Source organism: Nycticebus coucang, chromosome 17, assembly GCF_027406575.1.
Source record: "Nycticebus coucang isolate mNycCou1 chromosome 17, mNycCou1.pri, whole genome shotgun sequence".
Taxonomy (NCBI): Eukaryota; Metazoa; Chordata; class Mammalia; order Primates; family Lorisidae; genus Nycticebus; species Nycticebus coucang.
The window spans coordinates 75180964-75324306 of NC_069796.1; the positions used below are offsets into that span (position 1 = coordinate 75180964).

The 143343-nt window shown below is 45.8% G+C and overlaps 2 protein-coding genes across 8 annotated transcripts; both read left to right on the plus strand.

The window, feature by feature from the left end:
* The first annotated feature begins 29050 nt into the window (after positions 1 to 29050).
* Positions 29051 to 46251, plus strand: NPM1 (nucleophosmin 1). 5 transcript variants are annotated; one of them, XM_053566026.1, is made up of 12 exons: positions 29120 to 29255; positions 30919 to 31071; positions 31179 to 31258; positions 32164 to 32283; positions 32556 to 32649; positions 32981 to 33087; positions 33431 to 33498; positions 38312 to 38372; positions 38681 to 38764; positions 39240 to 39338; positions 41461 to 41535; positions 45897 to 46251. In XM_053566026.1, exons 2-12 carry the CDS (start codon positions 31023 to 31025, stop codon positions 45933 to 45935), a joined length of 876 nt encoding a protein of 291 aa, XP_053422001.1. In that variant the 5' UTR covers positions 29120 to 29255; positions 30919 to 31022; the 3' UTR covers positions 45936 to 46251. The 5 variants fall into 5 exon arrangements, with proteins under 5 accessions (XP_053421998.1, XP_053421997.1, XP_053422002.1 ...); XM_053566023.1 differs by lacking the exon at positions 30919 to 31071 and having other exon boundaries at positions 29051 to 29255; XM_053566022.1 differs by lacking the exon at positions 30919 to 31071 and having other exon boundaries at positions 29091 to 29255; positions 31155 to 31258.
* Positions 46252 to 54982: 8731 nt separating this feature from the next.
* On the plus strand, positions 54983 to 89448 carry FGF18 (fibroblast growth factor 18). 3 transcript variants are annotated; one of them, XM_053566030.1, is made up of 6 exons: positions 55002 to 55562; positions 55728 to 55764; positions 69245 to 69425; positions 81450 to 81556; positions 88371 to 88459; positions 89117 to 89448. In XM_053566030.1, the coding sequence occupies exons 1-6, from the start codon at positions 55531 to 55533 to the stop codon at positions 89232 to 89234; spliced, it is 564 nt and encodes a 187-aa protein (XP_053422005.1). In that variant the 5' UTR covers positions 55002 to 55530; the 3' UTR covers positions 89235 to 89448. The 3 variants fall into 3 exon arrangements, with proteins under 3 accessions (XP_053422003.1, XP_053422005.1, XP_053422004.1); XM_053566028.1 differs by having other exon boundaries at positions 54983 to 55562; positions 88371 to 89448; XM_053566029.1 differs by having other exon boundaries at positions 55007 to 55562; positions 55728 to 55758; positions 88371 to 89448.
* Positions 89449 to 143343: the final 53895 nt, after the last annotated feature.

The following is a 143343-nucleotide window of genomic DNA, read 5'->3' on the forward strand; positions in this document are numbered from 1 at the left end:
AATGTATTTTTAAATATAAATTTGCACGTCTATTTATTATTTTGTCCTTTAGTTTCCTTCTGTTCATGCCATTTAAGTCCTATAAGTAGCTTGTATCATCAGAGCCATTTCACATCTCATTGGGAGGGAGGAGTTGCTATCACTCCTTAACAAACATGTTTACTGCAATTAATGTTTATTTTTTATCTATTCTTAACTCTTAAAAAGAGAAGACTTGATCAGACTTTTACTCTCTGTATAGTTGGACATCAAATATGTCATCCCTAAAATACTAGTTCTTATTTTGCTAATCCTTGAGAATTTAAAGAACTCTAAGATTGTTAAAATCATGTAGTCACACAAATCATCAATTTGTTCTTTAACATTTGTTATTTGTTTTACCTACATTTTAGGATAAACTTAGTGATATTTCAAGGTAACAGATTCTGACTTATTTCAAGTTGGAAGCCAACATATGGCATAGATTCTTTCTCAATTATTTTAATACGTTGTGAGTCGAAATCGATCCAGCATAGCAAAACCTTTGCTGTGCTTTAGGCACAGTTTAGATTCGCAACGCCCTCTGCTGTTTCTCCGTGAATTTATCACCATTCTGAAAGTCACCGAGACTTAAGTCCGCAAGGAGACAAATCCATCCCTCCTGAAAGGATCGTGCCAGCTCAGGTCGGGGTCAGTTCCTCAGCTTTTAGGGTTCAGAATTTGAATACGGACGGCGAATGTAAGTCAGAGCAGGCTCGGAGGCCCGATGCTCACTGGCCCAACGCCCTGAATTTCTCCTTCCATCCCACCCTCTTCCCAAGTTCATGGGCACCTACAACCACACACATCTAGTAGGCATTTACATTTAGCACCTCCAAACCCGACCTCCTAGCTCAAACATGAGTTTCTTGCTGGCCTTCTTGTCTCCATTAATGGATCACTACGCAGTTGCTGGGTCCCCAAACTTAGGAGCTGTCTGTGATTTCTGTCTTTCACCCGGCAGATAGTAGGCTCCTCATTAATAGCTACGGAATGAATAAGGAAGCAGATATGGGAAGCAGAATGTCAGTATATTAACTGGAAAGAAAGCATCAATGAAAAATAGCATAATGTCAACGTGTTATTTCCAGGAAAGGAGGCCAGCTCTAGTTTATACTTTCCTGGGTTCTCATTATCTAGGCAAGATAGACCCCCCCCCCCCAACTCCTTGGTTCCCCCTGATTCCCATTGCCTCCATCTGGTGGGCCAGGGAACCCCAGGATCCAGTTTTAGGTTTAAATTATACTGACAGTGCCTGGGTTACGAATGAGACAGGTTCTGTAGGTTTGTTCTTAAGCTGAATTTGTATGTAGGTTGGAGTAGGTATTTACCTATTACCTGTAATAGCCTCTGTTTGTAAGCGCAACTTGTATATCAGTCTGGTGTTTCTAACCTGGAGACTTACTATAATCACAGCTCTCTCTCACTGTTGGATACTGGAGACTGGTTATAATTCCTTGGACTGGAATGAAAGTGCCCCTCCCCCATCTGCATTTGCAGCCATCTCATGATGGCTCCTGTCTCCAGAAGGCAATCTTACTAGTATCACTCCCCCAAGGTGTCTTGAGTGACTCTTTGGCCACCAATATTTACCAGTTAAGCATACCAATTAAAAGTTGGCATAAGAAACATTCTAAATTAATTCTAAATTTCTAAATTATCTTGGCTAGTTTAAACAGGCACTTTTTGATTTAAAGTATACACATTTTGACAACACATATCTCAACTCAAAAAAATTAACAACAGGCTCTTCCTACCACTCAGGGATAACTTATTAAAATTTTGATATATTTTAAAAAATAGATTATTTATTTATGCGTGCACGCGTGTCTCTGTGTGTGTGTCTGTGTGCGTGTGCGTGTGTGTGTGTGTGTGTGTATCCCTCCTGCGAGATACCTGGGCTGGTATCTCAGACTATGGCCTTTTCTTTGAATGTTTTCCTCTTGTCATTGTTGATGACTATTTCTTATTCTTCCTTCTTTTTCCTCCTCCTTCTCCTTCTTCCTTCTTCTTATCAAGACATAATAGACAAATTAAAAATTGGTTATTTTTAAAGTGTACAACTTGATGTTTGATATACATATACATTGTGAAATGATCATCACAATCAAGCTAATTACAATCAAGAACTTAAGATCTACCCTCTTAGCAAATTTTAAGCAAACAATACAGTGTTGTTAACCACGGTCACACTGTGCATTAGTTCTCCAAATTTTGTCTTTTTTTTTTTGTAGAGACAGAGTCTCACTTTATTGCCCTCAGTAGAGTGCCTTGGCATCACATGGCTCACAGCAATCTCCAACTCCTGGGCTTAGGCGATTCTCTTGCCTCAGCCTCCAGAGCTGGGACTACAGGCACCCACCACAACCCCCGGCTATTTTTTTGTTGCAGTTTGGCCGGGGCTGGGTTTGAACCCGCCACCCTTGGTATATGGAGCTGGCGCCCTACCCACTGAGCCACCCGATTTTATTTGTCTTAAATAACTAAAACCTTGTACACATGGGCCAACATCTCCCTGTTTCTCTTCCACTCCCCAAATCCCTATCAACCACTATTCTACTTTGTGCTCCTAGGACTTCCACTATTTCATTTGTATTTATTTATTTATTTTGAGACAAGATCTCACTCTGTCCTCCACGGTACAGAGCAGTGGCATCATCATAGCTCATGGCAACCTCAAACTCCTGGGCTTAAGTGATCCATCCACCTCAGCCTCCCAAAGTGCTAGGATTATAGATGTGGACCACTGTGCCCAGCCCCCCTATTTTAAATTCCACATATAAGTGAGATCATGAAGTATTTGTCTTTCTGTGCCCTGTTTATTTCATTTAACATAATGTTCTCTAGGTTCATCCATGTTATTGGAAATGGCAGAATTTCCTTCTTTTCAGCCGGGTGTGGTGGCTCACACCTGTAATCTCAGCACTTGGGAGGCAGAGGTAGGTGGATTGCCTGAGCTCATAGGTTTGAGACCAGCCTGAGCCAGAGCGAGACCTTGTGTCTAAAAATAGTTGGGCACTATGGCGGGCACCTGTAGTCCCAGCTATTTGGGAGGCTGAGGCAAGAGAATTGCTTGAGCCTAAGAGTTTGAAGTTGCTATGAGCTGTGACGCCACAGCACTCTACTGAGGGCAACAAAATGAGACTCTGTCTCAAAAAAAATTTTTTTTCCTTCTTTTTTAATATTTCATTTTATGTATGCACACATATATGTCAATATGTATATGGATATACATATGCACATGTATACAAGTCTGGCAATTGAGTTTACAAATTCATTCTAGAAAAAGTGCTACATACCACATTGCTGAATATCACTACTTCCAAATACTCCCTTTGGGAAGCTGTGCACTGACACTCTTAGTACAGCTCCTACTCCACCATTCAAAGCAGTTTGGGAACTCCTTTTCTGGAATGACCATCAGAGCTGTCATCATACAAGGTCTGACAATTAAGTTAGTGAACTTGCCATTGTGCACTTACATTGGCAGCATTGTGCAAATGAATCAGTAAAGTTTCATATCTTGGTATTATCAGTGTTTTACAGCTATGTTTGCGTCCACAGTGGCAGGGTCCTACTGAGTGGCATTCATTGTTGCTGCATGTTTTTGTATGATGGCGGCTCGATGATCATTCCAAAAAAGAGTTCCAAAATTGCATTGAAGGGCAAACTAGGTACAGGCATTGGTGCATGCCCAAGGGGAGAGCTTCTAAGGTGACTGTAGTGATATTCAGCAATAAGGTACATAGCAGTTTTTCTAGGATGAGTTTGCAAACTTGTCAGACCTTGCATACGTATATACACATATATGTCTACACGCATACATACATCACATTTTCTCTATCCATTCACCTGTCCATGGACATTTAGTCTGTTTCTGTATCTCAGTTATTGTGAATAATGTTGCAATAAACATGGGAGTGCAGGATATCTCTTCAAGATGCTAATTTTATTTCCTTTGGATATTTACCCAGAAGTGAGATTGCTGGGTCATATATATGGCAGATTTATTTTTAATTTTTGAGGAATCTCAATACTATTCCCCAATGGCTATACCAATTTACATTCCCACCAACGGTATATAAGGGTTCCCTTCATTCACACCCTTGCCAATAATTTTTTCTTTTGTCTTTTAGATGATAGTCATCCTAAGAGGTGTGAGGTGATATCTCATATTGGTTTTGATCTGTATCTCCCTGGTGATTAGTGGTGCTGAGAATTTTTTCATTTCTTGGCTGTTGGAATGCCTTTTTGAGGAATGTCTGTTCAGAGATTTTTGCCCATTTTTAAGTCAAGTTGCTTTTTTTGCTATTGAATTATTTGAGATCCTGATATTTTAGATACTAACAATTTATCAGAATGTATGGTTTGCAAATATTTCTCCCAGGTTATTTTTCACATTGTTTGCTGTGCAGAAGCTTTTTAGTTGAGTGCAACCCCATGTCTTTGCTTTTCTTGCCTGTACTTTTGGCATCATATCCAAAAATTCCTTTCCTAGACCAATGTCAAGAAGCTGTCCTATGTTCTCTTCTAGTAGTTTTACTGTTTCATCTCTTATGTTTACATCTTCAATCTATTTTGAGTAAATTTCTGTGACTAGTGTAAAAGTCCAATTTTATTTTTCTGTTTGTGAATACCCAGTTTTTCTAACACAATGTATTGAAGAGACTATTCTTTCCCTATTGTGTGTTCTTGGCACCTTTACCAAAACTCAGTTGACTGTAAGTATATGGATTTATTTCTGGGGTCATTAGAATTTTGATACGAATTACACTGACATTTATAAATCACTTTGGACATTTTAACAATATTAATTTTTACAATCGTGAACACAGGATGTCTTTCTATTTCTCTGTGTCTTCTTTAATTTCTTTTATCAATGTTTTATAATTTTTAGCATACAAGTATTTCACCTCTTCCGTTAAGTTTATTCCAATGTATCTTATTCTTTTTGTTACTATTATAACTGGGATTATTTTTCTTATTTTCCTTATTAGTTTGTTGTTTGTATATAGAAATGCCGTTGATTTTTTTAAAACACCAACCTGCTTTCACTTTATTTTTCTGTTTATACATTCTCCTCCTCCTGGATTTGGACACAGAACATGATGTGAGCTCAGCAGACCTACTTAGAGCCCTGGACCATATTTTGTCAGTTTCCCTTTTCCCGACCCCCACCCTGTGGAGAATGGGCTCCCACAGCCTGGGAGACGCTCAGGGAGCTGTCCACAACCACTTCTCCTCCTTTAGAAAACATTCTTTTCACCTGTCTGAAGTCACATAGCCCATGCATACTTTTCTTATCGGCAAGCGCACAGTTTTTCCTCTTTAAAGTTGATCTTTACCCCATGTGCTAAGATTTACATCATTCAGCACCTTGTTAAGATACTATGTAAATAAAGCTGTTTCCATGATTCAGTACTGGCTGCAGCCATCAGCTGTGTCGGCCCTCCCGACCCCATCCTATTCTTTGTCTCTTGTGTGTTTTATGTCTTTCATGTCCTTTCTCATTTCCCACCATTCCCACTCAGGTCATGAATGGATGTTGAATTTTGTCAAAATTTTTTTTTTCTGTGTCTATTGAGATAGTTGTGTGATCTTTAACTTTCATTCTGTTAAAATTGTGGCATATAACATTGAGAGCCAGCGCTCTACTCACTGAGCCACAGGTGCTGCCCATCCTGTAGTTTTCTTTTCCTGTGGTGTTTTCATCTGGCTTTGGCACCAAGGTGATGCTGGTTTCATAAAATGAGTTTGGAAGTGTTCCTGTCCTTCTATTATTTGGAAGAATTTAGAATTAGTAATATTCATTCTTCTTTGAGTGTTTGATAGAATTCACCTCCAAAGCCATCTTGTCTCAGGCCTTTTTTTAGAGGTTTCTGACTACTGATTCAATCTACTTATTCGTTATTGGTCTGTTTGGGTTCCTATTTCTTCTTGATTCAGTTTTGGTAGGTTGTGTGTTTCTAGGAATTTATCCATTTCTTCCAGGTTATTGAATATGTTGGCATATAATTATTCATAGTAGTTCCTTAGGATCCTTTTGTATCTGAGGCATCCTTTGTAATGTCTCCTTTTTCATTTCTCATATTATTTACTTGACTTTTCTCTTTTTTTCTTGGTCTAGGTAAGAGTTCATCAATTTTGTTTGTTTTTTCAAAAAGCCAACTCAGGCAAGGTGCAGAGGCTCACCTGTAATCCCAACACTCTGGGAGGCTAAGGTGGGTGAAATATCTGAGCTCAGGAGTTTGAGACCAGCCTGAGCAAGAGTGAGACCCCCTTCTCTACTAAAAATAGAAAAACTAGCCAGGCTTTATGGTGGGCACCTATAGTTCCAGGTATTTAGGAAGCTGAGGCAAGGGGATCACTGAGCCCAAGAGTGTGAGATTGCTGTGAGCTATGTTGCTATGGCATTCTACCCAGGGCGACACAGTGAGACTCTGCCTCAAAAAAAAAAAAATTAATTAATTAATTAAAAATAAAAATAAATAAATAAAATTTCAATAGATTTATGGATACAAGTGTTTTTTGCTGCATGGATTAATTGTATAATGTTGAAGTCAGGCTTTTAGTGTACATATCACCAGAATAGCATACATTATACCCAATAGGTAATTTTTTTATCCCTTACCTCCTTACCTTCCCTCCTCCAATTTCCATCACATTACTTTATGGCCATATATTTGTATATATATGGCCATATGGTCTTATTTTTTAATATGGGTATTTATTGCTATAACCTTCCTACTTAATATTGCTTTTGTGGCATCCACATAGACTTTATTTTTTAGGATAGTTTTAGGTTCACAGTAAAATTAAGCAGAATTCCCACATCTCCCTGCCCCCACACATGCACGCACTCCCCCACTATCTACATCCTGCACCATAGTACATTTATTGCAATCAGTGAACCTAGGCCAGGCACGGTGGCTCACACCTATAATCCAAGCACTTTGGGAGGCCAAGGCGGGTGGATTGCCTGAGCTCACAGGCTTAAGACCAGCCTGAGTAAGAGCAAGACCCATCTCTAAAACTATCCAGGCGTTTTGGTGGGCACCTATAGTCTCAGCTACTTGAAAGGCTGAGGCAAGAGAATCGCTTGAGCCCAAGAGTTTGAGGTTGCTGTGAGCTATAACGCCATGGCATTCTACCAAGGGTGACAAAGTGAGACTCTATCTCAAAAAAAAAATCAGTGCACCTACACAGATACATCATTATCATTCCAAGTACACAGGTTACATTAAGGTTCATTTTTGGTGGTGTACAGTCTTTGGATTTGGACAAATGTACAATGACATATATCCACCATTCTAGTATTATACAGAATTATTTCAAAGTCCTGAAAATTCTCTGTTGTCTGTTTATTCAACCCTTACCCCTAATCCTGGCAAAAACTGATCATTCAATTTTGATGTATTTCTAAGTTTGTTCTATGTATGTGCATTTATTAATGTTGTTACGAAACAGACACATACTGTGCATGCAATTTTGTTTTCTTTAAAACTTTTTAAAACTTTCATTATGGAAAATTTCAAGCACATACAAAAAGTAGAAAGAGAACTATAACAAATCTCCATGTGCTCAATAGGTGGCTTCAATAGTTACCAACATTTTGCCAGCTGGGTTTCATCTATCTTTGCCCTTTCAATTTTTTCTGAAGTATTTTAAAACAAATCCAAAGCATCATGTTATTCATCCATAATATTGAAATATGTATATGTGTAGACTGCTTTCTTCATTTAACATGACATCATGAATATTTTCCCATTTTATTTACTATGGTTGGAAACATTACTATTAACCATCGCCAAATATGGTCATTGTCTGCATGGATGGCAAACCTTTGGATGAGTCTTTGATTATTTCCTTAGGATACATCTCTAGAAATAAATTATAAATAAAAGGGTAAGAACTTTTGAGGCAGCAATATCATCATAAAGTTGTATCAGTTTATATTCCAATCAGTGGGATATGAAATGACCTGTTTTTTGAACCTGCCCCAAATCTGGGTATTACCAATTGTATTGGTCAGGGTTCTTTTGCAGATAACAAAAGTCATTCTAGCTAGAAGCAGATTTATAACCAGTTCTTAGGAAGTCATTAGAAGATTTGAAGGAGCTATTTGAGCTCCCAAGGAATGAAAACAAGAACCATATTGCAAAACTAGTTTGCAAAGGGAGCCACCTCTGCCACAGTTTGGAAGCCTACAAATAAGAAAGTTGCCAACACATGCATAGAACTACAGTTCCACAGTGGCCAGGCACAGTTTCCATTTCCAGTTAAATGGAACTATAGCCATGTTCCCTGATGGAAACATTCCTTCCTTAGGAAAAAAGAACTCTAGAGCAGATAAGTCCAAACTTAAGACAATGAAAAGCAAAACTTTGCAGGAATTACTAGGGGTGGGCATGGGAGTGGCTCTACTCACAATTATCATTCCTGTTTTTGCTCCTCAGTTCCCAGGAATCCTGGCTATATAGCGGTCATTGACTTACAGTATCTATTGCATCATGGAGGGCATTACCCCACCTCAAAAGATGTTGCTATTTAGCTGGGAATAGAACTGAATCTTCACAAGGCCATTCTGCCACTCTACAAGACCAGATGCTTCAGGGTGATAGTGAACACAGGACCAGTTAATTCCATGTGTGAACACTGCTGTATTTCATTTGCTGTAAAGTAAGTTCCTTGGTCAGATGGAATGGTCAATCCATTGTGGAATACTGTAACATTGAAAAAGCCCATTAAGTCCATAGAGGGTGGGTTTTGCAGGGAAGACAAATCTGTATACAAAGTAAGTGTTGATTCCAATGACAACAAAGTGGTATCCTTTCCGATATGGAAGTGACCCAATGAAAACAATCTAACACCATATTCTAGGCTGTTCTCCTGGGGAATGTGGCCACATTGGAAGCTCATTGTCGACTTTGCTATTGTCAGTTTGAGTTGTGGAAGTTCATGTTGCTAAGCCTTTATGTATTTTCCATTTCAGCCACTTTGGCCATTTTTTTCAAGATTTTTGGTGGGCAAGGATAGGGGTCACTGGAGAAGGTACAACCACTGATGTTGGTGGAACAGATTACATTGTTGGTATGATGATTAAGATTTTTCTCTGTTGAGGCTGCTCTTTGGTAAGCAGTCATACAAAATACAAATATCTTTATATCCAGGGCTGATTTCAGAGCAGTCTCTCCACATACCTCTTCTTAGACTTCCTTGGCACTGATTTTCTAATCACATTCCTTCCAAGTTCCTAACTATTTGGTCATAAACCATAAATCAGTGTAGGTCAGTACCCCTCACTACTTCTTTTTCTAGGCAGAATGAGTGACCCAGACATACTGCTTAGCTCTGCCTACCGAGAGGATGTCCTTTCTCATAGTCCTTCAGGATCAAAGATGAATACATCTATGTTAGTTACCTATTGCTAACTAACCACTCCAAAACAGCAATATCTTTCTCATGAATCTGTTATTTGGGCAATATTAAGCAGGGGTGGTTTATATCTATTTTATATGGGATCAGTTATGAAACATGACTGGAGTCTGGAGGAGGAACTTTCAATTTGGCTCATTTGCATAACTGGAAAGTTGGTGCTGGATATTGGCTGCTAATTAGCTGGGATTGTGGGTCTGATCTCTGTTTCCCTTCATATGTAGTCCTCTCCACATGCTACTTCTGGATTCTCAGAGCATGGTGAAGTTCCTAAACTGAGTTCCCAGGAATGCTAGAAGTCACATAATATCACACCTCCCTTACTCTATTGGTCAAGGCGGAGGTTCAGCATGAGGGTACATACACTCTAAATCCTGAAGAGGGAGTGTCAATGGTCTAGAAACAAACATGGGACAAGAGATATCACTGTGGCCTTCTTTGGGAATAGACTCTTCCACAGGTAGGTTGCGAGAAAGGAACGATAAAGCAGGCATAGGGGCTGTAGGCACCTGGGCCTTTTACTTGTGAAGTTTACCTGTGTCTTCTGGATTTACCTGGTCTCACATAGACCAGTCCCACCTGAGAGGAAGTGCTTCTGTGCATGCTGAAATGTATGACCAGACAACACTCAGTTCATGATGCATCACTTGGTGACCCGTAGTCAAGTGTTTCATCCCTTCTACTGTCTACTGGCAAACCATAAGCCATTTTCAAAAGAGGAATGGTTAGCAGCAGAGGATGGCATAACTTAGCTCCAAAATCCTAAATGTTTAGACAGTGAATCTTCTATAGAAGTTTGTCAAAGTCTCCATATAACCCCCTTATCTGTCACAGACAATTTAAGCATTGTATTGGTCAAGATTCTCCAGAGATACAGGATTAATAGAGATACATATGGGGAGATGAAAGGGGATTTATTGTGTGAATTGGCTCACAAGACTATAGAGGCTGAGAAATCCCATGATGGGCTGTTGGAAAGCTGGAGACCCAGGAAAGCCAGTGGTATGGCTCAGTTCAAGTTCCAAGGCCTTAGAATCAGGGAAATCAATGATGCAACTCTTTATTCAAGGCCAAAGGCCTGAGGACCTGGGGGTGGGGGGCTGCTGGTGCAAAGCCCATATTCCAAAGGTCAGGGAACCCGGAGTTCTGCGGTCCAATGGCAGGAAAAGAGGGATGTCCCATTTCTAGAAGAGAAACAAGGAATTTGCCTTTCTTCTGCCATTTTGTTCTATCTGGGCCTTCAGTCAGTCAGATGGTGCTTGTCACACTGGGTGAGGGCAGACTCTCCTTACTTGGTCCACTAAGTAAAATGCCAATCTCTTCTGGAAACACCCTCACAGATATACCTGGAAATAATGGCAAGGGCAACTCAGGACCAGTGTACTTTTCCCTGGCATGGTTAGGGATTGATCTTCAGGGGCCCAGGGATAGGCCCACAGGCCAGATCTCATACCCCCAGGTCTCCATCTCTTTGCTCAGGAACAGAGAACAGAGATTTGTGAATTAGTCTCAGGACATAAGAGTGCCTGCCTGGCCAGATCAGCAGAGAGAGTGCAGTGTAATTCCCAGCTGCAGCTCACAGGGTACCCCTCTCCCTATAGAAGGGCCATATTCTCAGCTCAGGCCAGAATATTGGGTAAGGAATCTCTCAGCCTGCATCACAGTTACGGGGGTGGTTGGCCTGAGAGCATCTCACCCAACAAAGTCTTACTCAGCCACATTCTCTCATCTGTCTCTGCTATGGCACAGAATTCAGACTCACTGGAAGTTCCACAGCCCCACCTACCACCTGGGGCAATCAAGTGCTTCTCCTGAGGGACTAGACCAAATCACAGGACCCCAAAACATTACAGCTTTTTCATTCCAGCAAGTTCTACCTACTGACAGGGAGATCAATTTGCATGTCCTTTGTAGCATTTACTGACTCAATTACACAGGATGTGAGATAGTCTTACCCATAAGCGTCATGCACTGGCTCAGAGACTAAACTAGGCATGCCATAATCTAAAAAAAAGAAAATCCAAAAACAAGAAGCAAAAGCTGCTCTAGATGAGAAGGAATTAGCAAAAGATCTATGGATTCATGAAAAATTCAGGTGAAAGGACACCACCCCAAAGAAAACAATAGCTCCATAACAATGGAAGCCAGCCAAAATGAGAATATTGAAATGACTGATAAAGAAGTCGAATATGAAATATAAGAAAGTTCAATGAAATACAAAAAAAATAGAAATCTAACACAAGGAAACCATAGAAACAATGTAGGAAGTGAATGAAAAATTCACTAAAGAAATAAAATTACTAAAAAAAAAATTAAGCAGAGCTTCTGGAAAAGAAAACTTTATTAAAGGAAATACAAAACACAGTGGAAAGCCTTAAGAATAGGCTTGATCAGGCAGAAGAAAGAATGTCAGAGCTAGACAACAATACCTTTGAATTAAACAAGTCAGTCAAAGACAAAGAACAGAGAAATAAGAAGAACAAAAAGCCTATAGGAAAATATGGGATTATGTAAAGAGGCCTAACATAAGAACTATATAGGCCAGGTATAGGGGCTTGCACCTGTAATCGCAGCACTCTGGGAGGCCAAGGTAGAAGGATCACTTGAGCTCAGGAGTTTGAGACCAGCCTGAACAAAGTAAGATACCATCTTTACTAAAAATAGAAAAATGAACTGGGTGTGGTGATGGGCACCTTTCATCCCAGCTACTCAGGAGGCCAAAGCAGGAGGAATATTTGAGCTCAGGAGTGCGAGGTTGGTGTGAGCTAGGTTAAGGCCATGGCACATTAGCCCAGGTGACAAAGTGAGACTCTGTCTCAAAAATAAAGAAACAAAAAAACAGAAGAGCTTTACATATCTCTGAGGGTGAAGAAGAAAATAGATAGGGGCTGGAAAACCTATTTGAGGGAATACTTGAGGAAAATTTTTTTAGGTCTTGCTACAAATCTGGACATCTATATACTAGAAGCACAATGGTCTCCTGGGAGGTTTATCACTAAGAGGCAAATACCATACAGATAGTCATCTGACTGGCTGAAGTTAAAAACAAAAGAGGAACTCCTATGAACCATAAGTGAGAGCATCAGGTAATGTATAAAGGAAAACCCATCAGACTAACTTCAGAATTCTCATCTGAGATTTTACAAACAAGAATGGACTAGAGCCCCATTCTTAGTCTTCTCAAATAGAATAATGGCCAGTTCAAATTTTGTATCTTGAAAATCTGAGTTTCTGATATAAGGGAGAAATAAAGACTTTCACACGCAAGCAAATGCTAAGGGAATTTGTCAAGACGGAATTTTCCCTGCTGGAAGTATTCAGATCTGTATTAAACACTGATCAGCACAATAGGCACCTACCAGTGTAAAACCTTCCAGATACTAAAGTTCTCAGTCTAGATACCACAATGGTTCAAGAGGTAAAACGAAGCAGTGAACTGCTTGAGTTCATTCTACTCAACAGGATGAACAGAAATCCATCTCACTTACCAATTCTTTCAATAAGTGTGAATGGCTTGAAATCCCACGTGTTGAAAGAGTGAGTATGGAGAGTGTACAGATGCTACACATCTGATAAAAGGCTGATGACCAGAATTTACAAAGAGCCCAGGAAAATCAGCAAGAAAAAAATCAAACAACTCCATAACAAAGTGGGAGAAATCTGTCACTCCGGGAGGCCGAGGCAGGTGGATTGCTTGAACACAGGAGTTTGAGACCAGCCTAAGCCAACATCCTCTAAAAATAGCCAGATATGGTGGTAGGCACCTAAGTCAGCTACTCAGGAGGCTGAGTTATGATGCCACGGCACTCTACTCAGAGTGACAGAGTGAGACTCTTTTCTACAAACAAACAAAACCCACAAGAATGGCATTTATCAAAAAATCCCAAACAGCTCAGTGCCATGGCTCACACCTATAATCCTAGCAGTTTGGGAGGCTGAGGTGGGTGAATTGCCTAAGGTCAGGCATTCGAGACCCTCCTGAGTAAGAGCAAGAACCCCGTCTCTACTAAAAAATAGAAAAACTGAGCATTGTGGTGTGGGCCTGTAGTCCTAGCTACTGGGGAGGCTGAGGCAAGAGGATCACTTGAGCCCAGGAGTTTGAGGTTGCAACAAACTATGATGCTGTGGCACTCTACCTAGGACAACTGAGTGAGACTCTTTAAAAAAAAAAAAAAGTGCCCAAACAGATGCTGGTGTGGATGTGGAGAAAAAGAAACTTTTGGCCAGGTGTGGTGTCTCATGCCTGTAAGGGAGGCCAAGGCAGAAGGTGGGAGGACCACTTGAGCTCCAGAGTTTGAGATCAGCCTGAGCAAAAGTGAGACCCCGTTGCTACTAAAATAGAAAAATTTAGCGAGGTGTTGTGGTGGGTGTCTGTGGATCCAGCTACTGGTGAAGCTGAGGCATGAGGATCACTTAAGCTCAAGAGTTTGAGATTGCTTTGAGCTGTGATGATGCCATGGCAATCTACCCCAGGGCAAGAGAGTGAGATTCTGTCTCAAAAAAAAAATCACAAAATCTCAAGACCAGAGATGTTGCCGTGGATGCGGAGAAAAGGGAACACTTCTGCACTGCTGGTGGGAATGCAAATTAATACATTCCTTTTGGAAAGATATATGGAGAACACTCAGAGATCTAAAAATAGATCTGCCATTCAATCCTGTAATTCCTCTGCTGGGCATATACCCAAAAGACCAAAAATCACAACATAACAAAGGTATTTGTACCAGAATGTTTATTGCAGCCCAATTCACAATAGCTAAGTCATGGAAAAAGTCCAAGTGCCCATCGATCCACGAATGGATTAATAAATTGTGGTATATGTATACCATGGAATACTATGCAGCCTTAAAGAAAGATGGAGACTTTACCTCTTTTATGTTTACATGGATGGAGCTGGAACATATTCTTCTTAGTAAAGTATCTCAAGAATGGAAGAAAAAGTACCCAATGTACTCAGCCCTACTATGAAACTAATTTGGGGCTCTCACATGAAAGCTATAACCCAGTTACAACTTAACAATAGGGGGAAGTGGGAAAGGGGGGGTGGGTAGAGGGAGGGGGATCGGTGGGATCACACCTGTGGCGCATCTTACAGGGGTATTTGCGAAACTTGGTAGATGTAGAATGTAAAGGTTTTGGCACAGTAACTGAGATAACACCGGAAAGGCTATGTTAACCACTGTGATAAAAATGTGTCGAATGGTCTATGAAGCAAGTGTATGATGCCCCATGATCATATCAATGTATACAGTTATGATTTAATAAAAAAAAAAAGGAACTGTTACACACTGTTGTTGGAATTGCAAACTAACAAACTAATACAAACTCAGTAGAGAGCTATATGAAGATATCTCAAAGATCTAAAAGTAGACCTACTATTTGATTTAGCAATCCCACTATTGGGTATTTACCCAAAGGAAAATAGGCAATTTTATCAAAAAGACACCTGCACTCAAATGTTTATTACAGCACCATTTGCAATCACAAAGATGTGGAACCAACCTAAGTGCCCATGAATACATGAGTGGCTTAATAAAATATGGTATATATATGTATATATATAGACATATCATAGAGTACTACTCAGCCATAAAAAATGAACTAATACCTTTTGTAAAATCTGGGTGAAACTGGAGACCATTCTTCTAAGTGAAGTTTCACATAAATGGAAAAACAAACACTACATGTACTCACTATTAAATTGGAACTAATTGGCCAATTCCCATGTGCATATGTAGTAGTAAAATTTAACTGAAAGCAGGCAGATGGGAGGGGTAAGGAGAGGGGTAAATTCATCCCTAACAGGTACAATGCACACTATCCTGGTGAGGGGCACAGTTATAACTCTGACGCAAACTGTGTACAAAAGCAATTCATGTAACAAAATATTTGTACCCCTGTAATACTCTGAAATACAAAACAAAAGAAATGTACAGATTTATAATGAGTCTGAGAATCCTTAAGGAATACAGAAAAATGTGCCACTCATCGTTTTGTGGGGGGTGGGTGGACAGTTTTCTTTTGAGTCTAAAGCTCCACTCTCTTTGGCTTTGGGGATAGTAGGTATTGGTACTGTGATAGAAAACTTGACTTTTGTGTGAAATGGCTAAGTCACTAGCAAAAGCTCCACTTTTAGAAGCAGCTGACAGCAGTTAGAAATACATTTAACCAGGGAGTTACAGTACAGTGTTTGTTGTTACTGACAAGAAGAGGAAGAAGAGGGAGAGGGAGGAGGAGGAGGAGGAGGAGGAGATTCCGCACCATCCATGTAAAACTGACAACCTGGTATCCATTCAAAAATTCAGTAAGGTTGCAAAAAAGGAGAATACTGTTAGGTTGGCCAAACTAACTCCATCTTGAAAAGCCATTCTGCGAGACTTTGTTACAGGAGGACATAACGCACACAAGAGAGACAGGCTGCAGGCACGCCCTTGCCCTGGCCCAGTTATAGACCCACCAGAGAGAAGATAAGAGGAACCTGCAAAGAGTCACTATGATGAGATAACATCTTTAATGTCCTGATAAGAAGAGCAGTTTGGTGGTCCTTGGTAGAAATGAGCTCATCAGCTCCCCCTCGGCCAGCTATGTAAGACTGATCCGCTCTCCCACTGACATCAGTTAGATCTTAGCCACTTGCACCCAAGTGTCGAAATAAACATCGCTGCTTTGGCTACACTTTGGTCACTCTTTCTTCAGTTTTTACCTATCATCTGTGAGGAACACTCACAATGAGGGTAAAAGTCAGTCAATCAAAACAGACTCAGAAAGCGAGTCAGCTCATGCTTTCAAGAACTTTGTGCTTCTGGAGCTTGGTGTTTGCTTTCTCTTGCTTTCTTCCCAAACTCCAGTCATGTATTCAAGAACAGAGGACAAGCAGATTGTCCTCACCTTAATCAAAATCTTCCTGGGATTTGTGCTTTCCCATGGTGGTAACTCCAAACTGAGATCAGAGTTGATGCTGTTGTCCTGGGTTCCTGCATGTTCCCCTGAGGCAGTGGTACCTCGGTCTCCATGACATCTGTGCCTACCCCATCTCAGCCCCGGATGCCCAGGTGTCGTTTAGGCTCAGCACTGCACAGGTGTGCCTGTTACTGCAGCGTTGGCCACATCCATGTGGCTTGTATTTTTTAGCAGTTGCATCTCTTTGTTTTCATGCGTATCTGTTTCTTGGGGAGGCTGAATACTCCGTATTTCTGAATTCTTGCATTCTCTGTGGCACAAATGAACTGCCCTCATTTGTTTTTATACTTTTAAAATTTGTTTTAGTTTTAGTTTTGTTTTGCTTTGTTTTACTTTGGAGACAGAGTCTCACTCTGCTGCCACGGCTGGAGTGCCATGGCATCAGCCTAGCTCACAGCAAACTCAAACTCTTGGACTCAAGTGATTCTCCTGCCTCACCCTCCTGAATAGCTGGCACTATAGGCGCCCACCACCACGCCTGACTATTGTTAGCAGAAATGGAGTCTTGCTTTGTTCAGGTTGGTTTCAAACTCCTGAGCTCAAGGGATCCTCCCACTTCAACCTCCCAGAGTAGCAGGATTACAGGTATGAACCCCTGTGCCCAGCTTGTCCTCAGGTATCAAAATCACTGTAGCAGATGTATGGTGGATGCTCCTGTAATAGCCTCTGGTCGTGACCTCTTGTGTTGGTGGCAGATAAGGTCCCTGTCGTCTAGTATTCCCTACTGTTCTTTGGTATTGTCCAAAAGGTTAACTTTCCAATTAAGACAAAGTTGTTGAATTTTTATGTACTATCTTCAGTTCTAAGTATCCTCTACATTTGGGATAAATAATTTTTCCTAGTTAATTTCCAAACTAAAATTAAAATTATGTAATGAATATTTTGAAAATAAAGGTACATTTAGCTACAATTTCCCATTTTTCCTATGGATGGTGATGTTTGGGACACCCTGTATTTTGTTTTCAAGTACTTTTTCTGTGGCTTAACTGTGTGTGTGTGTGTGTGTCTTAATCCATATGATTGTTGGGTTGGTTTTCCATATTACTTTCCAGTTGCCGCCACGGTATTCATTATGGAATGCTTCCTTTTCCTGATGCTTGTTGATATCTATTTTCTCATTTAGTGAACATCTATTTCTGGAAAAAAAAACAGACTCAGAATTAACAGAAATGATAAAATTAGCAGAAAAAAGGTATCAAAACAGATATCACATATGGTCAAGAAGATAGGGAAAAACATAAGCATTATAAAGGAAAATGAATGATATAAAAAGAGTCAAATAGACTCTATAGACATAAAAAGAAAGTCTGAGAGGCCTGAGACTGGTAGTGACACAAGACGAGAGTTTCTGGAACCAGACTGGTAAAGTGGAACAAACATGGATAAGTCTGAATTGTACTCAGAAGGCTTTGATGCAACGGATGGCTTTTCTCTTCCAGAACAACCAACTTTATCAGAAGCCTTCACTTCTCTATACCGGGACATAGTGAATGGAACAGTTATGCACACTGGATGAATCTATCTCCTTGGCAACCATGACTAAGCGAATCAAAAGACACCTAAAATGATCTCATAATTTGCTTAGTTCTTGGGGCAGGGAGGATCTCCTAGTGCCAAGTCAAAGTCATGGCCCTGCGTGCTGGTTCTGGGAACAGCATTCTCTAGGGTGTAGAGGCTGACCTCAACCTCACAGGTGAGATGTTCCATCAATATATTCTGGATGCTGCTCCCCAAGAAATAAAAGTCATCCTTTGTGAACATAGCGACACAGAACGAGGCTTTCTTTCTGACCTTTGAGGTACGCTGGGTGATCACTTGGATGATGAGATTAATGTTACCCTGTCAGAGACAGACAGGGATCCTCTTCATGTGGTATCGATTACATACAGGAACAACACAATCTACAAATAAGTTGCATCCCACTTGAATTAAAAAAATTCCAAGAAAAAAGAAATATACTAAATGGAATTAACAGCGGACTAGATAACGAAGATGAGTAAAACACGGAGATCCAGCAATAGAAGCTATAAAAAATGAAACATAGGAAAAAAGTCCTGAAAAGAAAGTACAGTATTAGTGAACTGTGGGACAACTCAGATAGCCTACTGTATATGTAAAGAGTTAACTTCCTTAGGAGTGGAGATAAAAGAGAGAACAGGAAAATATTTAAATAATAATGGCATGGCCAGGCATGGTGGCTCAGGCCTGTAATCCCAGCCCTTTGGGAGGCCGAGGTAGGAGGATTATTCAAGGACAGAAATTCCAGACCATCCTGGAAAACATGGTAGGATCCTGAGACCTCACCTTAACAAAAATTAAAAAATTAGTCAAGCGTGGTGGTGCACAACTGGAGTCCCAGCTACTTGGGAGGTTGAGGTGGAAGGGTTCCGAGTCGCAGTGAGTTGTGACTGCACTACTGTACTCCAGCCTGGCCAACGGAGCAAGACTCCGTCAATACATAAAGACACACATACTTTCAATATCCCAAATTGGATTGAAACTACATATCTACAGATTTAAGAAATTCAATGAACCGGGCGGCGCCTGTGGCTCAGTGAGTAGGGCGCCGGCCCCATATGCCGAGGGTGGCGGGTTCAAACCCAGCCCCGGCCAAACTGCAACCAAAAAATAGCCGGGCGTTGTGGCGGGCGCCTGTAGTCCCAGCTGCTCGGGAGGCTGAGGCAAGAGAATCGCGTAAGCCCAGGAGTTGGAGGTTGCTGTGAGCCGTGTGACGCCACGGCACTCTACCCGAGGGCGGTACAGTGAGACTCTGTCTCTACAAAAAAAAAAAAAAAAAAAAAAAAAGAAATTCAATGAACCTCAGACAAAAGAAACCTGAAGAAAACTATACCAAGGCACATTATAATCAGATGGCTTAAAGTCAGGGATAAAGACAAAATGTTAACACAATGGCAGGAAACTTCTTGTTAAAAAAAAACTGGAAAAAAAATGCCAACTAATGAAACAACATCTTTAAACTACTGAAGGAAAAAAAAAAACTAAAAAAAAAATGAGAGGAATTTCTTTTTTTGTCCTTTGGTTAGGTAAAGATACTTTAGATAGTATATCAAACTATAATTCATATAAGAAAAAATTGATAAAGGAATTCACAAGAAAAACCTTTTGCTTTTCAAAAGGCACTGTTAAGGGAACAAAGGGAACACAAAGTTATAGACTAGGAGAAAATATTTGCAAATTATGAGGATGATAAAGGACTTTTACCCAGAAGTTTATAAAGACCCCCCCCCCAAAAGACTCAGAAATAAGAAACAAACAATCCAATTTAAAAAAAAAGGGCAAAAGGCTGGGCATAGCGGCTCATGCCTATAATCCTAGCACTCCGGGTGGTCTAGGCAGGTGCATTGCCAGAACTCAGGAGTTTGAGAACAGCCTAGGCAAGAGTGAGCCCCTCTCTCTACTAAAAATAGAAAAATTAGGCTTGGCGCCTATGGCTCAAGCGGCTAAGGCACCAGCCACATACACCTAAGCTGGCGGGTTTGAATCCAGCCTGGGCCTGCCAAATGACAATGATGGCTGCAACCAAAAAATAGCTGGGCCTTGTGGCTGGTGCCTGTAGTCCCAGCTACTTAGGAGGCAGAGGCAGGAGAATCGCTTGAACCCAGGAGTTGGAGATTGCTGTGAGTTGTGATGCCACAGCACTCTACTGAGGGCCACATAGTGAGACTCTGTCTCAAAAAAGAAAGAAAGAAAAGAAGGAAGGAAAGAAGGAGGGAGGGAGGGAGGGAAGGAGGGAAGGAAGGAAGGAAGGAAGGAAGGAAGGAAGGAAGGAAGGAAGGAAGGAAGGAAGGAAGAGAAAGAAAGAAGAAAGAAAGAAAGAAAGAAAAGAAAGAAAGAAGAAAGAAAGAAAGAAAGAAAGAAAGAAAGAAAGAAAGAAAGAAAGAAAGAAAGAAAGAAAGAAAGAAAGAAAGAAAGAAAGAAAGAAAGAAAGAAAGAAAGAAAGAAAAGAAAGAAAGAGAAAGAAAGAAAGATTAACTGGGAGTTATGGCTGGCCTCTGTAGGCCCAGTCTCAAAAAAAAAGAAAAGAAAAAAAGCACAATAAGATTACTACAATAGGAATAGAATATCCAAAATTAAAAAGTGGTGGTGAAGGATAGGCCCAGTGGTTCATGCCTATAATCCCAGCACTCTGGGAGACCGAGGCTAGAGGATCACTTGAGCTCACAGTTGGAGACCAGCCTGAGCAAGTGAGACTCCATCTCTACTAAAAATAGAAAAATTAGCTGAGTGTTGTGGAGGGTGCCTGTAGTCCCAGCTACTCAGGAGGCTGAGGCAGGAATTTGAGGTTTCTGTAAGCTAGTCTGACACCAAGGCACTCTAGACTGGGGCAATGGAGAGAGACTCCGTTCAAAAAAAAAGTGTTTGTGAGAATGTGTAGGAATTAAAACTCTTGGCTCATGCCTATAATCCTAGCACTCTAGGAGGCCGAGGTGGGTGGATTGCCTGAGCTCTAGGTTCAAGACCAGGCTGAGCCAGAGTGAGACCTTGCTTCTAAAAAAAATAGCCGGGCATTGTGGTGGGCGCCTATAATCCCAGCTCCTTGGGAGGCTGAGGCAAGAGAATTGCTTGAGCCTAAGAGTTTGAGGTTGCTGTGAGTTATGATGCCACAGCACTCTACCAAGGGTGACAAAGTGAGACTCTGTATCCAAAAGAAATTTAAAAAAACCCAAAAAACAACTCTCGCACACTGCTGGTGGCCATGTAAATTGGCATAACAAATTTGCAAAGTAGTGTGACAGTTTCTAAAAAAAGTTGAACATGGATCTCCCAGATGAACCAGTTTTTCACCCCTACATGTTGATTCAAGAGAAATTAAAGCATATGTCTACTTATAAAAACATTGTCCATGGGGCGGCGCCTGTGGCTCAAGGAGTAGGGCGCCGGTCCCATATGCCGGAGGTGGCAGGTTCAAACCTAGCCCTGGCCAAAAACCACACACACACAAAAAAAGAAAGAAAAAAAAAAAAAAAACATTGTCCATGAACATGCATAGAATCTTTTGGGGGAGGGGTGGACTATTTATTTATATATTTATTTATTTATCTTCTTATTTATTTGTTTTTAAATTGAAAATAAAAAAGTGCATATATTTGTGATGTACAACAGGATGGTTTGAAATACGTACATACTGAGGAATGGCTATTAACCTTTAACAAATGCATTATCTCAAAGAAAAAAAGCCCTCATACATTATGTGTTTGTGGTGATGTGGCATAATATGAAATATATTTGGTCTTTGTCCCAGTTCCTGTCAGAGGGGTGCCTTTTGATATTCATGTGCTCCTTTTGATCATACCTGAGTTTATGTTAATGAGGGCTTCAGGACACAGGTGGAGAATTGTGAGGAGGCCATAGATAGCCTCAAGATAGCCTCAAGGGAAAGACCAAGTGATTAGAGATTTGGAACTTTCAGCCCCATTCACTGGCCTTTGGAAAGAGGAGCATGCAGGGAAATTAAGCCTTATAATAATAATTGAAGGACAAGATTTGATGAAATTCCAGAGTAGTAAAAGCTTCCACGGCTGGGAGGGTGGTACACCCAGCTCCATGGGGGACAGAAGCTCCTGTGCTGTGCTGGCGCACTTCCAGAGCTTGTCCTGTGTACTTATTTGGCTGTTCATCTGTGTCTCATTTATTTATTTATTTTTTATTTTATTATCATTTTTTTTTGTAGAGACAGAGTCTCACTTTATCACCCTTGGTAGAGCGCTGTGGCATCACAGCTCACAGCAACCTCCAGCTCCTGGGCTTAGGTGATTGTCTTGCCTCAGCCTCCCCAGTAGCTGGGACTACAGGTGCCTGCCACAACGCCCGGCTATTTTTTGTTGCAGTTTGGCCAGGGCTGGGTTTGAACCCACCACCCTCAGTATATGGGGTGGGTGCCCTACTCACTGAGCCACAGGTGCCGCCCATATTTTCTTATTGAGACATATTAGATGTACATATTTTTGAGGTATATGTGATAATTTAATATATTCATGCCACATATAGTTAAATTAGGGCAATTGATTACCCATCACTTAAATATTTATCTTATTTTCTTTTTCCATTTTTTTTTTTTTTTTTTTGAGACAGAGTCTCCCTTTTTCATCCTGGTTAAAGTGCAGCAGTATCATCATAGCTCACTGCAACCTCAAACTCCTGGGTTCAAGTGATCCTCCTGCCTCAGCCTCCCAGAGTGGTAAGATCACAGGCTCAAGCCACCATCCCACCCTATTTACCTTTTCTTTATGCTAGAAATATTTGAATTATTTTCCTCTAGTTATTTTGAAATGTGCAATTGATTGTTAACTGTAGTCTCTTGCTGATCTTTTGAACATCAGGTCTAAGTGTGTAATTTGTACCCATTAATCAACCTCTCTTAATCCACCCACCTACGTATCTGTGTCTTTTATAACATCCTTTATAAAAAACTGGTAAAAGTAAAATGTGAACTAAAATAAAAGCTTAAGTCCCTCCCTCCCAGCTGACTGAATGGACAACCTATTAGTCAAGGGAGCCCTAGAAACACCCTAACGCTGAGTTGCTGGCCATAAGAAGGGAGGTCAGGCAGGCTTCCTCATGCCCCCTCCCTTCTCGGAGATATGCTTTATAACTCATTTCCAGGCCTAAGACTATGGAAGACAAAGCTTGAACCACACCTGCAGATCATCAGTTTACCCAATTGCTTGGCAGACTTCCTTAACTCAAACCATTCCAAGCCTTTAGACAAAGTTTCATTTCTTTTTTTTTTTTTTTGTAGAGACAGAGTTTTACTTTATGGCCCTCGGTAGAGTGCCGTGGCCTCACACAGTTCACAGCAACCTCCAACTCCTGGGCTTCAGTGATTCTCTTGCCTCAGCCTCCCAAGTAGCTGGGACTACAGGCGCCCGCCACAACGCCCGGCTAAAAGTTTCATTTCTTTAACCAATTACAAATCAAATAATCTTTAAACCCACCTATAACCTGTAAACTCCCCTCCCTCACCTCAAGATGTCCTGTCTTTTTGGAGCAAACCAGAGTGTACTGTCCATGTATTGATTTATGACTTTATGTGTAATTCCTACTGTCCTGAAATGTAAAACTAAATTGTAACTTAACCACAGTGAGACCATTTGCTGAAGGCTTCTTTGGTGTGGCTCCAGGACATGGTCCTCATACTTGGCTCAGAAGAGATCTCTTTAAATTACTTACTTTAGGGCAGTGCCTGTGGCTCGAAGGAGTAGGGCACTGGCCCCATATGCCGGAGGTGGTAGGTTCAAACCCAGCCCAGGCCAAAAAAAGAAGTGTTTCTGGCTGGGTGTGGTGGCTCATGCCTGTAATCCTAGCACACTGGGAGGCTGAGGTTGGTGGATTGCCTGTGCACAGGAGTGCAAGACCAGCCCAAGCAAGCTCGAGACCCCATCTCTACTAAAAATAGAAAAATTAGCTGGGCGTTATGATGGGCACCTGTAGTCCCAGCTACTTGGGAGGCTAAAGCAAGCGGATTTCTGGAATCCAGGAGTTTGAGGTTGCTGTGACGCCATGGCACTTTACTGAGGGTGACGGAGTGAGACTCTGTCTCAAAAAACGTAAAACCAAAAAGCGTTTCCCTGAGTTCTGTGAGCTGTTCTAGCAAGTTATATTCAAGGAGGGGACTCAGCTGTGGGAACCTTAATTTACAACCTGGGGCTTCTCTTCTGATTGATGTCTGAAGTGGGGGCAACCTTGCAGGATTGAGCCCTTAAGCTGTGGGATGTGACACTCACTTTAGGAAGGCAGTGTCAGACTTGAATTAAATTGTAAATTAAATTAAATTGTAAATTGTAAATTAAATTAAATTGTATATTAAATTGTAAATTGTGTGGGGGAACCCTCCACCCCACATCTGTTGTAGGAAGTGTTGTGTGAAAGAAAACGGAGTTTGCATTTTTCCCTGTATTTGACAAGTAAAAATTATATATGTGTGTGTGATATAAAATATGGTGTTTTGATGCATGTATATATTGTAGAATGGCTAAATCAAGCTATTTCACATATGCATTGCCTCACATACTATTTTTTGTGATGAGACACTTAAAATCTACTCTTTTGGCAACTTTTAAGTATACTACATATTATTAACCACAGTCGTCATAATGTACAATAGATTTCTCGAACTTATTCCTTCTAACTGAAATTTTGTGTACTTCGACCAACATAGCCTCAATCCTTTCCCACCCCCCAGCCCCTCGTGATCACCATTCTACTCTATGTTTCTATGCGTTTAACTTTTTTAGATTCCTCATGTAAGGAAGATGATGTGGTATTTGTCTTTCTGTGCCTTGTTTAATTAACATGCCCTCTGGTTTCATCATGTCTGCAATGAAAGGACTTTTTTTTTTTGAGACATAGTCTCACTTTGTCCCCCTTGGTAGAGTGCTGTGGTATCATAGCTCACAATAACCTCAAACTCTCAGGCTCAAGCCATCCTCTTGCCTCAGCCATCCAAGTAGCTGGGACTATAGGCACCCATCATAGCGCTTGGCTATTTTTTTTAGAGACAGGGACTCGCTCTTGCTCAGGCTGGTCTGAAACTCCTAAGTTCAAGCAATCCACTACCTATTTATTATCATTTTTAATATTTTTGAGACAGTCTCACTTTGCCCCCCTTGTAGAGTGCTGTAGTGTCATAGCTCACAGCAACCTCAAACTCCTGGGCTCAAGTGATCCTCTTGCCCTAGCCTCCTAAGTAGCTAGGACTACAGGCACCTGCCATGATGTCTGGCTAGTTTTTAGAGACAGGGTCTCCATTTTGCTCAAGCTGGTCTTGAACTGGTGAGCTCAAACAATCCACCCATCTCAGTTTCCCAGAGTGCCAGGATTACGGCGTGAACCACGGTGCCTAGCTGGACTTTCTTTCTTTCTTCTTTCTTTTTTTGAGACAGAGTCTCTTTTTATCGCCCTTGGTAGAGTGCCATGGCATCACATGGCTCACAGCAACCTCCAACTCCTGGGCTTAGGTGATTCTCTTGCCTCAGCTTCCCCAGTAGCTGGGACTACAGGTGCCTGCCACAATACCTGGCTATTTTTTTGATGCCGTTTGGCCGGGTCTGAGTTTGAACCAGCCACCCTTGGTATATGGGGCCCGTGCCCTACCAGCTGAGCCATAGACGCTGCCCTGGACTTTCTTTTTTAAAAGGCTGAATAGTATTCCACATTTTCTTCATCCACTCACCTCTTGATAAAACACTTAGGTTGATTCCATGTCTTGGCTACTGTGATAATTCTGTAATGAACACGGGAATTAGATATCTCTTTGACATACTGGTTACGTTTGCTGGTAAAAATACAAAATGACGCGTGTATAAGGCTTTTCATTGCTTTATTGTTTGATAGCACAAAACTGGAAACAACCTGAATGTCCACTTATCAGGAACTAGTTAAACTAGAACATATCCACTATATCCACTTATGCAGCTTTCAAAGGGGATTTAAAAAATCTTTATCTGGAGCAGTATCTAGGATATATTGCTAAGTGAGGGCAAATGAAAAAGAAAATGCAAAACGAAGAGTGTAATATTGTACACTACTTTTTAATTTAAGAAAGTATTTCCCAGCTCTGTCCATTATAAAGTCCTAGAAAAACAACCAACAGTATATGCACCCTCCATAACCAGAATGTGGTCTCTAATACCACTTCCCACTAAAGGAACAAGGGTCCCTAAAGGAATGGCTGAATCTACATCAGGGAAGATGTATATACAAGGTGAACCTGGAGTATTTTATTATACTAGGAAAAAGAAAGCTATCAGAGATTGCTAGCGTCATTTCACCAAGACATCAGTGTGAATTTGAATGGGCTCTTATTGCCAAAATGGGTCATTTGAGCGCCAAAAAAAAAAAACATTTATTAAAATAAATTGGAACACTAGCTATGCTAAAATTCATATGCACTTAAAAATACTAAAAAAGTTTACTAACCTTTGTAAACTGTTAGGATTCCACATTATTATTGTGAAAAAAAGTAAGTAAAAGGAAAGACTGAATCATTTTCCTGTCTTGTATAGTTTTCAAGGCAACCAAATAGATAAGGGAAAGTTCTCTTTTTATAGAATTCCAGTTAATAAATGCAGCAGGAGTGACAGAAACAATGAACTGAGACAATAATCTGCTAAAACTCTGAGGCAAAAAGTAAATGGTGAACTCTACAAAGGAAGTATCAGGCTGACAATTCTTAATTTAACAAGAGAAACAGCCAGACATTATGTGCCCCCTGACACAACAGGAAGTATTCTTGCCACCAATAAGTTTCTTGCCATGAAAGTGAACTTGAATCTAGTTAAGCCTCTAGATCAGCACTATCCAATAAAACTTTCTAGGATTATGGAAATGTTTTTGTGTGATATCCAGTACTACAGTGATTAGCCACACATGACTATCGAGTACATGGCTAATGATACTGAGCAACTTACTTAATTTTAATTAATTTAAGTTGCCACATGTAGGTAGTGGCTACTGCATTTGACAGTGCAGCTCTTAATCTACTAATTTACAGAAAATACACAGGATAAAGGAGTATGTTAAATAAGGACTCTTATATTCAAGCAAATCAACTCTTACGAGACAACTGGGGATATATGAACTTGATAATTCATACTGTTAAGAGTTTTTTAAATTTTGGTTTGGACTCTAATGGCATAGTGGTTAGGTTCTCAGATAAGCTTTTTTTTGAGACAGAGTCTCACTTTATCAGCCTCGATTGTTGTGGCATCACAGCTCACAGGAACCTCCAACACTTGGGCTTAAGCAATTCTCTTGCCTCAGCCTCCGGAGTAGCTGAGACTACAGGTGCCTGCCACAATGCCAGGCTTTTTTCGGTGGTGGTGTTGCAGTTGTCATTGCTGTTTTAGCTGGCTGGGGCCACTCACATTAAAATACAAAAAAAACCTTCAACCATATAATTTCTCTCCCTCTAACATAATTTAAAGCAGTGGTTCTCAACCTTCCTGATGCTGTGGCCCTTTAATACAGTTCCTGTGGGTCGCCACCCACAGGTTGAGAACTGCTGATTTAAAGGATAATTAAGGGATACTCACATAACCATTAATAGTGGTTTACCCCTATGTAACGGAAATGAAGAGACAGAAAGATGGGTACTTTTACCTGTTCGCTTTGCATGGGCCTATTGATTTTAATTAAAAAGACAGGGAGCATTCATTACATTTGTAAATGTGAAAAATTCACTACGTTTTTTCCTTAACCACTTGCTTCTATTATCTCATATACACTCTTCATGTTTGAAATGTTAAAACAACAAATATATTTACGTAACACTGGAAATGGTTCCCATATGGTTCAGCCTCTGGACTGAGATGCATTTAAACAATCATGGTCCAGAATCCAGAAAGAAATTACTAAGTAGTTCCAATTTTTATATGTGTGGGTTCAAAGATCATTAACACCTTCTCCACTCTTGGGTACCTCCTTTGAGACTTTCTCATTCTAAACGCCCAGATCCCTCTCAGTCCCATCCCTGTCCTCTCAATCCTGTTCCTTTACATAAATGTTTTTCCAAGCCTCAGGATTTTCTGTAGCAACTTGTTAGATTCTGCATCTCAAAAGATCTAAGAACCAGGATGGTTAAAGAGTTGAACGTGGTGAAAAGGTAAACTGCTGGCCCCATTCACATATGGATAGTATTTATTTCTCCACATTTAGGGTTTTTGATTTAGTTAATAATAGGTTCGTGGATTAGAGTGGCTCTTCCCAACTAGATTGTATTTGGAGAAAAGGAAGTAAGAAGGGGTATCGCTATCATTATTTTTATTTCTCACAGTACTTCTTGAATTTGCTTCATATGCTGAGGCAAAAAAGATCTTCAAAATGCCCCCTTCATAGAGGGGAGGGGCAGGGGTCTTCACCGTTTGTGAAGCTGTAGTTATATAAATTAAGGTCTGTGCATTTCGTACGGGTCATCCGCTGCACTACCGCAGAGTCTGCACACCCCTCGACCTTTACAGGAGGATGTTCGCCCTGCTCGTTGCAGGCTGACTCCATCCCCTTTAATTTTGCAAGTGTTTTTTCAGAAAGGACGGAGATCCAAAAACATAGTTGAATAAGTATGGGCAGTAGCTACATTTCCATCCCAACAAAGAATAACCCTAGTCCACGCTGCCTCTGACACTTGAAGCTTTAATTTTGAGGAAACGATTGACTCCGACCCTATGCCTTCAGAGGCAAGTAAAAAAAACTATGGCTGTTCGGAGGCTTGCGGAGCCTCAGGGGACGGAGAGGTGAATCGAGCTGTTCTCTGGCTCATCTCCTACCAGCTAACCTTGCATATCTGATGCAGCGAAGGGCTGCCGACGCCATCTTGCAGGGTGGGCTGCGCCGGCTTTTCGCGCGAGGCCGGCGCGCCCGCGCGGGAGTGAAGTGGAAGGGCCGGAGGTGGGAGCGCGCGCTCCCAGGAGAAAGCACGCCGGAGCCCCGGCAACGCCAGCCGAGGGGTGGGGCCACAACACGGCTGCGCGTGCTCGGTAGGAGCCCGCGAAATACCTGGAGGAGGGGGGGAGGGGTGTGAAGTAAGAAGGAGCGGAGTTGAAGAGCGCTTGCGCAGAAGGGCGAGCGTACAGGGAGGGAAGCTTCTGAGCACGCGCGCCGAGGCGGGACTTGAGAGGCTCTCGCGAGATGTTTGGGGGCTATATATTCGCTCGGAGAGCCCGCGTCCTTTCCCTGGAGTGATTCCGTCCTGCGCGGCTGTTCCTTGGAGCAGTACTCGTTTATCTCCGTCCGCCTTCTCCCCCACCTAAGTGCGTGCCACCACCTCATGGAAGATTCGATGGACATGGACATGAGCCCCTTGAGGCCTCAGAACTATCTTTTCGGTAACTGCTGTGGGACCTGGAGCAAGGCCGAGGAGGGCCTGGTGGCTTTGAGGTGGTGGTGGGGGGAGGCGGGAATCTGAGGCCTGAGTTGGTCGAGAAAGCCAAGCAGGTTGGAGCCCTGAGGGGGTGGGAAGCGAGCTGCCGGGGCTCTAGCGCCTGAGGGATGGAAGCCTGGAGGGGACTTGGCGGCATGAGGGAAGTAGGAGCGGCGCCAACAGCCGGGAGCGTGAGCATCTGAGGCCCAGGGCGTGGGGTAAGATAGAACCGGCCGGCGGACGGATCGATGTTGCCTGGTGCGCGCGGTAGAGACCCGGGCGTGTTTTTTTTACTCCAGCGAGTGAGTTCGTTCGTAGGGTTCTGATTCCCGGCGGTCCAGGAGGTGATTTGGGCCTACGTGCGAGGGGCAGGGGGTGGATACAGCCTGGCGTTCTCCAGACCCTGGCCTTCAGCGTTTGGAGCTCTGGGACCGGGACTTACCCATTTGCCTCGGCTAGGTACGGGGGGGAGGGGAGGGGAGGCGCCGCGGGGCGTGAGGAGGCCGCAACCGCTGGAAGCACGTGGTTGCCACGTGGTTGGGGAAAGGAGGGGGTGGGGGCGCTACATCCGGGACACACGGGCGTCCTGTCACTCCTAGACCTGGCATCTTGTGGCTCAGTTGAAGCTGTTGGGCGGGAAATATTAGGTGAAGTGGCTGGTCGTGCCAGGATGCTGAGGTCTTTGTTTAGGCTTAACAACATACACGGTGATGGTCGTTATATTTGAAGTCCTTTTCTGTCCCACTGCAGTTGGTGGGATTAGTCCTCCATTGCACCTTACGGTACTGAGGCTCAGGAAAGTGAATTTGTTCCCTCTAGAGATGGTGCTTTATGAATATGAATGAAGCATAGTTTTCTGGTTGGGGGGGTTAATGATACAGGCAAGCCCTCTGTCTAGCATTAAGCAAGCAGGTTTTTTTCCCCAAAGACAAGCAAAACTTGCAGAGGGTCGATTAAATTCTTGAGAATATTGTAATTCATTACGTTGTAACCAGGATTTTGAGGGGCTCCTCCCTAGCCCAAACACCCACTAAGCTGCACATGCAGGGAGAATCCTGTCTTGGTTTTGTCTCAGTAACCTTAATTGCAGAAATCGAATCTTTTTGTTCCAAACAGCCTACTCCAAGTTTTATCTATGTTTATCACTCTGAGATTTTTAAATTGAGTATCTGTATTTAAGCATCCGTGTACCAGTAACTGCTAAATGACAAAAAGAATCATTTAAAATATAATTTTGATTCTCACAGTATTCAAAACAGTTTGCCCGTTCATGGAGTGAAAGAACACACGCGTGTGTGTTAAGGCTTTATTCCTATTCATTTTGGATAGCTAAAATTTCTGACAAATTTATATCTGAAATGTTTATTAATTCGATTGGAAACATCCTTTAAATACAGTGTTTTAATATAACATAAGGAATGTTGATCCCGTAATAAGCTGTGGTTCTTGTATGTTTGTCTCTTTCTGTTGTGATTATAAGCTATTCGTGTTTGTGTAATCCATTCTCATTTCTGATTTGCCAGTTGGGAGTTTAGGTAGATAATTCAGCTTTTTAAAGCAATGTGAAGTTAACATTGTATGTTTCATTTCCAGATTTACTAAATCATTCAGCCTCTTTCTATCTGCAGAATGGTAATGTTTCCTGTCTCAGTGTAGTTAGGAATGAAATAGAATGATGAGAAAATGGAATATGCAGTCTTTCATGGGCGTTACTTAATCTTGATGGAAGTTCATGTTCAAGAAATCCAGTAGAGGGATCTTTCTGCTTTGCCCTCTAGTAGGTAAAATAGTGAAAAACTAGTTCAAAGGTAACCATGACCTTTGGTTACCCACACTTAAGGTTCAGTGTTGTTCTCCTTGTTAGAGTTGCTTTTTTCTTCATTTACAGGTTGTGAACTAAAGGCCGACAAAGATTATCACTTTAAGGTGGATAATGATGAAAATGAGCACCAGTTATCTTTAAGAACGGTATTTAAACTTTCAAAATAAACTACTTAACCTTTCTTGATTTCAGCCTTTTAGTTCTTAATCATGTGGCTTGAGACTTTTCCTTTGCTTTGCTGACTGCTTATAAGATGTTTTTATAACTTGATATTGTGTGTTCCTCATTGTTCATCTATATAATAAATTTACTTGGTACCTTTACTACTCATTTGGTAGTCATGTAAAATCCATTCACTTCGTTTCAGTCTTATGTATTCAGTTGTGTTTTAAAGCCCCTAGGGTAGTGATAATCTCTCATGTCTCACAAGAGACTAGCCTAGGGCTCAATTACTCAATAAACATTTGTTCGGTGATAAGTATATATTTTATGCATTTCTTTAAATTTGTATATATTTTATGTATTTCTTTAAATTTGTTGAACATGAAAAATGGTTTTGCCAAGGTCACATAAAACTTGAAGATACTGCACAATTTGTTTTCCATAATGGCTAATAATGAAAGTTTTATACTTGATTATTTAAAAAATATTCATGTGCCACATTACAGATGCTTGGTTAGTGAAGGACCACATACATAATGGTGGTTATCTCATAAGATTAACCTATTTCTATTGTACCTTTTCTATATTTAGAAAGACAAATACATACTGCTGTGCTACAATTGTTTGCAGTATTCCTTGCAGTAACATGCTTTACATATTTGTGGTTTAGGAGCAATAGGCTATACCATATAGCCTAGATATATAGTAGGCTATAATATTTAGGTTTGTATGAGTAAATTTTTAAGATCCCACAAACCTGAAAACACCTAACAGCAAATTTTTCAGAATATATTCTCATCGTTAAGCGAATCATGGCTGTACTTAACAAATTTTAGGAGGGGTTGTAAAACAGCTAAAACTTGAAGTAGTGTTTTGTTTTTCCCCACAGGTCAGTTTAGGGGCTGGTGCAAAGGATGAGTTGCACATTGTTGAAGCAGAGGCAATGAATTATGAAGGCAGTCCAATTAAAGTAACACTGGCAACTTTGAAAATGTCTGTACAGCCAACGGTAAGGGCACTTACGGTTTGTGTTCAAAGTTTAATTTTGTTGTTTTAAGGTAGGTATGTCATTTAACTTGTACCAAGGAGATAAAAAACCAAGCAGTTTAACTTGTAGGGTTGAGTGGTAAACTCTTGAAGAAGGTGGTTTTTGCTGATTATGGGAAAATCAGCAGAGGGGAAAAAAACAGGTTAACTGGTTGTGATCTGGTTTGTAGTTTTACCTACATGATGCTTATTTTTTTCTTCACATTTGGTGATTGAAAATTTCTCCCTTTTTAGGTTTCTCTTGGGGGCTTTGAAATAACACCACCGGTGGTCTTACGGTTGAAGTGTGGTTCAGGGCCTGTGCATATTAGTGGGCAGCACTTAGTAGGTATGTTTTTATATATTGTGTATTTAGTTCTCTTTAATATAGTTGCTTACTTGTGTCAATTTGGACTTACAAAAGCATAGTTAGTTGTACTATTGTATTCATGATAGGTTCAAATGGGAATGCTGTCATTTATAACTGGAGAGGACTAGTTTTGAATTTAAAGCCTAGCAATAAAAATTGGCCTCAAATTCCTTTTAAAAAGTTTCTGTTCCTCATTTGCTATTGCTAATATAATCTCAAGTTTCTAGAATAGCGTATTTGTTATTGTTATCAATATTCTTTCTGATTTCTTGGTTCTTGAGTTTTATAATGTCTAAGAATTTTATTTTAGCTGTGGAAGAAGATGCAGAGTCAGAAGATGAAGAGGAGGAGGATGTGAAACTCTTAAGTATGTCTGGAAAGCGATCTGCTCCTGGAAGTGGAAGCAAAGTTCCACAGGTACAGATGCTTTTTTTTTAGAGACAGAATTTCACTTTATTGCCCTCGGTAGAGTGCCGTGGCGTCACACAGCTCACAGCATCCTCCCAACTCCTGGGCTTAGGTGATTCTCCTGCCTCAGCCTCCCAAGTAGCTGGGACTACAGGCGCCCGCTTACAACGCCCGGCTATTTTTTTGTTGCAGTTTGGCCGGGGCTGGGTTTAAACCTGCCACCCTCGGTATATGGGGCTGGCGCCCTGCTCACTGAGCCGCCCACAGATGCATTTTTACTACAGGTCTTACATTCTACCTTGTGGTTTGGTGATCGTTTTGCTCATGAGTTTTTTTTTTTTTTTTTTTTAAGAAAAAAGTAAAACTTGCTGCTGATGAAGATGAAGATGATGATGATGAAGATGATGATGATGAAGAAGAGTAAGTATGTGTTTGGAAACTGATTTGCTAGTATGCTTGGAGGGATTTCATGAAAATCATTTAGCAAAATTATCCTGTGTAATTAGTACCTTAAGGACAAGTGCTTATCAGTTTAGGTTACATGAGCTGAGTTGAAGGGCTATTTGGACTATGAGCCTTTATTTTTATTTTTGAGACAGAGTCTCACTCTGTCCTGAGTAGAATGCTGTGGTGTCATTGTAGCTCACAGCAACCTCAAACTCCTCAAAAGATCCTCTTGACCCAGCCTTCCAAGTATATGGTACTATAGCCATTCCTGGCAAGTTTTTGTATTTTTAGTAGAGTTGTGGGCTATGCTCTTGGCTTAGGCTGGCTCTGAACCCCTGAGCTCAAGCAGTCCACTCCACTTGGGGTCTTTAGAGTGTTAGGATTACAGCTGTGAGCCACTGACTGTGCCTGGCCACTGGATCATGAGCGTTTAAAATGGTGCTATGCATCGTGAATCTTCAGCATTTCTCAAAATACTATTTCTACTGTACATTATAAAGTCTGATATACTATACAATAAATGGACTTTGTGGAAAGAGAATCTGCTAGAACACATTCTTTCCACAAAGCGTTTTGGCCTATGTGGCCTCTGGTTCCTTATTAACAAAATTAAGATACTAAAAGGAATATTGAGATTTCTTTGGAATTTAAAGTATGGTTGGAAAAGATTTAATGTGTGTATTAAGCTAGGTCAAGCTTAGGTAGTAATTTACACTGGAATGAAGAACTACTTACAATTGATCTTATATGACAATATCAGTAATCTCTAATACATTGAATTCTTGTTTGTCTGTTTCGTCCCTCAGTTCTAGTATTGGTGTACATATATGTATTGAAAACATGTTTAAAATGGAATCAAAGAAAACTTGAGGGCTGAGCCCAGTTGTTAACACCTGTAATCCTAGCACTCTGGGAAGCCAAGGTGGGTGGATTGCTTGAGCTCACAGGTTCAAGACCAGCCTGAGCAACAGTGAGACCCCATCTCTAAAAATAGCTGGGCGTTGTGGCAGGTGCCTGTAGTCCCAGCTACTTGGGAGGCTGAGGCAAGGGAATTGCTTGAACCCAAGAGTTTGGAGGTTGCTGTGAGCTATGACGCCATGGTAGGGGCGACAAAGTGAGACTATGTCTCAAAAAAAAAAACATACTTGAGAATAGACACTGATGATAAATCTGGAAGTTAGGTTTTCAAAAACAGAAGGTAGCTAAGCTAATAGTTAAAAACAGTATGACAAGGTAGAAAATAGAAGACGTGCTAAAAGCTTAAAAAATCAAAATAAATGCATGTCAAACTTAACACATGAATTCAAGATTGTTATCACTTACCATTAGTAAGAATTAAAGATCTCAAGGGAAGGACCATGGATGGTCTACAGTACTTAATTAAATTTGGATTCATTTACTTTTTTCATAAGTTTGAGTGGTTAGCATGTACACTTAGACATTGGAGACAAGCAATTCCTTCCAGGAATGCTTTGGTATAAAACCTCATTGATATCCTGGTCTTGCAGGGGCTTTGGAGGATTCTTTGGAATGGGTATAATTGCTGATGTAATTATAATATGAGAATTTACATTTGTGTTCTTCTGGGTCTCTTCAAAGTTGTCATCAACTTTTCATTTTTAGAGGAATGAAAAGTATAGGATGGTGATGTTGGGGTCCAGATCAGCAAGTTTTCATGTAAGCAAAGAAAAGGTAATCAGATGTGCATCCTGCGGGCAATGAATACTTTCAAGGAAAACAAGGCTTTACTTAGTAAAAACTTACACTGCACCTGGTGATGTTTATGGCACTACACAGATGGCAGTGAAACGTAAAGAGGTGCTTTGATTGTTAGATACTTGTTAATCTTTAAGCCATCATCTCAGAAGACTTGGAACCCATAAGATAAAAGGGAGAATAGTAGTCCTGTTTAGAGGATGGAAAGGAGGGTAGGGTATGTATGGTATTGGCTTGATTGACTGCTTTTTAAACCAGAAATTCTTGTATAGTTGTATATAATGTTAAGAACATCATGAGACCCTCTCCTTAAACATGTTTTAAGATTTATCAGGGTATCAGGGAATTTCCTGTTTTTTTTTTTTTTTGTTGTTGTTTGTTTGTTTTTTAGATGGACTCTTACTTTGTCACCCCTGCGTACTGCAATGGCATCATAGCTCACAGCAATGCTTGGGCTCAAGTAATCCTCCTTTTGCCTCAGCCTCCTGAGAAACTGGGACTACAGGTGCCCACCACAGCACTTGGCTGTCTTTTTTTTTTATAGGCAGAGTCTCACTTTATCACCCTGGGTAGAGTGCCGTGGCCTCATACAGCTCACAGCAACCTCCAACTCCTGGGCTTAGGCAATTCTCTTGCTTCAGCCTCTCCAGTAGCTGGGACTACAGGTGCCCGCCACAACGCCAGTTATTTTTTTGTTGCAATTTGGCTGGGGCCAGGTTTGAACCCACCACCCTTGATATATGGGGCTGGTGTCCTACCCATTGAGCCCCAGGCGCCGCCCTGAATTAAATTTATTTTGAGGTAGAGTCTCATTCTGTGTTGCCCATGCAAGGGTGCCAAAGCTCATAGTAACCTCAAACTCCTGGGCTCAAGTGATCCTCTTGCCTCAGCCTCCCAAGTAGCTGGGAGTAGCCTAGGACTATAGGTACCTGCCACAATGCCTGGCTAGTTTCTCTTTTTTTTTGGTTTTGTTTGAATAGAGACAAAGTCTGCTCTTGCTCAGGCTGGTCTCTTGTTCCTGAGCTCAAGCAGCCAACCTCTTCTGTCTCCTAGAGTGCTAGGACAGGTGCGAGCCTCCCCATTGGCCTGTGAATTAAAAGTGTGAACCACTTCTGCTGTGATTTCTAATACTAACTTCTGACTTTCTAAGAATTTGATCTCCCCCCTAACTGTTGAACCATTTAAAGTGCAATTCAATGGTTTTAGTATATGTACAGTTGAGTAGCTGTTAGGACAACAATCTACTTTAGAACATGTCATCACTTAAATCATACTTACTAGCAATTAACCATCATAATCCCTCAGCACTAATTAACCACTAATAAACATTGTCCTTATAGATTTGACTGTTTGTCCTTTTATGACTGGATTCTGTAGGCTAGTAAAATGTTTTCAGCATTTACCTACGTTGTAGGAAGTTACTAGTTCTTCATTCTTTTTTAAGGGTGAGTAATGCAGTGTATTGATATGTTATTTGGTTATGCATAAGTTGGTAAGCATTGGAGTAGTTTACTTTTTGGCTGCCATGAGCATGTGTGGACATGCTGTTGATTTTTTTTTTTCTCAGACTAGAGGCACATGCTGCCATACCAGCTGATTTATTTAGTAGAGATATGGGGTCTTTCTCAGGTGGTTCTCAAACTCCTGAGCTCAAGCAACTCACCCACCTCAGCCTCCCAGAATGCTAGGATCACAGGGATGTGCTACCTCACTCAGCCAAGTTTTGGGTTTTTTGTTTTCTTGTGTTTTCGGTGACAAACCTAAGAAAGCATTGCCAAGTTCAAAGTCAATGAAAATTTACCCCTTTGTTGAATTTTCAGTTTTTATGTATTTAACTCTTTTTTTTTTTTTTTTTTGTTGAGACAGGGTCCCACCCTATGCCCCTGAGCAGAGTGCAGTGGGCGTGGTAGCTCACCACAACCTCAGACTCGGGGGCTTGCAGGCACCCCGCTGCCTCAGCCTCCGGAAGCCGCTGGGATTACAGCGCTCGCCGCGGCGCCCGGCTGGGTTTTTCCATTTTTTTCACGAGTCGGGGTCTCACTGTCGCTCAGGCGAGTCTCGAACTCCTGAGCTCAAGCGATTCCCTCATCAGCCTCCCACAGTGCTGGGATTACAGGCGTGAGCCACCGTGCCCGGCTATGTATTTAACTCTTAATATTTAGTCATTGACCATATTAAGTGAATTATGAGATCATGGGTCCAAATACATTTTATGTATGCAGATAAGCAGTTACTCTAGTATGATTTGTTCAAAAACTAGTCTTTCCTCTTTTGAAATGGTCTTGGCACCCTTTTAAAATAGTTTAGCATAAATGCTGTGCATATGGGCTTATTTCTAGACTCTTTTGTATTCATAACAGTACAACACTGTCTTGGTTCTGTTACTTTGTAATTTTTGCTGGTTATTTGAAATCAAGTGTGAGTCTTCCAACTTTGTTCCCTTTCAAGATTCTCTTTGGCCTGTTTGGATTCCTTATTTTGTATGAATTCTCGGATCTGTTTCTACAAATAAGCCAACCTGGGATTATTTTAAGGATTGTATTAAGTCTGCATATTAAGTTTGGGGGAGTTATGCCATCCTAAAATTTGTGAACATGGGATTTCTATTTAGGTTTTTAATTTTATTTAGCCCACTTCTTTTTAACAACTTGAAACTTAACCATTTTAATTGTCATTAAGTGTGCAGTTTAGTAGTGTTAACTATTTTAATGTTGTGCAACAGATCTTAAGCCCTTAGAAAACAAACTATACCCATTGGACAACTCCACAGCTCCTGGGAACCACAGTTAAGCTTTCTGCTTTGAATTTGAGTACTTGGCAACTCTCATAAGTGGGATCATATAGCATTTGTTCTCTTGTGACTGGTCATCCATGTTGGCAGTTTTAAAGACTGATTCCATTGAATGTATGTTATATATACACTTTTTATTAACATTGGTGTTGCTTTCACCTCTTGACTATTGTGAACAATTCTGTAATAAACATAAGTACCAGTAATTTCTTCAAGACCTTTAACTTTTGTCCAAATCTCAGATTTTGAAAGTTACTAATGTCTTGATTTTATTTATAGTGATGATGATGATGATGATTTTGATGATGAGGAAACTGAAGAAAAAGCTCCAGTGAAGAAAGTAAGTTGTTAGAGTGCTGTAAGAGTCAAATACAGCCAATAATAGAAAGTTTTTGAAATAATATAAAGTTAGTGAAAACAGGGTTGGGAGATAATCTCATACTGAGAATTGGTCCGGAGTATGAATGTACTGTAAATAAACTTCACTATTATTTGTGGAGAATGATCTATTTTCTATATCCATTTGGCCTTCACTCATGAGGCAGCCCTTTGCAACTTTTAAAGGACTGCTTTTCTTACATTGAGGCAGTTTTATTTGTATTGATAGGCCTGTTATATTGGGCACTGATGATCAGTTTCTAATTGTAGTCTGTGCGAGACACTCCAGCCAAAAATGCACAAAAATCAAACCAGAATGGAAAGGATTCAAAACCATCAACACCGAGATCAAAAGTAAGTGGCAATATTTGTGCAAAGGCATGCCTCATTTATGTAGTCGGTGGGGGGAAGGGGTGTAGAAAGTTCTACTGTGGAAGAATCTGAAATTGATTGTCCTTTGGGGAATCCATGTAGTTGGTATCTTAAAGTGGTGAAATCTGCATGCAAATATATATACTATAAGGCTTCAAGTGTGTAGTGGGGGAAGGCAGTAGCTTTTTTTTTTTTTTTTTTTGCAGTTTATGGCTGAGGCCGGCATCTCTGGTATATGGGGCCATACCTACTCCTTTGAGCCACAGGCACCACCTGGCAGTAGCTTTTTATTGTAATATCTTAACAGTTTCCTATGAGGAATCTTGATTGTTGTAAGGTATATACATTAGCATAGAGCAGAGGTTCTAAACCCTGGTTTACATAATTAGATCCAAGTAGAAATTTTAGAACAAGGCTACAAATTGTTTTTACATGTTCTGAAATTCAAATTTTTCAGGGTCAAGAATCCTTCAAAAAACAGGAAAAAACTAAAACACCAAAAGGACCTAGTTCTGTAGAAGACATTAAGGCAAAAATGCAAGCAAGTATAGAAAAAGTGAGTAAAATTATCGAACTAGTTTGGATCTGTCCCTAAAAATTGCTCAGTTCTGGGGTTCTGGATAAACTAGTTAATCAGTTTTTATCTCTTTAACATACCTAGTCCTGTGCTACAAATTTTTTATACAAAAATGTATTATAAAAATACAAGCTACTCATTTTGATTTCTTTTGCATATGTGAAGTTAATATGCTTTACTCTCATAATTAAATACAAGCACATTGGTTGCAAATAAATTCTGACCTCAGATGTAAAATGAGATAAGAAAAGAACGCTTTTGCCTATTATAGTTATAATATGCTATAGAACCAGCAGAGGGCGTATGAAACTTCAATGAAAATGCAAACAGTTGGAAAATCGGTGATGGCATTGACATTAAATGATTGCTCATGATTGACGATAGTCAAAAACATTCTCCAGCAAACAGTCATTTTTATTAGCCCTTTACACCTAAGTGTCACCAGTCAATACCATGTACATGTGGTAATATCTAGCATTTGTGAGTAACTAATATGCGTTTATCTAGTGTCCTTTTGTCTTAAACAGTGGAAACATGGGAAGAAGATTAGCACTCTTTGTTTTGCGTGCATTCTAGAGGACTAAAACTATAGTTAACTTTAGACTTGAGTTTTAGAGTATGGAATAATTGGTTTAAATGTCTTTGGAACACATTTGAAAGAAGTTTTAATTCTATGGAAAATAGTTTTAGATTCCAGTTACTGAGAATGGATGTGAGATGGTGAGGAAAAATTGCCAACTCATTTCTCCGTGGTTTTGTGTTCTAGGATCTTCATGGCTTCAGTAGATTTCTTGCCCTGGTAAAATGACATTTTAGGAGGCAGAATGTATTTGTTTTGCTTTAGTCACACTATGCCCTTTGGCCTTCCCGGTATCACTGATTTATTTTTATCCCTTGCATACAGCGCTAAAATGACATCTTTTAGATACCCCTCCCCCCTGTTTTAATATGGTCCTATCTCCTTGGTTTAATTGCAGGCGCATTGAACATTCCTGGGCACTACTGGTAAATTAAGCCCAAAGATGGGGAGAGAGGAAAAGGAGAGACAAATGTAGTCCATACTGAGTATCATCAACAATCCAGACTGAAGTCTTCTATTTTAATCTCAATCCCCCTTTCCTGATTTGCTACCCACGCCCCCTTCCAGGCTGGAAACAATCTCACTTTGATTTCCTAAAGCACTCTCTTTTTGACTGTGAATGATACTTGCGTATGCTTTCCATTACCTGTGCACTTGCCTCACCTCTTTGACGATGTTTTAAATTACCTTTGTATCTCCCTAGCTGCTCAATAAATATTTGAATGACTCAAATAAGAAAGTATGTGACAATAATTTTGAAGTGGAAATGTTTATAGTGAGGTTTTTCTTTTAAGTGATGGAGGCAGTATCTTGATATTCTATACCTAATTCTGTGGTCCCTTTTGTATTTGGGACCCTTTTTGATCTTTTAAAAGGGTGTAAAACATAACATTCAGGTTATAAGAAAAACAATGTAGTTAATCAAAATAGGAAACAATTGTAATGCTTTGAAATTTAGTTGACAAAGTGATGGATGTTTGTTAAAACTGTTGTGGTTTCTTGCCTACATTTAAATTTGAAGGAAAGTCTAAATTTTTGTGAGAGGTTAGTAAAGTGTAATTACTATAATTTTTTTCCCTGTTCAGCTTTATATATCTGAGTCAATGTTTTGTTGGACATAGGTTTTTGGTCAATAATTGTTTTTTTTCAAGCAGTTTTGGTTTTGTGATAATGTTCTCGCTGGGTTTGGATTTCGTTCTGGGTAGACTTCTTAGATAATATGGATAGGCAGCCAGGGAGTTTGCCATATTTGTGTGCCTTTAGAATCCCAATTGTGGCTTGTGTTTTGTATTACTAGAGAGATTGTCTGGGAAGATTTGAACTTTTGACAAACCTTGCCCACTACGGTTGTTTTGGATATTTTAAAGACACCGGTAATGAAATGAATGAGTTTAAGGGACCAGAAATGAACTAATTCAGTAATAATAATAATAATGCAGATCTTAGAGAAATTTCCTAACCTTATCTTTCTCAAGCAGTGTGTTTCTATACTTACCTAAATAATGCTTTTTTTCTCAATAGGGTGGGTCTCTTCCCAAAGTGGAAGCCAAGTTCATCAATTATGTGAAGAATTGCTTCCGGATGACTGACCAGGAGGTAACTGAATTTTCTGAGGACGTGACCAAATCCAGATATTTTTTGATTTATTAACATTGTTCTTTTACTCTAAAAGTCACTTTTAAAAAATTGTTGGCTCTGGGCGGCGTCTGTGGCTCAGTCAGTAAGGTGCCGGCCCCATATACCGAGGGTGACAGTTCAAACCCGGCCCCGGCCAAACTGCAACCAAAAAATAGCTGGGCATTGTGGCGGGCGCCTGTAGTCCTAGCTACTCGGGAGGCTGAGGCAAGAGAATCGCTTAAGTCCAGGAGTTGGAGGTTGCTGTGAGCTGTGTGAGGCCATTGCACTCTACTGAGGGCCAAAAAGTGAGACTCTGTCTCTACAAAAAAAAAAAATTATTGGCTCCTTTCAAAAGGTTCCTAACCATAGACAATAACTTCAGATTAAATACATGGAAGAGGCTGAGAAGATAGCTTTTTAGTACATTTTTTGTCATATTTTATATAGCTGGTAAATGATCTCTTGGTTGTTGAACTTTATATATTTTTGGTACTATGTTGGCTAAAGAAATACACTGTGGTTTTCCTTTTTGCTCCATCTGCCTGCTTTTGGGGCAATCTGGTTTTTGCTTTCTTGGGAGCTGACAAAAGATAATTTTATTTTCTCCAAAGATCTTAGGGAAAGCATTTTGCTAAAATCAACATAAAAAATCTGGGAAAGAAGCCAAATTGTGGTAACTAGAGTTTTCTAATTCTTGCAAATGAAAGTATTCTGTCAGTAGAGGAAAATTTATACGTTTACTCATAGCATACTCAGGTTATATGTAAAGGAAAATATAAAAACAGTTAAATAGGACAGTTATGTAACCTATCATGTATACATAGGATAGAACCTGTTTTGAGTAAGTCCTGTGTTCAGCTTTTTTCAATAAATTAGTGAAATTTGGCAATTAGCTGTTTTTTCTTGTGCCATAGTATTTACACTTACATTACGTAAATTGCATCACTGCTTGAAATTTTTAGTTTCTGGGTTTGCAGCTCTTAAAGTATGAGTGTAGCCTTGAGTGAAATGGGCTACGACATGATCAAATTAAGTCTTTTTTATTCTATTGGATCTTTTTTTGCGTGTGTACATTTGAGTCAAATGTAAGTGCTGATTTTCTGAGTAGATAAAAAAGTTTATTTTGGAACCTCATTATGCAAATTGTTTGATGTTAGAAATGGTAGAGAGTAAGACATAAACCAGCATGCACCTACCCTGTTTTCCCTGAAAATAAGGAAAGATAAGACGTCCCCTGAAAATAAGACCTAGCGCATCTTTGGGAGCACACCTTAAAATAAGACACTGCCTTATTTTTGGGGAAACAGGGTAACAGCTATGCTTAAGAGATAGTTTCTTAAACTAATGCCAAGAGAGTTTTTTTAAAGAAAATTTCAGGTGAAAATCAAGAGTAATGACAACTGAAGTTGCATTGGTCTTTCACTTCAGTCTTGCTACTCAAATGACTGATGCCACTGGTATTAGAAGTATTTTCTGACTCATACTGAAAGTATACTTTAACTGTCAAGATGACATTTCTATAATATAGTAAATGTTAATACCTAGATTTATCATAAATTATCAAAACTAAATATATCATTTTTATGGCATAGAGGTATAGGTGATAACAGTGTATAAAACTTCTGTTTGCTTATGCAGTGTTAATCTCACAGAAAAACTTGTTTATGAGGCTTTGGTAAGTAAAGTCTTCCAGATGAGACATGATAGCAAATTTTTACAGAAAATCTTGAATTAAGAGTCCATGCAGGGTGGCGCCTGTGGCTCAGTGAGCAGGGCGCCGGCCCCATATGCCGAGGGTGGTGGGTTCAAACCCAGCCCCGGCCAAACTGCAACAAAAAAATAGCCGGGCGTTGTGGCTGGCGCCTGTAGTCCCAGCTACTCGGGAGGCTGAGGCAGGAGAATCGCCTAAGCTCAGGAGTTGGAGGTTGCTGTGAGCTGTGTGATGCCACGGCACTCTACCAAGGGCCATAAAGTGAGACTCTGTCTCTACAATAAAAAAAAAAAAAGTCAATGCAAGAAATTAGACTGCTTTTGTGGAGAGAGAGATTTTGGTTGATTCTTGTTTAAAGGCTTCAAACAAGGGCGGCGCCTGTGGCTCAGTCCGTAGGGCCCCGGCCCCATATACCGAGGGTGGCCGGTTCAAGCCCAGCCCCGGCCAAACTGCAACCAAAAAATAGCCGGGTGTTGTGGCGGGCGCCTGTAGTCCCAGCTACTTGGGAGGCTGAGGCAAGAGAATCGCTTAAGCCCAGGAGTTGGAAGTGCTGTGAGCTGTGTGATGCCACAGCACTCTACCGAGGGCCATAAAGTGAGACTGTCTCTACAAAAAAAAAAAAAAAAAAAAGGCTTCAAACAATTTGTTTATTGAAAGTTGAAGCAAAGTGAATTTATAGAATGTGTCGGTCATCTTGCCCATTTTCTACAAAATGCTGGTCAAGCAGCGTCTGTTTTGATGTTGTAGTAAATGCCAACATTTGTTTGAATTTAATGATTTAAAAGATTTTTAAAAATACTAATTGGCATTCAGTGTTTCTTTTATCTGAGATTTGTTGTCTGTTTTGAAATAATAGCAGTTGAGAAAATCCTGAATCATTTCTGAAAAGGCCACAAAAGTTGTTAGTGGCAAGCAGCTAAGGTGCCAGCCACATAACACCAGAGCTGGCAGGTTCGAATCCAGCCCGGGCCTGCCAAACAACAATGACAACTACAACCAAAAAAATAGCTGGGCATTGTGGCAGGCGCCTGTAGTCCCAGGTACTTTGGAGGCTGAGGCAACAGAATTGCTGAAGCCCAGGAGTTGGTAGGTTGCTGTGATCTGTGATGCTCTGACTACCAGAGTCCACGCCGACTCCCTGATGCACTCTGCCTCCCAGCCACTGAATCAGTCCTGACATTTCACGTGGCCTGTTTTCCTGGGATTTGAGGGTGTTGCTGGACTACTGAAAAAGGGGCTTCAGTGACAGGGCAGATAGGCAGCTGGGAGGCTACCAGGCTACAAGCTACCACACCGTGGCAGCTTGAGGCTCTATCTCAAAAAAAAAAAAACAAAAAAAACAAAAAAACAGTGAAACCTCTGAAGTTGTCCTACCCAAGGGTCTATAACAAACTGGTCAACATACAGAGGTGGTCAGCATAAGGAACTAGGCCTACGGTACTGGTGGGTACATGTGGAGCATGTCTTGTGTAAAAGTAAGGTCAGCTTGATCAGCATTTTATAGAAAATGGGCAAGATAACCGACACATTCTATAAATTCACTTTTTTTTTTGTAGAGTCAGAGTCTCACTGTACTGCCCTCGGGTAGAGTGCCGTGGCGTCACACGGCTCACAGCAACCTCTAACTCTTGGGCTTATGCGATTCTCTTGCCTCAGCCTCCCGAGCAGCTGGGACTACAGGCGCCCGCCACAACGCCCGACTATTTTTTGTTGCAGTTTGGCCGGGGCTGGGTTTGAACCCACCACCCTTGGCATATGGGGCCGGCGCCCTACTCACTGAGCCACAGGCGCCACCTATAAATTCACTTTGCTTCAACTTTTTGAATAAACAAATTGTTTGAAACCTTTAAACAAGAATCAACCAAAATCTACCTCTGTAGTCTCACAAAAGCAGTCTAATAGTCCATGGAGGTTAATCTGCATAAAGGCTGTTTATTGTTTTTCATGGCTTTAGCAATATGATTATGCAAATTTAAACAGTAAACAGTACTCCATTTAAGACCTGACAAAAGCATCATGGCTGTTCTTAAATGGGATAACATTTTTTGTGAATAGGAAAAGCAACTCTTAATTTGAGGCTTAGATAATGAATAATTAATGTCATACTTACCATGATTATCGCATAATGGATTTCATCCCCTTTCTGATGTAAGGACATGGTCTACTACCATTGGAACAAGTAGAATAATGTGTTTTGTTGAACAAAACAGAAATTGACAGTGGTGCTCTTCTGAAGATATTTTAAAGTCATTAAGATGAAAGATGTACTGAATAATGGGGAAGTGTGTGAAAAGTGGTATGAAAAACAAAGATTGCATCATGCTTAAAATTAGATACGAAAAGCATTTGCTAAATCTGACCAGCCCTAAAGCTCATCTCCGGGCAGATTAACACTGGTCAAATGGATAAGTCTTCCTTGATTTCCTTTATTAAAGATCTCTGAACTGTTACAGTGTAATATTGTGATTTTTAGGTCTAAAATAATTGAAATTATGTTTGAGAGCAAATTTCCTTGCAGTTCATTCTTAATTATATGGAGTATGAACCTTTTGGTTAATTGTATTATGCAAAGAGACTTGATGTCTATGAAGTATTGTGGTTCTTTAACCCCATTTTTTTTTTTTTCCAGGCTATTCAAGATCTCTGGCAGTGGAGGAAGTCTCTTTAAGAAAATAGTTTCAACAGTTTGTTAAAATTTTCCGTCTTACTTCATTTCTGTAACAGTTGATATCTGGCTGTCCTTTTTATAATGCAGAGTGAGAACTTTCCCTACCGTGTTTGATAAATGTTGTCCAGGTTCCATTGCCAAGAATGTGTTGTCCAAAATGCCTGTTTAGTTTTTAAAGATGGAACTCCACCCTTCACTTGGTTTTAAGTATGTATGGAATGTTATGATAGGGCATAGTAGTAGTAGTGGTCAGACATGGAAATGGTGGGGAGACAAAAATATACATGTGAAATAAACTCAGTATTTTAATAAAGTAGCACTGTTTTTCTTTTATGCACTTACTTTGTACTTTGTCAAAGGAGTAAATGTATAGTTAAAAGTGTGGAATAGTATCCTAAAACCCTTTGAGAAGGTACCTGCCCTACCCATCCAAATAGCTCTCTCCACAGTTAACCCTTTTTCATAGTAAGGATTTAGTGCTCATGTTCCCACCTTCTTTTAACAATTACAAGTATGCAATCATATTTCCAAGTGCTCCATCAGACCACCTATTCTGACCTTGCTCCTCAAAATTTGATGTGTTAAAACAGCCTTCAATAAGCTTTCCTCAAGTGGATTGTATATTAAATGGTGGTTTTCTTAATTCATATAGTAACAGCACCTCTTAGATACATGGGAGAAAAGTGGATTTATGTGGTAGTTACATGAGGCAGTTCAGTGGCTAGTTCTTGAAACATACCTCTTCTGCCTCAAGCTGAGTGTATGATCCAAGTTTATACACTATGATTTCTATTTTGCTATGATAAATCCTTAAGTAGTTTAATAGTAGATGGGAGCATTTTCTGAGTTTTTAAATATCTCTAGATGTCATGACAAAGTGTTCTTTTTCTTGTCTAAATCTGCTATTTCCATAATTTTTTTTCAACATGACCTGGTTTTCTGAAATTTTATCATGTGTTTTGGTGTGTACTCAAGGCCATTTTCTTGGGAGGTTTCAGTCCTCTCATATCCTGAGATTCTTAGGTTTATTATTTGATTCTCTTGGATAATTTTCCTCATTCCTTTTTGTTTGAACTTCAGGAAAGAGACTTTTGTCTTAAAAAAGTTCTGTCTACTGTTAACATCCCAACTACTTTGAGGATGTATCTAAGATCTGAAAAATGTTTTTGAAGTGGTCTGGTCTTTATCATCCTGTTTCTCTTTTTCCTCCCTGTCCCACCTTTATTAGCCTTCTTATTGATTTAGGAGGATGGCATTTGTTGACAGGGTTTGTAGTTATGGGTATTTTGAATTGGAGTCTGCAGATGTTTAACCCATTTCATCTTTGGGATAGTTATCCAGAGGAGTAACCTCATTTTGGTGGGTAGGGGGAAAGGCTAGGGTACTGTACTATCTTATCTAATCCCAGTTTCCAGGTAGCATTTACTTAAGGTTGTGGTTTCCTTCACTGATTCAGTTTTCTTTACCCAGGAGATCTATGTTCATACTCTTTTATACCTTTATTTTTGTGGAGACTTTGAGATGATGTAATACCGTTCAATGTACTTTGCTTCACGGAAAGTGCCTCCATTTTAAAGAATGTTTATGGGTGTCCAGTCTTTTTCCTTTGCCACACATCGGAAGGAATTGTCTTAGGCCACATGTTAAATACACTCACAAAGTTGATAAATGATTGAGTATAATATTTGTGATATCCGACACCACAGGTGAACAGGTCCTCACATAATCTGCATTGGACACCTATGCTCGGTTTTAAAAATCTTTGAAGTATGAGCCAACTTACTGTAAAAGTTACTGGTATGCAAATAGTGCCACAGATATACTATCAAGATCTACATTAAAATTGGAATCACTCTAGTGTTTGCAGTGTACAGTGCGATACGAGGAGTATGGTAGGTAATTGGTATCTGTTACTCAAAATTTTCAGAAGTGGAATGATACCTGCATTCCCATGTTTTGGGCAGAAATATAGGCCTGAAATTTTGGTATTTGAGTTCCTTTGTATGTGATGTTAAATAGCCAGAAGTCACTTTTATGTGGCAGGAAGGCCCAAAGGCAGTGTTACCACCATCCTAAGACAAGGCAATTGGCCTTAGTTTGATAGATTTTCCTGAGCTTCCAAAAGCTATGGTATTAGTGTTGGCGGCAACTAAATACCTATGATGAGTAGAAAATTGACCTCTCTTCCGGTGAATTAGGGAATTCCTTTGTTCAAGACACCTTTGTACAGTGCAGACTATTGAGGGGGTTATGCTTAGATCAATATTGGTTTAATTGTTTGAAAGCAAAATTATAAGTTTCTTATTGGGAAAAACATTAAATATTTTTAATCAGCACTTTTGAAGCTTTTTAAGACCAATAAAGCAGCTTTCCTTTGTTCTTGGTAGTATCTTTATGCTAGAGCAATGTTTTTCAACCTTTTTTTTTAATCTCAGCACACTTGAACCTATAGTTGAACTTATGTACCACATTTAAATTATGTTGATGGAAAAAAGTAATAAATATACTTTGTGCTTTGTACTTGTTTTAAAAATAATTGAACATTAATTTTCGTGGCACACATTACTAAGATCTCAGGGCACACTGGTTGAAAAAATCACTGCTAGAGGAAACTGTAAAATTAGACTGGTACTTGGTTTAAGAGGGTCTGGAGTTAACTTTTGGAATAGCCGTATGTACTAAGCCATTCCACTGAACGTGAATACTTAATTTGGATACTGTTCTGTAGTTGTATTTTTGGCTTTATCGTTATACCAAAATCAGCACTTCTACTGACTGTATTTATACTTTGAAAGAAAATCCTTTTTTTTTTTTTTTTGGTCTAAGCGATCTTCATGCCTCAGCCTCCCAAGTAGCTGGGATTACAGGCACCTGCCAAGATGCCTGGCTGGTTTTTCTGTTTTTAGAGAGATGGGATTTTTGCTTAAGCTGGTATCCTGAGTTAAAGGGATCCTCCCACCTCAGCCTCCCAGAGTGCTAGAATTACAGGTGTGAGCCTCCCACCTGAAAATATTTTAATGTTTGATTGTTTTACCTTAAGCAATGTTTAGAACGGATTGATACTCTAACATCCTCCAAGAGGAACCAGTGACTTTGTCCTGCATTCAAATTTTTTGTATTTGTCTTCCACACCACTGTATCTTTTTTTTTTTTTCTGACCAAGGAAGTCTTCAGGCTCGCCCCTACCACAGTGCATACATTAGTCTGGTTGCTTCTTGCTTTCTCCTGTGATAAGATGTTCTAGTTTCATCTTGTTCATTTTCTTTCTCAGACTATAATGAAATATTTCTCCAAAGAGCACCGGGGTTTTTTAAAAGCATGATTTTTAGACCATACAGTCTGGGTAGGAACATTGTTCAGAGTTCTAGATTAGCAGACTGATTAGATAGGACCCTTTGGGAAAGGAAGGAAAGAAAAACAGAATAGGGTGGGGGGAGCACTAATTGGCTGACTAAAAGGCTTTTCTTTATAATCAGTGAATTGGTTCAATAAAAGAAGTAATCATGTGAGAGTAGATCTTGGATGAGAATTCAGAACTCTGGGAATAGGTTCAATTTCATTAGTTAAACTATGGACATTAAGAGCAGATCAATTGTCCAAACCATGCTAAATGACAGCTAATAGGGTGAGGTTTATAGTCGTGAATGAAAATGCATGCAGAAAGTTACGTGGTTTTGACTTTTAATATAGTCCTGCATCCATTAACATGAGATTGTGTTCTAAGAAATCCCATTGTTGGGCAGTTTTATTGCTGTGTGGACATCAGTACTTAGGCATACTTAGATGACATTCTACTACACAGTAGGCCATATGAGACCGATATTGAATACTGTAGGAACTTGTAACATTGGTATTTGGGTGTCTAGATGTGGAAAAGGTACAGTGATGATACTGTTTAAAAGATACAAGTGACAACACCTGTGTAAGAAGAGGGTGGGTATGCTACTAAATGGGCCACCTTAGGAACAAGCCAAGAGGTGACTGTACCTAACAAATGCAAATAGTTGTAACCTAGTTCTTTGTGCCCTCAAACAATCTGAAACAAAAATAAAAAGTGGTACAACATCAGTTTTTTCCCCTTACTGGTCTTAGCTTACTGAACTTTTTTACTTTATAAACTTAAATTTTTAAACTTTGATTCTTGTAATAACACTTAGCTTAAAACACATGGCTTTATTATATACTTAACTAAGCAGAAATATCTCAAACTTACTTTATTTTAGTTTTTTATTTAGTTTTAAAATATTTTTGCTTTTTTACCTTTTAAAAACTAACACAAACCCATCAGCCTGGGCCTACATAGGGTCAGGATGATCAGTATCACTGTCTTCTCCTTAAACATTTTGTTGTGTTGGAAGGTCTTTATCTGTCATGTATTATTACAACAGTGCCTTCTAGAATATTTCCTGGAAGACCTCCCTAAAGCTGTTTTACAGTTAACTTTTTTAAAAATAAGGAATATACTAAAAATACAAGTGTAAATAAAAAAACCAATAACTTACTACCATTACTGTTACATGCTGTACATAATTAGATGTGCTGTACTTTTAAACCTACGACTGCAGTAGGTTTAATACCATCACAAACATGAATAATTCACTGTACTGTTGACTTTAGGACTTCACAGCAATAGGAATTTTTTTTAGCTCCCTTTTTATCTATTAATTCACAGTATATTCAGTCCATTGTTGATTAAACAAGTCAACACATGATTATAGCATAGTATAGGATGTGGGGCTTTTACTTGAAGTTCAAGAAAAAGGTTACTAAAGAGTGGTCTGAACTCTGGAAATAGTTAATTAAGGTTATTTCATAAAGTTGTAAGGCTACCTTCCAGCCAGTTATTTACCAAAGAGCCAGTTGCTCCCTGACTCGGGGTGGGCAGTAGAGCTCTCTTGTTGAAATGCTATGAAAGTTTCAAGAGCTGGTTTTGAGAAAACTTGAGAAACTCATTTGTGCTCCACTTTTTTTTTTTTTGAGTCTCACTTTAGCCCCTTTGTGGCATCTTAACTCATAGCAACCTCAAACTTGTGGGCTAAAGTGATCTTTTGCCTCAGCCTCCCGAGTAGTGCGCCTGCCACAACCCCCAGCTATAGGGTCTACTTACTTAAAACCTGATCTTATTAAAGATGCTGCTTGGAAGCTGCGTGTCTTAGGTGTTTAGACTGAGTGTTCATTTTTGTCTATAATATTTGTATTCCATATTTTTTCCAGTTAGGACTGGGGAGAAGTGGAAATAAGTCAGACTGCAGTGCTATCTTAGTTTACTTTCAACAGGGAAAAGGGGACAATACTTAAATGTATGCTGTGTCCCTAAGTTCTACGTGCTTCGGATTAGTCAAAAAGAAAAACACTTAATGCTCTTCAATGTTATTAAATTCTTGACTTCAGAAAGTTGCATTGAGTTTACTACCCTAGAGCTGAATGAATGTGTATCTGACTCCAACCTCAAGCTAGCACAAGGCCCCTTGTCCAAGCTACTGTACTTGTGGATGGGTGGGTAATAGCCTCAGCAGCCTCCTTTTTTCTTTTTTTTTTTTTTGTGAGACGGAATCTCACTCAGCAGTCTCCTTAATACCACTGTTGCACCATTCCACTAAATTCTTAGCAGTTGCAATAAGCTTTTATTTCATTTTAATTTTGAGACAGTCTTACTCTGTCACCCTGGATAGAGTGCAGAGAGGCATCATAGCCCACAGCAACGTCAAACTCCCAGGCTCCAGCAATCCTCTTAACTCAGCCTCCCGAGTAGCTGGGACTACAGAGGCCTGCCATTATGCCTGGCTAGTTCTGTTTTTTTTTTTTTTTTGTAGAGATGAGGTCATGTTCACACTGGTCTTGGAACTCCTGAGCTCAAGCAATCTGCTGCTTCAGCCTCCCAGAGTGCTAAGATTACAGGCTTGAGCCACTGCATAGCCTGCAGTAAGCTTTTAACAACAAACTGGATTTTTAACTTATGTTCTTGGTGGACAAATTGCTGTCATGTTGTGGTATATCCATACTAATAAATAGTACTTAGCAATAAAAAGGAAAGACTACCGGTAAGTGGCAACAGCTGTGAATCTCAACGTGCTAAGTCAGACAGAAAGCATACCACATGGTTCCATTTATATGAAATTGAGAAGAAACTAGCGCCAGCAGATTAATAGTTGCTTGGAACCAGTAATTGGGGATGGTGAGGTTACCTGAAAGGAGGTGATGTTTGTAGATAAATACATCTGTCAAGACTGCCCACTTCAAATGGAGGCACTGCAAAATTGTAAGTGGTACCTTAAACGCTGTTGATGGCTACTTAAACTTTCCTATGAGGGCCTGCCCATAAGTCATAATCATGAAAATTACCTGTGCACCCTCATCTCTTGCCACTTGGCCTGGCTAACCCTGCCAGTCATTCAGCCTTTTCTCACTGTAGTCACTCAACATCTTTTGCCTGGAATATTCCTTTGGGTTTTTGCCTAAATGTTACCAAGAAGCCTGACCGCGACATTCCCCTGCTGCTCATCATCTCATGCCATTGGTTTCTCTCAGCTAAGTAGCATTTATTTCTCAGGTTACTTGCTTACTGCTCATCTTCCCTAGTAAAAGCAAAGTGCTTTTTCAGTACAGGGACCTTGTCAGTCTTTAGTGAGGGTATGACAACACAGTAGGATTTCAATAAACAGTGACGGCATGAATTGGTAAGAGGTGACTACCAAATTCGTGACACAAAATTTAGTGACCTCAAATCCAGATAAAACCCATTTAAGATTCATGCACATAGTAAATAAGTCATGATAAATAGGTATATGAAACTTGGTTTGGGGGGAGTGAATGGTGGGCAGAAAAAAATGTATAAAATGACTGGAGTTGGAGTCAAAAGACAGATTCTTTTGACTGAACATCTGGCTGAACATCTCTTCACCTGTAAGTTGGGAATGATTGCTCCTCCCTACTTAATTGTGAAGAAAAAAAATTACAAAACCATAATTATGATTATTATCAGCTAAAATGTATGCTTTGTTATGTGCCACACTCTGAATTCAGTATTCACAACTCTGTTCTTAATGTTCTTAGCCATATTTTGTAGACGAGGAAGCAGAGTCTCAGACTGTTGCTGGAATTCATAAATGTTGGAGGCAATGTTCAAATCCAGGGCCTCTGACTCTTGAGGTTGTGCTCTTAGAACTGTTTTCATGAGTGGACTTTTTGGTCTATCTTATTTGTGATAGGTGAGATTGACAAATTACACTTTGAGCATTGAAAGAGATTCCAACATGTTAGGACATACGTAGTTTTGTGCTCATTCCATTCACAAGTAATAGAAAATAGTGACAGTATAGAAAACTGGAAGTACGATTCCTAGCCAGGAGATACTTTAATACTTGTTGGCAGGAGGCAAGTCAATATCTCTTGACTCTTAAAGGTCTTCAGGTAAAGCAAGATCAGAGGTTGGTAGCAATGACTCGGGACCCAGTGGGAGCATTTCTGTCCATTGGTATTTGTGGTCCGTCATTGCATCCATGGGATTGGTTCATTTTCTCCAGAACTTGGGAAATTACCAGTAACTTTGCAAGACTAGTCTGGCAACCAGAATGTCTGTGAAAATTCAGCCCAGCAGCTACATGTAAGAACTCACCCCGTCACTCAACACCTGGTTTTGAGAAAGCTTTCTGCACTTGTGTCCAATGCTGAAACACAGGCTGTTTAAAATAGCCTTGGCTTTGAGAGGGAACTTAAAATAGCTTTCAGAGAGGCCTGATAATTTGGAACAATTAGTGATGTTTTATATCCTATGACTTCAGGAAATGGCACTGTTAAACAGCACCTACCTCAATTTATGCTGTAGTAAAATGAGATTATGAAACAGTCCATGCAAGGAGACTTTTAACCACACAGTCTGGATTCCTGGGTTTTGTTTTTTTGAGCTCATTCTCCAGTGCCATTCCCACTGTAACCTGTTTCCCGTAGCATCAGGCCAAAGCAGAGCTTGGTGGATGCGGGCTGTAGCCAGAGTGAGGCAGATGCCCGACAAGGAACACCTACATTTGGGGTTGGTAGAAATGACAGTTGTAATACCCCTGGAAGGGGCAAAGGCCGTAAGAACCAGTGTCCTAAGAGGAATCTTGGTAAAAGGAATCAGGCTGCTTAGTATGCAAACGGAGGCAAATTGTAGCCTGGTTTTTGGTAGGAGGCCGAAAGAGGGCTTAGAGTGGTCGCTGACCAGAGTCCTGCTGGATACTTATCTACCCGGTGCCTTGGAGCGCGCCCGTGTAGCGGTTGCAGTGACGCCTCAGGGCCACTAGGTGGTAGCCGTGTGTTTCCAAAGCTGGGTCGCTTACTGGAAAGCCCTGCTGGGATCCCAAGAATCGACCCCTACCTCGGAGTCCCTCGGGTCGGAGGTAGAGACCCCCCAGAGACCCCACCTCCCAGTGGCAGGCACAGAAAAAGAGGAAGAGGGCTCAGAGTGGCCAGCCCACCAAACGGGTGTCTCGGAAACACCACGATCTTGCTTGGACTCAGGGCGGGTAATAGCGACCCCCTTTAGTGGAGCCGCCCCGCCCCCTCCCTGCTCCCCACTCAAGTGTTGGTGGGTGTGAGAGAGTGCGAGTAGAGAATGTGGGCGGGTGAGGACGCTCCACACCTAATTGCATTCTTAGGGCCGCTGCCTTCCCAATTTGGGCAACGTTTGAGCTGCGGCGCGGGTCCCTGCGCCCGGGCGCAGTGCTCCGACGGCTTCTAGTGCTCACCAGTTCCTGCCACGCGGGTTCTGCCCCTTCGGAACTGCGGGTCACGTCGCCCGGAGTCTGAGCACCTCCCCTACAACCCGGAGCCGCCAGGAGGAGGAGGAGGAGGCAACGAAAGGCCGCGGCAGGCAGGCGAGCAGGCAGGGCCGCCTTTGATGTGGGCGCGGCGCACCCAGGCGAGCTGAGCGCCCGTCCGGCCGCGCCCCGAGGGGGGAGACCCCGGGCCCCGCATCCTCATTGTGCCGACTCCGGCCCGGGCCCGCCCCCGGTCCCCCGCCCCCTCGCCGCCCGCGCGTAGAAAACGCCCCGGCCGCCGCCAGTGGTGGGAGGCGGCGATGCGCACGGCCGGAGAGACGCGGAGGAGGAGACATGAGCCGGCGGGCGCCCAGACGGAGCGGCCGTGACGCGTTCGCGCTGCAGCCGCTTGCCCCAGCCCCGGAGCGCTGACCCTTGGCCCCGCGCAGCCCCGCGCCCCGGCCAGACAGCGTAGCTTAGCTTCCAGCCCCGCCACGCATGCTGCCACCAGAGTGACCGGGACAGCCAGCTTCCCGTGGACGCCCAGACGGCCGTCTGGCCAGCGGTGAGCAAGCTTTCCCGCACCGGCCTCGCGCCTCCTGCACAGCGGCTGCCGTCCCGCAGCCCCTGCGCCAGCCCGGAGGGCGCAGCGCTCGAGAGGAGCCGCGCGGGGCGCTGATGCCGCAGGGCGCGCCGCGGAGCGCCCCGGAGCAGCAGAGTCTGCAGCAGCAGCCGGCGAGAAGGGAGCAGCAGCGGCGGCGGCGGCGGCGGCGGCGGCGGAGGCGCCCGGTCCCGGCCGCGCGGAGCGGACATGTGCAGGCTGGGCTAGGAGCCGCCGCCTCCCCACCCACCCAGCGATGTATTCAGCGCCCTCCGCCTGCACTTGCCTGTAAGCGCCCGCGTGCGGGGCTGCCCACCCCGCCTAGCCGTCTGTCCGTGTGCCTGTGGCTCTGTCTGCCCGCCCGTCCGTTCGCCGGACTTTCCTCCTGCTTGTCTGTCCGCGAGCCCCTCTCCCTCGAGTCCCACTGACCGCCTCTCCATCTCTTTCCCGCAGGTGTTTACACTTCCTGCTGCTGTGCTTCCAGGTACAGGTATGTGGGCTCCTGGGTCTGACCTCCCCCCATCCCTGCCCCGAGGTGCACACGGATCCCCCTTTCCGAGCCGCGCCTCCTCCCTGTGCCCCACCCCTCCTGGGCGCCGAGCCCAATGCACCTGTTCTCAGGGCGCGGAAGGGCGGCTCCGTGCGCGCCTTGCGAGGGCGGGGGACCCGCCAAGTGCAAGGGACTCTGTTGCCGGGCCCAGGCCGGCGCTAGCTGTCGCGGCCCCTGTGGGCCCCAGAGACCGCGGGCTCAACCGCAGCTATGTGCCTAGTTCCAAACCCCAGCCTGCGGCCGGCGAGGATTGAGACCTAGGGGTCGAATCTGCCAACCGTCCCTTAACATCGCCGCTCGCTCTTCCAAACAAAAAAAGGCTCCTTTCAGAGAGTGGGTTTCGAGTCCAGGGAGAAAGCGTCAGTTGTAAATTACTCTGTGGTTTCAAAGGCGTTTGCAGCATTGAGAGAGAAGGGGAGTGACTGACAGACATACACTCGGGACTAGGGGGAACGCGCGGCGCCTAGGCAGAGGGGCAGTTGCCTGCGAGGCCGCTCCGGGACCGGCCGGCTCACTCCCTCGCCCAAGGTGGTGTGGTCCTCGGCTAGTTCCCAGCCTGCTCCGCCTTCGCTCCGTGAATCAGAAGAGGGCTTGGCTCTCAGCCTGGAAAGCACTTGCTAAAATCTGATCTGTTACTTCAGCAGCTTTCAGACTCGGGAAGGTCTTGGCACGCAGACAGTTGGAACGCTCTGGCTTCCAAAGCCGTAGAAATGAAGGAAAAAGGGGGGTGGGAGGGAGAGAGAAGAGGGAAAAAGGGAGCCGACCTCAGCCCCGATTAGAACCAGATCAGGGCTGCCTGAGCATGGTGGTGGTGGTGGTGTGGGGAACAAAAAGAACAGGAAGCCCAGCTGCTCAAGCCCCCCACCCACCTAGAGCTGCAAGGGAGGAGACGTAAGAGGGGCTGGACGCTGGCCAACAGAGGGTTATTTGACCCTTCCCCCTGCAGTTGAAGGCAGGTGTCCTTACAGAGTTAGAGAAGATGCTTAGACCTTAGCGGTAGGGTTCTGGAGATGCCCAGAGAGAGCCTTCCGCACCCGAAAATGGTGGTTCTCCCAGTTTTCCAGCCCAAGCAATGTTGGGTGCTTTTGAGTGCTAAGAGTCAGTTGGTGGTGGTGGGGCTGCTTAACTCCCTCCCACTCCCAGGAGAGGAATGTTACCTTCATGGTAGGCACTGAGTGTGGGGCAGCCAGTGGGGCTGCAGCTGAAAGGATGGATGGATGGACTGATGGGGTTCTTTCCTCCTGTTGGCCAGGCTAGGGTCCCCAGTGACTCCTTGAATCAATACAACTGGAGTCAGTAACTTAAGACTGGCTGTGTGCCAAAGCAGATGTGACCCTGAGTGGTGATTGGGGGTGGGGTACAGAGTAGCTGGTGTCAAAGAGGGACGCCAGTGCCAGGTATGGCCTGCCTGGTCTGCAGCTGAGTCCCTATGCAAAGGACAGGCCCCAGGCTCACTCCAGGGGGTCTACTTATCTGGTCTGGGCAAGAGCTCTTTTCCAGAGTGGTGAGATGGGCATGGGGATAGTGGGGAGGTATGCAGGGCTAGGTTGCTCAAGCTTCTGGATGCCTGCTGCTCTTGCTTCTTCTTGAAGTAGAGCCCAGAATGGGTTGCTGTGTGGTCTTTGTGTTCTCAGGGGGAGTTAGAGGGAGGGAGTCTGGACTCTGCATACCCCCTCCACCTCCTGGCCAGAGCTAGAGCCAGCATCTTCGGAAAGACCTGGGTGGTCTGTCTGGGTTAGGTCAAGAGGCAGCCTTCAAGCAGGTGAGGGAGCCTCCTCTCCCCCCTCCTACCTCCTCCCTTCCTTTTCCCCTTTGTCTTCTCCAGCCTTTCCACATCCATATTACCATAGGACTAGTTTTTAAGGGTGAGATTGGAATATCTAAGGGTGAGATTATTGGGAGATCCTTGAAACATTGCGTGAAAATGGTGCCCAAATGTGCTATGTCTCGAAGAGGGTTCTCAGCTTCTTATAGATTAGAATGCTATCCTAAGGGACGTATGGGCAAGGTTAGCAGGTTCATCTCCCTGTTCACACTCCAGGGACAAAGGTGAGGTGGCCTTGGTAGAGATGAGGCTTGGGAGCCATGTGGCATGAGCTGCCAGGAACTGGAGTCTGTTCCAGCTCCTGCTTAGGTGGTGTTGGGCAGTTGCTGGAATGGCTATGTCCTGGGCTGGCTGTGCTTAGTAGTCGAGTCAGAACTCCTTCGGTGTGTGAAGGGGTGAGGAGGCCACTGTGAGTGGTGGAAAGGGCTCAGGGTTTTGCAAGGCAGTGGACTAGGCCTGAACCTCACCTCCTCTGGGGTCTTAGTATCGTTTGTGAAATGGGTGGTCATGAGGTTGCATTGATATATGATAGGGGTGGAAGAAGCTTTGTAAATTCTCATCCCCCAGGAGAGCACCTTGCTCTGCTGGGAAATGCACGTGTCTATGGCCTTCCCTCCCCCACTTCAATGTTTGAGGGCCTGGTCTAGTCTTAGCAATGCAGTTTCTGGGCTCCTCCCCTTGGCATGTCCCTCATCTACCAGGCCCAGAATGGGTTCCTGCCCCCAGCCACATTTCCATGAGCACATTCAATGCCAGATACTGTCCTCCCCCCCCCCCCAATGTTGTGAGCCCTGCCCTCATACCCTCCCCACCTCCTGCCACCCGGGGAAACAGGAAGCTGGGAATTTAATAAAATCCCTTCATCCCTTCTCCACACAACTTGGGACACCACAGATAGCTCAAATTGGAAGAATTTAAAAAATTTCCGCGGGGAGCAGGCGGCATGACCAGTAAATTGCTTTTCTGCACTTGGCTGAGCTCTGACAATGACACCGGGCTGGGCTTTTCACACAGCTCGGCTGGCACCTGCCTGACATTGTTCCTGCCGCCAGGCTTGGCTAGGTCCTGGCCTTCCCCAGACAGGCCAGGCATGAGGCGGGCCACGGTTGGAGGAGCTTCCTCTGGACTCTTGTCCCTCCTACCAGTCCCTTGTCTCTCTTGGAGTGCCACTTCCTCTCTCACCCCATGAGGTGTTCAAGTTCGCAAGTGTCATTCTGTGCCTCCCTCAGCCTGACCACCCTCCACCCCTGACCCCCTGACATCCTCTCGTTACCAGAGGAGGAGGAAACCAGGGCTGAGGAGCAGTGACTTGCTTGAGAGAAAAAGACCCTGCTAGTGTGAATGTCAGAGTGTCCCTTACATCAGGAAGCTGGCTTCACTCTTCCAACCTTTTTCTTTTTTTTTTTCGAGACAGAGTCTCGGTAGAGTGTCGTGGCATCTCAGCTCACAGCAACCTCAAACTCTTGGGCCTAAGCGATTCTCCTGCCTCAGCCTCCGAAGCAGTTGGGAACACAGGTGCCCAGCACAATGCCCGGCTATTTTTTTGTTGTAGTTGTCATTGTTGTTCAGCAGGCCCGGGCCAGATTCAAACCTGCCAGCCCCAGTGTAGGTGGTTGGCGCCCTAACCACTGAGCTACAGGTACTGAGCCCACTTCCAATCATTCTATGGGAAGCCTGATGTAGAAGGGGTAGTGTTCTGTTTCACAGATTGAGAAACTGAGGCACAGAGTGGGGAAGGGATTATTCAGAGCCATAGCTAAGATCCAAGACTCTGGAATCTAGATCTTACATTCTTTTTACCATAGCAGGCTGACTTTTTAAGAAAGAATCCTGAAATTATCCAGAAAGGATACTGATGGGAAATAGTCCCAAGAGGCATGCTAGAGGTTCATATCAGATTCTGTTTGGATGCGGGGGTGGGGGGATGTTCAGAGCCCAAGTAAGGTGCCTCTGAGGTTGAGGACAGCTGACTTGGAGTCTGTGGGCCTTGTTCCTCCTGGAATGTGCTCATCAGAGAGGGTCCTGGAGTTAGAGGTGGGTATCCTGGGAGGGGCAAGACTGGAGATTCAGCACTCTGCTCCTAGAGGAGGAGGAGGGGACGGGGCACCCCACCAGCATTCCTGCAGCCAGGGAGTGTCACTTGCTCTGAGATAAGGAGGTAGATTTTTAGAATTTCTTGTGGTTGGCACAGCCAGTATCAGTGGGCTTGAGGCAGCACGTCCGGGTCACAGGGGCTGCCTCTGTTTAGCCCCTGGCAGTTCTAAGGGCATAGTGGTCCCCCAAAGGGAAATTGGAGGGAAACAGGGAGGAGACTTCCATTTTCAGCAAGGACTTTTGGTTCTGACCAGGTCCTTTAGCAGGGAATTAGCAGGTGTGAAAATTGGGGTGCAGGCACCTTTGACTGACAACAACAATACTCACAGTGGGCCATGAGATATTGTATACTCACTATACACATTATCCAGGTTGAGGCTCACATCTAGCCTGGAAAATGAGGGATTCTGCAGAGAAGGAAAAGGAGGGGTGAGGCATAAAGTAACCTACCTATGGTCACACAGCAAGACAAAGGCAGAGCTGCAACCTGCTCGGCTCTAAACCTAGGCTTACTAGTATCAGAACTGTGGAGCTGGCCAGCTTGGTTCACACTGTGGCTCTGCCTTCTCTTTGCTGTGTGATCTTGGGTGAGTTATTTAACCTCCCTGGTCTCAGCTTCTGCGTGTGTAAAATGGGAAGAAAACAACCAAGGAAACAGTCCCTGCTGCTTATGGTGGGGGGAGGGCAGTGCATGGCATGAACAACTCCTGCGCCCCCGCCCTGTCAGGTTTGGGGAGTTTTCTCCCTATCTGGGGCTCTGCACTTCCTGGTCTCTGGCGGGAGGGAAGGTGTTGATTTTCTCCTTTCTGTGGACAAGAGCTGCTCTGATGAACCTCTCTGTGCTCTGTAGCTTTTGCCAGATTGGCTCTGCCCCCACTCATGAGGACCTGTGGCAATGAACTAAGGGGACGACAGTGCCAAGGGCCCTGCCTGAGTGGCCAGGGCTGGGGGAGGGCCATCTGGCCTTAGGCCTGCTGAGTATGGGGATTTGTTCTGGAACAACAGCAGGTCAGTAGACCCCTTGGGCTTTTGTCAGGCTTGCTGGTGGTCTGTTTGCTCTGACATCTAAGTGGCAAAGGGCCGCAGGCTCATCTAGCAAGGATGGGGCCAAAGGCAAGCCTCCTGCTGGCCGCAGCACAGAAGGATGCCCAGGATACCTGGGTTCCAGTCCTGGCTCTATCACTGGCTCCCTCTCTGAGCCTTGGTCTACCCACCTGGGTATCAGCGAGGTGAGGACGGTGGCTCTGTAGTACTTGAGTGTGTAGGTTTTGGTGTAGGAAAAACCTGAGTTTTGAATCCTGCCTGTGCTGCTTAGCAGCTGTTCTGTAAACATCCCTTAGCCTTCAACCCTCTCTGCACCTCAGTTTTCCCCATCTGTAACTTTGTAAAAGTAATGCAAAGTACCTATTTCTTAAGGGTGGTTGTGACAACTAAATGGGATATTCCACACAGTTGCTAGCATATGCCTGACAATAAATAATTGAGTAGCAGAAATTGCAGAATCAATGATACTGTGTATGTTGGGTACATAGCATGCCGTGGATGCTAGTGAAAGCTAGGAAGGAGGTGTTCCTTGGATCAATAACTTTGGGTCTCTTCCAGTCTGAGTTGGGAATGTAGGCTTTGGACTTAAGTCTGGATTTAATTGTCATTCCACTGCTCATAAGGCTGTGTGGCCTTGGGCAAGGTTCTCAACCTCTCTGAGTCTGTTTTCTCATAATGTCCAAGTTGGGAGGAGTAATTGAAGGCGTATCCTGGATCAGATATGCAGTAGGCACTCAGACATGGTGTTGCCCCTCATTAACCATCCACAGACATTTATGGGACACTTGCTGCATGTCTGGCCCCAGACTGGGCTGAGGAGAGTCTGACATCCAAGTCTTCTGCTTTCCCCACAGGGCACCCTGTGAAGAGATGGCAGATGCTGTCAGCAGCTTTATTTGCCACCACCTCCACGCCCCCGCCAGGCCCTGTCCCATGTTTTCCCTTGGGGTCCCACGGCACTTTTGTTGCCAGTACGCTATCTGTAGAGCACGTAGAGACAGTTGGAGCTCAGGCCCACCTGAATTCCGCCCCACCTCACCTGCCGTGTGACTGAGAATTGACTGGCCTCTCTGTGGCTTGTCGTTCATATGGGCATCAGGATGAATTCTTCTTCTTGGGGTCGCTGGGAGGGTGAATTGTGGCACTTGTCACAGTGCCCAGCTCATTGTAAGTGCTAAGTCAGCATGAGCTGTAGGATGCATCTGACGCTGGGGTATCTACCAGCTCGAAGCTTGCTAGAGGTCGAAGGAAGTCTGGTCCACACTGCAGGCCTCCTGCACAGACCTGCACACAGCCTGAGTGTGGGACTGTTAGAGGAAGGCTTAGGGAGAGGCTCTCTGGGGGCCGGCAACCTGGTTTGAGTCCCCTATCCACTCTCCTGGTGCAAGGTGCTGGAACAGGGTGGGTGTCAGCACCTGTCCTAGCCCTTGGGGACTTGAGGGAAACAGAGGGATGTGTGCTGGAGGACAAAGTTCAAGGGTGAAGTGGGTACTCTGATGAAGGGCCCTGAAACCAGCCTCTCAGGCAAGAGCATCTGGCCAGGGAAGATGTCCTATTTGAATCATGAAATAAGGCAAGTCAGGTGAAGAGGACACCGTGGGCCGTGTGTGTGTGTGTGTGTGTGTGTAACAGAATGGTGCTACCTGGAAACAGGGAATAGCCTGGTGTGCTCAGGGAGCCCCACACTGGGGTGGCTGAAGTGTCAGGTTGTAACAGGGGGATGGAAAGACCCGGGAGGGCACTGAGTGCTGGAATAAAGGGCTTGTCACAGGCAACGCTTGACTACTCTCGCTCCCCAAGAGCTGTAAGGGAGCTGGAATTGAAACGGGGATTGGCAGTAAGAGAAAAGAAGGAAGAGAAGAGGACATGGGTCTTTCAGGTCCTGCCCCCACCCCGAGGCTGGCTCCAGAGTCGACTGTCTATAGCAGTGGCACGCGTATTGACAAGCTGTATGGAGAAGGCTGATGTATGGGAGAGCTCAGGCCCAGCCCCCATCCTGCAGTACCCCCTTCAGTGCTGATGGCTCAGCCCTGCCAATCAATACATTGATAGTCCTGGGAGCTTAATGGACAGGCTGGGGGTGGGGAAGGGCCCTTTGCAGTGTCGCTGTCACTGTCTGTCCTGTTTGAGACTAGTGTGGGTGACGGGAAAGGTGGCATGAGCCTGGGCTGAGGGGGTGGGGGTGCCCATCTGAGCCATGCTGAGATTCAGGGTAGGTCCGGCTTTCCTCTCTTCTGTCTAGGGATGCCTGCTGGGGGAAATTCGTGGGCTTCAGAGGCAGGATTGGGTTTAGATCTTGGCTCTGTTATTTCCTGTACAAGTTGGGTCAGTCTCATGGCCTCTTTGTGTCTCCCTTTGTCGCCTAGAATGCAGGGAGAGTAATAGTTTTGACCTTCTTGGGTTGTGTGAGGAGTGAGGAGCTGGTGCCAGGCCTGTGCTTAGCCCAGGCCCTGGCACAGAGTGAGTGCCTGGTCAGTGGGAGGCAAGATGAGCTTCATTCTCCACAGTAACAGTAATCCATCAGGCATCCCCCCGGCCCAGGGTCCGGCACGCTCTCGAGGAAAACCTTGGGGAGCTACATTTTGGGGTAAAGAGAGAGAGGGGCTGACTAACTGGGGACTACCCTGGAGGGCGGTGAAGGTCTTAGGTTTGAATCCAGAATTTAGAGAAACTCTGAAAGCCCTAGCTGGCCTGATGTAGCTGCTGGGGGAGGCAGGTGGTGATGGAATATGGCTGGAAGTCTGTGGGCTGCCCCTTTTGGGACCAGGGAGATCTCTTTCTGGGAAGGCCATGTGGAGGTAGGGGGACAAATTGCATAAGCCCTTCATGATGAGGTGGGTGGTGGGACCCCATCCTTCTTTCTTGGGTGCAGGAAGAGAGCTCCAGTATCCCACTTCTTCCCACCCCCAGCTGTGGCCTTTGGCCTGAACCAGTTGCCATTCTGGGAGAGTAGAAAGGAGGCAGGGTGAAGCAGTAGAGAATTTGGCCTTGATTTGAACCTTGATTCCTCTTCTCAACAATTCTGTGACTTAGGATAATGAGATAACCTCCAAGCCTCAGTTTTTCCATCTGCAAAGTGGGGATAATAATTATACCGACTCATAGGATTGCCCTGGGGATTACCAAGGAAAATTTACCTCAAGTGGTTCTTAGCACAGAGGAAGTGTTCAACAAGTAGGGACTGTTTAAGAAAACAAAACTAAACTAAAGAAAAAAGAAAAGGAAAAAAAAGGTAATGGCTATTGTCACTAATATAATCTTTTTCTGAGACAAATGTGATAAACAATCCCCATTTTGCTGGTAAGAAAACTGAGGCTTAAAGAAATCAAATAAATCGGTGATTGGGGTGAAGCCAGGTAACATCAGGGGTGAGTCAGTGCTAGTAGCTGTGCTGCTGTTGAGGGGTGTTAACGCGGTGTGTGTGCACGTGACGGGGGTGGCTTGGGCATCCATAGGAGGTGGAAAGAGTGCTCAGGAAGAAACAGGAAGCTCCCTAGCATGCTTTTCAGAGCCATGAGAGGGCCAGTGAGGCTCAAGTCTTTGGGCCACAGGGAGTAACAGTGGCTCTTGGATACTGTGGTAGGGAGCACCGTGGCTGGGCTCTGGAAGCTGCTCTGGGTTGGGTACTTAGCCCAAGCTCTTTTCACCTTGTAGCAGCTTCCCATGCAGGCACTTAGGAGGGTAGACAGGGGCTTTTTCATAAGGATGGTGCTTAGACGTTGCCCTGTGGAGAGCGGGGAGCCAGTGTGGGGATCTGAGCAGGAAACATCACATTGTGTATCCAGAACTGTGCTGGACGAGGGTGGGCTGCAGGCAGAGTGTGGGCCGGCTCCGTGGCACTGAGTGCTATGTTCATCCCAGGGGCCTGGGGATCTTGGCACATCTGGGAGAGGTTTGAGCCTGTGGGGCCCTCCTTGTCACTTCTGTGCAGTGGGGAGTGAATATTTCCACCAGAGTCAAAGCCCTCTGGCAAGAGAAGAGGCAGGTGGGGGTTGGTCACTGAGGTTCCAGGCTGCAGGGGGACAGTAGCCACCTTGCTGTGGGAAAAGCCTCTGTGACCCAAGAGATAATCCATGTGCCTGAGCCAAGAGGATGGTGGAGCATCAGGGACACCTTCCCCTTCAGAAGGAGACACGCTTTGTGTGCCAACCTTTCTTGCCTTGAGAGAGTTGCAGCAATTTGGTTTTGTTTGCACTGCAGCTTTTCAACACCCCTAACAATTGTACACTGGGGGGCTGTTAGTTGGGCAGACAGGAGCTCTGACTATACTGGGAATGTCTATATTGGGAAGCCCTTAAAGATAGGCCCCCTCATTGGGGCAGCCAGCTAACAGGAAAGAAGTGGATGTCCCCAAGGCAACTCTGCTTCGCAGGAGCCTGGAGAGATGGGCTCCAGAGGCAATTTGTGAAATGGGTACTCACCTCCACAGATGGTTGAGTTAGTCAAAAGAGCTTTCATATCCACAGGGCTTCTTAGCAAAGTACCTGGAGCAGAGGGAAGCTTAGTGAGCAGTAGCCTTAGAAACAGAGTACCACCCTCTTTGGGCACTGCCCTTGTTTGGGTGGTAAGTGGTGGGGTTGATATTGGCCTCAGGTTCTCTCACTTTTAGCCACAGCCTTTTGGCAAGTGTTTGCTACTTGCCTCCTGCAGGGAGAGCTGAATTCCAGGGTGAACTGACATATTGGACTTGTGACAAGAAGCCGCTGCAGTAGACTGTCCCAAGGCCTGCACCCAGCCTGGGAGGTGGAGGCCAGGAATGGCTTCCAGAGGTGGCTCTGAAGAGGGTGACAGCCAGGCACAGGGGGCTGGTGGGGTGCTCTGGGTGGAAGATCCAGTCTCTGCAAAGGGTCAGAGCCCACTAGAGGTCTTGAGGAAGCCCAGGGATACTTCCTGCCTTATCAGGAAGACAGACCCTGTTTCCATGTCACAGGCCACCCCCACTACCTCTCTCAGGATTGATCTGGCCACAGAGTGTGGCTTAAATGGTGGAAACTGGGCAAGATGGATTGTTCCCCCACCACCAAACATCCTGGGGAAAGGCCACCTGATAGCCCTTACTGACCCTGGGTCACCCACACTGCCTCTGTCCAGTGGGCCAGGGAGAAAATTATTAATGGGAGGCTGGCTTCTGGGGCAGGACAGCTCCCCTTGGGGACCTGGAGTAAGGAGATTGGTTTGACCTCTGGTCGATAAGGTCTCCTGTGAGCAGGAGGAGAGTAGAAGGACAGGGAGGGACACCGGAGGCCTACCTTGGGGGAGGGGACAGGGCCAGCCGCCTCCGGAAGTCATTCAGGAAGGTCAGAGGCCATGGGTGGGAGGTCCTTGGGATAAATGCCCGCCAGGTGTGGGGCTCAGAGGCACTGAACAGTGGGATGTGAGAGGAGGTGGCCCAGCATGCTGTGGGCTGGTCAGCAGAGCAGTGGGGCGCACGGAGGATATGCACTTGGGCCTGCAGGCCAGGTCCTGCCCCACCAGGCTTTCCAGCTTGCAGCAATGGGCTTAACTCATGGGGGCCTTAATTTCCACGTCTGTTGAACGGGAGTGGTGAGTGTTCTGATGGGATAGTCAGGACTCAAAAGAAACAGCAACTTCCCACATGGGAATCTGGTTTGCAGAGCTTCTCTTAGAGCCCGTAAGGGGTTCCCAAAGGTTCCTTCAGTAGCCATCTCTCCTGAGTGCTTACTTGATGCCAGGCCTTGCCCTGAGCCCTCCACATGTTACTCTGTATGTTTGATCTTAACACTCACCCATGAGGAGGGAACCATTATCATCACCCTCATTGTATAGGTGAGGAAACTGAGGCACAAAGAGTTTAGTAATTTGCCTAAGGTCCCATAGAATTCCCTGGGTTTTGAACCTGGGGCCAGCTCCTAATGGCATAGTGGGGTAGGTGTCAGGCAGGCCCAGCAGGATGTGCTTAACTTTGCTTTGTCTGCTCCATGACCTTGTCAGTTAAGCTCAGCATCCTCACCTGTAATGTAGGATGATGCTTCTAAGCTGAGGATGACTGTGAAGGTTCAATAATGTGGTCCCGCTAAACCACCTGTGGGGCCCAGGCCCAGGGTAGGACACGTGCAGGTCAGCTTGGGGACAGAGATCCTGGGCTAGGCATGAGCTACAGCAAATAAGAAACATAGTTCCTGCCCTTGAGAGTTCACCCTGAATGGGCAGCGCCTGTGGCTCAAGGAGTAGGGCACTGGTCCCATATGCCAGAGGTGGTGGGTTCAAACCCAGCCCTGGCCAAAAAAAACCAAAAAAAAAAAAAAAAAGCTCAAGGAGAGTTCACCCTGAAGGCAGCCAGGATCCCAAGAGCTCTGGCATAGGCTGGGTGGGGACGTGCTAGTGTGGGAATGGGGTCCCTCATGCCTAGCATTGTGCCAGACTTTGTGACACACAGAGAAAAAGCCCACAATGCCGTCTGGTCTTCAGGAACTCTTCAGCTTTATGGTTCAGATGGAATGGGACGAGCATACAATTAGCAGGATGTAGGAAAACTTAATCCAATGCTAAATGGTATGATAGGACATCAGGTCTTTTCAGCATTCATGTAATCCCAGCACTTTGGGAGGTCGAGGCAAGAGGATCACTGGAGCTCAGGAGTTTGCAGCCAGCCTGGGCAACGCAGTAAGATCCCATGTCTCCAAATATTTTTTTAAATTTTCTAGACAGGGCTGGGCATGCTGGCTCATGCCTGTAATCCTAGCACTCTGGGAGTCTGAGGCTGGTGGATTGCTGAGCTCACAGGTTCGAGACCAGCTTGAGCAAGAGCAAGACTTTGTCTCTAAAAATAGTCAGGCGTTGTGGCGGCCACCTGTAGTCTCAGCTATTTGGGAGGTTGAGGCAAAAGAATCGCTTGCGTCCAAGAGTTTGAGGTTGCTGTGAGCTATCAGCAGGGCACTCTACCAAGGATGACAAAGTGAGACTGTCTCAAAAAGAAAAAAAGAGAATTTTTGCTGGGCATATTGTTCATAACATTAAGGGATTGCCTGAGCCCAGGAGTTTCAGGCTGCAGTGAGCTATGATCTTGCCACTGTACTCCAGCCTGGGTGACAGTGTGAGATTCTTAAAAAATAAAAAATAAAAAAAAGGTGCTGGGGAAATAGAGACGAACAAGAAAGAAACAGCTTCAGCTTCCATGGTACTGCCAGACTATTGGGGGTAGACAGATGAAACCCATATAGGCAGGTGGTTTGTTAGGTTGGTAAGTGCTAGAAGGAAACACAAAGCATGGAGGATAGAGGGAGAGTGGGGTGGCTTCAGAAAGGGGCCCAAGGAGGCTTGTGCGAGGAGGTGACATTTGAGTAGAGACCCAAGTGAACTAGAGGGGCCAGAAGGTGAGAATCTGGGAAAGAGCATCAAAGCAGCGGGAAGAGCAAGTGCAAAGGCCCTGAGGCAGGAGTGCATTTGAGTTTGGAATGCTCAGAGGTGAGCCAAGGAGGCCAGGGCAGCCAGTGGGAGCATAGAAAAATGACTGGGCTCATCTTGCAGGGCCTTGAGGCTGTGGAGAGGATCTTAATCGAAGGTGAAGGGAAGTCCTGGAGAGTGAGGAGTTTGGGGATTGGGTTTGGTGGAGGACAGCCTACCAGAGGGTGACAGTGGAAGCAGGAGGCCAGTGAGGGGAGGAGGTGTGTACAAACTGTTCAGCTGAGAGGCTGAGCTTGGGGATGGAGATGGGTGATATGTGTTGGCGGAAGCAGAGAAGGCTTCTTGGAGGATATGGATGGGCACAGCTAAATTTTGAGGGATACAGGGAATTTCTGTCGCAGATGCAAAGGAAAGGGCCCAAAAGGGACCCTACATGTGGGCAAATGCTTGGTGTGGATGTGAGCATGGGGACCCTTGAGGAGTGGGGAGGAGACACCCAGCATCAGCTGTGGGTCTGAGGTCACAGCAGAATCTGGCCACTGGTTTCCTGGATGGAACTCACCAGGGCTCCCTCCTTCCCTGGACCCAGATAGAGCACTACTTCCTCTGTTCCTCACCCGTATCCATATGGATTTTAGTACTCGTCTTCTCATTTGGTCACTTTGTTCTCACAGACACCCTGGGGTGGAATCATGGGGACTTTACCATTCTAGCAGGAAGGAATGTGAGTGAAACAAACCATGCACCCGAGGGTTACACAAGAGACCTCCACTCCATAGCTGGTGCTTTAATTTGGGGCTGCAGTGAAAAGATAATAAGCTTTGTTGGCAGACAGACCTAGGTCTGATTCTTAGCTTTGCCACTTCCTGGCTGGGTCCCTTTGGGTCACTTTGGGCAAACTTGCCTTCCTTCTCTGAGCCTCAGTTGCCTCATCTATGAAATGGGGGTGTCATGGGTAGTTATGAGTGTGTCCTGAGGCCTGGCCCACAGCTGGCAGAGAAGAGGGCTTTGTTCTTTGTTGTGGACGAGGCTGGTTCTTGCCTGCGAGGGACCTTCTGGTGTGGCTTCACTGTTTCCCCTTTCCCTGCCCAGGTGCTGGTCGCCGAGGAGAACGTGGACTTCCGCATCCACGTGGAGAACCAGACGCGGGCTCGGGACGATGTGAGCCGTAAGCAGCTACGGCTGTACCAGCTCTACAGCCGGACCAGTGGGAAACACATCCAGGTCCTGGGCCGCAGGATCAGTGCCCGCGGCGAGGACGGGGACAAGTATGGTATGTGCCAAGCCCCTCCTCCTGCCCCATGCACACACTCTTCAGAGACCTCAAGTTCAAACCTCAGCTCTGCTGTGTTTCAGCTATGTAATCTTGGGCCTACCACTAATCCTTTTTGGCCTCGGTTTCTTGATCTGTAAACTGGGGATGTAATAGTGATTCCTTGAGGGGCTTGTCAGGAGCACTAACTGAAGACGTTGCTGGTAAATGCCCCATAAATGGCAGTTGTGTGGTATCTGTGGCTTAACTGGGGACGGCCTATAGCAGGTGGCTACTTCTGAGCCATTGCCTCACCTGCCCCATGTTCATACACTTGGACGGAAGCCTCTGGGTGGTACTTTTTGGATGCTGGTAGTTCTGGAAATCAGTTTGGTGCATGGATGCGTGTGTGTGTGTGTGTGTGTGTGTGTGCACATGTGCTCGTGTGATTTGAGCTTGAGCACCTGTGTTGCATGAGCACAAAGCACCCCGGGCCATGGTCCCCTTGGCCTTCCATGACTCTGCAACTGTCCAGCCCTCCTCTGGGTTGTTTGGGAATCCTCAAACCTCCCCCCACCCCTGCCATACACACATACTCCTGATGCCTCTGCAAAGGCTAGACAGAGTGAGACACCCTGACTCCCTCCTTCCCCAAGTCCCTGACCTACAGAGGTGCTCGGTAGTAAGTAAAGACAAAACTCCACCATCCCAGAGCTTAGAGGGGATCTGACCTAGATAGACTGAGCAAATACTTACTAGGCAATCTCTTTATTTGAAAATTGCTGGGCAGGACGAGCCGAGGGTGCTTCGAGGCCTCCTGATCCTCACCCCTCACCAGGAAAGCACCTGCCCCACCCGTTGCTGCTGTCCCAGATCCAGGTTGTGGGAAGTGTCCCAGCCTGGGGCCTAGGGAGCTGGAACCATGGGTGGCCAAGACACTGGTGGGAGCCGTGGTCCCCTGTGTGGGCTAAGCCTGCCAGTCTACGCATTTCTGGGGTGGTGCCCCGCCTTTCTGCCTGCTGGCCTCTGCCCATTGCAGTCAAGACGTGACAACAAGACAAATAATTTCTTGGATCTTTTATCTTGGACACCATTTATTTTCCCTCAGCCCCGGGGCAGGACTGACCTCATGGTAGGGCCCAAATGTGGCAGCTGCGCTGTCACTGGGGGCTGGGCAGGACCGGGCTAGGCAGGGCCGGGCCATGCTGGGCTTGCGCCCCTCCCGGCCAGCTGCCTGTAGCTTGTTACTTACCATCTCCACCCTACCCCCACCCCACCCCCCACCTCATTTCTGTCCACCTCTCCGTCTCCCCCTCCACACCTTCTCCCTGCCTTCCTCCCTCTGACTGCGGCTTCCTCCTCCTACTTCTCCCAGGCCCTCTGCTGGCGGCCTCTCTGGGGCCTTCCAGCTCTCCCTGCCCCCTCTGCAGACGCCTGGCTGTGCTGGGCAGTCCCAGGTGGTGGTTTTCCCTGGGATCTGCTGTCCAGTTGCTGCCAGGGAAGGGGCAGCTGGCTGGCCGGGGCGGGAGGAGGTGCCCTCCTGAGGAGTCCCCGGAGCTCTTGCCGGCCCCTCCGGGCTAGGAGGGTACAGGGGGGTCAGACTCTGGTCTGAACCATCTGTCCACACCCTGAGACAGGAGGCAAGAGCAAGGGAGGGAGGGGAGCCCAGAAATGGCCAGTCCCTCACCCCAGAAGCCACTTTTTCTCTCATTCCCTCTGCCTGAACTGGAACTCAGAGGGTCTCATCTCTGCTGTGTGACCTCAGGCAAGCCCTTTGCCTTTTCTGGGCCTTAGTGTCTTTTCTGTATAATACAAGCATTGGACTAATGTCCAAGAGCTGTGCTTCTTAGACATTAGGGGGCATGTGAATCACTGAGGCATCTTGTCAGAATTCTGATGTTGACTGAGGGGTCTGAGGTGGGGCCTGAGCATCTGCATTTCTAACAAGTGCCCAGGTGGTGCTGCAGGACCACATTTGGGGTATCCAGGGACTAGCCCATCTTGGCTTCTCTGCCAGCTCTGCAGACTCTAGGAATTAATCACCCTCTCTCAAGGAATATGCTTATGTGCTCTTCCAACCCCCCAACACCCAGGGCAGAAGGGCCTTGGTGGCTGCTGCTGCTCCATTTAAATGTCACATTAGAAACACAGATGAGGCCAAAGGACCCCATCTGTGAACCTGGGGAGAGGAAGTGAGACAATGGAGCCAATTGAGGCTTCCAATCTAGATAATCAATACAAATATTATTGGGAGGGTGATTTATGTGGCCAGGCCAGGCAGGAGGGTGGGGCCGCTCCGTGGATCTGCTTTAGCAGCCTGCCCTGCCTGCGGGGGAGGGGTGGCTGGGGCCCAGGGTGGCCCAGGGACCTGTTCCCTCTTTGTAGGGCTCAGTCCAGCTGGAAGGACGATGCAGCCTGGGACTCGTAATACACAGTTAAAATCACATAATTTTATTAACTTGTAGTCTCCGAATTTTAGCAAGCACCAAGTATAAACAGAATCCCCATAAACACCTAGAATCTGGAATACCCACAAATACTTGGAATCTCAGATTCACTTTTGTAAAAGGCCCGGCATGCCAAGGTGCTAGGCTCCATGGCAGGGTCAAGGTGCAGGCCCCCCTTGTCTGGGTGCCCTGCTCAGGAGCTCTTGGTTTGCTCCACAGCCCTGGGTGATCCTTTGGTGAAATCTGCGTAGCTGTCAGTGTGCCTTCTGCACCTGGCCATTCTGCACCTGCGCGAGGGTCTCCCTGTGGCCCCCTGAAGCTTTTCCAGCACCGAAAGGCTTTGGGGGCCTGGAGGGCAGGCTGCTCCAGGAATGAGGGCTTTCTTAGCCTCAGCCTGGGCTTTGGAGGGAGGGGACAGATGGCCAGAGGACCACAGGCTTACCGAGTGGGATACCTGGCAGATAGGGGTGAAGGTAGATGGTCACCCTGCACATCTGGGATTATATCAGCTTCCCTCTTGCTTTTGGCCCTGGTCACTTCTATCCTGTAGACTGTTGCCACCTCAAAGAACAGCACTGGACTCAGGCAAGACACTTGGGTTCCGGTGGCAGCCCTATCACTGAGCACCCTGCAGAGCCTGGGACAAGAGTCTCTAGCTCTGGGTTCTCCTGGGCTTGGGATGTGAGGGGAGGGGAGGTGTCAGCTCCTCCTGGCAAAAGACAGGGCTGTTTGGCCGTGGGGCTGCTCTCAAGGGGAGAGCCTGGGCCACTGAGCCTGTGTGCAGAGAGTGCTTGGGAGCCTAAGCATGTAGGGGGCAACTCTGCTTTTATAGGCCTTATGTTTGGAAATTCTTGCCTGATTCCATTCAAAAACGGGTTTCTCTGCTTGAGATACAAGTGATTAAAAATACCCCTTTTTGCAGTAGGCCAGCCCCTAAGGGCTGACAGTACTCAGAACAGCTGGGTCACGCCAATGCAGGGGCTGGCTGTGCCAGCAAAAGGGCTGGTGTTTGGAAGGTTGAGTATGTAACCAGACTCTCTGGAGTCTGAGGTGGTTTGAATCTCGGCTCCACCACTTACACGCTGGGAGACTGTGCCTTCCACTTAGCCCTTCTGATACAGTTTCCTCATCTGCAAAGTGAAGTCATTGAAATGAGAGAGTCTTAAATGCTCCAACAGTATGTGATAATTAAAACAAGAATAATATTAAGCACTTACACTCATTACTGTTGTTGGGGGGGGGGGTACTGTCATGGCTCATGGGTTCCTGAGACTTCCAGAAGGGGCCCTGGGAAGAAGGGAAGCTGTCTGTGTTCCATCCGGGAGACCCTGAGGTGTCAGATGCAGGTAGAAGAGGCTGCTTCTACATGACCCTGTGCAGCAGGGTCTCAGGCCACATGAGGAGGGATGGCCCTCGGGCCCTCTTGTGAGTTACTGAGCACCAAGGAAGCAGGGAGGAGTAGGATGGGCCCAGCCTGTAAGGAATTCGGAGCTCCCTCTTACTTACCAGGACCTGACTTTGACCACTAACTGCCCATCTTGGGTCTCAGTTTCCCCACCTGTAATGTGTGTGGGGCATGGGGTGTGGTGTTAGCTTGGGCATGGTATGAGCTTGTGTTTCTAGGGTCACAGGGAGTTGGGGTGCCCCAGTGTGGGCAGCCTCCCTGAGCCCCTGGGGTAGGTGAAGTGCCCCTGTGCTCACTTATCCCAACGTGGGTGACCCCCCTGAGAGATGTGGGTTGCTTGAAAGCAGTGACCTTGTCTTGCTCTTTTCCATGTCCCCATGTCCATCATGAGGCCTGGCAGAGAGCAGGACCCCCGAAAATGGTAGCTGAATGGATAAGACACATATGGGGCAATTCAAAGCATAGCCAGGGGCTGTCCTGAGTGGCTGACACAGGAAGGTAGGCGGGATCTTCTAGAGCTATTGCTGAGCTGGTGACAGTGGGTAGGAGGGGGTCCTCTTGTCCCCATTTCTGTCATTCTGGTATTTACAGGAGGGATGTGTTTGAGCAAAGAGCAAGGCACTTCAGGCTGGCTGGAGTGGCTGAGGCAACCTAGTGTCTGAGGCTGACCCCCCATGGTACATTCCCCACATGCAGTCCAAAATGTGAGAGTGTGTCCTGCCCTGCTCAGAGGCACTCAGTCATTCAGAGTAAAACCCAAGTCCTTGAGCCAGCCAGCAGGGTCTGGCCTGCATCCTGGTCCAGCCACAGTGGCCTCCCAGGTGTCCTTTGAACGTGCAGTGCACAGTTGGCCCTCTCACTTGCTGTCCCTCTCTGGAGCAGGCTCTTCTCCCAGGTGTGTCCTTGCCTGTTCCCTTGCTTTGTCATAGAGTCCCCTGCCCTGTGCCCTGAGGGTACTTTCTTCCTAGAACTTATTACTTCCTGGCCTTCTGATATACGTTTAGTTTTTCACCGTCTTCTGTGTTAGATGCAGACTCCTAGAGAGTGGAGGTTTCTGTCTTGCTCACTGTTGCATCCTCAGTTTCCAGAGCCAACCACCAAGAGGAGCTTGAGCAAGTGAATGCCTGGATGATGTCACAGGTGTGCCAGGGGCCTGCACAGGGGTCATTCCTCCTGGGGCCTCAGGGCAAAGAGGGCAAAGTGCTTGGCACAGAGCTCAGAAGACAGCAGGTACTTGGCAAACCAGCACTCCCTCTCTCCCTTTCTCCCTGCTCCATGCAGCCAGCCTTGCGCTGTGGCAGGCCCAGCTTCCCCTCCCAGGCTCTCCTAGTTGGGAAGGAGCATTCCTATCTCTGTCTAAGCCCCCAGCCTTCTGAAGTCTCACAACTTCTGTCCCTGGGGAGGACTGGTCACCCTTGCCTCACTAGCCCCTGGCTGACATGGCTACTCTACATCTACAGCTGGGAGTAAAGATGTTCCTGATCAAGCCTAATGATTTACTCCTTCTTCCTTTCTGGTAGGTCCACATGGCCTGAGAACCTTCTCAGGGCACTTCAGGAGAAGGGGAACTATGAGCGCCTCTGGAGAAAAGGCTATACGTAGTGTGTATGTGTGTGTGTGTGTGTGTGTGTGTCTAACAGTGACAGGGAATCATCTCCAGGAAGGATACACCTTTCCCTTGCAACAGGGGAGGAAGAGAGGGCTGATTCACTGTGACCTTCCAGCACCCTTTGTGGCAAGGACATTTCTGCACTGGGAAAAGATGCCTTGGAGACGGGGCAGCAGCTCTGCCAGCCAGCTGCTGCCCCCTCACAGGGTGCACGGTGGAGGCTGATCTGCCCAGCCTTTCCTTGGCCCCAGCTTCCCCACTGCTCTTGCATGTACTGGAGAATTTAAACAAACCCATTTTCCAGCACTGTTCTCTCACCTCCTGCTCTTTGGGTCTCATCTCCTGTGTCTGCACTTCATTCTGTCTCTGACTTTCTGTGTCCTTCACTGCCATTTCCTACCCTTCAAACCCAAAGTCTTCAATGTGAGGCCCTGGATCACCCCCTGGGAAGCCCAGCTGGGGAATCACACTGGGATCAGTCAGTCAGTCAGTCAGTCACTCTGCTACATACCGTGTCTGAATGTCTGTCTCAGACCAGCTCTGCAGTTCACTCTGCCTGTGTTCAAATCCTGGCCCTCCTGTGTGACTCTGGGCCAGTGATTTACCTGCTCAGCTCACTGCGTAACTGCCTTAGTTTCTTTGTCTGTAAAGTGGTATAATAGTTCCTACCTCCTAGGCTTCTGTGAAGATCCAGTGGGATCTGCCACATTCAGACTGTTAGCACAGTGCCCGACACGTGGTATATGCTCACGTATTAGCTATTATCTTTTTCTTCCTTTTTTGTTTGAGACAGAGTCTCACTCTGTTGCCCAGGCTAGAGTGCCATAGCATCAGCCTACCTCACAGCAACCTCAGACTCGTGGGTTCAAGCAATCCTCCTGCCTCAGCTTCCCAAGTAGCTGGGACTACAGGCACCTGCCATGAAGCCCAGCTAATTTTTCTATTTTTGGTAGAGATGGAGTCTCACTTTGTTCAGGCTGATCTTGAACTCCTGAGCTCAAGCGATTGTCCCACCTCGGCCTCCCAGAGTGCTAGGATTACAGGTGTGAGCCACTGTGCCTGGCCTGTTATCATTATTTTTAATTGTCATAGTTACTCCAGGCATTTAAGAGAAATGGTGAGGTGGAGGGAACACTGTAAGGTTTTATAGAAAGAGCTTTTTCTGGGTGGCGCCTGTGGCTCAAAGGAGTAAGGCGCCGGCCCATATACCGGAGGTGGTGGATTCAAACCGCCCTGGCCCAAAAATGCAAAAAAAGAAAAAGAAAGGGCTTTTTCTAAGCTCCCTTTTCCTTTTTTTCTTTCTTTTCTTCTTCTTCTTCTTTTTTGAGACAGAGTCTCATTATGTTGCCCTGGGTAGAGTGCTGTAGCATCACTGCTCACAGCCACATCAAACTCTTGGGCTTAAGCAATTCTCTTGCCTCAGCCTCTCAAGTAGCTGGGACTACAGGCGCCCGCCACAACACCTGGCCATTTTTTGCCAGTTGTCATTGTTGTTTAGCAGGCCCGGGCTGGGTTCGAACCTGACACCCTAGGTGTGTGTGGCCGGTGCCCTGCCAACTGAGCTAAGGGAGCCACCAACACCCTTTTTCTTATCCCATTCCTTCCTTTCTGTTTTCCTCTCTGGATGCTGGAGGAGGGAGTGAGTCCTTTGAGCCCTTTTTCCTTCTGTTGCCCTCCTGGTTTTGGTCGTGGGTGGTCACCAGGCTCCTGCTCTGTGCTGGTCCCTGGGGAAACAGGCTCAGGGCGTTGTCTTGTACTCACTTGCTCTCTGGATGCATGCAGCCTTTCCTCCCCTCAACCAGATCTGGAACATTCCCTGCCTCCCTGGCTATGGCCTAAGCCCAGCCCTGGGTGCTCCTAAGGGCTTCTCATCTCCCAGTATCGACTTAAATATGTCTTTCTCAGGGAGACTCTGGGGACTCCCTCACCCCTCAAGGCTATTTGAAGTGGAGCTGGGAGAGGGATAGGCTTCAACTCTTTGCTCTGTGGGCATCCCCAGCCACTGCCTTAAGCTTCAGGAAAGTGAGGCCAAAGAGAAGACCTCCTCTGCCCTTTTGGTGTTCACAAACTCGCTCCCCCAGGAAAGGGACTGGGCAGGTGAGAAGTGAGGGGTTAGATAGACAGGCAAAGACCAAGATTTCCGGGTCAGCTTTTGGGGGGTTGAATCTTAGCACCTTCACTGTGTGACCTTGGCACTCAGTTTTCTCACCTACGAAATGGAGATAATACTAGTTCTAAACTTCATAGAATGTTGGTAAAGATTAAGTGAGACAGAGCATGAAAGATAGGGAGACCAGTGCCCAGCACATCGTAAGTTCTCAATCAATGTGAGTTACTGATACTTCTTAGAGGGGCAGAACTGAAAGGCCTTAGATGTTACCGAGACCTGCCCTAAGAGGGACAAGGTTTTTCTTTGTCACTGAGGCTGGGAGTGGGCAGGTGGGAGCCCAGGGTTCTAAGGAGTAACCAAGAGTCACAGCAAGAGGAAGCGGTGTGGGATCAGACCCAGTTCAGCTCCTTAGCCTGTCTTTTCCAGCCGTGTGCCCTTGGGCAAGCCCCTTCACTTCTCTGAATGAAGAGTTGAAATGAGTTTTCTTTAACTCTGATAGTATTAGTGATATCTACATCAGAAGGCTGTTTATGTATTTATTAGAACTTACATGCTGGTCATTCATTAAGAGCCAGGCATGGATTAGGAGAGGTGCTGGAAATCACAGTGGCTAGTAAGCCAGAGAAGTTGTTGTCCTCCTGGAGCTTTCCTTCTGCTGGATGGAGACAGACAATAAAAATAAGACAATTTAGAGAAGAGCTTTGGGGAAAATGGAGCAGAGGCACGGGGTAGGGCTGGATGGGGAGGGTGGTACCAACATTAGACAGCGTGGTCCAGGAAGGGATGACATCTGAGTGGCAGCCTAGGAGAAGAGCCACTATGGGAAGCTCTGGGCAAAGCAACCTCCAAATAGAAGGACGGCAAATGCAAAGGCCCCGTGGCAGGAGAGTGATTGGGGTGTTAGAAGTAGGGAAAGGAAGGGAGGAGGGAATGGCTGGCAGGGGCCAGATTGGGTGCCGTTTATTGGTCCTGGTGAAGAGTTTGTCTTTTCTTTAAGTGCATTTTGGGGGTCCCTAGGAGGTTTTTAGAAGGGAAGAGACATAATTAAATTTATATTTTTAAAAGGAGCAACAGTGGAGGGGTGAGAGTGGCAGAGGGAGGGGGTGTTGAGTTGTGCAGGTTAGAGGAGATGGTGGCTGCCAGGGTGCTGAGGAAGTCTGATGAGTAGAAGGAGACAATGTTATCAACCCCTCCACCTGGCTTGGTGCAGGCCCCATGAATGGAACTGAGCCAAGATGAGGTTTCTAGCTCCTGAGAGCTACATCCTGGGGACTTGGGTCATGGGAGGGGGCCACGTGGTGCTGAGCGCCAGGCAGGCTCTGGGGCAAACCTGGCCTGAGCAATGTCTCTCTCCTTTTCTTTTTCCCTTTCCCTCTCCTTCTCTCTCTCTCTCTTTTCCTTTCTCTCTCTCTGAGAACTGCTGCTGCTATTACTCCCCAAAGACTTTACATAATTCTGGCCCAGCTCCCTCCTCATGATGTCATGCACTGAGTGGAGTCTAGGTCACTCCATTGCATGCTGCGGTTGGGGAGAGAACAGACTTCTGGCTCCCCTAGCGTGGCGGCTGGGTGCAGAGCCTCCCTGCGCTGGGGTGGGGGTGGCTGGGGTTGCAGTGGGTGGAGGTGGTGTCCACCCCAGCCCCAGGTCCTTTGGACAGCTCAGGCTGAAGCCAGGGCTCCTGCTGTGGCCCTGGTGAGTCAGTGGTGGGGGCTCTGCTTGGGGACCTGTCTCCCCAAAGTTGGGGACCTTGTCCCTGGAGCCCAGGCCTCAGCAGAAAGAGGCAAGATGCTCTGATGTCAGCCCCTCTTGCTGAGTTTTTCTGAGCCTCAGTTTTTATACTAGAAAATGGGGACAATGATGTCCAACCTCACGGGGATGGATAGCTACACTGGGCTCCAAGGGGAGCCAGATCTGGTGCATAGCCAGAGCTCAGGCATGGACTGGGAGGGGGCAGCCAGAATGGAGTCTTCCCTTGGACCCATAGCCCTATGCCTGGGCCCCAGCTCTGTGGCTACACAATTCCCTGCTTCTCTCCTAGACCCTACTCTTCATTCCCACTACCCTGTTTCCCCGAAAGGTGTGCTCCCAAAGATGCGCTAGGTCTTATTTTCAGGGGACGTCTTATCTTTCCTGTAAGTAGGTCTTATTTTCAGAGGATGTCTTATTTTCTGGGAAACAGGGTAGTTCCAGGGAGAGCCAGAATAGGGTTGAGCCCCTCCCCCTTCCTGAGACTTAGAGCGCGGTGTGGCTTGTTCACAGTCACCCAGCCTGGGGTGGCAAATCCAGAAACAGAACCAGACCCTGTGAATCCCGACCCCAGGCATTTTCTGCTGCACTTGACAGTGTGAGATGCCGATAATCCTGGAGGATGCTGGGGAAGTTCAGATCAGAGGGCAAGACCTGGGGAGGCAAGTTTTGCTCCACCTCTACCCTTGTTTGCACATCTGATTTCTTTCCACTGTGATTTTGGTTTTCTTTTTGGAAACAGTTTGTTTTTGCATTTTTAGGAAACTTAAACAATGGTTACTGAGTTACCCTTCCCTGCCGTAACCTCTGAGAACAGGGTGTTAACCTCTTGACAGCATCATTTGGTGTAGTTCCCACAGTAACTATTGAAGGATGGTTATCCCCATTTTACAGGAGAGGAAACTGAGGCTCAAGGTTATGTGATTGGCAAGTGAAGCCAGGGATTCACATCTTCATTTGTGCATCCCAAAGCTCTCAGCATTTCCTTTCCTTAGAAGTGCCCGGAATTGTCCCCACCTGCTGTGGGCCTGAGCTTTGTGCAGAGATGAAGCAAGTCTGCGGTGATGTTTAGCCCTGGGGAAGGGGCTCACTGAGGAAATTATGGGAGTTGGAATTAAGGAAACAGGGGAGCTCAGGGCTTGGGATACCACCCCCCATCTTGGAACTGGCTAATTTTCCTGACTCAGTGTTTAAAAGAGATGGGGGGAGGTGGAGAGAAGAATGTGCCCCCCCCTCTCTAGAGTTACTAAATTCTTGTTAGATCTTTAAATTTTATGTAAATTCTTCTTTTTTTCCCCATTGGAAAGGTGGGTATCATATTTTAATTAGTAGTGGTGTCAAAGGAGGGCTAGATTAATTATTGGAAATCTCAAGTTCCAGATGGTTTTAATTTTCACAGCAGGGCACCAGGGTCTATATTTATAAATTTTTTTTTTATTAAAATCATACCTAGTGTATTTTAGGGGCACTGAGGTACACTCTTTGTGGCTCCAAGGATACTGTATTCAGGAATTTGGGGCTATGATTTTTGTTATGGAGAAGGAAGTCCCTTGTCACTGAAATTAAACTTTTGGGGGTGAGGGAGGGGTGGGTACTGGGAAGCAAAGGGTCAGGGAAGGGAGTATGAGAATTGGGGGGGGGTCATAGGCAAAGGAAGCAGATGTGAAAGTTGGGAGTTGGAATTAAGTTGGTCATAGGCAAAGGAAGCAAATGCCTTTCAAAGGGAGGAGCTGGGGGATCCAGGCACAGGGGTTCAAGATCAGAGGGGAGAGAAAGCTCAGAGAGGGTGCCTGGCCTACCCAAAGTCACACAGCAGCCTGCTGGGGAGAAGATGTGGACTGGCAGAGGGAGAAGGAGGGGTTTGGACACAGCATGCCTAATAGGGACAGTCACCCTTTAGCCACTTGATCCCTTCTTCAGTTGAGCGGCTTTGAGGGATCAGCTCTGCATACCTCATCTTGTGGAGCATGGGTGGTCTAGTATGGAGTCTCCTACCCTGGACCAGGGGAAATCAGGCCCTGGTTTAGACTTCTGGGCTCTTGGGAGTTAATTACCCTTCAGTTCTGGAGGCCTCCATTGAGGGAAGTGGAATATTCTGAATTCCCTTCTCAAGGGGCTTACACCTTCACTGTCTGTGCCTCCCTTGCTATGAGCAGCTGGGGGAAAAGATGCCAAGGAGGCACTGGCAGGGCTTTCAGATGTTTGCCCGAGGAGTGGACCTCGGATCTAACTTTTAGAGGAAACAACTTGATGTCCCCAAAGACTCTGTGTGTGCTCACACATGCACGTCTGTCTGTCCCCTTAGTTCAGAGACCACTGCTGCTCTGTAGTTTTATGTATGGCCGTCTGTCCTGCTTTGAGGTATGGGTTTTTGGCATGGCTGTTTGTCCTCTTGGGGGGAATGAAGTTGAGAGCCTAGGTGGGGGGAGGTGGGTGGTGAAGGGGAGAAGGGCACATTGGTATTTAGCCACAAGCGGCAGAACTCCCCTCTGTCTGAAGCCGTCTGGATCCTAAGTGGAGCCAAGTGAGGCTGGAGGGAAGAGAACAGGTGATGGGCAGCTTCCTGCCTGAGGGGCAGGGTACCCTAATGGGACCTGTCAGAGGCTTCCCCAGGCTTGACTTTGGCCGTGAGGGACACGGGTTAGGGTTAGGGACCATGTCTCTGAGCCTTTAGACCACGCCACTACCCCTGGTAAAAAAATGTGTCTTCTTCTTCTGCCTTTCGAAGCCCAGCTCCTAGTGGAGACAGACACCTTCGGTAGTCAAGTCCGGATCAAGGGCAAGGAGACAGAATTCTACCTGTGTATGAATCGCAAAGGCAAGCTCGTGGGGAAGGTGAGTGATGGCTTGGAATTCCCAGGGAAGTTGGAGGTGGCCCTCTGGTAGCTCTGGAACAATGTGTTCAGAGCATTGCCAGCCTCCGTGTATGTGTGTGTGTGTGAGAGAGTAAGTGTCCCAAGCAATCTCTTCCTTGCCTCTCCTTTTTCTCTTCCCTGACACCCACAGCCAGCCAGGCAGAGGTGTCCATGGCTATGAGTTCAGTGTGCACACTGGGTCCTGGTTTCTCCTGGTGGGTATAGAGCTCTGGGTTGCTCAGTGTACTGCAGGAGAGTCCTTGAGGGCCCTGGGACACCCTGCCTACATGTCCCTGACTCCCCACCATCTGGGAACAGAAAACAGGCAGACCAAGCACTGTGGCTGCAGTGATCATTTTAACAATCACCAGGGGTTTATAGCACTATGCAGCCGTGGCCTCCGGAACCCGGCTGCCCGTCAGCACTGAGCCTCACGGTTCTAGCATTTCAGGAAGATTTTATTACTTTGGAATGGGCAAGAGAACTGCATGTAACAAATTAGGGCAGGAGTGGGGGTGGGGTGGGGTGGGTGGACCCATATGCAGGGGGCTCTGAAGTCTCCAGTGAAGCTGTTTCTGAGTGCCCCTCTTATTTTTCTGGGTGTGCTTATTTGTTGAGGCTCATGCACTTGCCCCCTTTGGGGGTTCACAGGCAGGTGTTACTGGCAGTGGCTGTGTGGCACAGTTATGCTCTCTGTCCACTTCTCTCCGTAGGGACTGTTCTCATTCCCATATCCCGTATAAGTGGGTGGAGGGCTTGCGCAGACAGGTGGAGTGGGTGCGGAGGGTACCCAGATCCCAAGGGGCATGGGCCTCCTGCTTGGTGGCAAGGTCCTGGCTTATTACTTGTGGTTCATTCCATCTTGCTGGGAGTGAGGGGAGAGGACCACAGTCTTGTTGAACAATTGTGGTATTGTTGTTTGTTAATGGCAACAACAGCCTCCATTAATTGAACACCTACTTTTTGCCTGGCACTGAGCAAAAAAAAAAAAATTTAATCCCTGAGGCTGGTACCACTACCTTCCCCGTTTCACAGATGAGAAAGCTGAGGTTTGGCCACGCCCGGGCACTTGTCCCAGGTCCCACGCTAGGACTAGGCGGGATTTGAAGCGCAATTTGGAAGGAAAAGATTCCAGCTGCACAGCCCACACTAACTGAGGCTTCTCAAAGAGCAAAATAATAGTAATCCGAAGAGCGCGGCTCCGGGATGCCGAGGAGTGGTTTTAATTAGTGATTCACTTTCCGCCGTCGCGAGGCCGGTCGGTCGGGCAGGGGCCGGGGGCCGCGGGGCCCGGGCGCGGGCGCCGGGTCCCCCTGGCCTGGCCGGTCCCCCTGGCCTGGCCGGCTGTTTCCTGTGGCGGCGCGGCCCAGCCCTGCGCCAGGCGCTTTGTTCTCCTGCCCGCCTGGGCCGCCTCCCAGGCCCAACCTGCTTTGAGTTTTTGTCTCGTTTTTCTCCTTTTCCTTCAAGGAGGGGCCGGCGGCACCGCCCGTGCCCGGTGCCCACTCAGCTCGCTGCCCGCCCTCCCGCCGCGTGCGCTTCCCGGCAGCGTGACCCCAGGAGGGCCATCGGGGGTCAAAAGAGCAGCCCCGTCCCCTCGGGCCGCCCTCCGCCCGCCGGCTGGCCGCTGAGTCACCGCTTCCACAGGAGCCGGCTCCTATTTCTGCCCCCTCGCCCTCTCTCCCGTCATTAATATTGGTGACGGTTCAGCTGGCGCTCGGCGCGGCGCAGCGGAGGGAGGCGGGCCGGCCTCTCCTTCCCCTCCTTCCCGCCCTCGGCCTCGCACGCCTGCCCCCCAGTCCCTGCCAGTCTCCTTTTACTAAGCCGGCCCAGGGCTCCGAGGGTGCCCCCAAATCCACCTGTCCAGACGGGTCTCCGCCCGCCTTGCCCAGCTGACCTGCTCTCCGGCTCCCGATGCCGCCGGGCTGTCGTCCTAATCGCAGCCTCCTGCGCAGTCAGGCCTTCCCTAACCCCTGCCGCTGCCTCTGTTCTGGCCTCACACCTTTCTACCGATTGTGGTCCCTGACCAGGCAGTGCTTCCGGGCCTTTCTCCACTGCCCACTTTCAGCTTTCTACGGCACAAAGGGGATCGGGTCTCTTCTGCCCTTAAAACCCACCCATGGGTTCTCCCCTCAACCCTTGATACAGGACACGGAAGGCCTTGGAGAGCTATCCTCATGCCCCAGATACACCTCGCTATGGACCACTTTCCCCCCTGGGGAAGTGCTGTTTCCTCTGCTGTGACTGTCCTTCCGTCTGCCCTGAGTCCTGGCTCATCTTTCCCTGACCCTGCTGTCAGTCTACCCACCCCAGAGCCCATAGTCCCTCCAACAGCCCCCAGTTACTCATCTGCTATTCTGGGTTGTCACTGTCTGTCTTTGTGCCAGCATTCCCCACCAGAACTCACGGAAGGCAGGTTCTGGATCCATCCATTTATGCTCTGTGTACCTGGCTACAGGGGTACCAGAGAAATAGAAAGATGATTCTTGCTTTCTATAGGTTGACTCTTATCCTACAGCCAGAATTATCCATATTAGGTCAAGGGAGTCAGAGTGCCTTGACCTTGCTGATCCTCAGTGTCCCTGTAAAATGGGGATGATAATATGGGTACTTAGAGGTTACTTGTTAAATGTTCCTTCCCCTCTGCTCTGAAGCCAGGCTACAAAGTCACTTCTTCACCTGTAGAAACTCCTAGCTTCAGCTCTGGTTCCTTTGAAGTAGCTCAGTGGGACAGCTTCCTTGAACTATTTTATTTGACCCTGGTTGTTAACCTTGGACATCTCTGGCCACAGCAAGGCACCCACATTGAGCCCTTAACACAGCCTTTCCAGAAGTTTCAGACCCTTGGCTGTAGGTACTCCTTCTGGTGCATTGTACTGTCATGTGCCAAAGCTCTGTCCCTGAGCCCCTGCATGCTCACGTGGCTCCCCTTTCCCACATCCATCTGCCCTAAGAGGCAGCACTTCCCTTGGGCAAGGCATTTCCCCCATCTCTGGAGACTGAGCCTGGATTCTATTTTTCTCATTTCCCCCCACTTTCATGATCAGTGATGAGTCCTTTTGGGGCAACATGGAGCCATAGACCCTTTTCAGGGCAGGAGGAATGCCCTGCCCACCAGCACATCTTTGTTAAGGTGGCTTTGCTTGTAAACGACTCAAACCTGACTCAAAATGCCTTAAGCTAAAGAGAAATTTGGGTTTTTATAGCTAAAAAAGTCTGGGGGGGGGGTAGTTCCGGTTTCAGGTCATCAGAGATCTAGGGGTCAAATGATGTCATCATGATTCAGTCTTCAGATCAAACAAAAGCACTGGGACTCTGATTTGGGAGGATGGAGGTTGGAGGTGGTAGCTGGGGAGAGAAGATCAGATTCTGCTACATCGCCAAGGTTCCGGGATGGGATTTTCACTCATCCTCTATATATTTCTGCTCTGCCCAAACCAATCAAGTCAGAATTTCTAGGAGTGGAGCCTGAGCACAGGTGTTTGTGAAGTCTCTGCATGTGATGGACAGGGACAAAGAAGGAGTCCTGAACAGAGGCAAGGTCAAGCCCAGGTGTAGCCTGCTGAGCCTGAAGTCATGGACTGGAACTTGTGATTACCTTAAGCTCAGGGCTGGTTCCTAAGGATGGTGAATTTCAGCCCAAAGCCCCTCTCGTCGCCCCTTTTAAGTAAACCCAGACATTCATTGAGACTGTGTGCCTGGCACCGGGTAGCTCCTTGTACATTCCAAACCTTACTTTGTGCCAATGGTGGCCTGGGGAGGTGAGATGTTTGACAGGCAGTACCTACTCACCCCCTCTCCTTGAGGATCTCTCTGGAATTGGGCAGGGAAGTGAGCTAAAGTGTCTAGTACAAGTTCAAACCCCAGGTCTGCCATTTGTAAGCTCCATGACCTTGGGCAAGCCCATTTGCCTCTGAGCTCTATTTTCTTCTACCAGGAAGAGTTGACCTCAATGAGTTAAGAGGATGGAATGAGTTGATGGATGCAGAAGTGTCTGGCCTGCAGTCAGCAATCAATAAATAGTGAGTGACTGAATGAATGAATAGGGAGACCAGGTAGGCCTGGCAGAGATCTTAGACCTCAGCTCACTGTCTCCAAGTCAGTGTGTCCCCCAGGAGGGACTTCTCATAGCTCAGGACTGTCTTTGGGACATGTGTAAAGGATCCAAGAGGCAGAGTCTATGTTCTTTAGAAGAAACCCCTTTTGTGTGTCCTCCCCACTATTTCCATCCTAGTGAAGCTCTCATCCATTCAATGACAAATGCTCTGGGCACCCTTGTGTTAGGCTAAGGCCTGTGCTCAGCCATGAGAACACATGCTACGCAGTCCTGACCTCAAGAAGCTCTTGGGCTAATGAGGAGAGAGAAAGAAACAGAATTGCTCTGTTGGGGTGTGTGTGGGGAGGAATGGGGTTCAGAAGATGGAGTATGTGAGCCCAGTAAAGTGTGATGCTTGACTGTAGTCCTGAAGGAAGAAGAAGAATTTCCCAGGGACATAAATGGCAGTCAGGGAAGCCTTCCCGGGGAGGCAGTTACTGAACTAAAACTTGGGGGATGAAAGCAATTTTCTAGGCGGTGGCAGGTATTCTGGGTTGGCAAAGCAGCGTGGTATAGCCTTTGTTCAGTTTGCTCTGATTGTCCTACTGATACCATGCAAAGAACCTGGACTCAGGTTAGACTTCTGGAATTTTCCACAGGGGACCCAGAGCCCAGGATCACTTCCCTCTACCTGCCTTGCATATCGACCTTGCCTTCTCTCAAAATACTCCTTCACTGCTCACCCACCCATACCCTTTTCTGAGTCCCACATACATCCCCCAGGCCCAACCCTGTCTGTTTCTTCAGACTCCTCGAAAGATCTCATCCTCCAGAGAGTGTTTTCTTACACTGCCTATCCCTCTCTGCAAAGTTCAGCACTTTGTCTGCAGGGCCCAAGCTTGCCCTCCACTCAAAGGTGAACGTTCCTGGAAGCTCCAGCCTGTTTTCCACTTCAAACAAAAGGCTGGAACTCTCACCTCAGTCTCCACACACAGCCAGACCGCTGGGCTTCCAACTTGGCTGGGCATCCGTCCGTAACGAGGAGTGGGCCCGTCCTAAATTTGGAGATGTTAGTTGGAAACTCGAGTGCTGCTAATTCAGGCATTCCAAATTTGTGTGTTTCCCACTCTTCCCCATCAAGCAATTCGGCTGTCTCAGGGAAGAGACTCAAAGCCTTGCCTCTCCACCCGCTTCTGTCCAGATCAGATCCAAGGGAAGCAAGCTAGCCCTGTCATGACCAGCTGCCCTTCAGTAATAGTCTAGCAAGTTCCTACTGTGTGTTAAGCTCATATATAAGCATCATTCCTCACAACATCTCTGTGATGCAGAAGTCATCGTTCCTGTTTGGTAGGTGAGGAATGTGAGATTTAGAGAGTGGAATTAACTGGTCTGAGGTTACACCAGGAAGTGTTAGAGATCATTTGGTTTCTAACTCCAAAGCTAGTGCTTCTTGCCCCGCATACCTAATTCACATATCTTTTGGGGAACTTGAGATCTGAGGACCAAAGACATGGGTTTTGGAGTTTGGTCATGCCAAATCTTTTTTTTTTGGAGGCACCTACCCTACTTCATACCAAGCATTAAAACGTATCACATCCCAAAATAAATGAAATTTATATTTAACTATATCACAGTGGAGTTGAGTTACAATTGAGTAGCTGACTTACTGTCAGGTTTTGTGCAAATCTGTCAGGATTCATTTCTGATAGAATACTCTATCTGCTGATTTAAAGGAAATAAGACTTTATTGGCCCATATAGTGGTGAGGTAACTTGAGCTTCCGATGTGGCTGGATCCAGAGCCCAAATCATGTGACGAGGACTTAGTTTCTCTCATTCTCTTCCTTTTGGCTTTGGTTTGTGTTGGCTTCATTGTCAGACAGGATTTCCCCTCATGGTGGTAAAATGGCTGTCTTTGCTTCAGCCTTACATACTCTGCAAGTTTAAATCCACCTGTGGCCCACCTGTGAACCAATCATTTAGGACTAAGGGGAAATAATGTTTTGATTGGCTGTTGCTCTAGTAGGAGTGAGGTAGAGCCCCCTAGCTAGGAGGCTAGAGAGTGAGGAAGGAAGAGATTCCTGAATTATAGTAGAAATCTGTTATCTGGACGGTGGGGAAAGATGCAGTGGCCAGTAACAAAAGTTTATTCCATAGACCCAGAAAGTAAAATGCTTAAGTCAGGGCCTCTCTACTCTGCTGCCCCTGCCATGGGCCACCTGCCCAGGCCCTTTCCACAGAGCTCTGCCCCTCACACCCGTTGTTCCATTTCTTACCTTCTCTTGACAAAGAGTCTTTGCCTGGCCACACTTTAGTCGGGCTCCTGAACCCTTTCTTAGGCCTATGTATTTCCTTGTAAAAATCCAGTTTTAGCAAGAACCCTGCTAAGTTAGTTTAGTAGGAGCCCCCCCCCACCCCCCGCCCACTGTGATATCAGATCACCCTTAATATCTGATCCGGATCCTCACTCTCTACCACCCCCAGGTGATGTCTGATCTTCCTGGCCTATCCTCAGCAAGAATCCTATTTGATGGTTTAGCCAAAACCCCCTTCACCCCTGATGTTTCTTCTTAGTCAGTTTCCACCCACTGACCCCTTTTGGGTGGCAAGCAATTCCCACGTGCCCCTGCTGTATTCAGAGTTGAGCCCATCTCCTTCCCTCAGTGCAAAATCCCCTGGTAGTGGTACTGAATTTAGTCTTCTTTACCATGCTTTGACAAGTGTCATTGAATAATTTTTCCTTTCACACTCCTTTCCTACAGCCTGACGGCTCCAGCAAGGAGTGTGTGTTCATCGAGAAGGTTTTGGAGAACAACTATACGGCCCTGATGTCAGCTAAGTATTCTGGCTGGTACGTGGGCTTCACCAAGAAGGGGCGGCCGCGGAAGGGCCCTAAGACCCGGGAGAACCAGCAGGACGTGCACTTCATGAAGCGCTACCCTAAGGGGCAGGCTGAGCTGCAGAAGCCCTTCAAGTACACCACGGTGACCAAGCGGTCCCGTCGGATCCGCCCCACACACCCCGGCTAGGTGTCCCACCGTGGAACCCCAGGCTGCCCTGGCCCACACTCACACTCCCAGAGAACTGCATCAGAGGAATATTTTTACATGAAAAATAAGGAAGAAGCTCTATTTTTGTATATTGTGTTTAAAAGAAGACAAAAACTGAACCAAAACTCTTGGGGGGAGGGGTGATAAGGATTTTATTGTTGACTTGAAACCCCTGATGACAAAAGACTCACGCAAAGGGACTGTTGTCAACCCACAGGTGCTTGTCTCTCTCTAGGAACAGACAACTCTAAACTCGTCCCCAGAGGAGGAATTGAATGAGGAAACCAACACTCTGAGAAAACCAAAGTCCTTTTTCCCAAAGGTTCTAAAAGCAAGGAAAAAAAAAAAAAGTAAAACAAAGAAAGTAGTACCCTCCCCCCCCACACAAAAAAGCCCCTCACTCTCCCAGTCCCCATCCCTGTCCCAGATTCCAACAAAAATCGCTCTCTGGTTTGCAGTCATTTATTTATTGTTTGCTGCAAGCTGTCCCGAGACACCGCGCAGGGAAGGCGTGCCCCTGGGAATTCTCCGCGCCTCGACCTCCTGACGACAGACGGCCTCGTCCAATCATGGTGACCCTGCATTGCTCACAGTTCTGGAGGATGCTGCTATCGACCTTCTGTGACTCACGTGACCTAATACACCAATGATAAGGGAATATTTTAAAACCAGCTATATTATATATATTATATATATATAAGCTATTTATTTCACCTCTCTGTATATTGCAGTTTCATGAACCACGTATTACTGCCTCAACAATTAAAAACAACAGACAAATTATTTAAAACACCATGAGGCGAGTGCTGGTTGGGGTTAGGGTGGGCTCTGGGTGGCCCCTTTGTTGCTCATGCGTCTTGGTCTGTGGTCTTTACACTGAGATCGGGGTCCTTGCTTCATTCTTCATTCATTCACGGATTCATTCTACACTCACTATGGAACAGGAAGTTTTCTAGGTAGTGGGAAGGCAGTCTTAAAAAGAAATGGATGGCTCAGCGCTTGTAGCTCAAGTGGCTAAGGCGCCAGCCACATACACCAGAGCTGGCAAGTTTGAATCTAGCCTGGGCTAAGTGACAACTACAACCAAAAAATAGCCGGGCATTGTAGCAGGCGCCTATAGTCCCAGCTACTTGGGAGGCTGAGGCAAGAGACTCACTTAAGCCCAAGAGTTTGAAGTTGCTGTGATCTGTGATGCCACAGTACTCTAACCAGGGTGACAGCTTGAGGCTCTATCTCAAAAAAAAAAAAGGAAATCTTGTCCATCAGAGAGATTCCAGTTTACTAATGAGTCATTCATTCAGTGATCAATTGAATCATTTGTTCACATGCGTTTACTTGGTACCTCCCATGTGCCAAGGCTTGATTCTAGGCCCTAGAGATTTATTAAAGAACACAAGGGGGAAAAATTCTAGCTCACAAGGAACTTCACTTCTAGTAATTAATTGATGTGTTGCTTCATTCACTGATTTACTGATGGGTTCATGCATTCAACATATATTTATTAGGCACTTTCTAAGGGCCAGGCACTCTGTGGGTCTTACAAGTTCATGAAAGAACAAAACAGACAAAAAAATCACACCTCAAGGAGCTTGCAGCCTAGGGGTTAATTGGTTGACTTGCCTGTATTCCACATCAGTGTTATTCCAGGGACAACCAAAGAAGTGCTGTGTTAGGAGGGTCCAGGGCAGTGTGGGACCTTCCTCAAATTATCACATGGGCTGGAGCTTGAGGAGTCCAGTGGTGTTAACTTCCAAGAACCCGTTCTTCAAAGTGTTCTCTACCTGGGCCTGGCCCAGGGTGCAGGGGAGAGGCCAGATTGGTCTTGGGTTGAAAGCAGATGGAAGGTTGTGTGAGTCCCTGGCCCTGAGGGTTGGGCCGTGCAGATGTGAGCAATCAGGCTGAGGTGAGAGTGTTTCTGGACTTTTTGTCCCTCTGGGTCCTAGTCTGTCTCCCTGGGGAAAACCATGTATTCCTGGTAGGAAGGGACGTTGAGTGAGGGGTGGAAGTCACCTCTTCTGAGGTCTGGGGCTGTCACCCACCTTCCTTGAAAACTCCCCTCCAGGCCGGGGGCAGCAGCTCACACCTATAATCTTAATACTCTGGGAGGCCGAGGCGTGTGCATTGCCTGAGCTCACAGGTTTGAGACCAGCTTGAGCCAGAGCAAGACCCCTGTCTGTCAAAATAGCTGGGCATTGTAGCGGGAGCCTGCAGTCCTGGCTACTTGGGAGGCTGAGGCAGGAGGGTCACTTGAGCCCAGGAGTTAGAGGTTGCTGTGAGCTATGATGCCACAGTACTCTACAAGGGTGACAAAGTGAGACTGTGGCTCAAAACAAAACAAAACAACTCCCCTCCAAAGCTAGCCAGGATAGGTCCCCTGAGCAGTGGCCCTAGGAAGAGGCAGGATGTGGTGGGGAGGGATGGGCTCCTGGCCGAGGAGGGGACTTGGCTTCTTATGAGCTGTGCATTCCCTCTTCAATTCTGCTGAGGGCTCAGCAGAGCACACCTTGTGGTCCTCCTGTCCTCTGTCTCTCTGCATTATAAAGGCGTCTCCCTTCATCTGGGCCCTGTCCTGCAGGTCTGTGGCTTTCCCTCCTGACTGTCACGACACACTTCCTTGGAGCTTTAGGTGCACAATCTCAATGTGTCCTCAGGATACCTATGCGGAAGGTAATCCATTTTATAGATAAGGAAACTGAGCTCAATAGCATTAAGCCACTTCTCTAGGATCACAGAATAAGAAAGTGATGGGGGCTGTTTTTAAATATTAGACTCTCCAGGAGGGGAATAGCTGCCATTTGGTGAATGCCTCTCACCTCTGCTGGGTGTTTTACTAGAGGCACTGCATGAGCACCCATCAAATAGCCACGCGTGGGAGAGGGTACTTCTGCTTACACATTCAACAGATGTGCAGACTGAGGCTCAGAGAGATCGTCAACTTGCCTAAGACCTCACAGTAAGCAGATGACAGCCTGAGACCTTTGGTGATAAACATAGTCATTCTGGTTGTATGTCAGCCCCTTTCACTCTTCCTGTACTACTTTATTTAATTGAAACAATATCCATGTGAGATGGATGTTTCCTGTCTTTTGCACTGGGAGTGTCAGAGAAGGAAAATAACTTGCCCAAAGCAATACAAGCTAGAAAATCGTGGAGCTAGAATTCAATCAATCAATCATTCATTCGTCCATCCAAAAAATACGTGTTGAGATTATTCTGTGCCAGATGCTGTTCCAGGAGATACAGCCACCACCAGAACAGAGTCCTGGCCCCCTGGAGCTTGCATTCTATTAGGGAAGATGAACAATAAACCAAATAGATACAAAATATGACATCAGGTACCCATAAATTATAAGGGAAAGTAAAACAAGGTGAGGGGATGAAAAGTGATGGGGCTGCTATTTTAGATAGGGGGGGTCAGGGAAGCCTCTGGAAGGAAGTGAGGGAGAAGAGCATTCCAGGCAGAGGGAAAAGAGAGTGTCACAGCCTGGACGGGGTTGGGGGAACAGGGGAGGGGCCAGACCACAAACTGAGCTTTGATCTGGAGTGAGATAGGAGCCATGTGTGAATGTGCCTTACACTGTAAAGGGACTGCTTTGGCTATTGTGTGAAGGATGGGCAGTGCCCAGCCTGGGGCTGCCCAAAACCATGGCCTCCCACTGGCGGGCCCACAGACTGCTAACACCTCTTGCACCCAAAACCTCACCTTTGCGCCATCTCAAGAGGCTGGATGCACAGTGGTTATTTCTAGTTCTGCCTTTTAGAAGGCTCTGGCATTGGAAGATGTGGGCCCAGCTTCTGCTTACTCTAGACAGGGCTTTCTGGACATTTCTCAAGCAATGAGAAATATGTTAATGATAAGCACAGTGGATTGGCAGGAAGATTTCCCAGCCACGAATGATGTCTTCTTAGGAACGCTCACTTGAGGGAGGAGGCAGGTGAGGTTTCTTGTAGTCCTGCTGGGTAGGAAACCCCAGAAACACCAGCTACCACTTTCAGAGCACCTACCAAGGACTATCTTACCCAATGTACCCAACCTGTGTTTGGGGTGGGCATTTTTAACCTTACTTTATAGAGTGGGCTCAGAGAGTTAGGGGTCACTTGCTCGAAGTCACACAGCTAGTAAATAGAGGAGCTGGTATTTGCACCCAGGGCTGTCTGTCTTTAGAGCTATGGCTTGACAAAAAGTTTGGATGCCTGGAGCTCTCAGCATCTGACCAGGGTTCTAGTCTTTCTCCTCTGACACCCTGATTTTGCCTCAGTGTCCATCCTCTTCCAACGCACCAGAGGGAAGAGGTGGATACAGCCCTTCTCTGGCCTTCCGGACCCTCCCCAGGATGTCCCTGTCATGGCCTTTGCCTCAGAGATATGGGACCTAGAACACTTGAGTTTTTTTTTATCTTGGCCACTTTCCCAACTCTTGGGACCTTGGGCAGGTCACGTCTTTTCTATAAATGGTGTCTCTCATTAATCCAATAGTTTTTACCTTGAAATGTTTGGAAAAGACAGCAGAGCAAAGAACTGGGAATTATTCCTGCCAGCAAGAGCTGGAGAGGAATCCTCTTGGTCTTCTCTCTCCATCTCCCTTCTCCCCCATCACTCTAGAGAGGAAGTAGCCAGCCCCAGAGAGGGGAGGTGACTCACTCCAGGTTGGCCAGTGAGTTAATGACAGAGCCCATTAGATCACCAATTGTAGTAATGACAGTGAGTAAAAGGAGTTAGGAGTCACCTAGCGCCTTTTCTCCTCCTTCCTAAATTTCTTCTCTGCTTTAAACAAGCAGTGGACAGGGTGGAGAGAGCTCTCTTGGTCCTGAACCCTCATGAAGGCAAGAAAGGTAGAAAGAGTCCTGAATCCTCACAAGGGGTGTGGGTTCAAGGGTGCTCTCCCCACCCCGCCACCCTTGGGTGCTCTTTAGATCCAGAGTGTTTTCCCCTGATTGCCGCCCCTCCCCCTCCTGTTCTATACCAACCTGGATGGTCGCAGTAACATGCGTATTTCCAGTTCCTCGTTCCTGGTTCCCAGGGCAGAGTAAGCTGTTGGTATCTCAGCTATTGCTGTGCTCTCGTTTGATTGGCACAAGAATCTGGCAAGATGGGAGTTAGAATGCCCATTTTGTAGATGGGGAAACCAAAGCCTATAGGAGGTTGTGAATGGCCTCAGGTGTCCTGGTACAAAGTGACAGAGCTGAGATTCCAACTCAGGCCTCCCTGTTCCCACTTTCACTTCCCTACTGTTCCTCTCCTTCCCTGCCCTCACTGGGGGTACAGTGAAGTGGCCTAGTGAGGCAAGTGGGGAGGCCCTTTCCCAAGAGAAGTAGGAGAAGCTGTGTTTGCAGAGTGTTGCTGTCAAACGCCCACCAGGTGAGCCTGCAGGTGTGGGGAGGTGCAGCCCCAGGCTGAGCGCAGGAAGTTGAGGGGATGCCCTCTAGGCTGCCTGCCCAGCTGGAGCCTAACAAGGCCAGGCTGGGATACCCCGGCTTGAAAGCCCCATAAACGGGGCAGAACCCTCCCTCCCCAGCCATAGGATTGGGGCTTCCAAAGAAACAATAGTGAATTAGGTGCTAAAGATGTGAAGGCTGCTCCCCAAACATGCAATTAGCTCCTGAGTCTGTTACAAACATTAGGCAGGCGGAGTTGGGGACCAGATGGCAGCAAGGCTCACCCTCAAGTCCCGGGACTGCCTGGCTTCCTGGCTGAGCTTTCTAGCTCTGGCACGGAGGGGAGGCGGCAGGTAGCCCCGGTGTGTGGCCCCCTGCAGAGCAAGCCAGCAAGCCAGTCGTTAATCAGGCATTCCCTCCCCTCCCTCGGGCAGCTTCACGGACCTAATTAGCACTTGCTAGAATTTCTGCCCAGGTCTTCTACTTGAGGAAGGAGCAGCTCTTTCAGTGTTCCTGTTTCCCAGGCTGACCACTCTGCAGCTGCAGCCGTGTCACCCTCTGGGGTGGATCAGAGGTGCTGGCCAATTTAAAAAATCTACCATGGACTTAAGTCTCATTTGCCTACCTCCTGTAGGGCTGAATGCCAACATAGAACACCAGTTTTGTGTAAGCATTTCCCCCAATTCTCTCATTTAATGCCCACCACAATCCTCCTATATACTTACCTTTATCTGCTTTCTACTGATGAGGAAACTGAGGCAAAGAGAATGGAAGTCATTTGGGGCAGCTAGACAGAGTTCCCTAAATCCTGTGCATAACTATTACATCACAGAACAGCCGCTCTCCAGGAGTTGATGTTACTCTGTTTTACACAAGGATCAGAGAGGCACAGTGACTTGCTCAAAGTCACACAGTTCTTAATTGGTGAAGCCAGAATCTGAAACTAGGTCTACCAAGTTCAAGAATTCTACCACTCTTCTTCTGCACCTCTACTCCATGTCTGGGTTATTCAGGATTCTTTTAGATACAGGTGACAGAAACACATGGAAATTGACTTAAACCTATAAGAAAATCTATTGGCTGTGTAAAAGAAAAGTGTGCAGCCATCTGGGCTTCAGGCAAAGCTGGATCCAGGTGCTCAGTCTCTTTTCCTGTTTTCTGCTGTGTTGGCTTTATTCTGAGGAAGGCTTTCTCTGCCCTTCTAGGCTTATATCCAACTGGATCAATAATAACTTCAGCAGGAAGAGAATATACCTGTTGCAGAGGTTCCAGTACAAGTAAAATCAGGGCTGACTGATTGAATCGACTCTCTCTCTTGCATGTTTCACCAGTCACTGTAATCAGGGAAACAGACTAGTTTAACTAGCCAGGTCTAAGTCATGGGCCAGTCTCTAGAGCTGGGGTGAGGAAGAGATCAACCAATTCCATCCAACTGTAAGTAAGTTCTGAAAGGGGAAGATGGGTGGTTTCCCCCAAAATATTGAAGTGTTATTACTAGAAGAAAGGGTAATAACAAAACCAAGGAAAGTCTATTCTAGTGGCTCTCACACTTGAGTGTGTACCAGAGTTCCCAAGAGAGCTTGTTAACAGGAGAGATTATTCACACACAGATTGCTAAGCCCCACCCCTACATGTTCCGCTTGAATAGGTCTGGGTAGACCCAAGAATTTGCATTTCTAAAAAAATTCCCAAGTGATACTGATGCACTCTGGGGCCACACTTTACAACTACTGGTCTGCCCTTTTCTCTTACGCTCATGTTCCTGCCCTCCTTCTCAGAAGGCGATGTGTTCCAATCCCAGGCCCTCGGACACAGATACCTACGCTGCAGCGTATGCGATGGCTTTCCAAGAGGTCCGTGGATACTATAACCTTAAGGTGGTCAATTTACAGATCCTCAAATTTCCTAAGTGTTCTTCCCTAAACTGATCTCTTACAGAATGACCCTATGGCCTGTCACGTACCCTCAATAATAACTTCAGCAGGAAGAGAACATACCTGTTGTAGAGGCTCCAGTACAAGCAAAATCACCCCTCTTTCTATAACGTCCTTTCTGCACTTTGCAGTAGAAAGGCACACCTCTCACCGGTCCTGCACGTCGCTGCATGTGCTGTCCTGGGGTATAGAAAACTCCGGGCCATGGAGTACAGGGGTGAGCTCGGCATGGGGAGCTCCCTTGAACTATGGTGCCATGCATTCGTGGTGAGGACTCATGCTTTCCCCTTAGAGGTTGATCTGTTCTGAAAGGCTCCTGATTTGGTCCATGATGAGCTATTCTGAATTCAGATATATTGAATATACAGTCAGACGATGGGAGTATTGACAATTTTACTTTAATTACCTTGTCTCTCTCATTCCCCAAATATTGTCTAGGGGAGGGTTTTGTGGTAGCAAGAGAAATACTGCAGTTAGGTGTAACTTATTTTATTCAGGGGCACAAACTCACGACTAAGTTTCATGTCCTGTCCCCCTCTCTCACCCATCCAGCCATCTATCTGTCCACCTACCTACCTAACCATCTACCAACCAAACCATCTTAGAATTACAACATAAAGTTTTGGAAAAGCACACTGGGAGTTAGGAGTCTGGGTAAAGCACCTGGTGCGTTTTCTTGTCCATCCCTTTTATGGCTCAGAGGGGTATTTTGCCTGATTTAAAACATAAGGAGGTGAAACGTTCCAAACATACTTCCTACAGGTCATCTTTGAGTAAAAGGTCCTGTATTGAAGGGAAGTTAGTGTTTTATACTTTCTTGAACATTTATTCAGATTTGTAGGAGAAATATTTTCATTTAAGTTTTGCAGAAAGATTACTGGCTACAGCTCAGCGCCTGTAGCTTAGTGAGTAGGGCACCAGCCACATATACCAAGGCTGGCGGGTTCGAGCCCGGCCCAGGCCTGCTAAACAACAATGACAACAGCAACCAAAAAATACCCAGGTGTTGTGGCAGGTGCCTGTAGTTTCAGCTACCCAGGAGACTGACTCAAGAGAATCGCTTAAGTCCAAGGGTTTGAGGTTGCTGTGAGCTGTGACGCCACAGCACTCTACTGAGGGCAACATAGTGAGACTCTGCCTCAAAAAAAAAAAAAAAATTACTGGCTACTATAACTCTACAGTTAAAAAAAACTTATGTCTAAATCTCTTATTTTCTGTAACTTTTCACAGCTCATGTATTCATTCTCAGTGAGTATTTATTGGATTTAAATAAACTTAATTGTGTATGATACAGATTCTGCTAAAAATAAATAATTTTCAAAATTATTTAGAGGAGGTTCATGAGCAAAAAACTGCGAAGATCCCATGCCAGTCTAATTCATACATCTGTACATTCTACCCCCATCACACTGATGTATAATCCTAGCCTGGAAAACATTCTCCTGGGCACTGGCCGCTTGCCCACCCTTGGCAGCTGGGAGCACAGAGGTGCTTCAACTCAGCGAGTGTGTCGAGAGGCAGCCCTTGGGGAGCTCAGAGCTGAGCGCTGTGAACAGGTGGACTACAGGAAAGTGAGGGAGGAGGGGAGAGAGGGAGGACCCAGAGCTTTGATCGGACAAAGGCGGAGGTGACTGGCTTGGGGGAGCTAGGGGTTAGGATGCTCTGGGAGATGGAGAGCTTTAACTGCAAAGAGAAAGGAGGGACAGCATGATCAAAGGCAGAGAGGGCCAAAAAACGTAGGAAGATTTACAGAATGTGGCACGGTAGGAGGAGGCACAAAGCCGGCTGAGGGGAGCTGAAGCTGGAAGGCAGGGAGGTCAGACGGTCCAAGTTGCGGTGTACCTAGTCCCCATGTGTGCACGGGACTCCTGCCCTGTGTGTACGTGCTCATTCACACACACTTGCTCTGCGCATGTGGCAAGGCTTAGATTCTGATGCTTATCCAGATGCAAACACCAACACCCCTGACAGCACCAAGACAGGCCTCTCCTCCTTCCTCCTTCCTGCTTGCAACATTTTCCATGTGCCTATTTTATACTGAGTTCCTTGGAGATAAAAAATGAGTCTGGCACAGTCTCTGCCCCTACAGGTCTTGTTGAGGCGACAGTTAACAACCACCACACCCTGGCACAGGTGACATATGGTCAATGATAGTACAAACGGGGAGTCAGAGAAGGCTTCCTGGAGGAAGAGACATCAAAGTTGAGCCCTGAAGAATGAGGAGGCATTGGCAGGGATGAAAGGGGTCTTTGGGGTAAAGTCACCTAGGAAGAAGCAGCAGCATGTGCAAAGATCTGGCTAAGAGAGAGCATGCTTTGCAGAAATTCAACAGAAAAAGGATCCCCAGAGGATTTATAATTTCAATATAAGCATGGCAACTTCATTGGGAAAAATGGATGGGATAGAATGTTACTAGTGGACTTGCTATGGTTTTCTGTTCTGTAGGGGGTTAGCTCTGATGGAGGATGATGGTGGTGGTGGGTACCAAATCTTCCTCAAGCATCCCTTGGGGGCAGCCTCAGATCCAGGTGTGGTTCTTTCTCTCACCAGCTTTCACCTAATGGTTTGTGCAGCCATTGAGGACATGGCCTGTGTCCGTGGTTCTCAACTGGGGCGATTTTGCCCCCCAGGGACATCTGGCAATGTGTTGGGACACTTATGGTTGTCATAACTAGGGGGTGGACGAGGGCTAGTGGCATCTAGTGGGGAGAGCCCAGGAGCGCTGTTGAATATCCTTCAATGTACAAGAACGCTGTGAGAACAAACAATTATCTGGTCCCAACATTGTTGGGCCAACATTGAAAAACTTTGGCCTACATCATTTCAGTAGTGGGGCAAGATGGTGATTTTCTAATTCTATTACTCTTCTCTGTAATTCTTCTATAAACAATAATTTTCCCTCTAATCAGCTACTCAGTTATCCAAGATACACTTCATACAGGGAAGACAGGACAAGTGTCTGATTCTTTTTTCTTAATTACCAGTTTTCAGGATAATTAGTTAACTAACATCCTCCAAAGATGAGCAGTACACTGTTTAATTATCATCATGAACTTTTGGATTTTTAAACTTATTTAATGTGTTTTGATCCATGGCAGTCATTATTCATTTTGAAGTTCAAATTATTATATCTTTGGCTGGTGATGACTGCCACCAATGGCTCTTTTTTTTTTTTAATTGTTGGGGATTCATTGAGGGTACAATAAGCCAGGTTACACTGATTGCAATTGTTAGGCAAAGTCCCTCTTGCAATCATCTCTTACATCCTTTTGTCATTGTCCTCATGCTTTGATGGCTTCTTTGCTTTCTGGTATGCCAGGATGTCCCAGGTTGCCTCAGGGTGTTATATATTTCTCCTGACCTGGAGCTCTTTCTTCTAGGACCCTGGTTTATTTTAGTGGAGAGGGTCAGGGCTTAAAAGGAGATAAACTCCACAAAGCTGGAACAAACTTTTGCACAGTGCCTGGAACATAGTGCTCATGTCATGTATTTTGTGGACACAAATTAACTCATCCAAGTAGCTTTTACTTCCTTCTTCTTGCCAACTTCAATGCATTAGGACACTGGCTTTCTAAACCTCCAGACAGCCGGGGGAGGGGCCCAGGTGTAATGAGGGTTCAAGTTAGCCAGAAGGGTGGAAATAGTGGCTTTGTTGGGCTGAGGAACCTGCTAGCCAACAGAGCACGTCTATTAGAGATGAAGCTGGGCCAAAGCCAGCAGAGGAGAGGAGCAATTAGCTAATTCAGGACTTGAGACCTTGCCTTTATTTTCACTGACAATTTTAATCCTGCAACAACCTTTGACCTAAACCTCAGGACAATTAGTGCTGCTGGTGAAGTGGTGGTGGGTTTGAACTTCTGCGTTCCTCCCCAGGCTTAATCAATACCTTTGTATTCTATTACATGTAATTGAGGTAAAAGGGTTTATTTAAGCTAACAAATGACTCCTTCCCACAATAGAATCTCTCTCCCAGCTAGTGAATTGGCTCTTCCAGGCATCCTATGTTTTGTCTGCAGCCAAAGCCTGCATTTTTTTTTTTTTTTTTGCTTTGTCCTCTTCTCTCTCCTCCTCCCATCCCTCCTCTTTGCCTTCACAATTACATCCAGTAAATCGAGTGTAACTGGCATTCACCCAGCACCTATCTCAGGCCAGGTTCTTAGATCTCGGTACAGTTGTGGATCATCCCAGAAGGATCTCACAGCCCAGTGAGAAAGGCAGACCTGTAAGCAGATCAACTACAAATTATACTGCACAATGACGAGTGCGAAGTTACTCAGCAAGTCTAGACAAAGGAGATGGATGATGGTGTGATCTTTGTGCAGAAGAGTCTGGAAAAGGTGACAAGACTCCGGACATTTTTAACCGTTAGACACAAGACTTCCATGGCTCAAACAGGGATTTTATCCAAGTGGTCTGAAGGGTAGGTATTTAAAGGGGAAGTATTGAAAAGAATGTGGCTGCCTTCTCACTCCAGAACCCAAGCTTGGTGTAGGCTCTGTGTCGCCGTGTGGAGTCGTGTACTGCCGGGAAGCTTTGCCCCTTCCTCATCCTCAGGGACTGAGTCTCGACTATCACAGCTTGTCACACTGTGTTCCCTTTGCCAGTAACTGGCTGAAGAAACAACATGTGATCATGTTCTGGCCAAGGAGCTATGAGGGCAAGTCTGGAGTGTGGGTTGGGGTCATGTTTTTAGGGATGCTTTTTATCTCTTAAAACAGACACAGGGAGCTCACCATCCTTTTTCTGAGTCTGAACTTTGGTGAGGATGTGATGGCTGGAGGTGTTGTAGCCGTCTGGCAACCACAAGGAAAGCCAGCTGTTGTGTAGTGGATGGCAGAGCAAGAGATGGAAAGAACTTGGGTTCTCAATGACATTGCCCAGTGGCTAAAGCCATATGGGGCATTCTCTTTGTCTGAGACAATGCATTTCCTTGTAGTTAAGTCTCTTACTGTTGGGTTTTCTGTTATGTGTTTCTGAGAGTTTCCCAACTGACACAGGAGACGAGGTCGGATTTGAAGAACGAGTTCTGAAGAGAAGGGAAGAGAGCATTTGAGGAAAGGATATAGCCCAGACGAAGGTGCCGAGACAAAAGGAACTGTAGGCTGGGCATGGCGGTTTACGCGTATGATCCCAGCACTTTGGGAGGCTGAGGTCAGAGGATTGCTTGAGCCCAGGACTTTGAGATCAGTGTGGGCAACATAGCGACACCCTATCTCTAAAGAAAGTAAAAAATAAAAAAACTTAGCTGGGTGTGTGGTGAACACCCGTAATGCCAGTTACTCAGGAGGCTGAGGCTAGGGGATTGCTTCAGCTCAGGACACTGAGGTTGTAGCAAGCTATGATTAGGCCACTGTCATCCAGCCTGGATGACAGAGTGAGATTCTGTCTCTAAAAAAAAAAGATGTGGACCCACATCACAAAATCTCAAATCTGCAGATGCTGGCATGGATGTGGAGAGAAGGGAACACTTTTACACTGCTGGTGGGACTGCAAACTAGTACAACCTTTCTGGAAGGAAGTATGGAGTAACCTCAAAGCACTCAAGCTAGACCTCCCATTTGATCCTGCAATCCCATTACTGGGCATCTACCCAGAAGGAAAAAAATCCTTTTATCATAAGGACACTTGTACTAGACTGTTTATTGCAGCTCAATTTACAATCGCCAAAATGTGGAAACAGCCTAAATGCCCACCAACCCAGGAATGGATTAACGAGCTGTGGTATATGTATACCATGGAATACTATTCAGCCATTAAAAAAAATGGAGACTTTACATCCTTCGTATTAACCTGGATGGACGTGGAAGACATTATTCTTAGTAAAGCATCACAAGAATGGAGAAGCATGAATCCTATGTACTCAATTTTGATATGAGGACAATTAATGACAATTAAGGTTATGGGGGGGAGGAAAAGCAAAAAGAGGGGGGGAGGGAGGGGGTGGGGCCTTGGTGTGTGTCACACTTTATGGGGGCAAGACATGATTGCAAGAGGGACTTTACCTAACAATTGCAATCAGTGTAACTGGCTTATTGTACCCTCAATGAATCCCCAACAATAAAAAGAAAAAAAAAAAAGAAAGAAAAGAAAGGGAGGAAGAGGAAGGAAGGAAGGAAAGGAAGAAGAAAGAAAAAGAAAATGAGAAAATAGAGAAGGTGCCCCGTGGGGAGTACAGTAAGTTCATGGCAGATCTAGGTCTGTGAAGAGGTCAAATAGGGTTCAGCCACTTAGGTAGCACTCCCCCCCCACCTCCTGCGGTCCCTCCCTTCCTTTTGAGGGGCTCCCCTTCTACAAGCTGTCTCCCCTACAAATGTGCCGAGGAGGGAGATGCAGGCGGCAGCAGCCTGAGCCTAGACAGAAAACGTTTACCGAGTACTCATGAGGTCTGGTCCCTTGTCCCCTCTGAGCAGAGCTCTCAGTCCAGGGACAGAGACTAAAACATAAGCCCATGTTTCTAAATATATGGTCAGTTTCAGGTGAGAGAGTTTCAGATGGTTTGTGGTCTCACATTTGTTTTTTATTTTAACATGGTTAGTTTATTTTGACAATCAATTTCTATATAGGGTAGAAATATAAGTTTTCTTTTTAAATTATTCAAGCTAAGAAATAGTTCATTTAAGAAAAACCAGTTGGTAATATTACAGGTGGTATGTGGATATAGTAAACTTTGTGCAATGAAAGTTAAATAAATATGTGCATGTGTGTGTGTGTGTGAATGAGTGATAAGTTCGTCTCAGTCCTTTTTCCAGTCATATGAGAACAGGCTTCTGTTCTTTTAGGAATTGCTGTTCCTGAATTTTATGTGTTTTCTCTGGGAGACACCAGGTATATGTACAACCTTCCCCTCTCCCACTGTAGTTGATTGGTCTGGAATTTTTCAGACATGAAAAGCCCCTCTCTAACGGGAGAGGCTATGAGGCTTGAGGTTTGGAAGCTGTTGGCTGCCTGTTCCTTGCCCTGCCACAGACACTGGGCGGGAGAGAGAGAGGCCGGCCAGGGGAAGGAGAAATAAGCCATACAGTTGATTTTCATCCATGGTGCCCCAAACAAAGTCAGTGGACACCAAACCCTTGCTCCAGGGGAAACCAGGGTTAGGTTCCCAGGAGCTTCTGGTCACAGTGTTTCCATCAACTATTCAATACGTAACCTTGCTGTTTGTGTGTTTCTGTTTAAACACCTTGTTATATACATACATTGTTGATTGATATGGTGCCAGTGGCACTATAAGTCCTGCCTGGAAGAAGCTTATTCAGTACAAAAATGACAAAAATGTGGCACTGAATGGACCAGGAAAAGGATACTTGTTTACAAAATAAGAGCTGAAACAAGGAGGCAGAGCATTGCCTTGTTTGACCTTAGCTGGGAACTCCTGCATCAAGTGACTCAAACAATTTTTACCACTCTGCACATGTCCATGAATGACCATGTAAGTACCAGGAATATTTATTTGGGGGTTGGAAATAAATTTGAGGAGTAGGCAAATTTACAAATACAGAATCTGAATAATGAGAATTAACTATATACAGTAGACAAATATATATTTCATATAATATATAATTATATCTATCTATCTATCTATCTATCTATCATCTATCTATCTATCTATACATAATGTTGAGAAAGACAGAGAGACTGAGCCCTCAGCTCTAGTGGATTTTGAGTCACCCGCTCTAGCCATCTGCTTGTCCTTCTTATTGTTTGGGTATTATCTTTACTTTTTTTTTTTTTTTTTTTTTTGAGACAGGATCTCACTCCGCCACCTGGGCTGGAGTGCAGTGGCACAATCACAGCTCACTATAGCCTTGAACTTCTGAAGTCAAGGGATCCTCTTACCTCAGTCTCTGGAGTAGCTGGGACTACAGATGGACGCCATCATGTCTGGCTAATTATTTAAATTTTTTGTGGAGATGAGGTCTTGCTCTGTTGGTCTCAAACCCCTGGGCTCAAGTGATCCTCCCACCTCAGCCTCCCAATGTGTTGGGATTATGGGCATAAGGTACTATGCCCAATGTGTATTCAATTTTTGATTTTATGAAAGATTTCCAGGTCCTTTACACATTCCCCTCCCCCTTTACTCCTCCCCTCAGCTAATTCAATTGGAGTTCTGTTGCTTACAACCAAAAGTGTTCTGATTTAGTATATGAAGCCCTAGCACACAGTAGGTCCTTGGTGAATATGAATCCCTTCCTCCCTTCGTAGAATGCAGGGTTGGCTAAAACCCTGACTGTTAAAGAGAGATGTAGTGGTGAGGAGAAGAAGGGCTTTATAATAAAACAAAAATAAGGAGACAACTTATTTCCAACTCTTCTATTTACCTTTTGCTGTAGCAGCAGTTGTTTCTTGCCATGTTCCAGTACAGATGGAAAAGTCACTGAATTACAAACCCAGTTGCAAGCTATTTTTGGTGGAGCTGTATGTGGTAGTGGGGTGTGTGTGTGTGTGTAATGTACGCATTGGGACTCTTGGCCACCGCCTCTGTTTGTATCAGCTGTCAGCAAATCAGAGGCGCCATCCACGTTTGTCATAATTCATTACATTAATTAACCACTTTTGAGAACTGGGCATGGGCCAAAGGGGATGCGGGGGAGGGAAGCCTCCACATTGTTGTGTCTCAACCTTCTGGGTCAGAATTTCCACGGTTTGATGGGCTGCCATCGCCTGCACATGTGTCCCCTAACACGCGGACCTTGATGAAATCATCATGTTTACATCTTTGAATATTCTGTGCAGATGATGCCTGTGGCAGGAAGCCAGAGGCAAAGAGCATCCCAGAACTTGGCTCTGGAGGCTCAACTCTATACCCAAAAGAGTTTGAAATTACCCTGACGTCTGATACCAAACCGAACGGCCGTCCTTCTCCAGCCCGTCCTTTCCTGGCCGGTTCCCTGGGCTGGCTGACTGCCTTAGGCCTTCTGCAGGACAAATGGCGCCAGCTGTACCAGCCTCACTCAGGACCCAGTGGGGAGAAGCCATCCTTTCTCTTGTCCCCCATTTCAGCGAGCAGCGCCATTGCCTGCCCAGCTGCCAGGCTTGGAACCTGAGGGCCATTCTTGACTCTTGGCACATACAATCTCCATATCCTGTTGACTCCCCATTATTAGCATTTCTCAAGTTCTTTTCCAGCTCTAGGTGACTATTCCCATCTGGGCCTCCATCACCTCTCACCTGGATCACAGCAGCAACCTCATCTCCAGTGTCATTTTGCCTTGTCTGTTCCCCCCATCTTTCCCACAGATTGCAGTCAGGAATTTTTCTCAACTGCAAATAGAAGCATGATTTGGCTCTCTGGCTTTATTAAATTCTTCTATGATTTCCCATTGACTCTGGACTCTTCATGATGCCCTGCAAGGCCTTTCCTGACCTGGCCCTGCCAATCATTGATTCCTGTCCATGTCTCAGCCTTATTCTCCAGCCTCCCTAATTTTTATTTTTATTTTTTCATTTAAGTTAGTTTCTGTTGCATGCAACCACAGATCTTGATTTGTGAGTCATCAAAATTTATATTTCAGCCAGGCATGGTGGCTCATGACTGTCCTCTGGGAGGCTGAGGCAGGAGGATTGCTTGAGGTCAGGAGTTAAGAGACCAGTCTGAGCAAGAGCAAGACCCTGTCTCTACAAAAAAACAAAGAAAAAAAAAAGAGAAATTAGCTGGGCATGGTAGCATGTGCCTATAGTCCCAACTACTTGGGACACTGAGATGGAAGGATTTCTTGAGCCCAGAAGTGTGAGGTAGCAGTGCATTTTGATAGTGTTATGGCATTCCATCCCAGGCAACAGAGCAAAAAAAAAAAAAAAAAAAGAAAAATTATATTTGTTCTGCATGTCAGATTAAAGTCAATTTTGTTTATTTTTTCAACAGAAATGTCCTAGATTCTAATTATGTGCTCAGGAACTAAGCCACTGATAAATATTGAGCTATTGAGTCTTTGGTGATACCATTTAAGCTACTAGATCAAACTTTACCTGAAGTCAGTGCCAAAAATTTTCCAGTGTCTTGAGTCAACAGATTCTCCTTATTAATTAAACTGGTTTGAGTTAAGTTTTCTGGGACTTTCAACTTGTTATAGACATTTAAATCACAGACTATTTCTGGAAAAGACAACACCTGCTTCATCCTCATCCAGTTATTTGCTGAGGTGATACATCCACACCTATCATTGACCTTTTGTCTACCTTGGTGATGAAAGTAATTGTCCTCTGCACATCAGTTACAGTCTACAAAGTACTCTCACATCCATTATCTCATTTAAACCTGTCAACAATCCTGGGAGGGATGTGTATTTGTATCCATTTTACACATGAGAGAACCGAAACCCAGAGAGGTAACAGGCTCGCCCAAAGTCACTGGGCTAGTGAGAAGCAGAACTAGTCTTTAAATCTTGTCCTCTGATTCAGATCTTATATTTTTTCTTATATTAATTAATTCATTCATTCAAGAATGGTAAAAGTCATCAAATGCCTGCTATGTGCAAGACAGCTAAACTTTGGAAACTCACCAGTGAACAAGACGGGGTCTCTATCCTTAAGGAGCTCACTGTCTTGCAGGAGACAGACAGTGCTAGTGCTATGTGAAAACATCTGTGATGAGGGGGCCATCTCTTTATCCTGACCCTGGACAGCTGGGCACCAAGACTCAACTACTTGTGGTCTTTTTGTGTCTCTGCTTAAGATTCAAATTCCACGCTGTGTGCAGTGAGGAACAGGCAATTGCTCAGGAGGAAATTGGGACATTGTTAGAAAAAGGAGATAGCAACAACAAATGTCTATTATAATTTAGGACACTTGAGCCACTCAATGGAGTCTGGGATTACTGTGCCTAGATGGTAGTGAAGAGTTACACTTGCTGTAGGGTCTAAAAGCTAGTTTTATTGGCTCAGCGCCCGTAGCACAGTGGTTACGGCGCCAGCCACATACACCAAGGGTGATGGGTTCAAACCCAGCCTGGGACAGCTAAACAACTGAAACAAAAAAATAGCTGGGCATTGTGGTGGGCACATGTAGTCTCAGCTACTCGGGAGGCTGAGGCAAGATAGTCGCTTAAGCCCAAGAGTTGGAGGTTGCTGTGAGCTGTGATGCCACAGCACTCTACCAAGGGCAACATAGTGAAACTCTGTCTCAAAAAAAAAAAAAAAAAAAAGGCTAGTTTTATTAAGTGATTTCACGTCATTTTGGATGTTAGGTTTTTGTCCCCTATGTCCTTTTGACTATATTTTGGAACCATCTTCTGTGAATATTGCTAAACTTCTTAGGGAGAAAGTAGAGGTTGGTGCATTTTTTCCATCATCATCTACTATAGTAATGTAAACACCCACTGTATCTCCTCTCAAACCCACCCAGGACTGGCAGGACTAATCGATCCTGGTATTCTTTCCCAGTGAGCCCAGAGAAAGCCCCAGCAATCTCACCATTGTCTTCCAGACAGACACAACCAATTAATCAGACTTGGCACCTGACGTGAAATTTATTTGCTAGTTGTTATTGGGACTGTGGGACCTTGGGAAACATTCTTACATTTTTCTGGAGCTCCATTTTTCCATCTCTTAGCTAATAGTCCAAATGATCTTTAAGGGACCTTCCAGTTCCGACACTTTGGGATGGGAAGGTCTTAGGCCTTTAAGTCACTGGGTGGAAAGTTCTCTCTTCGGCAGGCATTCAGCTCCAAGGGAGTTTTCCTTCCCACTTCCCCTGGAGCCTTCAGGACTGGAAAGTGGTGGGAAGAAGGTCATATGCCAAGGAACAGGATGAGTATGTTCCTCACAATCTGCCCAGGTAACTCTGCTAGAGAGCACTCCAGGGCTAAGGAGTGAGAACAACACGGAGAGTCACCACTTACTGAGCGCCCACTGTGTGTATCTGGCTCCACCTTTAATCTCCAAGTTAGTGCTCGAATGTCCATTTTACAGACAAAAACACTGAGCTCAAAGAGTTGCCCGTCTGTTCACACTCACTCAGTGAACAGAGCTGGGACTGGAGCTCTGGTCCACACTCTTCCAATTCCATCTGCCTCCAGATAGTGAGGCCCTCAGGGTAGGGTCTTTGTTATTGATTGTGATTAGCCAAACCCTAGTCCTACTTCAGGTCACCTGGAATGCCCTTTCTACTACCCATGTCACCACCAGACCCAGTTTCACCCTTGCTTCCTTTACCCAATAAGGGGGAGAGATGGCCTTTAAATTCAGATCTCCCTCTTTCTGCTGTGTGGAGGAGTGAGTAGAAAGCTGGTCTACCATCTTGGTCTTTTTTCTTGGAGTTCTGGGTTACAGCCAGCAGTGATCTGGGAGTTATTAATGCTTTCTTTCAGCTGCTAGATTGAGACAAAGCGTGTGAGTGACTTCCCTGGGGGATAATCATTCACCTGTTTGGTGGAAAGGACACCTGCAGGGTGGAAACAAGGCCTGGGGACCAGAGTCCCCACCCCGGAGAAGACAGGCTGCACTCTAAAGGTGTCCCTGGAACTCCTGGGACCCGCCTGAAGCTCTCTTTGCTGGGGCAGGCTTGGGGCTTACAGAGCCAAGGAGCACAACAGAAGGGCAGCTTCACTCACTTTCCGGGTCTTCTGTGTTCTTCCCCCCAACCTCTACTTCTCCTTCTTCACAAAAATACTCAGCAGTTTTTGAGCTGCTTTGGCCATCTCTAAGCTTGAGTTTCAAGACCTGCAGCCTCTGAGGACCGGAGCCCAGAAGAAGGTTTTCAGATCTGCAACCCAGACCCAGGGGTGGGAAGCTCTGGGGTTTCCTGAGGGTGAGGGAGGTAGGTGCCCTCTGGGTTACCCAACCTCCTCCCCTGTAGGATGGGAGCCCCCAGGGGGATTCTGGCTGAAGTCCTCAGGGAAGCTGGAGAAAAGGCCCACAGAAAATGCTGGGGACTTCTAGGGAGTCCTAGGGACTGTCCACAGCAGCCCGGGGACCCTGCAATGTGCCCTGCTGGGACCTGGGTGGACCTGCTGGGACCTGGGTGGACCTGCTGGGACCTGGGTTGACCTGCTGGGACCTGGGTGGACCTGCTGGGACCTGGGTTGACCTGCTGGGACCTGGGTGGACCTGCCGGGACCTGGGTTGACCTGCTGGGACCTGGGTTGACCTGCTGGGACCTGGGTTGACCTGCCGGGACCTGGGTGGACCTGCCCTGGTCTCCTTACCTCTTCTGACACAGTAGGCTCTCACCCACCTCTGGCCATTTCCCCTTCCCCTGAAACTTACTACTTTTTGCTAACTGGTGAACATCCACTAGCCTCCTATAACCCTGACAGGCTCCTCCTTGGAGATTGTCCTGTACTAACAAGGGAATGACTTGATGGCAGGATCCTTGACTATTCACCTTTGAGCAAGTGCTTCAGTGAATGAACCAGAGAGGGAATGAAAGAAAGAAGGAACGGAGGAATAGATAAGTGGCTCCCTGGGAGAATGAATGAATGAGTCAAGGAGTGCACGCATAAATGAATGAATGTGCCCAAAGGGGTGTGACAGGTGAGCTGGGGGTTCTGGTTGGCCCCCGGGGGGGAAGGAGGCACTGATGGGAGGGGCAGGGCTACCTCAAAGGGGCTACACATGGGGGAAGGTCTAATCCCATCCGCCTGTGCTTTGCCTTCTCTCCGGCTCCTTGGGTTTTCTTGGCTGGATCCTCCTTGGAGGCTGTTTCTCTTGGATGAAGCTTCCCCCGACCCCTCCTCCTCTCCCCAAGTCCCCATTAAATGTTCAAAGTATTTTCTTTTACTCAATAAAGCAAACAGAGGCAAGGGCAACCTTGAGGGCTGTATTTGCATCCCCTTGGCTTTGCTCAGCCTAGGCTTGAGTGTTATCATACTGGAGTCTTTGGGGCCTTCTTGTCCCCCCAGGTCATGGACAGGAAACAAGGCTCAGGGAGAGCAAAGGCCACTTTGTTAAGAAGTGGCAGGCATCAACTGGACCCTGGGCCTTCTAGTGCAGATCTGCGAGGACCACCCCCTTCTCTACCTCACTTTGATGCCAGTAGGTGACAGCACAGGCATGCCTTGGGGTGAGGGCATGGAGATTTGGTGGCGAGAATCTGCAGTTCTTTCTGTGAGAGGCCATATCTGGTGTCATATGCTGTACAGAGGCAGGAGGACGGCAGAGCTGAGGTGAGGGGCCTCCCCCCGCATGTGGGGCTCCACTGGGACCGATGGGACTTGGGTGGAGGTGCAGGACAGGCAGACCCATGGAGAGGAACATGTGCCAACTGAGCACCCCTAATGCCTGGTTCACTCAACAGCCCCCTAGGTGGGTACTATTATAAACATCTTATAGATGAGGAAACTAAGGCCCAGAGAGGCGACATGACATGTTTAAGGTCACCCAGATGGCAAGTGGTGGGGTCAGGCTTTGAACACTGCATCAGTCCTACTCCCAAGCCTAACTCATTCTCCCAGTTGGGAGAGAGCTTCGGGAAGGGAGGGGAGCAGGTACAGGTGTGAACTGGCGTCAGACCTGAAAAGTGCCTACTGTGGTGCCGGGTGCAGGGTAGGGGCTGTCCTGGATGTGTGGTCATGTGTCCTTCTCCCATGAAAGGCCAAGCCTGCCCTGGCAGATAGGGTCTTTCTGTGCTTGCAGGAGTCTGAACTCTCCTTGGTTAATCAGTTCTTCTAGAGCCCGAGCTCTTGCTTCAGGCTTCTGTGCAGACAGACAGCTCTCTAGTACTCAAATTCCAGATGGTGCCCCAATCTGCCTGCCCTCATCCCACCTCCCTGTGGTGGGCGGAGCTGGCTGCTTAAGAAAGGGGGTTCCCTTTAGACAGCCCTGCCCTCCACCCTCCTTTCCACTTACTAGCTTCAGCTGGCCCCTGGGCCCCGCTGGAGAACAGAGACTTACCCCTCTGCCAAGCACGGAGTGGGAAGGGAAAGGCTGCGCAGCCCCAGCCAGGAGTCCCAGCCAGGGAACAGATCAAGAGCCGGTGGGATGACTCGGGCGCTGAGGGGCTGGGGCCAAGGCACACGGACCTCAGGCTGGGGCGGGCCAGGCCAAGAGGTGGCTAGAGGTCAAGGGAGGAGCAGGGGGCTCCCGATTCCCCCATCTCCACTCAGTCTGGGTGTGAAAGCCAGGAGTCTTGCAGCTGCAGCTGGAGGGGGCACACTGAGGGAAGTGGCCTCACCCATCTCTCCTTAAAGGGGCAGCTTCCAGGCCAGGAAGGGCACTGGGTAAGCATAGTCCCTCCACCCTGGGCTCAGGGGCCCAGTGCCTCCCCACTAGGCAGCGAGTCCACCCTACCAGAGATGCCCTGGTCTCCTGTCTCCCCACTGACATGGTGTCTGGCAAGGCCACCTCCCCTCAAGGGGTTGTGTGGTTGGGCCCTCATCTGCCTTGTGCTGAATGTCTAGTCCCGAGCCTGGCCCAGATGGTGCTTCAGTGACTACTGAGGAGCACATGATCTGATACAGGGACCAGGTTAGAGCTGCAAGCTGGGACCCCAGACCACAACCATACCCCTTCCTTGACTCGGTTTCCTCTTGGGCTCCCAGACTGAGCATATCTGCTTGGTCTGAGTGGGTCCTGGTAGGGATGGGCAGTCTGTTATCACCTCCCCTCAACCCAAAGTCCCCAGCCTTTGGGTGCATTTAACAACTCGAATGCACTTTTTATATGTTATAAATGGACAATGTAGCTTTGTATTCAGTGGTCAGACAGGCTGAGTTCAAGTCCCCATTCTGCTTATTCCCAGCTGTTTCTCAGTTTCCTCATCTGGAAGTGAAGCTATCAGGTGTCAGGGGACTGCTGGAAGGTCAGTTAGATCAGTTAACGCAGGTAATGTGATTAGAACAGTACCTGGCCCCAAAGGGTCCAATAAATGGCAGTTGTTATTTTGACTGTAAATGCCATGGTAAAATTTTTCATAACGAAAATGCCATGCCTTTTTGTCATTTCAGGAAACTGGGTAGCTGAGATTTAAGTGACTTGTCCAAGGTCACACAATAAATATACAGCAGAGCCAGGATTTGTACTCAGGTCCAGTTGGTGCCAACGCCCGCTTTCTTTGTCACTCACTACCTCCTTCTGCACCCAGCCCTGGAGTGCAGGATCCCTGGGCTCAGGGACTGGGTTGGTGAGCCCCGGGGTCATCCTCCCTCCTCCCACTAGCTTCACTCTGCGGTTCTCAGGATATCACAGGGGACCAATGGCCAGTTGCACCGGGTAGGAAGGGCCTAGAGGCTCTTCTCCTCCCTGAGCCTCAACATCCTTGTCTGCAGGTTGGGGTGATCTGACAAAGGCGCTGTGAGTCTCAGCTGAGATATAATTTGTGAGAGGCTTTTAGGACACATAGCAGGAGAGGCCTCCCAGGTTGGAGCACATCCGAGTGGGGAAGGGAGCTGGCTATGTCCACAGCCTCAGGCCCATGGCCTGGGCCCACAGCTGGGCCTGGCTTCCTGCTTGTAGCCACCCCTCTCATGGGTCTTCCGAGATTTCTCTGCACCAGGCTGACCCCTTCCTTGCTGACGGGACTTCTGTTGCCTGCTGGGCCTGCGCCCTTCACTATATTTGTGTGTGTGGGTGGGCGAGGGTCCTCTTGGCTGCCACAGAGCAGGGCCTGAGCACCGGCTGTGCCTGCTGACTGAGCCCCTGCGGAGTCAGCCTGGGCTGCCGCTGTGTCCTTCCAGAGCCTCCGCAGCCCTGCTGGCTGCTGCCGCCACAGATTCCGGGCGAATGATGCTCCTGAGACTGCCGTGGGCCTGGCTGCGTCATTCCCACTCTCCCTGAGCTCTGGGACCGTCTGGGCAGGGCTCCAGCCCTGGGAACTCCGCCTTCTGCTTTTCCCCCTTCTTCAAAACTTCACTCTATGATTCAATAAAATGTCCTCTGCTTCACATCGCCTGGTGTTGCCAAGCCAACCTTGCAGTGTGGGGCAGAGAGCACTGATCTGGAGTCTGGGTGTGGGTCTGTGCTCTGCCTTGGGTGTTCTGTATGACCTTAGGGGAGTCCCTTCACATCTCTCTGGGCCTCAGTTTTTCCATCTTTAAAAAGAAGCAAGAGGATGGTGGTGAAGGTGTGTCCAGCAGTAGAGACCTGCCTCTCATGCCCATCTCCAAGCTCCATGGTGGACTTATTCCTTCTTTGCAGAGTTTACTCATGGGTCTAAATCAGAACTTCCTTCTCTGCCCTCCCTGCCAAGCCAGATTACAAATCACTGGTCCCAAACCCAGCTGTGGTGGCCTGGAATTGGAACTCACCCGCACTCCCAAGAAGGTCCTACTCTAAGATCTAGGTCCAACTATCTTTCCTTCCCCACCTCCTCCATCCAAGCTAAAGGATAAGGGGCCCCCACACCAGATGGGGCTCCATCACTAGAGGGCGCCCATCTCCCCCAAACATGATTTAAAAAAAACAAAAAAGGCTTACCCCTAACTAAACTTACTGATAACAGCAGTTATTGAGTATGTTTTATGTGTCAGGTGCTGTATTAATCCCTACAACACCCCAGGAGGTAGATAGTGCCATCATCCCCATCCCCGCCTAACAGATAACAAAACTGAGGTCTGTAGAACTGAAATGACCCAACCAAGGTCACCCAGCTGAATATGGACAGAGGTGAACCCAGCATCCCTGTCCAAGCAGGGTCAACCCTGGGCTCAGTGGTCTCCAGCATCACCTATGGTGGGGGATGATGGCTAGGAAGTAAACTAGAGGTTGGAGTTAGGACCGATATGATCAGAGACTATCAAAACAAAGTGTTGTAATCTCTAAAAAACATTCAGCAGGTTCTTTTAATAGTTGGTTACCTCTATGGAGCACTCATGATCCGCCAGGCACAATCCCAAGTGTTTTGCATACATGATATCACCTAATACTTGAAACAACCCAATGGGAATGGATATATTCTGGCATGGTTTCCATTTCGCAGAGGGAGAGACTGAGGCTCAGTGAGGTGAACTGTTTGCCCAAGCTTACTCATTTGAACTCAGATCTGTTTGCCTATGGAGATTGTGACTCTTCACTTCACCTCTATGCTGCCTCTCTCCCTTTAGATGAATCTTCTTCAAAATCCCAATATTTAAGAGATGAAAGTGGGTGGAAGCAGAGGTGGCCAGGGTGTAGAGGCTCACAGCTCCCCAGCCTACAGTTTGAGAACTGTTGATGGAATGCATCCCTCTCCAGGCCTGAAGAGGAGCAGGGACTCGCCCATGGGCCCAGAGCTGGTTCAGGGTAGAGCAAAAGAACCTAGGCCTCTTGGCCTACAGCCTACTGCCTGCTCACTCTACATGTGGCACTGACTTCCAGGGAAGGACAAGATCCTCTCTGGTCCTACCAGCAGGGCTAGATGTGAGTTGGGTCAATGGTGGCACGGCAGCCACCATTGATGTCCAGGTAGGGAGCATTAGGGTAGAATGTTGTCCTCGCACCATGTGAGGTTCTTTTCCTGTGTAATGGAGTTAATTCCTGATCCAGGTCCTACCTGGGGTCTACCCCATTCTTTTGTAGGTGTCAAATCTCTGGAATTTTCTAATGTCCACAGTGATGTTGGGATAATCAAATGTAGCTGCAGTGGGGGGAGCATTGTCAAGTGGGTCCAGCTGAGGATGGGACACAGGAACTGGTAATATGTGCTGAACACTTAGTGGGAACCAGGACCAGTGCTAAGGGTGATCTCACTGAATTCTTACGACAACCCTATAAAGTAGGTACTCTTGTGCTTTCACCTCCTTTATCCAGATGGGTGAATAAAGGCTCAGAGAGATTGAGTGGCATGTACAAGGTCTTCTAGCTGATAAGTGGCAATACTGGGATTTGTACCCTGGTCCATTGGATTCAAAGACCCCATATTATTTGACTCTGCCCTGCTAGAGTTTCTTTGGTAGACCATTAAATTGCAATGAAGCGGGCAGCGCCTGTGGCTCAGCGAGTAGGGTGCCAGCCCCATATGCCGAGGGTGGCGGGTTCAAACCCAGCCCCGGCCAAACTGCAACAAAAAAATAGCCGGGCGTTGTGGCAGGCACCTGTAGTCCCAGCTGCTCGGGAGGCTGAGGCAAGAGAATCGCGTAAGCCCAAGAGTTAAGAGGTTGCTGTGAGCCGTGTGACGCCACGGCACTCTACCCAAGGGCGGTACAGTGAGACTCTGTCTCTACAAAAAAAAAAAAAAAAAATTGCAATGAAGCACACTTCATATGCATGACCTTTTCTCACTTTGACTCAGGGCATAGTTTGCCATCTGACTTGTTTTGTTCACTGGATATTAGCAAGCATGATACATTCAGATGCTTAATAAATACTTGCATTCTGGGCCTTGTTCTCTTGGAACTCTTGCTCTTGGAGGTACCATATAAAGAGTTCTGGATACCCTGCTGGAAAGATCATGTGGAAAGAGAAAGAAAGAGATGGCCAGCCAGCCCTCAGCTGTTCCAATACCCTAGCTGAGGTGCAAGACATGTCAGTGAAAAAGCCATTTTGAGTGTTCCAGATTCAGCAGACAGCATATGGAACAGAAGAACCATCCAGCTGAGCCAAGCCCAGATTGTTGTTTTTAAACAGTAAGTTTTGCGATGATTTGTTATCTAGTGGCAATAGATGACAGAAACAGTACCTGAGAGAAATTGCTGAATAAGGCTGAGAATGAAATTAGAAAACCATTTCCATCTTAGCTTCTTCCTCTTAAAAGGACAAAGTCTGTGAATTTTGAGTATTTCCCCAGGATTCCTTCTGAGCAGAAATGAAGGACAAGCAGGGCTTGACAGAGAGAGCTAGAGATTCATCCATCTTCATGTTCTTTGTCCTTCCTGGCCACATGGGTAGATTGCTCTCCCTTTTCTTCCTTCCAGGTAGGTGTGGCCATGTGCCTGATTTCTAAGCTGTGGAATGTGGTGGAAATGATTCATGCCCCTTCTGGGCATGGTCCTTAAGAACCTCCCATGAGGCGAACCAGTGAGCGAGCAGAGAGCGAGTGCAGCCCCTGTGCACTCGTCCACCACCTGTGCATGTCACGGGCTGAGCTGCACTCTGTCCCTGCAGCTACCGAGCTGATCCTCAAGAAGACGTGATCCCCTGCTCTGTCTGCATGCACTCCCCTTCCCCATCTCAACAGGTCAGAGAAGGGCTGAGGTGATGAGGGCACAACCCAGGACCCGAGGAAGAAGGTCTGGAAGATAAGCAGACTTGTCTCCTTCCAGTGACTGGCAGCAATGGCATTTACTGAAAGTCAACAGCAGTGGTAACAGAGGCTCTCTCCAGAAGGAGAGTTAAAGGAGAGAAATTTAGCAAGTAACCTGGCAGATTAGAGCTGCGCCAAGACAGAAGGTAGAAGAATGCACATCAACCCTACTGAGGTGAGCTGCAACCCCAAGGATACAAACAAAAGGTACAAAATCCATCACCAAGCAGACGGGAGTCCCCTCCCCCATGAGAATGGCTCAGAGTACCCCATAAACAAATGAGCAAAGTTCAAAGTCCTCCCATTATACTCCACAGGAGAGACCCTCTAAAAACTGGACCTACTTCTTCTACTAGGGTGCCACGATACTCTCCTGCCAGGCATAGAACTGTGTGAAACTGTATATATTCTCCATGTGCAATTCTGAGCTCCCAGCACTTCCCTCCACTCTCACTGTGAGGTCTGGAAGCCTGTCCCCCAGGAGTCCAGATTCTTGGGTGTTTTCTTGAGAAGTGTGGACAGGACATGGACTGCTGCTGGCCAGTGCTGATTCTGCATCACAGGAATGAGGAGAGGATGGTGGGCTGAGAGGGAACCATACTGGAACAGCGGTGCCCTGAGATGCAGAGCAGCAGCCGTTTTTGGTAACAATAGGGCCCACCCCTGGATATTTCGGAGTCATAACCCCTGTCTCTCTGGGCAACCAGAGGAGGCCGGGCATTTTCTCAGGTGGCAACCACCGGCAGAAGAGATCTGGGACAGAAACGCAGGCCCCGTGAGTAAAGGGTTTGCCTGAGGAGGTACCGGCCTGGGTGGAGCATGGGGACTAGAAAATGCACGCGCAGTGCCAGATGATTCCCAGGGCGGAGCTGACCCAGAGGACCACTTTACTGAGCCTAAGACACACCCGGCCCTCAGGGGATCATCAGCCTAGACAAAGGAGGGCAGGAGGCTAGAACTGACAGCTAACCATGCTGTGAATACAAACCTGCAGTAGCAAGGACAGGGCCTGAGGAGCAGGTTCTGTGAACTCAAAACAGTTTCTCTTCTGCAGGGGAATTTAGCCAGGACAGAAACAAATTCTGCAAAGTTGTTCTGTTCTGTCAGTAACATCAATCAGGGGTGGGGCTGGAACTGAGTGAACAGCCCCAGCCTCCATCAAGCGCCTGAGGTTGTCAGGCCTCACCTCACCCTGCTGGATAGTGGCAGAGAGCAGAGGCCTGGCTGAGGAGACATAGATTTCCTTGTGGTTCAGGCAGGTGCGAACCCCTGAATGAGTATCTGCTCATTGGAGGCAACTGGGTCACAGCCCTCCGGGCTATCAGTGACTGGGTGTGACAGCGGTACAAGGTGGGGAAGGAGGCATCAACCTTCCCAGACTAATCTATTTGCTGGGTGGGTCCTCCTGACCTTACCGAGCACCGGAACAAGTCATATTTGTGTTGTCATCAGACCCCTGTGATCTAGTTGCCAGAGACCTTTTAAAACTCTCCCACCCAAGGCAGGTGCTGACCAAGACAATTGATTTGGACCTTTTGAACTGAGCCAATTGCCTGAGGACTATCCAAGTGGTACCCTGGGTGTGTGGTTGTAGGAAGGTTTGATTTTCCTTTTCCAATTGTTGCCTGTGGGGGGCGGGGTGACTTAATTGCTGGTATTTCTCCACAGCTGAGACTTCAACCTAGAGTAACTATTTCACTAGGGTCAGACAGAGACCAGCTTAAAACAAGACAGAGACACTTAGCCCCACCACACCAAGCAGGTCCCCAGTTTCTCAGGCTGTAGCACTGTACGGATCCTCGGCAAATCTCCATGGGAAAAGGTAGAGACACCAGTCCCAGCTTTTGGGCAAAGGGCTGGTTAATCACTACTCCTGGAGCCCTGAACCCAACTTTTCTTTATCCACTCATTTAGTCAAATGGTGTGAAATAATCATGGGGCGGAATCAGCAGAAAAACTCTGGTAACATGAATAACCAGAATAGATAGCCACCCCCCCAAGGAAAGATATGGCAGATGTAACTGAAGATCCCATTCATAAACAGCTGGCCGAGATGTCAGAAATCGAATTCAGAATTTGGATTGTAAGCAAGATTAATAGAATGGAGGAAAAGTTGGACATAGAAATTCGAGTAGCAATTCAAAAGTTGGAATTAGAAATCAAGGAGAAATTCAAAAGTTGTCTCAAGAATTCAACGAATTTAAAGACAAAACCACCAAAGATTTTGACACATTGAAGCAAGAATTTGCAGCCCTCAAAGATCTGAAAAATACAGGAGAATCCCTCAGTAACAGAGTGGAGCAAGCAGAAGAAAGGATTTCTGACATTGAAGACAAAGCTTTCGAACACTCCCAAACTGTCAAAGAGGAAAAGAAATGGAGAGCAAAAACGGATCATTCTCTCAGAGAGCTCTGGGATAATTCAAGGAAGGCTAATATCCACCTCATTGGAATCCCTGAAAGTGATCAAGTGTCTTCGCAAGGCACAGAGGCTCTTCTCCATGAAATCATGAAAGAGAATTTTCCAGACATGGCAGGAGATTCTGAAATTCAGATCACAGACAGTTTCAGAATCCTTGCATGACTCAACCCGAATAAGACATCCCCCAGGCACATCATAATTAACTTCACTAAAGTTAATATAAAGGAAAAGATTCTGAAAGCAGCTAGACATAAGAAAACCATAACTTACAAAGGGAGGAATATTAGAATGAATGCAGATCTCTCTGCTGAAACTTTTCAAGCCAGAAGAGGGTGGTCATCGACTTTTAATCTCCTAAAACAAAATAACTTTCAACCCCGGATTCTGTATCCAGCTAAACTGAGTTTTAGTTATGATGGAGAAATTAAATACTTTCATGACATTCACATGTTGAAGAAATTTGCCATAACTCAGACCTATCCTCCATAATGACCAGCCCAATCCTCTACTACAAAAGTAAACTCACTCAGAAACTTTTGATCAAACTCCAACTTCTACAGTGGTGAAAGGATTAAAAATGTCCACTGAACTTTCAAAAAACTTGATATCCAAAATTTTACCAGACTTATCAATATTCTCCATTAATGTGAATGGCTTAAACTGTCCTCTAAAGAGGCACAGGTTGGCTGACTGGATACAAAAACTCAGGCCAGATATTTGCTGCATACAAGAGTCACATCTTACCTTAAAAGATAAATATAGACTCAGGGTGAAAAGATGGTCATCCATATTTCAGGCAAATGGAAATCAGAAAAAAGCAGGTGTTACAATTCTATTTGCAGATACAATAGGCTTTAAACCAACAAAATTAAGGAAGGATAAGAATGTTCACTTCATATTTGTTAAGGTTAATACTCAATATGATGAGATTTCAATTATTAATATTTACATACCCACCAGAATGCATCTCAATTTACAACAGAAACTCTAACAGACATGAGCAACTTGATTTCCTCCAGCTCCATAATAGTTGGAGATTTCAACACTCCTTTGGCAGTGTTGGATAGATCCTCCAAGAAGAAGCTGAGCAAAGAAATTTTAGATTTAATCCTAACCATCCAACATTTGGATTTAACAGATATCTACAGAACATTTCATCCCAACAAAACTGAATACACATACTTCTCATCAGCCCACGGAAGATACTCCAAAAATCAATCACATCTTAGGTCATAAGTCTAACCTCAGTAAATTTAAAGGAATAGAAATTATTCCTTGCATCTTCTCGGACCACTATGGAATAAAAGTTGAACTCAGTAACAACAGGAATCTGCATACTGATACAAAACCTGAAAGTTAAATAACCTCATGTTCAATGATAGCTGGGTCATAGATGAGATTAAGAAGGAATTGCCAAATTTTTGGAGTAAAATGACAATGAAGACACGAATTATCAGAACCTCTGGGATACCGCAAAGGCAGTCCTAAGAGGGAAATTTATAGCATTGCAATCCTTCCTCAAGAGAACAGAAAGAGAGGAAGTTAACAAGAGTGGCGTCACATGGCTCACAGCAACCTCTACCTCTTGGGCTTATGCAATTCTCTTGCCTCAGCCTCCTGAGCAGCTGGGACTACAGGCACCTGCCACAACACCCGGCTATTTTTTTGTTGCAGTTTGGCTGGGGCTGGGTTTGAACCCACCACCCTCGGCATATGGGGCTGGCGCCCTACTCACTGAGCCACAGGCACTGCCCCTTTTCTTTTCTTTTTAGGGAGATTTCGTATGATTGTATTTCAGAACTCAATATGGGCCTGTTCAACATTTCCAAAAAAAAAAAGAAAAGCCCAGGACCAGATGGCTTCACATCAGAATTCTACCAAACCTTTAAAGAGGAACTAGTACCTACATTACTCAACTTGTTCCAAAGTATAGAAAAAGAAGGAAGACTACACAACACATTCTATGAAGCAAACATCACCCTGATCCCCAAACCAGGAAAAGACCCAACAAGAAAAGAAAATTATAGACCAATATCACCAATGAATATAGATGCAAAAATATTCAACAAGATCCTAACAAACAGAATCCAGCAACACATCAAACAAATTATACATCATGACCAAGTCGGTTTTATTCCAGGGTCTCAAGGCTGGTTTAAAATGCATAAATCTATAAATATAATTCAGCACATAAACAAATTAAAAAACAAAGACCATATGATTCTCTCAATTGATGCAGAAAAAGCTTTTGATAATATCCAGCATCCCTTCACGATCAGAACACTTAAGAAAATTGGTATAGAAGGGACATTTCTTCTATATGGACATATGTTCCCCGTATAGAAGGGACATATCTTAAACTGAAGCCATCTACAGCAAACCCACAGCCAATATCGTATTGAATGGAGTTAAATTGAAATAATTTCCACTCAGATCAGGAACCAGGCAAGGTTGCCCATTGTCTCCACTGCTCTTTAACATTGTGATGGAAGTTTTAGCCATCACAATTAGGGAAGAAAAGGCAATCAAGGGTATCCATATAGAGTCAGAAGAGATCAAACTTTCACTCTTCCCAGATGATATGATTTTATATCTGGAAATCACCAGGGATTTTACTACAAAACTCTTAGAATATATCAAGGAATGACGCCGTGTCTCAGGTTTCAAAATCAACATTCATAAATCGGTATTATATACCAACAATAGTCAAGTTGAAAAAACAGTTAAGGACATTATTCCATTCACAGTAGTGCCAAAGAAGATGAAATATTTGGGAATGTATCTAACAAAGGATGTGCAAGATCTCTATGAAGAGAACTATGAAACTCTAAGAAAAGAAATAGTTGAAAATGTTAACAAATGGAAAAACATACCATGCTCATGGCTGGGAAGAATCAACATTGTTAAAATGTCCATGCTGCCCAAAGCAATATACAATTTTAATGCAATCCCTATTAAAGCTCCACTGTCATACTTTAAAGATCTTGAAAAAATAATACTTTGTTTTATATGGAATCAGAAAAAACCTCAAATAGCCAAGACATTACTCAGAAATGAAAACAAAGCAGGAGGAATCATGTTACCGGACCTCAGACTATACTAGAAATCGATAGTGATCAAAACAGCATGGTACTGGCACAAAAACAGAGAGGTAGATGTATGGAACAGAATAGAGAACCAAGAGATGAACTCAGCTACTTACTGTTATTTGATCTTTGACAAACCAATTAAAAACATTCACTGGGGGAAAAGATTCCCTATTTAACAAATGGTGCTGGGTGAACTGGCTGGCAACCTGTAAAAGATTGAAAGTGGACCCACACCTTTCACCATTAACTAAGATAGACTCTCACTGGATTAAAGATTTAAACTTAAGACATGAAACTACAAAAATACTAGAAGAAAGTGCAGGGAAAACTCTTGAAGAGATCAGTCTGGGCGAATATTTTATGAGGAGGACCCCCCCGGGCAATTGAAGAAGCTTCAAAAATACACTACTGGGACCTGATCAAACTAAAAAGCTTCTGCACAGCCAAGAACACAGTAAGTAAAGCAAGCAAACAGCCCTCAGAATGGGAGAAGATATTTGCAGGTTATGTCTCCAACAAAGGTTTAATAACCAGAATCCACAGAGAACTCAAACGTATAAGCAAGAAAAGAAAGGGTGATCCCATCGCAGGCTGGGCTAAGGGACTTGAAGAGAAACTTCTCTGAAGAAGACAGGCGCACAGACATATGAAAAAAGGCTCATCATCTTTAATCATCAGAGAAATGCAAATCAAAACTACTTTGAGATATCATCTAACTCCAGTAAGACTAGCCTATATCACAAAATCCCAAGACCAGAGATGTTGGCGTGGATGTGGAGAAAAGGGAACACTTCTACACTGCTGGTGGGAATGCAAATTAATACATTCCTTTTGGAAAGATGTTTGGAGAACACTTAGAGATCTAAAAATAGACCTGCCATTCAATCCTATAATTCCTCTACTGGGTATATACCCAGAAGACCAAAAATCACATCATATCTGGTACAAGATATTTGTACCAGAATGTTCATTGCAGCCCAATTCATAATTGCTAAGTCATGGAAAAAGCCCAAGTGCCCATCGATCCACAAATGGATTAATAAATTGTGGTATATGTACACCATGGAATATTATGCAGCCTTAAAGAAAGATGGAGACTTTACCTCTTTCATGTTTACATGGATGGAGCTGGAACATATTCTTCTTAGTAAAGTATCTCAAGAATGGAAGAAAAAGTATCCAATGTACTCAGCCCTACTATGAAACTGATTTATGGCTTTCACATGAAAGCTATAACCCAGTTATAACCTACGAATAAGGGAAGGGGAGAGGGAAGGGAGGGAGGGGGGAGAATGGGCAGAGGGAGGGTGATTGGTGGGATTGCACCTGCAGTGCATCTTACAAGGGTACATGTGAAACTTACTAAATGTAGAATATAAATGTCTTAACACATTAACTAAGAAAATGCCAGGAAGGCTATGTTAACCAATGTGATGAAAATATGTCAAATGGTCTATAAAACCAGTGTATGTTGCCCCATGATCACATTAATGTACACAGCTATGATTTGATAAAAATAAAATAAAATAAAATAAAAGAACCCTCCATGAGACCCATTCTCTTTTATTGCCCACTGGCTGTAAGGGGAGAACTCTGAGGGTCTGGAGGAGGGTGGAATCACAGATGGAAGAGGCTTGGGTCCTGAGTGACCACATGGAGGGTTGTCTGGTCTGGAGCATGAGAAGGAAAAATAGACTTCCATTGTGTTAAGCCATGAGGAGTCAGGACTATCTGTTAGAGGGCCTAATTTCCCCCAGCTAATACAGGGGGCTGTATTTCTCTTGCTGAGAAGACGGGATATGGACCTTCTAGTGTCCAGGAGAAAAACTTGGAGAAAGAGTGACAGAAATGTGCCCCACTGCCCTCTGGGAGCTGTAGATACTTTGTCTTGGCCTCCTGGTGGGGAAAGGAGCTTTGAGGTGTTTTCTTGACTAATCATTTGTTGAGTGCCATTATAAGCCATCATATGGCTCTGTCTAATGAGACTAAAAAGTGTGCAGCTTTGCTTTCTAGGAGTTCACACTGTGGTTAGAGAGAGACAAAGGCAGATCAGGGACAGGTTAGGCTGACAGCATAGGGGCCACAAGCATACACAATGTAGGCCAGGTGAGCAAGATAAATGAGTGAGGGGTCCAAGCGTAGGGCAATAGGGATTGGTGGGGATTGTGGTGAACTTCAGAGATGCCCGTTAGGGCATCCATAGTGGTGGCTGTTGCTGACTCCCACCTCAAAGGAAAACAAGTTATCTTTGCTTTCAAGGTCCCTTGACCTAGGTTGCTTCTCCCTCCAGGACTTCAGACACCTCTCTCCTGCACCAGAGGGTTTGACTGTCATATCATCTATAAACAGGGAATGCTGACAATAGGAAGAATACCCACCCTGTCTCTCTCACAGGATGCTGGAGAGGTCAAATGACATCTTTGTTATAGATGCTCCAATTCTTATCAAAACTTCTGTAGGAGACTGGACTCTGGTTTTAAGTACTGTGACTCTATTATGCACAAATAATATCTAACCTTCCCCTTCAATTACTCTTCTTTCTCAAATATTTCATAGCCTTTTTGTCACAATGACCCTTCCAGACATACTCTAGGATTATTTCACAAAGTTGTGACAAGAAATAAGATTTTCTTCAGTTATTATACATGTATCACTCTACGGGGTCTCATGCTCAGGGATGTGGGCTTTGGAGTTGGACACATGGTCCCGCCTGTCCCCACCTGCTTAACCTAGGCAGCCTCTATTTCATCATCAGTAAACAGGGGACCATGTTGGTACCACCTTTGTGACGTTCTTGGTGAAGATTCAATGAGTCCAGTATTTAGAATGTCGCTGGCACTCCCACAGAAGCTGGGAGCTGGTGTCAGCGTGGTGGGGCGCATCCTCTTTCCTCTGTGCCACCTGCTCACACCTGTGGTCTGCAGATCTGTGGTGATGATGGCTGTGGGTAGGGCTTCCGTGGTATATGGAGGAGACAGGGGCCAGAGAGTGACTCCAAACCACGAAGCATTGTTTCCTGCACATGCTGCCGTGCTGATCTCAGGGGCCACAGCGTGGAGAGGAGGCAGACACGATCCCCCAAGTCACTGGATGGTGTGGAGAAGGTTCTCTCTGAGCCCAGAGGGAGGAATGCTAACCCACCCTGGGGTGTGGGGTGAACTTCCAGGCAAACAGGACTGTTGAGAAGGTCTGGAACATTTAAGGAGACTTGGTGTGGCCATAGCGGCAGTGGCAGAAGCTGAGTCTGGAGAAGGCTGGGTGGGAGCCACACCTTGAGGGCTTTGAACGTCAGGAAAGGGTGGTTTAGGTGTTGTTCGGAGGACAATGTGGAGTCAGTAAAATCTTTTTTTTTTTTTTTTTGTAGAGATAGAGTCTCACTGTACCGCCCTCGGTAGAGTGCCGTGGCCTCACACAGCTCACAGCAACCTCTAACTCTTGGGCTTACGCGATTCTCCTGCCTCAGCCTCCCGAGCAGCTGGGACTACAGGCGCCCGCCACAACGCCCGGCTATTTTTTTTTTTGTTGTTGCAGTTTGGCCGGGGCTGGGTTTGAACCGGCCACCCTTGGCATATGGGGCCGGCGCCTTGCTCACTGAGCCACAGACGCCGCCAGAGTCAGTAAAATCTTAATATGCATGGAGGCAGGTGGAGACATGGGGAGACCCATATTTGGGAAACAAGAACTTTGAGGATTCACTTTGGGGGGAGTCTCTTAGAACTCCCGTGGCACTTCCTTTGGCTTGTGCTGAGTATGGCCCTGGCAGGATTCCACAGCACAAGCAGCGCAACGGTCCCTCCTTCCTGTCACCGGCTCTGGGGGTTGTGGTGCTGCTGTCCATCTGCTTGACCTTACTGAGAATGATCTCCCTCCATCTTTCTCTCTCTCTCTGCCTTCCCTGTACCCCAGCCACTTCATACCTTCTTCCTCTTCCCTTGGTCCTGTTGTCTGACCCTGACTATGCTCCATCAACTGTTTCCAGCTTCAGGTTAAACATTTTCACTTAAAAGCAGCACCTCATGTATCTGGACACAGATGACAACTTGAATGGAATCAAAATCAGAAACAAAAGATGTCTCAGCAGCCAGAATAAAAGTTATTTAAGTTTGTATTCCTTACGCATTGGTGATTCTTTCTACATGGGTCTCTCATTTAGAGCTCATTAACTCTTACTTTACACATGATTTGAACGTTATTTTTTACCAGATTTCTAGGTATCATGTTTTGAAGCAACACATTAGGAGTGAGTGCATCCTGGAATTTTAGTATACCATTATTTTGTCATCTACCACATTTTATTGCTTTTTATTTACTTTAAGAATATTCCTTTTCCCCGATTATAAGCAAAGAAACACACTGTAAAATTCCAAAGAAAATGCAGACTTGCAAAGACAGAAGGCAAAAATACTATTTATGTATTTATTTATTTATTTATCTATCTCACTCTGTCACCCTGGGTTGAGTGCTGTAATGCCCTAGCTCACAGCAACCTCAAGCTCTTGGGCTCAAGAGATCTTCTTGTCTCAGCCTCCTGAGTGGCTCAGGTTATAGGCGCCCCCCACAATGCTCAGCTGATTTTTCTATTTTTTTTTTTTTTTTTTGTAGAGACAGAGTCTCACTTTATGGCCCTCGGTAGAGTGCCGTGGCCTCACACAGCTCACAGCAACCTCCAACTCATGGGCTTAAGCGATTCTCTTGCCTCAGCCTCCCAAGTAGCTGGGACTACAGGCGCCTGCCACAATGCCCGGCTATTTTCTGGTTGTTTTGCATTTTGGCCGGGGCCGGGTTTGAACCTGCCACCCTCGGTATATGGGGCCGGCGCCCTACTCACTGAGCCACAGGCGCCGCCCTGATTTTTCTATTTTTAGTAGAGATGGGGTCTCACTCTTGTTCAGGCTGTCTTGAACGCTAGAGCTCAAGCAATCTACCACCTTGGCCTCCCAGAGTGTTAGGATTAAGGTGTGAGCCACTGCGCTGTCCCCCAAATACTCTTTAAAACCATCCCATCAGAAGAAGCACTATCAAGAGTAGCATCTATCCTTTCAGAATATTTTACAAAATGTCCTTCTATATACCTATTTTACATACACATTTATGAATGCTGACATGCACAATAGGCCTTTCTATAACTTGCTTTTTAGCTCACAGTTGTCCCTTGGATTCTGTAGGGGTTTGGTTCCAGGACCCCTGCGGACACCAAAACCCAGGGATTCTCAAGTCCCACAGTCTGTTTTGCAGAACTCACGGCTACAAAATGTCAGCCCTTCACGTCTGCGGGTTTCACAGCCTGGGAACACTGTACTGTCAATCCACAGTTTGCTGAACCCAAGGATGTGGAACCTGCAGGTATGGAGGGCAGACTTTGTTTTTAACATCATTCCTTGCTGCTGACTTCCCTCATACCATACCATAATTTAATTCTCTCTTGATGGTCATTAGTATTATTTATTACCTGCTATTTATAAATGCCACAACGAAATTCTCATCTTTGTGTGTTTGCTCCAATTTTACATGACGATAAATTCTAGACATCAACTTGCCCAATTGTCTTCCAAAAATGTGGATTTAGTTTACATTCCAACTAGCAATAAATATGAGGGCTTGTTTTCTCATACTCTTTGTACTAATATCAAATTTTAAAATCTTGACCAAAAGATGAGGCAAAAAAAGAAAAGTTACCTTCTTGTTTAAATATCTTGGAGTTTTATGATTTACCAGTGAGGGGAAGAGTTTTTTCACATATTCAGTGTTCATGTGTAGTTCTCCACATTGCATTTAAAGGCCATTTCATATCTTTTCTCTTACATCTATTACATCTCTTCTAAATATCTGGGGATAGCTCAGCACAACACTTAAGTCACAGAAAATGAATGAGTGACTGATGAATGAATGAGTAAAAGAAGCAAAACCACTTCGGGTCTCAGATAGTATTGGGGCTGGAGAAAAATCCCCATTTGGTTTCATAGTTCAAAAGGAAATCTCTTGGCCAGGGAGGGTGGCTCATGCCTGTAATCCTAGCACTCTGGGAAGCCAAAGCAGGAAGGATCGCTGGAGCTCAGGAGTTTGAAACCAGCCTGAGCAAGAGGAAAACCTCATCTCTACTAAAAATGGAAAAAAGTAGCTGGATGTGGTGGTACACGCCTGTAGTCCTTCCTGGCTACTCAGGAGGCTGAGGCAGGAGAATAACTTGAGCCCAGAAGCTTGAGCCACTTTGAGGTCACTGTATTCTAGCTCTGTCTCAAAAAAAAAAAAAATCTCTTGGTCAATATCCCTAATTATTAGGGGAATTTAAATCATAACAAATATTGGTGAGGATGTGCACAGAGAATGCAAAATGGTGTAGCTGCCATAGAAAACAACATGTTGAGTTCTTTAAAAAAAGTCAAAAATAGGGAGGCACCTGGGGCTCAGTGGAATAGGGCACCGGCCCCATATGCCAGAGGTGGCATATGGCCAAAAACTGCAAAAAAAAAAAAAAAAGTAAAAAATAAAATTTCTTCCGTATGATCCAGCAATTCCACTTCTGGGTATATACCTCAAATAATTGAAAGCATAGACTTGAAGAGATAGTTCTACAACCATATTCACAGCAGTGTCATTTATAACAGCTAAAAGGTAGAATCAACCCAAATGTTCATTGATGGATAAATGGATAAGCCAAACGTGGTATATACCGACAATGGAATACTATATGGTCCTTTAAAAGGGAGGAAATTCTGACATTTACTACATGGATGTATCCTGAAGATGTTATGCTAAATGAAATATGCATGACAAATATTGCATGATTCCACTTATTTTTAGATACTTAGAATAGTCAAAATCATAGAGACAGAAAATAGTTAGTAGAGGCTGGGGGGAAGGAAGAGTGGGGAATTGCCGTTTAATGGATAGGAGTTTCAGTTTTTCAAGAAGAATCCTGGCAATTGGTTGCACAGCTATGCGACTATTCTTAACACTAGCGAACTATACACTTAAAAATTTATTTGTATTTTACCACAATTTTAAAAAGGTGACTCTCTCTCTCTACTCCTTGCCAATAGAGAGCCTGGCAGAGAGACACACCCTTTTGCAAGGAGACTGGAGGTTCTCACATGAGCAAGCTCTTGGCACCAGAGCCCCAAGAACACCCTCCTGCCCAATGTTAAGAATGTGGAACTCTGCATCATTGCACTCAAGCACATTCCCACGACAGCCATCCAAGCGCTGTGGGATATATACAATAACATTTACGCATTTTGTAAGGAAAGATGTGTTTTGGAGGAATTTATCAGCAGGAATCATAGAGCTGGATATTTGGTGAGATTTCCTGAGAAAAGATCAAAAGAACAATAACCCAGGTAAAAAGCCAAATCCATGGTCTGACGTCACTTTCTAAGAATTACTGTCAAGCGCATGCTGGAAAATGGTCACACCTATTAGGATCCCAGCCAATCAGAACATTCAGAGTCCAGGGTAACTCAGCCAACCAGAGCTCAGCATTCTCCTGATGTAGAATCCCTGATGCAAATGTTGGACTAGTTCTTGAGTTCTTGGACAGAACTTTGGGCTTTCTGCTAAGGAAATCGTTTTTGGGGACACTTTCCAAGAATTACCAATCGGTTGGAAAAGTAAAACTCTTAACAAGTACTAATATAAAAATATACATGTACTGAGCACTTACACATCAAGCACATTTGAGCTGCCCTCAGAGAGGTTAAGTAGCTTGCCCGAGGACACACAGTAGATGGTGTGGGAGTCCTTGCCCCCCACCTGACTTCCCTACTATATTTGTGAATCAGTCATTGTCATCACTGATACTTGATGGGTGCACCCTTGTTCCAAGTACTGTGCCAAGGACTTTAGACTGTAGGCTGCACACAAGAACTCTGTGAGGTGGGTGCTATTGCCACTTAATTTTACATAGCGATTAATAATAAAATAATATGGAATTTGAGACATATTTCCCATTGGGAGAGGATTTGAAAGGCAAAAGATATGAATCTTGCTCTTTCATAAGAAAAAAAAAAACCCACAAAGCCACAGACTACCCCAATTATTTAACAAATGTTCCTTGAATGAATGAGCACATGGGGGTGTAAGAAGTCGCATAGAGACCTAGTGGACAGCTACCAAGAGTGACAGATGACAATGCACAGTAGGACCCAAGTAATATTTGCTGATGCCTGAATGAAAGGATGCAGGACTGTGCCTAAATCTAATCCAGGGCTGGAGATTGAGCAATGGACAGCAGCACAGGGAGAGCCACATGCTTTGCCCTGTTACACAGTCACCACAGTGTTCAGGACCAGTTCTGGTCCTCTCGGGGTGAACACACACACACACACACACACACACACACACACACAGAGTCACAGGTAGAGCCCTACACGTAGCTGACTGTGCCCATTATCATGGATACACCCATATATGGATAGCTGCACCTGCAAGCGTGGACACGCACACACATTCACACAACACACACACATACATTTCTTTGAGGGTCTTGTGGAAATACTAAAAGAAAAAATTCATTCCCTACGTGTCTCTTCTTGGTTTGAGTTCATTTGATTGCTCAATCACCCACTCACATTTGTTGGGCACCTATACCGTGTCTGGCCCAGTGCTAAACCCTGGTTCTCAGAGGCCAGGAGGGAAAGGCCCAGACTCACAAATCAGAACTGAGGTTAAAAGGGGGGGAAAAAGCGTTGGTAAATCCACTGTGTTGCTGGTGGGCCTGTTTGGGAGAGCTTGTCAAAAAGCTACGGGGAGCTGGCCCCAGTTCAGACATCTTCCAGGAACACAGAAAACAACCACGTTTTACTAATTATAGCGAGGGAAACACGCTGCGATCACAGCTAAATTATATTAAGACACAACTGGCTGGCTCAGCCCAGCTCTATCTCTCTGGCTCAGGTTTCAGCCAGGCTGGGTGGTGACACAGGCAGGCAGGCTAAAGAGGCCTTGGCCAGGGGGAGGGTCCCACAGTCCCATTCCCTATGGGGTTGTGACCCTGGGGTGACGATGGGGAGTCCTAGGGCCAGTTATAGCTTACATATGTGACCAGAATCTCCCCATCCCCACAAGGGACTTCCCTGGGCCCCTGGGCTGGAACAAACTCTGCCCAAAGGGCCGCTGAGTCATCCAGCCCCTCCTCTCTTTTCCTTCTCAAAGCTGAGGATCAGAGAGCTCAGGGCTGTGAGGAAGGTCTTGGGGCCAAAGCCTTAGTAGTTTAGAAGGTAACTGGAGCGAGTTGTTTTTCTAAACCCTTCCTCCTGTTGTGGCCACCAGCTCTGCCTTTTCCTTCCAGGTCCTGGTCTGCACCTGCCAGGAAGGGCTTGGCACCTGTTTGGCGAATGAGGAGGTTGGACCCTCTACCCCATTCTCCATGTCATTATCCCCAGAGGGCCCATGTCTGATTCATGCCCCACAGAGGGAGGAAGGGAGGAAGGGGAGAAGGAAGGAAGGGAGAAAGGAGGGACAAACCACCAAGGAGCAGAGGGAAGGAGGAAGTAAAGGACAGAAAGAGACAGAAAGTAATTACAGTAGGAAAGTCAACTTTCTAGGCACTACCCAATGCCAGCAGCGTCCAGTATCTCCCTGAATCTTCACAATGGCCTCGAGGACAGGAGTCTAGACTTACCTGTTCATGGGTTCTAAAGCTGCACACAATGTAAGTACTTAACAATAATTTCAATAATTCCTTGAAGGAGCAAGCGAGGCAGTAAGGTAGGTAATATTCCTGTCCATACAGAGGGCTATTGGGGTTTGGCTGGGGTCAGTGACATTATGACATCACAGAGTTGGGGTTCAAATACAACTGTTTAGCTCCAATGCTTGCACACTCACCCCTGCACCCAGGCTACTCACTTTTGGGTACTCATTAAAATGGTCATTCCAATGACCACATGGCCCCCAGTTATGATGGGACCTTGATTCCCAGCATCAGTCTTTTTTTTTAATTTTGAGACAGAGTCTCGCTTTGTTGCCCTGGGTAGAGTGCTGTGGCCTCATAGCTCACAGCAACCTCAAACTCTTAGGCTTAAGAGATTTTCTTGCCTCAGCCTCCTGAGTAGCTGGGACTCCAGGCGCTCATCACACATGCAGCTATTTTTAGAGATGATGGTCTTGCTCTTACTCAGGCTAGTCTCGAACCTGTGAGCTCAGGCAATCCACCTGCCTTGCCCTCCCAGAGTGCTAGGATTACAGGCATGGGCAATCATTCCTGGCCCCCAGCTTCAGTCTTGTGTAACTTGGGATGGGCCACCAGGGTGCACTAAGTCTTGGCCCCATCTTTTATTCTTCCAGGCACTGTCCTTTAAATGCATTAAATTACTTAATCTTCACACCACAGTCTGGGAAGAGGGGTGATTCTTAATATCTTCATCTTTTGGGTGCAGACCCTAAGGTTCAGAGAAGTAAAGTGACTTGCCCAAGCTCACATAGCGGCTGCCTGGGGGTGCTGGGCTTCCCATGGGGTCCGCGTGCTGTACAAAGCACCATGCTATCAGGATAGAGATTGTAGGGTCCTTGTGCGGCCTGGTCCCTGGTCACCTGCTGAGGGCCTGTTTGATGGCCTAGGGCAGGGGCTGGGTGGGAAGCCCCTTCCTTTGAGCACAGACCCTGTCAGCAGTTCCCCAGGCCTTCTCACTATGAAGACAGCATTTGAACGGGTTTCTGGGGCTCAGCTTTGGAAAAGCAGGCAGCCTGTGCCCAGTGCCTGGGGAGCTGGGTCCATCCCAGATGCAGGAGCAGCAGGTGGTGTGGCCATGGGCATGAGCAGCAGCTGCGCTGTGGTCTGTGGGCCACTGTGTTCTGGCCAGTTGTGCTGGTGTTTACAGTCCACGTTTTTAATAATCTGATGTTATGTTTGGCCTTAGATCACTTCTGCAGAGCCTAAGGCTTGCCTCCAAGATGGTCTTCTCACTCCTTCCAACTCCAGCCCTGAAATGAGCTGGGGAGAGAGAGAGAGGCCTAGAAAGGATGGGACTGGAGACAGAGCGAACTCCCACTGACACTTGTGGAGCTCCTACTATGTGCCAAATGCATCTCTTAGCCTAGTTTTAGTTCATCCCCCACAGCAATGCAGGATGATATGTTTTCTCTGTCCATTTTGTGGATAAAACCGAGGCTCTTAGGCCAAAGCTTCCTCCCCAAGGTCACACATCCAGGGGTGGGCCAGCCTGGGTTTTGACCTGGGGTGTGTCTAGTTTGAGTCTGCATGTTTCCCACCATGCTTGTTGAGCTGGAAGCACTGCTGGGACAGTAGCTCCCTTGTCAGGACTCACCCCTTGTGACTCTTACACATCTTACCCCATAGATTTCACTCCAGGTTTGGACAAGAACAGAGATGAATGGTTATTCTGTGGGCAGAAAAGTCCAGGCCCTGGGCTACCTCTTTTCTCTCCTATCCCCTTTCAGTCCTTAGCACAGTCTGCCCAACCCTAGCCCTGGGAGGCGGCATAACGCAGCCACATAGTTTGAGGCAGGGACCCCAGCCCACTTGCTTGCCAGCCTTGCCAACTCCACTGACTCAGGGGCAGCCAGGCCAGGCCTATCTTTTTAGGAGAAGGTTCAGTGTGCAGTCAGCCCTGGCTACAGCAATTCAAGGGCCAGGTCCCCAGCTCTGCTCCTTTCTTGTCCTGCTTCTCTGCTGTAGTGGCATGCACAGTGAAATCAGATCCCAGTACCAGCACTTGTTAGCTGTGTGATTTGGCAAAAGTAATAAAACTAACAATTACAAGGCATTAATATCGTTACAGAGATTTTAGTGATTTCTTTCTTTCTCTCATTGAATCTTCCCAATAGCCATTTGGAATAGGTACGATTATTGTTTCCTTCTTTCAGATGGGGCATGTGCCTGTAAGTAGCACAGGCCATTTTCTTAATTGCCATATTGCTTTGCATGACTGGCTCTGAACCTCAGTTTCCTCATCTGTAACATGGCCTGCTCATTCCAGCCTCAATGAACTGGTATGGCAATGCAATGAGAAATGAAGGTAAAGTGTGTGGGACATAGGAGCTGCCTGAAAAATATTAATTGCCTCAGTCTGTTCATCCTTCAACAAGTGTTCAATGCAACAGGAAGTCTGCCCCCATGGAGCTCCCATCAGTGTGGGAAGACCAGTGCTGAGAAAGTCATTACACATAATGATAGGATGACTTAAGTGTACCCTGTGCTGGTAGGGAGAAGGACGGGTCAGGGAGGGCCAGAAGCAGGTCAGGAAGAGCCTAGGTGAAACTGAGCTCCAAAAGCCTTGGTGCTTCATGGCACAAGGAAGGAGTCCTGTCTGGGGCAGGAGAAATCGCATACTTGAGGAGGCAGAGGAGTTCTCCCCTCCACCCTACTTGGCAATAGCCAGGAAATCCTTGGGTGGTCTGACTCCAGTGGCCCGACCTGGAACCGAATGCCCCCTGTAATATTCCTAACCCAGGTAAAAACGTGTGGGTTCTGTAGGCTACTGTCACCTGCGGGGCAGCTGGGAGTTTGCCTGGCTGATGGAGGGACTTGCGTCTGAGGTTTATGAAGCCCAAACTGCAGCCTTGTCTGCCTTTTGTGGCCTGGCTATGTGCAGCAGGTCCAGACTCGCCAGTCGTTAAGTTGCCTGGAGCCAGGACTACTGCTGGTTCAAATCCCACCTCTGCTGCTTCTTCCTTATAACTAACATCACCTCTCAGAGTCTCAGTTTACCTGGTTTGTAAAATGAGATTTTAATATCCACTCCTTGGTGAACTTCTTGGAAGAAGGAATGTAAAGCTGGAATTAGTTATTATAAACTTTGTTAACATCTATAGAAAGCATATTATTTGCTAAGAACTTGATGGTCATTGGCTCATTAACTTCATATTCACAACTCCCGAAAGAGGTGCGGCATTATCCCCTTATCTCCACGTTACACAGGGGAAACTAAGGCTCCAGAAAAATTCAAGAAACTTGGCCAAGGTCATGTAACTGGTGTTGGTGTTTACAAAGTGGTAATAAAACGTATCAAGGTATTGCAAATGAATAAAAATCATAGCTTCAATTTCTCCAGAACCTGCTAGGTGCCAGCCAATTTATTTATACACCTAGTTTTGTCTGTTTAAAAAGAAGCTTTCATACTTTGGCTCTAAGACCATCATGAAGTGGTGGTGAGTTCAGGAACACCAGTTTTATTTGGTCCAGGCCTTCCAATCATAAAGACCTGCCGATGTCAGCTTTGAACAGTCTTTTTTTTTTTTTTATTGTTGGGGATTCATTGAGGGTACAATAAGCCAGTTACACTGATTGCAATTGTTAGGTAAAGTCCCTCTTGCAATCATGTCTTGCCCCCATAAAGTGTGACACACACCAAGACCCCACCCCCCTCCCTCCGTCCCTCTTTCTGCTTCCCCCCCATAACCTTAATTGTCATTAATTGTCCTCATATCAAAATTGAGTACATAGGATTCATGCTTCTCCATTCTTGTGATGCTTTTCCATTCTTGTGATGCTTTACTAAGAATAATGAACAGTCTTTTCAAATGAGATTATAAATACTGTTAAGGTTTGGTGTCTGTAGCTCAGTGGTTAGGGTGCCAGCCACATACACCGAGGCTGGCAGGTTTGAACTCAGCCCAGGCCTGCTAAACAACTATGACAACTGCAACAAAAAAATAGCCGGGCATTGTGGCATTGTGGTGGGTGCTGTAGTGCCAGCTACTCAGGAGTCTAAGGTAGGAGAATCACTTAAGCCCAGGAGTTTGAGGTTGCTGTGAGCTGTGACACCACAGCATTCTACTGAGGTGACATAGTGAGACTAAATAAATAAATAAATACTGTTAGGATCGCCAGAGTTAGCAACTAAAAATATGGGACATCGGGTTAAATTTAGGTGTCAGATAAACAACAAATACTTTTTTTAGTATATCTCAAATGTTGCATGGGATATATTTTACTAAGACATTACTCCCTGTTTATCTGAAATCACATTTGACTGAGCATTCTATATTTTATCTGACCACCTTACATACTGCCCAGAACCGCCCTGATGGGATTCAGAGAAGACAATTTCATGGCAAAAGTTGAACCTTGTCTAATTATCAAACTGCCTGGCCTGTAGTGCTCTATGGATTGATATTTTTAAAAAGTCCTTAACTTGCCTTGGGAATATCTTGCATTGTGTAGAGGTGAAAAATCATTTATTTGTTCAGTACTAATATTTAAAATAGGCTATGGAGTTTTGTAATTTACTTTGACGTTTGTGTTTGGCAAACCACGGGCCTGTAGGCCAAATCCAGTCCAAAAAATTTTTTATTTTATTATTTTTTATTTTTACCTTATCAAGTGTATGAGGAAGAAAGATTATTTTCTTTTTAAAAGTAAAGTTTTATTAGAGTACAGCTCCACTTGTCTATGGCTACTACAATGTCCGAGTTGAGTAGTTGCAACAGAAGCTCAAAATACTTATTTTCTGTCCCTTTAATGAAGGTTTGCCAACTTCTCTGATGTGTTTCAGTCCCTTGCTGTCATTGTAGTGATCAGAGCTTGCATTTGTAATCAATATCCAATCTGCAGGTGGTCCTTGCACATGGGCACTGGAGTCTGGGCCATGCTGAGATGCCATTTCTCTTAGCATTGTACCTGACAATGCAGTGGGTAGCCAGTGTGGATGGACCCTCCCCAAACTTTTCCTCAAATTCTCTCCATTTTCTCCTCTTGAAAAGGGAACCCTCAATCACCCCTCCTCCCTCCCTCCCATGGAGGTCTGCTCTGTAAATTTAAAGCAGGTTTCTGCTGCATTTCAAGCCTGTCTGCTTTCCACAAATTTCACCTGGCTAAAAATAGTCATGTGTATAATCCCTCGATTAAAGTCTTCGGTCATGAGGGGAGGTCTGTGCCCTGGTCCTGGGCAGCCCTCTGTCTCTCTACTTGACAACCCCATCTGCCTGTTGATTGGAGTGCAGAACTTGTTGAGTTCCCAACCTTGGGGCTTGGTGTTCAGCTGGGTTTAATCGCAGCCCTCCTTGGAGAGTGTCAGCATGCAGATTGGAAACAGGAGACATGCTAGGTCAGACAGAAGCATCTGGGAATTCACCCATTGCCGGCTGCTTTCTACCTGCCTCCCTTCCCCAGACCTGGGGAGACAGATCAGGGGTCACCTTTCCTGCCTGACTACCCGAGAGGCATTCTCCAATTTCAGAGCTAGCTTCCCAAGGAACCTGACCTAAGACATACTCTCTCTTAATATTCAAATCCACTGTTGTCAAGAACTGTAAAATGTATGAGATTTTTATCCTACTTGTAAGTTAACAAGGTAGCCTGGACTGTTTCATGGGTCCCGGCTAAAGACATAAGACTCCCAGGTATAAGACAAAGGACATTAATTACAACGGTAGGAAGCCTGAGCCTCACCAATGGGGGTGATGTGGAGGGGTTCAGGTGATGCCGTACATGCCATGAGTTTGTGTCACAGCTGAGGAACCCTGAGTTAAGCGAAGTGAATCCTTTATAATGGGAAGGAAACTGGCGTGACTTTTGACCTGGAGGAAGACTCTTTGTGTTCTTTGATGTTAGATAAACCTGACCTTTGCTCTAAAAGGAAATGCCTTGTCTATCTCCCAGAGCTGTTTATAACATACAAAAATCCTTGAAAAGATAGTGCCTCAGTTTCTAAGATGTGCAAAAAAGCAAGAGACTTCTAAAGAATTGTCTCCCAACAACTTTCAATTTATTTCCCTTAATTAACTATCTGAGCTTTTCTGATTGTTTTGGTATATAAAATTAATAGTGTCACAATTTTCATTAATTATTGTAGGCTTTTATAGCTTGCAACAATATATAATCCTTTAACCGACTGATAACATATAAATCCCACAAGGCAGTTTCCACTCTGAGTTACATTTAGAATTATTACCTGTGTTTAAAAGTAAATATTCACATATTAACAGTCAGCCTGAATGGTATGTCTTGTATGTATTATTGACATTGTTACAATGGTTGGACACAATGAGAAACCTGTGTGATCCCATGGCCAATTGTCATGCATAGCTTAGAACTGCCAAAAATGACAGCGAAGTTGGTATTTGATCTTTTGCTTTCCAAAGCTGAAGCCAAGGCTGAAGTTAAATAGCAAATTCTGGCTGAATTAGGATGTTGAATTTCGTGATGGTTGATTTTGTGTGGAAACTTGTCTGGGCTAGGGGATACCCAGATAGCTGGTAAGATGTTATTTCTGGGTGTGTCTGGAAGATATTCTGGTAAATATTAACATTTGAATCAGTAGTCTGAGTAAAGGAGGTCTCCCTCCCCAATATTGGTGGATATCATACCATCTGTTGGGGTCCTGGATGGAACAAAAAATGAAGAAAGGGTCACTGAGACATCCATCTTCCCCTACCCTTAGACATTAGTGTACCTTGTTTTGTGGTCTTTGAACTTAGAATAGAACTTACACCAGTGGCTCCCATGTTTCTTGGACCTTTGGACTCAGACTGGCACATATACCATTGGTTTTCCTAGTCTTCAGGTCTTTGGACTTGGACTGGAACTACATGACCAGCTTTCCTGGGTCTCCAGCTTGCAGATGGCAGATTGTGGGACTTATCTGTCCCCATAGTCATGTGAACCAATCTCTCATAATAAATCTCTTTCTGTATATCTACAGATATCCTATTGTCTCTGTTTCTCTGGAGACTTCTAATACAAAGTTGAATGTTGATGTGTTTCAAACTATAATATAGTAGAACCTCTGCAGTTGACTACCTTAAGTTGACTTAATTTTCATAGACGGGACATGCACCACATGTACATATCAGTACAGTAGGCCTACTTCCTTATGTTGACTACCTCCTTATGTTGACCAGTTTGTATAGCCCTTTGGATGGTCAACTTACAGAGGTTCTACTGTACTATTCCACCTCATTCAGAATGAAGTGGCATGGACTTGGGGGGTTGGGGAAAAAGGGCTGTAGAAATAAATGAGTGGGGCCACTTAACTCAATCTTTGGTAACCATGGAAAGCTTCCTGAAAGAGAAGAAATCACAGGTTGAGCCTGAAAGAAGGAGTAAGGGTTAGCCAGGTTAGGGTAGGGAAGAGTGTTTTAGGCTGAAGGACCAGCATGTGCTATGGCTCAGAGGAGATAGAAAAGTGAAAGCCTGTCGTGTTCTGGAAACTGAAGAAGCTGCGGCATAGGCCGTAAGGGGTGTGAGTGTGAGAGTGTAGGGCTTGTGCGTGGTGATAGAAAATAGGGTGGAATGGGAGACAGGGCTCAAGATCATGTTGAATTGTGCAGCTTTGTGCAGGGCTTGGGCTTCATCCAAAAAGTGGTGAGGGATATGGTAGGGCTTCAAGTCAGGCAATGGTCAGGGTTGTACTTTAGAAAGACCTCCCCCCTGGACAGGCAGCGTGAGATGGATTAAAGAGACTGACTGAGGCTGGATGACCAGTGAGCAGGTAGATGTCTTCCAGGCCCCATGGCTTCAAGGAGAAAGAGTGCGGATCAGGGAGGGCACTCCCTGAGCCCTGTGGCCCCTTCTCTCTGCTCAAGGCTGAGAACACAAGCCTTTTTCTGCCCCTTCCTCCTCTGATGGTAAAGATCCCCATTCTCCTACCTGCCTGTCCACATGGCCCCAAGTCCTTTCCAAGTTTCCCATTGTTCGTATCTCCGGGTTGTGCTGACTGGATGGGTCGCCTCCCTTGCAGCTTGTTAAGTGGAAGCTCAGTTAGGAGCTCTGACAGTGGTGGATGATAGGGGTAGGGTTTCAGCCCACTCTCCTGTGCAACTCACTTTTGCCCTCAGGTCCTGCTTATACCTAATCCTGGAAGTGGTAATACCTGCTGGGACCTGCTGGGTCCCAGCTAGGCCCTCCTGACACTGTGATTTGGTGGGTCTAAAGAACCTACTTTATGTTGGGCAGTTCTGTCCCTATAGCCACTCAATGCCCTCTGGCCAGGTTCTCATTTCTACCAGGGCCCAGAAGCATATCAGGAGCTGTTTTTCAAATAGACACCCTTCTCTACTGGAGATGGCATCTCTTTGCTCTGGAACCCTGGAGGTCTATATTTTAATTATTCTATGGGGCTTGCCCCCAAAATGCCATATGGCATCTTTTCTGCACCACTGAGACATCAAATGGCATAGCACCTTCTGGGTCCCATGGCCCAAGTGGCACAGCTCCCTGCCCTGCAGCCTGAAACATTTGCAGAGCCCTTTTCTGCTCTGGGACCCATTCAAAATCAGCAGCTTCCATGTCACTTGGGTAAGTGGCTCAGAACAGTATTCCCAAATGTAAATAAAATATACTACCTCTGGGACTCAAAGAGAGATACAACAAGTGGTTCTTTACCTTAGAGGGGGTCAATCTGGACCCCTACAAACAGCACCTAAACAGCAGGTTCCTGAATCTTCATATAGTTTCTCTCCTTCTCTCTGTAAAGCATGTGTCTTTCCAAGGTTTCCAATATACTTGCCACTTCTTTTTCATTGGTCTAATTAATGTGCCGTAGCTTTTCAGTATGATGGATTTCTGTGGTGTTTTGTTGAATGTCCAGCTTGTCCTCATCTCTTCAGAGTGTATTATGACAGAGGTTGGGAGAATTAAATAGCCCCGAGGAAAGAGTGTATCTACCCTACATGAATATAAATTCTGTCTGATCTTCCTTCCTAACAGGGATAGAATGAATGCATTTACCAGCCCAATGGCCTTATGCCGGGTACCTGACCCCCTGTTCTGTGCTCTAGTCTAGCAAAAAGACCACATCTAACATGGCAGCTGCAATCAGAGCTACTTGGTTGAGTTTATAGCAGTCCCTTATCATCTTTAGCAGCGCTAACACTTCTCTGGCTGGATTAAGTTGTGATTAACCCCACTTATTGGTCTGGCAGCCAGAAAGGAGATGAGGGAAGACTCTGAGTGAGATAGATCCTGTCTTCCAAAGTAGAGGCCCCTGTATCATCTTCAAATAAGAAAGAACTGCTAGCCTTTAACAGTGAGCAGTGGGCTATGTCTACACACTCGTATAGTTCAAGAAAATTCAGGGATTCAAGAGTTTTAAGCAAGTGGATCCAGATGTCCCAGTATCAGTTTTCTGAGACTCTTTCTGAGCAGGACTATGACTCCTGGCATAGCTGACTTGCTGGGGTTATGAATTCAACTTCTCTGAAGCTCACTTTTAATGAACTCTGGACCCGATCTTCATGAGATGGGAAGAGAGAGTCAAGGAGACTCTGGCTTTTGTTGCCAAGGAGAGTCTGGCTTTCACGCTTCACCTTCAATTGGTAATTAATCACTTGCAGACTTTTATTGTCTTTATCCAGTGTATTGATGGCACTTGGCAGCAGTCATCTGACTCCATTTTCATTGTAAGTACTTCTTTACACACTCTATCAAATGTCTGAGATTTTGCACCTCCATTACGTTCCTTTTTACCTATACCACATAATATTTCCCCATTGGTAAAGTTTTAAGAATTGCACCACTGCAGCACGGCAGGGTTGTTGTGGGGCAGGAGGGGTTCCTCTGAGGGAGCGAAACTGGGCAGAGAGAGAAGTGAACTGCCATGCAGTGGTGATAAAGCCCTCACCTGAGCTCTTGGGCATCTCAGGAGCTGGGATGACACCTCCAGGTTGTTTGAAATGAGGCAAGGAGATGGTCACTGGATGTGAGCTGCCCCTGGGAAAGGGTGGAGCCTTGAATGAGGCAGCTCACTTTAGCTGAGGGCAGTTCCTGGGGAGGACTTCAGCTATGTGCCATCATCAGGTAGCAATCCAGAGGGCTGGGGAAAGAGTGCTTACATCTGCCCAGTGTATCACGACACCCCTTATATAGTCTCCATCATCTATGCTCTCATCATTGAGTGACCTCAATTTCTCCTCATTATATTGGTACTCTCTCTCTCTCTCAATATTTTTTTCTCTCTCCATATATATGTGTTTGTATGTATGTATTCACATTTATGAAGTTCTCTGGAAGGATACGTGAAAATCTATGAATAACGTTGAGAAACTCGGTGGCTGGAAAATATGGGTGCAAACATGACTTATTTCCATGTGTACATTTTTAGTTTTATACCATGTCATTCTTCTGTTTACACACTCACATAACATAAATAAATGGAACTTGTAGGAAAGTTAAGTACACTGGAAATCAATTCAAAAAGTCATTATCAATGCCATTTTCCCTAGCCATCGAAGTGTTACCTGACCATTTTAGCATTTTTAAATATCTTACAAAGGGAAATGTATATATATGTATATATTTTTGCAAAGAAATGCATGACACTGTACTTGGCCTGTGGGACCTCCTGTAGCATTTTGCTTTTATTTACACACCCCCTTGAGGTAGGTCTTCCCATGATCCCAATTTTATAGGTGAGAAAACCGAGGCTCAGAGAGATGGAATGGAGGTGGGGTATCCGTGCACAGATCCCAGGTCCTTCTTTTCTGTGCCTCTCAGCTGTCTTTTTTCTTTTGCTCCCAGGGTCCCCTCCAGAGGCAAGGCAGGGATTCTCAAAGACAATTTGCTAATGAAGAAATTGAAATATGGATGAAGGTTGGAGGGTGAGATACAGATGGGAGTTGGGGGTGGACAATTGTTGAGTTTGAACCAGGGATGACTCCCAGGCCAGAGCTGTGTCCCTTAGTGCGGGGGTCCAGAGTGGGCTCTGGGGTCTTGAAAGGAACGATATAGCGGGCTGGGAGGCCAGTGGCCCCGGAGTCAGGAGGTCATCACCCTGCCCTGCCCTCAGTTTCTCACACCAACCTCAGGGTTGGGGGAAGGGACTTTATGGCTGAGGGGATTTATGGCAGAGACAACAGTTTGTTCTCTGAGCTGCCCTGGCCTGAGCCACCCAGGGAGCAGTTTAACTCACACCCCTGCAGCCCCCAAATGGGGTTTCCAGCTGGAGGTCTGGGGCCCACCACTTAGCTGGAGCCTGTGACCACCCCATTTCCCATCTGTGCAGGAGCCTTGTGAGGCTTGTCTGCTCCTGTGGACCATCCCTGAGCCCAGAGAAAAAGGGAGCGGCAGGGACCACCTTTCCTCCTTGCAGGGCAAGGAGGCCCCGGGGTCCCTCGATTTGAGAGGATTGTCACCTACGTACCGTTCTGACTCAAGGCTCTACCCTTGGTTCTCTCTTCCTTCCACTCTACCCACTCGTGTCTCCCACTGCTGAGAGACCCCACTGGCGCTGCCACAGCTTCCCCTTCTCCTGTGTCCTTGTTCTAAGGTGGCAATAGCATCTACTTCTAAGCCATCTCTCAAGCCAGAAATGGGCTTCTTCCTTGACTCCATCATCGTCTTCTTTCAGTTACCAGGTCCTGCCGATGCTACTTTAAAAATCCTGCCGATGCTACTTTAAAAATACTGCCCAGGGCGGCGCCTGTGGCTCAGTCGGTAGGGTGCCGGCCCCATATACCGAGGGTGGTGGGTTCAAGCCCGGCCCCGGCCAAACTACAACCAAAAAATAGCTGGGCGTTGTGGTGGGCGCCTGTAGTCCCAGCTACTCGGGAGGCTGAGGCAAGAGAATCGCTTAAGCCCAGGAGTTGGAGGTTGCTGTGAGCTGTGTGAGGCCACGGCACTCTACTGAGGGCCACAAAGTGAGACTCTGTCTCTACAAAAAAAAAAAAAAAAAAATACTGCCCAAATCTACAGACCTCTGTCCATTTCCATCATTCCCGGCTGGTTCCAAATGGACTTCAGTCCTCTTAGAAACCTGAGTCAGAACACGTCATCCCCTGGCCTAGACCTCTTCTGTTTCTCCTCCTCTCCCAGGGCTGTTCTTCTCAAACTGGATGTCTGGTGGTGTTCCGAGGGAGTGCACAGAGTCACAGGTGAACAGGA

Excerpts from the sequence above, each read along its gene's own strand:
- FGF18 (XM_053566028.1), top strand. The coding sequence starts at position 55,531 with ATGTATTCAGCGCCCTCCGCCTGCACTTGCCT. Across the intron at positions 69,426-81,449 it reads CGAGGACGGGGACAAGTATG|CCCAGCTCCTAGTGGAGACA; the intron begins GTATGTGCCAAG and ends TGCCTTTCGAAG. Across the intron at positions 81,557-88,370 it reads AAGGCAAGCTCGTGGGGAAG|CCTGACGGCTCCAGCAAGGA; the intron begins GTGAGTGATGGC and ends CCTTTCCTACAG.
- NPM1 (XM_053566022.1), top strand. The coding sequence starts at position 29,198 with ATGGAAGATTCGATGGACATGGACATGAGCCCCTTGAGGCCTCAGAAC. Across the intron at positions 32,284-32,555 it reads AAATGTCTGTACAGCCAACG|GTTTCTCTTGGGGGCTTTGA; the intron begins GTAAGGGCACTT and ends CTCCCTTTTTAG. Across the intron at positions 33,088-33,430 it reads GTGGAAGCAAAGTTCCACAG|AAAAAAGTAAAACTTGCTGC; the intron begins GTACAGATGCTT and ends TTTTTTTTTAAG.